This window comes from Grampus griseus (assembly GCF_964374135.1).
Source record: "Grampus griseus genome assembly, chromosome: 5".
In the NCBI taxonomy this organism is placed as follows: domain Eukaryota; kingdom Metazoa; phylum Chordata; class Mammalia; order Artiodactyla; family Delphinidae; genus Grampus; species Grampus griseus.
Genome location: NC_138998.1, coordinates 13837745 through 13981923, shown reverse-complemented (window position 1 = coordinate 13981923; position 144179 = coordinate 13837745). Strand labels below are relative to the sequence as shown.

The following is a 144179-nucleotide window of genomic DNA, read 5'->3' as shown; positions in this document are numbered from 1 at the left end:
CTGTAGCTTTATAGTATAGTCTGAAGTCAGGGAGTCTGATTCTTCCAGCTCCATTTTTTTCCCTCAAGATTGCTTTAGCTATTGGGGTCTTTTGTGTCTCCATAAAAATTTTAAGATGTTTTTGTTCTAGTTCTGTAAAAATGCCATTGGTAATTTGATAGGGATTGCATTGAATCTGTAGATTGCTTTGGGTAGTATCATCATTTTCACAATACTGATTCTTCCAATCCACAAACATGGTATCTCTCTCCATCTGTTTGTGTCATCTTTTATTTCTTTCATCAGTGTCTTATAGTTTTCTGAGTACAGGTCTTTTACCTCCTTAGGTAGGCTTATTCCTAGGTATTTTATTCTTTTTGTTGCAATGGTGAATGGGATTGTTTCCTTAATTTCTTTTTCTGATCTTTCATTGTTAGTGTATAGGAATGCAAGAGATTTCTGTACATAAATTTTGTATCTTGTAACTTTACCAAATTCATTGATTAGCTCTAGCTAAGAGAATTCAGCACCACCAAACCAGCTGTACAGCAAAAGCTAAAGGAACTTCTCCAAGTGGGAAACACAAGGGAAGAAAAGGACCTACATAAACAAGCCCAAAACAATTAAGAAAATGGTAATAGGAATATACATATTGATAATTATGTTAAATGTAAATGGATTAACTTCTCCAACCAAAAGACACAGACTTGCTGAATGGATACAAAAACAAGACTCATATATATGCTGTCTACAAGAGACCCATTTCTGACCTAGGGGAACATAGAGACTGAAAGTGAGGGGATGTAAAAAGATATTCCATGCGAATGGAAATCAAAAGAAAGATGGAGTAGCAATACTCAGAGATAAAATAGACTTTAAAATAAAGAATGTTATAATAGACAAGGAAGGACACTACAAAATGATTAAGGGATCAATCCAATTTTTGTACAAGTGGAAGGGCTGGCTTTATCTCAGGTTTTAAATCTGGTATCCACCAACTTCCAAGAAGCCCACAGGAGAATTCAGAAGGTTTGTGAACTTGAATGGGCAAAAGACTACATCCTTCTTTTTATTAATCTTTGATTGAAATTTAATATTTCCTTTAATAATGAATGTAATCAACAAATCAGAATTGGGTACTAATATAGATATTTTCAAGTCACATAACTATTGGAAATATCTTAAAATATAACTTTCTCTCTTCACTACACTAAAATATGGTAGTTGATAGACCACCTGCTAGATCTTCTTATGTAATGCATTAATAAAGAAATACATATTACTATAACACAAATTTTTAAACATCTTGATAGTTAAATTTTAATATTTTTTTGTATTCCTAGTCATTTTATTTTATGCATTCAAGAACATTATTCTGAAAAGAGTTTATAGTCTTTGCCAGACTGCTAAAAGTTCTCACAACACACACACACAAAATGTTAAGAATATATATTGTAACAGGAATGAAAGTAGAGTATATGGGAACAGAAGCAGGGGGTTTAGCAGATATGGTATTGGAAGTTGGAGAAGTATTTTTGCTATTACTTCTAATTTTCTGAGTGATAAAGGAGTCAAGGTCATCAGGACAGAGTGAGAAAGAATGGAGGAGATAATGGAGATTTGAGTATAAGAAATAAGATGTGAATTAGTTTTCTAAGAGAAGAAGAAAGTTAATTTATTAGGAGAATGCAACTAGATTGCAGAGCAGTGCCAAGTGCCCACTTGTATTTTCAAACCTAAAGGGACACCAAAATTGTGTGTCTTTCTCCTGCTCTATTCAGCTGCAGAATGAGTAAAGAGTTGAGTTAACCAGAGTTAAGATTTTTCAAAAGAGTAAGGTGAACAGAGAGAGGAGCAAGGGAATGAATGATCTATATAGGAGAGTGATACTAGAGATGGATTCCCATTGCCCAGTTGGATAAAGAAGGAAGTGAGAACATGAGGGGCATTATCATCAAGTGGCAAGGTCAATGGATAGGAGGTTTCTATGAGGTGGTTGGATTGGCAGAGTTGGGACCCCACAGTAAATAAACTGGAGACAGAGGAGATGGACTAAAGAGAATGAAAAAAATATATTCTAAAACATACTAACAGAAATTATAGCTTAAGGCAGTGAGAAGCAAGTGAATATTTTAGGGAGGTTTACCAGCTTACAACTCTAAAATTTTGAAATTGAAATCAGCGCCTCTTTTCTTGACTCTGTTCTTCCTAGGTTTCCATGCCTAACACATCATGCACACTCTCATCTTCTCTGCTTCTGATTCCTCCTGAAGAGAGAAAGTTGGCTTTCCACTCAGGATTCAAGAGACTCAAGGGTTATGGAGTAGCAGTCATGCCAATGAGTAAATCAATGGCTGAAAATTAACATATACTTAGTGTTTGCTATGCACTCTGCACTATTAGGCAATTTCTGTGTGTCTTTCACATATAATCTTATGAAATATACTGAAGCATTATGAATAAACTGAAACTTGAAGAGGGAGATTAGCAAGATTAATGTACTACAGGCAGCACATAATAGAACCAGAATTTTTAAAAACGTCTGACTATAAACCCTAGATTTTCTCATGCTGTTACCTTGGCCAGGAGTCTTATTTTACCACCATTTGTAGCATATATTTATACAGAAGCCTAACTATGGTCATTGTTGATGACTCCCTGGAGAAATCCATTCATGCTGTTAAATAACATGAAAACATAAATCTCATTTTAATTTTGCCATAGTTCATTAAATCAGCTGACAGTTCATTTTTCTTTTCTTTTTTTTTCTTCTGTGTCTATTTTCCCTGAACCAACAATCTCAGTTTTAAGAAAATCTGAGACTATCTAAATAAAATATTCCCATACATTGTAGATCAACTACAGTTTAAAATTTTTTTTAAAAAGATAAAGTTCCCAAATTCTCCTGAAATTAAAAGTTATTTGTGTCTTCCTTTTTCTCTCTGCCATTATACTGTTCTTAGTGTTTTAATTTCTATAAGTTGTGATTTATGTTGTACTGACCTAAAACAAATAGACTGCAAGTTATTTCTCCAGCAAAAATAGGTTTATTTGTGATCAACAAAGAATTGCAGTTTGGAGGCTGCAACCATGGTGAGCCACTTTCAAGTCACTCCACAGCAAGAAGACAACTCTTTTAAAAAGAAGAAAGGGAAGCTGGGAAGGCTATAGTAAACAAAAAGTCCATTGGAGGAATTGACAGTTTGAAGTTTAGTGGCTTTTTATTGGCTGAGTTGTGACAGTCTCTCATTGGCTAAGCTCTTACCAAGCAGGAAGAAGGAGATGGCTTTGCTATTGTCATAGGGTATGAGAGTTCCCCCTTCTGGCCTCCTGACTCTATTTTAATTTAGGTTTCTGTTTATTAATTTTTACAGTTGTTTTTATACAACGCCAAAATGACCAACTTATTATGAAATCCTTGGAGGGAAAATCAAGTTATTTGTTTAATAGTATTATATCTAGTATGTTGATAGAGTGACTAGAGTTTGAAACTATCATTGGGTTGATTTTGTGCCATCTAGATTTAACCCATGTATTATGAAGATAAGTAGCTTAGTACAAAACTGCTGGTTCACATGAATATATTCATTCATTCACATGTTCATTCACCCACCCACTTATCCATTCATACATACATTCATTCAGAAATCTTTACTGAATTCACGCAAAGCACTGTGATAGGCCTAGGCAGTGTGGATACAATGCAAGACAGACTCAATTTTGTTCTTCTGGAGTATGCTATACATTTCACGACAGACAAAGGCAACAAAGACAACCAAAGTGGAAGGGGCTTCTGTGTAATAACACGCAATACCGAACCCAGAGACATCTCTCACAGCCTACACTCTGATTCCTATGTATTGAAAGGATGTTGTACGAGAAATAGTGCTATTTCTAAAATTGCCCTTAGCCATGGAGAGTCCTTAGGAATCACTAGGGGATTTAAAAAATAAAAAGTCATGGGGGTCCACTCCTATATATTTTCTTTTAGTGGCCTTAGGATAAGGCATCCCTCTGAGACTGCCACCAGTTGGAGGCGTGGCTTGCCTATTAGAAGGCAGTCCCATGCAAGGGTGTGGGGCTTGGTGAGCAGAGCAGAGGATGGATCCTAGCTCTCTTTATCTCCTTGGTCATTCATTTTTGCAGGGCCCAAAACAGCAGCACTGGGGCTTGGCATCTGAAAACGCTCTCCTTCTATCATTGTTAGGGGTGCTTTCGTACTAAATGCTCTCCTTAAGTGAATGTTGGCTGTAGGCCTCTATCTCTCTGATCATTGTGTACATTTGTTTTGGGATACTAGAACTTCTGAGTTATTTTTTCCATATATTCTAATGATGTACAGAATTGACTCCACTCCATCATCTCTGTCTGTGTGATGCTCTGTATTAAAACAAAGGAAATATATTACTACTTATAAACCATCTATGTGTTTCTAAGTTCCAGATTTATCTAAAGTTTTCATGGCTGAGTAATTAATAGCTTTAATTTGCTAATAATTATGAAGTTGGTAAATTTGTTGCCTATTCTGAATTGACCACTATACTGAGTTCTGCATGGGACAATATTCTGTGATCACCAACACAAGGGTATGAAAAAATGATCCTGCTGGCAATATTAGCACCCAGGACTAGGAAAGCTTATGATTATAAACTTAAACTTTAAAACAGCTTTGTACTTTTGGAATTTTCCAAGCTATTTCTAGGAGGAATCGTATAAATTTGCCAAATCTTAGAAAAAAATAATGTCAGAAACAACAAAATAGAATTGATCAGGGAGATATTATCTAGGGCATAGGATAAAAATGGCTTTGAATTCTCAAGGAAAAAAAACATCAAGGATAATTGCTTTTTAGATACTTTGTCTACTCTGAAGTTTCTCTGTCCAAGACACAGGTAATGATTTTTGAAAGTAAACACAACAGCTCAAAATAGCTCTCCTTTTAAAAAGATCTAAATGTAATTGTCATATTTAGGAAACAGAGATAGATTCTGCACTTTAAAAAATGAAATCAGAGTTCTAAAGAGAAAGAACAAAGGAGAGAAAAAAGTGTAGAAAGCAGTTAAATAACCATGATGAAAGTTACTAGGAGACTCTGTCATAATTAAAAGTGAATCCAGGGCTTCCCTGGTGGCGCAGTGGTTGAGAGCCTGCCTGCCGATGCAGGGGACACGGGGTCTTGCCCCGATCCGGGAGGATCCCACATGCCGCGGAGCGGCTGGGCCCGTGAGCCATGGCCGCTGAGCCTGCGCGTCCGGAGCCTGTGCTCCACAATGGGAGAGGCCACAACAGTGAGAAGCCCGCGTACCGCAAAAAAAAAAAAAAAAAAGTGAATCTATATCTGAAATAGATCCTAAGGTTTGAACATCAAACTAAATAACCGGAAGCACAAATTATTTTTCTTGAAAGCTTCAGACTGGTTATCATGTTTCTACTTTATAAAATCTTGATGTGCATCTTCTGGTGATAAGTGTAATACTACTCCTATTGTAGGCCCTATTCTCCAACTAAAATTTAATTTTTTAATGTCAAATATCATGGGCATTATATTTATATAATGCTACTCACCATTCCTTTACTTTCCTATATATATATATATTTTTTTTTACTTGTAACTAAAACCTTTATTAGTCGACTTTTCTTTTTCTAGCAACATTGCTCTAAAAATTTGGGGCACATATCTATAGGATTTGGGGGGACAATTTCAATTTTACAGCCAGATACATAAATATTATTAAATTTATGAATGACTGTAATTTAATTTGTCTGACTTTCTAAGACTTCCCATATGAATAAATTCTCACATCTGAAAACAAGCAACTTTTGTTTAACATATAAGAATTTTATCTTTTTTAAATTTAATTTTCTTCTTTTAAGTTTTAAAAATATTTTATAAAGGGATATTTTATAAAGGATAAAGGATATTTTATTTTATAAAATCCCTTTATTTTAAAGGGATTAAAATAGGAAAATTTTCATATAAGAAAACAAGATTTGTACTTCTTATTCAAATGATTAGGATTTCTTGTTAAAAAATAAAATTGTCCACAGATTAATGGTGAGATTACAAAGAATGAGCTGGCTTTATGATGTGATAGTAGTGTTCTCTTATGAAGGCTGGCAAATGAACAAGTGTCTGTTTTCAAGAGATTTAAAATTCAAGACCAAATGTGCAATCTGAAAAGCAGCCATTTTTCTTTCAGCGAATATTATTGTCTGTTTACTACATGCCAGGCTGTAGGATTATCAACATGAAGCAGGATAACACCAATGGGGGAAGTCCTTGCTCATTGAAATTGTTCTCAAATGTCAGATAATGAATTAACTCAAAACTAGAGTCACGGAGGATTCATGGCTTCATTATAAAAGTTATTTAAATACTCAAAATAACAAAATATGCTGTTTCCTCCTAGAACAGTTACATGTTATACTGGATTTTTATAAAGCCATTTTATTTAAAAGTAAAACACAGATATAGAAAATCTTTACAAACAGATGGATAGCTTATTGATGTATTAAAGGTGAACACACATGGAATCAGTAGCAGGTCAAGAAATAGAACTTTGCTAGCTTCTCCAGGAGTCCTTCCATGTATGCAGTACCCCCAAATTAACCAATATCCTGACTCCTAAAGTAATCATTTCCTTTTTTTAAAAATAGTTTTATCACCCAAGTGTGAATCCCTAGAAAATATAGTTTAGTCTTGCTATTTAAAATTTTTTTGGAAATGTTTTTAAAGTCTCCTTCAATTTACAATTTTCCCCTTTTATTTCCCCCTCCTCCCACCCACTCATACCCTTACACTGTATTTATTGAAAGACCCAGACATTTGACTAGTACAGTTTCCAACCGTCTGGATTTGGCTGATTGCATTTTCATGGTGAATGTCATTTATGTACCTCTGTCCTTTGTAAATTGGTAGCAGGAACATGGAGTTTAATCCATTAATTAAATTCAGATGGGATCTCTTTAGCAAGACTCTGCCTAGGTCATGGTGTGTTCCTTCATCAGAAGGCATTTAGTGTCTGCTTATCTCTCATTTGTGATGTTAAAAGATGCTAACGCCCAAAGTTATCTTCAAGTTGTTCCTTTTGGCATGACCCTAGAAGTCTTTTTATAGCTTTCTCACTATAAATTGGACAAGCTTTTTAGGTTCATCATGTACATTTCCTGCCTCAGGCCTGAATCAGCCATTTCTCCAGGAAACTGTTTTTCTTTACTAGAGAATGGCAGGTGAGGACCACAATCTGGGTGGTAGGAATGCTCATTGCTACTGTTTCTGGGCTCCTCAGTAGACAGAAAATATACATCATTTTTTAAGGTAAAATACCTCATGATTTCATACTTATATTTGCAATTCAAATTCAGGACTACAGGATTTTCACATAACCTCATCCATATTACTGGTACTCCCAGTTCTGAAAGGCACAGGAGGTGGTAAAATTAGAATGGCTTACTAACTTTATCTCCCATCATACACACATCTGTTGTAGAACAACAATATTAATACTATCATCACCACTATAATCAATTAAAATATTTTTTGCATACGTTCTCCTTACTCTCCACCATCTTTTATAGTTATACTGTATCTACCTTGCCTCTTCTTATCACCATAACATACGGTACGCTCTTTTCTAACTCTTATTTAATCATTGTTTTAAAAGTGACTACATATTATACGTGTTTAATTCTCTTTAGTCGTTTTGGTTGCTCATTCTGTAGTAAGTTCCTTAGGAAAAGCTCAAGAGAACAATATTTCCTGCATTTTGCATATGGGTAATAGTTTGTCTGTACCTAAAATCCTTGGCTCATTTTTTCTTGAATGTCTTCCATTTTATTATGAAAGAAAGTGTGACTGTGACTCTTGAAAAGTCTGTTAACAATTTAGTGTCTATAGGTCATTTGCTTTTTTTTTTTTTTGCCTAGCTGATCAAAGGATTTTTTCTTTTTATTTAAAATCCAACAGTTTTAATAAAATATGAGCTGGCATTAGTTTATCCAAGTGATAATCTAAAGTACATGGACTGAACTTTCAATATATAGATTCAATTTAAAAAAAAATTTAACTGAAGTTTTTTTGACTTACAGAGTTTTAGTATTTGTCCTGTTCCCTCACTTTGGTTTTTTTCTTCAAGGATTCCTTTCATTCATACACTGGATTTTTTAACCTATCTTAAATATTTATCACTTTATCTCAAATTCTTTTGTGTCTTCTTAATTATTTCTATTTAATTAAAATATTTTCCCTCCTTTTCACCATGTATTTCTCATCATCTCTGGTATTTACTCACTTTTGTGTTCTGGTTTAGTCTTCATTTCCTTTTAACTCTTTTTTTTTTAAACCCTGAGCTCTGTCATTTAATTTCTAAGGTTTTCTATCACTGATTCATATTATTCTTTCATTGTTTATATATAATTTTCTTAATGTCTTTTAGCTCTGCCTAAAGTAGAAGCTTACTCTTTTGGTCTGTTCAATGAGAATCTTCCCAGCATTTAAAAAAATTATCTATAAGAACGTTATCCTGCTCCTTATTTTCTTTTTTGGTATATAATAGCTTTGTATGAGAATTGATCTCACTACTTAATCTTTGTGCATTTTTATATAAAATTTGTTTTCCCTCAATTTTTCAAGAAGTCTTTGCTAGACAGCTTTTCTCCTTTCATAGTGCTCTCTCCTTTCTTGGTTATTTGTAATGTTCAAAGAGATGGCAACTTACTTTCTGAGATTTCCTAGCTCTCTTCTCCTTCCCAACTTTTATCTGGACCTTCTATTTCCACCATCTCTGTTTCACATGTCCTACTTGATTTTGATTCTGCTCCCAGCAGTTTCTCCTCAATGTGGGCTCTCTCCTAAAAGAGAACCATGGCAAGTTGGTTTCAAGAGTGCATGGAGTCTTCGGGCTAGACTCAACTTTTTTAGCTCCCCTCATGGACTCCTTTCATTTATCCAACATTGAATTGAGCAAAACCTCTCCCAATTTTAACTGCTGCTTCCAAATTAGTCTGATGTGCTTTCCAGTGATTAGCTGTTAGCTCTTTTGGGGTTTTCCTATTCTCAGATCCATCAGATTCCCTGTTTTTTCCCTCTGCTTTCTCCTGCTCAAATGCTAATAATATCAAGTGTTGTGGCTATAGTTTGTTTTCACTTGCTTGTATTTTGCGGTTCATGAGGGTTGTCTATCACCTAATTTTGTCCAAGGTTTGTTCTGTGTGGTTGTTCTGTCTCTTTTTACACTGGAATTCAAAGCTTGTTGCTGTCACCATCTTCCCAGAATCCTTTTACACTAGACTTTGATATAGATAATTTGTAGCAGGTATCAAATTTTAATAAATATGTATGGAAGAAAATTAAGATTGAGAAGATTCTATTCATTACTTAGTAGTAGTAGTATTTTGAAAACTTGGGAAAAGTGAATTTCACTTGATTTATATCAACAAGCAACTTTTGATACTGGACACTGGTATCAGATAACCACTTGTGGTGCTGAGATAGTAATACAAAGACTATAGCTACAGAAAATAGAATAATACATTAAAACTTCCATGGCAAATAATCTACCTATAGTCATAAAACAGACACCATGATATTTTTGTCATGCAAATACTGTAATATGATGATTTGATTATCTGATGAGGACCTACTTCTGAATGTTTAACTATTACTTTTGAAGCAATATCTATTTCTAACATCGTTGTGGAATACTTTTAAAGGAAAGGGAGAAAAAACTATTTCAAGGTTGTTCTTTTTAAAAATAAAATCCCAGTAAAGATAGCAAGCTCTGGGAAATTGAAATTGCCTTGCAGGATGAGTGGACTGAATAGCTCGGAAGGCAGCATCATCTCTGTCAGGTCATCAGAACATCATTTAGAAAATCACTGATAATACTACTAAAGGTATTATCCCTGTGGCTCATAAGAGTTAATGCACCTTCCAGGGAAGGGAGGCAGAGCACAATAAGCAATGGTTTTAGAAACATAAGATCTTGCTTCAGTCTTGGTGTCACCATTTATGACCTATGTAATCTTGGGCAAGTCATTTAATTTCTTAAAGCCTTAACGTTTCACCTGTAAAATGTATATTCTATGTAACTGGTGGCAAAGTAAAGAAACTTGAGACAATTTTAAAAAACTATAGATGTTATTATGAAAAAAAAATTTTATTTCCAGGGAGTGTCTTATATACATAAAAACCGCATCTCTTCCTCGGTTTCCAATATTCAGTAGGTGCACAGCACCTATCCAGTTGCCCAAGCCAGAAGTCCTGATCATTCCTTGTCCTTCCTGCTGGCATCCAACCAATCATCAGAGCCTACAAAGTCTAATTCTTAAATATCTTTCAAGTCAATCTATTTTTCACTATACTTATCACCACTACTCTAGTTCAGGCCACCATTGTCTTTTGTCTGAATTATTGCTACAGCATCCTTATGGATTTCCTTGCCTTGTCTTACATTTTCCAAGAGTAGTCTCCATGGTGCCAACCAGAGCAGTTGTTCAAAAGTGCACAAGATTATGACACTTTCTTTCTAAAACCCCCTTAATGAGTTATTATATTTAGATAGGTTTCCAACTGTTTAACATGATTTGTAAAGGCCTCGCCTTTCCAGCCCCATTGGTTACCAGACTATAGTCCTTGCTCACTACTCTGCAGCCCATCAGAACTAGTTTCAGTTCCCCAAAGGTGCTGTACTTTCTTTTGCCTCTGCAACGATGTCCTTGCCTGGAATATATTTTTAGCTCCTCCATGTCTCACAAAGCCAACTGCTAGCCTTCCCTGAATCCCAAAGACTGGGTTGGCTGTCCCTCCTATGTATTCCCCTATACCCTAATTTGTGCTTATTTTGCATTACACTTGCCTGTTTAGTTAACTGCCTTCCACATTTGAGCTCAATCTCCAAGAGGTCAAAGACCATGAAATTGGTCTTTTATAACTTATATAACTTTTATATCCCTTTGCCTCACAACAATATTCGTTGGATGAATGATTTACCATGTTGTTAGCAGAAAACTCACGCTCTGTAGCCATAATGGTGAGCTGCCATTCTCTACGCAGGCTTGGTTAGGAGAGTATTCTGAATTACATCACAAAAACAGCTCCAATTTTGAAGGATAGAAACACATTTTCCCCTCTCATATACAGATATTAAAATTGCATTCTAATATTTTAAGAAAATCTCTTACAGACATAACGATGGTCTTCCCTGGAATTGTTTTGTTTCCTTTCTAGATATTAGGTGGAATCTGTATGCATTAATATATATGCCATACTTGTTGTCTTTCCTTCACATGCATGACTGAAGCTCTTGAAAACACACAGCCATCCACGAATCATTCTCTTGTGTCCTATTGTTACTAAACAACTATCAGTCATCATTATACTGGTCTAAGTAGGATACTGAAAAGAAATCAAATAGAAAGCCAATGTGAACCCTTGATACTTCTAAGGTGGAAAAACTCCAAAAAACTCCAAAAAGTCAAAAATACAAATCAAGACACTAGTTGGGGAAAATATCAGTTGAAGTAACCATTTATTCAAAACCTCTGTGCTGGCTCTTTGCAAGGGAAAGCTACTACTCACAAGGGAAAATTTTACTTACTATAACAGGGTCACATTATAGGCTTTTTCTCCATTTACCACAACCCTGAATATTCCTTTTCAGGAATATAGAAACATGCCTGATTGGAAGAAAGCCCACCTAATGCACTCACTCTTGTTGTGCAGCCCTTAATACAGACAGTGTTTCTTGACCTGTTTCACAACAGTATTTTTTTCCACTGTAGGGTTATCTGAAAACATAGGAAATAAAAAGAGCTTATTACTGTTTATATTGCCAAAAAGGCCTCTCGCCCCACTCTGAAAATGTAGTGGATCTTTTTGGTAATGCATATATTGAAGAGACTTAGGACATAACTCATCTAAGCATGTGGATGTCAGGTTCATCCTCACATGTTTCAGATTGTACGGGTGTATTTTTCGGTAGAGATATCATCAAATGAACATCAGTTTGACAAGAAAATCAGTATCATCGTATTCAAGGCAAGAGCAATATATTGATGTTAGCACTGATAATTTTTAAAATGGAATGTCTAGGAAGGACCAAGGAAGTTCACAGGCGTAAAGAGAACTGACTTGAAAGTTAGGAGTCTTGGATATTAAGTCAAACTGCCACTAGCTGTGTGATTCCTCCAAAAACTCATGAATATATGATTCAGTTTCCTCTCTGAAATGTTATTTCGTATGTAGAAGGAGGTCAAATAAAATTTAAAAAGGCAATGGATAATATTGAGAAGTTAAAAGTGCTTAATTGGTGCAGTTGAAGCACTGCTAGAATATAGGAGACTTGGACTCCTGTTCAGTTACTGGGTAACACCCTTAATAGGACTGCAGTCAGCCAGGCACCCGAGGGCCTTATCTCTTCCTACTGAGTCCCCTGTGCCCTCCTGGAGCACCTGAAGCAGGCTCCGATATTACCGCAGCCCCCACCCCAGGAAAGCTTTCAACAAATTACTGACTGGAGTTGGTGTATAAATACCCCAGCTCCCTTGCCCCTCAAGGAAAATTCTTAGGCATGTGTTTTACACTGACTGAATTTTTTGAAAGGATTAACCTACAATTGCCTTCCCTTCCCTTTCTTAGTTCCTCTCTCCCTTACCAATACTTCCTCCCAAATAACTTTGGTGTTTGAATTCTTGTCTCAAGGTTTTCTCTAGGAGAACCCAAATTAAGAAAATAAAATTATACATTGATATTTCTAGTTATATTATTAAATGATGCTCCTGGAGTCCCGTTCCTTTACTTTGTGAAGGGGAAGGAGCCCCCTGCACTTCTACCCTGTGGGAGGGTGGGGGTGAGCTGATGGAAATAGACTCTTTTAAAAAATGATGAATTACACGTCCATGCCTCTCTCTCGCTTTGTCACAGCACTACCAAACGTAAGGTAGATAGCTAGTGGGAAGCAGCCACATAGCACAGGGAGATCAGCTCAGTGCTTTGTGACCACCTGGAGGGGTGGGATAGGGAGGGTGGGAGGGAAGGAGACGCAAGAGGGAAGAGTCATGGGAACATATGTATATGTATAACTGATTCACTTTGTTATAAAGCAGAAACTAACACACCATTGTAAAGCAATTATACTCCAATAAAGATGTAAAAAAAAAAATGCACTTCCTCATCCTGAAAAAAGAAAAAAGATGAATTACTCAAAAAGGCAGTCCATTCCTTTCAGATGTCTTGAACTGTGTGTGGAGTCCTGGTTGGCATAAGGACATAGTCTTTGAATGGACACCTCCAAATAGTCCTCGCAGTGAAATCGATGGCATAGCCTTTGATGGTTCTCTGAGCTCAGAATGTGGGACCCTTAGCTGGACTGCAGGAACGTCCCACTGAGCCTCCTGTAACAGGTCTCTGGGTTAGGTCCTCTCCAACTTCGAGGCGAGAGGCTCTCAGAAATTGATAGGGATGTGGGAGGAGATTGTCGAGACAAGGACAGCAACCTTGGGACAAGGGTGAGCGAGGACAGCTGGGGAATGGAAACACAAGTGATGGGGCAGCATGTCCTGAGGGAGGTGTAGAACAGCTTCTGTCAGTTGGACACTGGAAAATTAGCTTCTAGCAAGTCCATGGAGAGGAGACTAGTGGAGCCTTGGTCTTGAGTAGTAAGTACTTCACTGGCTAACAACAAGGTAAGGAGTTGTGGGGAGAGGAGGAGGACTTTATGTAGACAAAATGGAGTACGCAAAGGTGAAGAGGCTTAAAACAGATCATGTATTTACTTTGGGGAAACTGTTTCCACAGTCCTTGTTTAATGCCATTAAACACTTACAGCACTGTGTATTTTAATTTTTAGTTAATAAATTGGAAAATAATTCTAGATGCCAATGGTGTGGCAGGACTTGTAACTATTTCTTAAAAATTTGAGAAGTAAAATATCCACCTCATTAAAATGACTGGACTCGAAACCTGCCATCTGATGGTTATTTAAGCCACAGCTTCTTGGCTGGCTTTCCTGACCTTTAACAAGACTTGTGGTGATGTCAGTGCTTGTCATCTTCATCATCACTCATCTCTTCTCCCTGCGGGCCATCCACACTCTGGATGTCAAGGCAAGGCAGCTGCCTGGCAATGTTAGGATGGCTTTCCTTCTGTTCTGAATGAGGAGGAATTGCCATATTTGAAATGACTCACCACCTTCTGCAGTGTTCCTGCTGACAAAGATAACCTTAAATTCATTAAGCATTTTGATTTGGATCATATTAAGACAGTAAGCTATCTTTTTAGTTATTTTTGCTTTTGTTTTTCATCACAACATAAGGAGTCACATTTTCCAGCCAGCTGGCAGGCTGGGTGTTAGTTCTTAAGGACATATTAGTATAAATCTTCCAGCTTTATGGAACCCTGTTCTTCAAGCAAGTATCCATCTGTCAAGAATCTCAAAAGAATTCTTACTCCAGAGTTGAAAATCCTTCTGTGAGAAAATGTCATTTTGCCTTCTGACCTCCTAAATCAAGATTATATTTTAATTTCTACTTTACATAAGTCTACCTCTCCTTTAAGTTGGAAATAACTTGAATATCCAACAGGAGACAAAATGTTAAATTATATTACTCAATTGTACAATGGAAACAACTGTGAAAAGTTTCTAACTGAAAATTTATGTTTTAATTACTATGTTAGGTAAAACCGTTATTCCCAATTGTACAATTGTTGATTAATTACTTATAGATTCATAGAAAAGTGCCTAAAACTGAAAATCAAAGAACATGTTTTATATTTAGCATTAAGAATCACCAAAGAGAGTTGTAAATGGCTGTTTATGTGAGGCAAGAAATGGGGTGGGAGAGAGACAGTTTTTCCCCCACAAGCCTTGTAAAACTATTCGACTCTAAATTATACACATATCTTTATGAAAATTAAAAAGAGGGCTATAAAGAGATTTGAAAGTCTAGAAGAAAACATTTTTTAAAAGTATGTATTTGGTTTTTAATTAAAATTATATAAGAATTTAGCTCTATTGAATTTGAAGAGAATTGGTAGATAAGTGGTAACTTAATAATCAGTCTCTTTCAAAGATTAATATAAGAAAGTAGGAGAATATATATCTTATTCCCCTAATTGTTTTGGTTTAATTCTTATATTGATGTCATACTTAATGAGTTTTATATAGTTGTTTATAGTATTGCATCTGCAGGAGTAAAGCTTCATCCATATACATAGAAGGTAAAGCTATAACTGGGATCTGTTTGACTCCTCTGGCCTGGGAGGATTTCCTACTCCTACCAGGGCCTGCAAAACCTGGGGAGAAAGCAGAAACACCATCCTCATTATTTAAAGCCTGGGAGAAAAACTAGGTCAGAATCACGAAATATTGCTGAGGATCTGGCTAGAGGAATGTGTCTGCAATGGATTCCCAGTGTAAGGCTTCTAGAATGAATATTAGGAGCCAAAATCAGAATTCAAGGAGGGTCAGAACCAGAAAGATAGAGAATAAAAGAGCAAACAAGAGTCTGGTCAAATACTGGCAACAATCTCCCTAAACATTAGATGTCATTGCTGCCATATTCTCTGGGTAGGCCTGTTCTGTTTATAGGGTTCTAGACAGAAGGGACTTCTATTTTCCCCAAGCCTCCATCTTGGGTTTACCTCTATAAAACCTGATGGGCTTCTGTTCTTGCTGGGTGGGAAGTGAGTTTTGAGGAACTGCTGTTCAATAACATTCCCAGTGAATCATGTCCTACAGAAGTCCTTGGTATTTCCAAGGGTTCTTGGTATTGCCACATGCCTCTTCAATGCTGGAATCTTCTCATCTTCTTCATTTTGGAATGTCACGTGCTGTGGAGTGGGGCCAGAGGTGTAATTGTCATGGAAGCAGCCAGTTAAAGTTGGGAGGTCATCTCAATATGCCTGAGGTAATGGGTCACTCATGTCTGGCACGGATGGGCGATACATATTTGTCAGGAGGAAAGGTAGGTATCATTTATTCTTGGATAGTCTCCTTGGTGCTTGGCCCTGGATGTGCTGGAATGTGCTTCTAAGTCTCTTAACAGAGGGAAAAATTCCTTAATTCTGTTAGATAACAGCCAGTTATTCCACGTTGTTATGAAAAATGTTCGAAGAAGCAAATATGGAAATGACTGTGATGAAAGATGTAAATTTACATCTCATAATGATTTAGGAGGTAGATCAATTGCATTTTATGCAAAAGCAGTGTAAGAGAAGAAATATTTGTTGTCCTAATGCATGTATCAGCTGGCCATCCATATCTGAATAATGAATAGCAGACAGGGGGATTGCAAAAATGGGGGCTTAAAATGGCACCCTATGAAACCAAGATGCAAATTGGGATAGCGTAAAGGCCAGGTAATTGGACAGCCCACTGAGCAAAGATCTTCTTAACAAAGGGGTAATGACTGGTGTGAGTAGGTCTAAATAATGACTTTACAAATGGTTCTGATGAGTTTAAACTGTAGATAAAAACTTTTAGGTATAACTGGAGAAAGAACTGATAGAAGTGGTGACTGATGCTGGAATTTGATGCCAAGGAAATTTATCAAATTTCCATCTATAAATATTATATGCTAATAATAATGAATCAGCAGGTTAACTGCTATGTACTAAGCACTATGATTAAACATCTTAGGTGCAACCAGGTAAGGATGAGTATTATCCCACTTTTACAAATGAGGAAACACACATACACTACTGTTACATGGTTATTCAGTCAGTAGTAAAGTTGTATATAAAAAGTTCTGTAGGCCAAAGGGGGAAGAGAAAATGGCTTGATGGAGGCCTGACTAGGCTGGACTAGGGGAGTTTTAGCTCTGGCATTCCTGTTTCACACACTTAAACAGAATTAAATAAATGAACACTCATTTCCTTTCCCATTAGTATGTACAGTTAAACTACTGTATATTTTGTCCATGTGTATTTCCATTTGCTTTTCTGCCATTTTTCCCTTTAAAATATTAAACACATGAATAAAAATTATGTTTCACTTTTAAACAGCTCTTTCCTTCTTCCGGCTGTTTGTGTCAGTGCTAGCCCTCGTTAATAAAGTAAGATGCACTAGTTAAATGCTAATGTCAAATGGTGAGTGCTAGGGACCCTTCCCCTTGTGAGATACTGAAACACGAGGTCTGGATGAGTAGCAATGACTGATTTTGTTCTTGGAGAAATTAAGACCTCTGAAAATTGTGGGAATGATTAATGGTTTCTTCATCTTCTGTTTACATGGCAGAGTTTACACTTTATTATTCTAGGCTTTTTAAATATAGGCTATATTTAACCAGATGCTTTCAATTTTAAAAATGATACTGTTATGATACATACATTATTCTCTCACAGATTCATATTGCTTGTTGTGTGCTAGGTGCTGTACTAGGTTCTGGGCATAAAGACTGAGTAAGATGACATAATCCTTATATTTTTAGGTGAATGTGAGTCTGAAAGGGACAAATATAAAACATAATTTTACAAATATTTGCTTAATTATAATGATGATAAACTGTCAAGGGATGATGCAGATTTATGAGATATCAGGGACACTAATTCTATTATCAAGTTTAGGGAAGGGAGGTAAGTGCCAGGTCATGCAAAGTTTTGTGGACTTTCAGTCAATTTTATTTTGAGGGCAATGAAAAGTCATCAAGTAGAGAAATTTAAAAGATAAACATTTCTAACTAGAGACCACTGGAATAGTGAAATCATCAGACTGTAGGGTCTTGTCTTAGTGTGGTGGTCTCTCAAAGAAAATGAAACTGCAAGTTAGAAAGTTAAATATGTGTCAGAACAGCTTGGTCATTGATAAATTACTGCAATCTTACAATTAGAAAGAAAAGGTCATTTGGATGGAAAGAATTAATTTTGACTTGACATGTCAAATTCCACATAACCTTAGAGGATTCATAGGACCCCCTTAGAGGTAATCCAGGCCTGGTATCCTGGCTAGAAATGTAGAATTGGGAACCATTCACAGGTCTTCTGTATATGGTTTGTGTACCTGGCTGAGTCCAAGGAAGGTGAAAATCTTTCAAATTTGAACAAAAGTGGCTTGTATTCACAATCTGTGTATCTGCAGAGCTGTGTCTGCCTAGAAAGTCTGCCTTTTTTGCATTTACACAGGCACTCTGTGAGATAGTAGAAGGTCTGATCCATAAAATTAATTTAAACTGCAAATTGGATGAACTCTTGAGAAATGAGTGTAAAGAAAAATAACTAGGAGATCAATATAACTGAGTGGGAGGAAGATAAGGAACAGAACGATAGGATGCAAACGTAACATGAAGAGAAGGGATTAAAACAAACACAAGGGGCTTCCCTGGTGGCGCAGTGGTTGAGAGTCCGCCTGCCGATGCAGGGGACATGGGTTCGTGCCCCGGTCTGGGAAGATCCCACATGCCGCGGAGCGGCTGGGCCCGTGAGCCATGGCCGCTGAGCCTGTGCATCCGGAGCCTGTGCTCCGCAACTGGAGAGGCCACAACAGTGAGAGGCCCGCGTACCGCAAATAAATAAAAAAATAAAATAAATTCTTTGAGTTTTTATTTCTGGTGCTATCTGTCACATTCCCCCTAGTAGTTTTATTATGGATGAAAAAATCAATTTATGAAGTCATTATTGGGAAATAAATTCTGAAAAATCAATTTTATGTGTAAGTAAACTATACTTGGTTTATATTTCTCATAAACTTATTGATTTGCTTTTTAAATATTTAAAAATATTTTTTCACGTGGTAAATCTGAAAGAGTAGAAATATTCGTGTTTCCATGTATTAGCAACAAACATTTGGAAAATGGAACTTTAAAATAGTATGCTTTATAATAGCATCAAAACAATTTCATACTTATAAATAAATTTAATGAAAGTGTGCACGACTTCTTCAGAGTAAACTAAAAACATTTCTAAGAGAAATTTCAAGAAACTTAAATAAATGGAAGATCATACCATTTTTATGGATGGGCTCATCCAATATTTTTAAGATGTAAATCCTCCCAAATTGACATACAGATTCAGTGCAATCCCACTTAAAATAGCAATGGGCCATTTTTTCTTTTGGGTGGATACCAACAAGGTGATTCTAAAATTTATTCTGAAATAAAAGAACCCAGAATAAACAAAATAATATTGAAAAAGAACAAGGTTTCTTTTACACTACTTGATTTCAAGACTTACTATACAGCTAGAGTAATTAAGAGTGTGATATTAGTATAAGGACAAAAAAAATCAGTGGAAGAGAGCAGAATTCAGAAACAGACTCAACTTCATGGTCAATAGATTTTTAACAAGGATATAAAGAATTTCAATGGAAAAAGGAAGTTTTTTCAACAACTGGTTCTGGAACAACTGGATAAATGTATGAAAGATAATTAACCCTGATCATTACCTTGTATCATTCACTAACATTATTTTGAGATGAATCATAGACTCAAACATAAAAGCTAAAACTATAAATATTCTAAAGAAAATGGATAAATTGGACTTAATAAAAATTTAAAACTCTGCTCTTTAAAAGATACCATAAAGAAAAATGACAGGTAAGCCATAGGCTGAGCAACAATACTTTCAACACATATATCATATAAAGCACCTGAGTTCAGTAAATATAAAGAACTCCCACAAATCAATATTAAGAAGACAATCAACCCAATTAAAATGGGTAAAATATATGAACAGAAACTTTACAAAAGAAGATATATGAATAGCTAGTAAACAGGTGAAAAACTGCTCAGCATCATTATTCATAAGGGAAATGCAAATTAAAGCTACAATGAGGTTATCATTTTGCCCTCGCTAGAAGCAGTTGATGAAGATGAGAAGGAATTGAAACAATGTGGTTAGGAGTATAAAATGGTAATATATCTCTGGAAAATTGCTTGGCAATTCCTACTCTATGACCCAGCGATTGTATTCCCAGGTATTTATCCAAAAGAGATGGAAATATATGTCCAAAAAAAGGACATGTAAAAATTTTCATAGCAGCTTTATTCATAATAGCAAAACACTGGAAACAATCTAAGTGTCCATCAACAAGAAAATGGATAAACAAATTGTGGTGTATTCATACAATGGAGTACAAAAAAGAATGAACTTGATACATGCTACAACATGGATGAAACTTAAACACATTGAGTGAAAGAATCTAGACACAGAAGACTACAAACTGTATGATTCCACTCACATAAAGTTAAAGAATAGACAAAACTAATCTATGGTGACAGAAATCAAAACAATGGTTGCCTATGGCAGGGTGTTTTCAAAACTGCAGGGTATATAACAAAATATACAAAATATAACCAAATAAAGTAGTTGCTTCTATGAAAAACAACAGTTAGGCTTTCTGTAGACCAGGTCATTGTTTCACTGGGGCGGCTGTGTGCTATACAGGTTAAGAGCACAAGCTCAGGAGTCAGACTGTCTTGAGTTTGAATTCTGACTCCAGTACTGTATGCTAGGCAGATATTTAACATCTCTGAGACTCCATTTGTTCATCGGTAAAAATGGTGGGTTTTGTTTGCATTTTGTATTCACCCTTCTCTTGTGTATTTTTGTTTGTTTGCCTTCACCGGATCTGTGGCTCAGAAACTGGTGGCTTGAGATTCTCATTAAATATTTCATCCCATGGTGATGTCAGGGATAGTTACAGATTTAGTCTGAAAAGGACTTGTCCCAGGTGCTCCCTGCTCCTACCACAACTCAAGGCAAAGAGCCCTGGACAATGGTTACAGCTTGTTGGAGGTTGCATTCCTGGCCAAAAAAGTCCTCCACTCTACTCACAGAGGGCTGTATGCAGCAACCATAACTCCAGAAGACTGAGTACCCCTGCCTCTTAACAATCCTGAGCTCTGTAGGTTCAAGGGCCAGCTCTACCTCTTACTGTCTGCTTCTGTTCTGTTCATGGCCCATGTACTTTTAAGCAGACATACGTATTTGTAAGTTAAAACATTTATTTATCTCTATTGATCTTTGTTGGAGGGTGTTTTGTGGGGAGATAATTCTGTATCATACTGATGAGAAGACATGCTTCTTAAGATTTTAATATAAATATAAAATATTACCAATATTACTTTTATAGAGAATGACACTCTCTCTTAAAACTCAAATTTAAGGGCTACTACATGTAAAAGTTATCAAGAAAGCAAATTGGTATCTGGGTGCTTGGACAGGTTCTGTCAACAATAGCTCTGCTCTCAAGGTCAAATCATGTACTTTTCGAGACTAAATGTTCTCATTTATAAGATTACTGGTCTGAATCAGATAATCCCTAATACCCTTTTTCATTCCAAAAATACAAGTTTATACTCTAGCTTAGAGGTTGTGAACTGGCAACCCAGGACCTGCTTTGATTTACCAATACAAGTTATTTAAATATTTTTTTAAATTAATGAACTTTATTTTTTAGAGTTTTAGGTTCACAGCAAAACTGAGTGGAAAGTAAAGAGAGATCTCATATATCCCCTGTTGCCCCTCCCCAAACCTTTCCCACTATCAATATCCTGCATCACAGTGGCACATTTCTTACAACTAATGAATCTACATTGACATATCATCATCTAAAGTCTACAGTTTACATTAGGGTTCACTCTTGGTGTCGTACGTTCCATGAGTTGTGAAAATGTGTTATGACATGCATCCACCTTTGTAGTTTCATACAGAATAGTTTCTCTGCCCTAAAAATCCTCTGTGCTCTGCCTATCCCTCCCTCTCCCCCACCCCAACCCGGTCCTGCCACTCAACCGCTCTAACCCATGGCCAACATTAATCCTTTTACTGTCTCCACAGTTTTGCCTTTTCCAGGATGTCATATGGTTGGAATCAGACAGTATGTAGCCTTTTCAGATTGGCTTCTTTCACTTAGTAATATGCATTTAAGGTTCCTCTGTGTCTTTTTGTGACTTGAGAGCTCATTTCTTTTTAGTATTGAACAATATTCAATCGTCTGGATGTACCATACTATTTACCTTTTCATCTACTGAACAACATCTTGGCTGCTTCCAAGTTTTGGCAATTATTAAGAAAGCGGCTATAAATATTTTTGTGCAGGTTTTTGTGTGGACATATATTTTCAAATCATTTGGATAAATACCAAGGAACACAATTGCTGGATTGTGTGGTAGGAGTATGTTTGTAAGGCACTGCAAACTGTCTTCGAAAGTGGCTGTACCATTTTGCATTCCCACCAGCAAGGAATGAGAATTTCTGTTGCTCTGCATCCTCATAAGCATTTAGTGTTGTCAGTGTTCTGGATTTTGGCCATTCTAATAAGTGTGTAGGTGGTATATCATTGTTGTTTTAATTTGCAATTCCGTAATGTTGAACATCTCGTATGCTTACTTGTCATCTGTATATTCTTCAGTGAGGTATCTGTTCAAGTTTTTTGCTGATTTTTTTTTTTTTTTTTTTTTTGCGGTACGCGGGCCTCTCACTGTTGTGGCCTCTCCCGTTGCGGAGCACAGACTCCAGACGCACAGGCTCAGCAGCCATGGCTCACGGGCCCAGCCGCTCCGCGGCATGTGGGATCTTCCCAGACCGGGGCACGAACCTGCGTCCCCTGCATCGGCAGGCAGACTCTCAACCACTGCGCCACCAGGGAAGCCCTCAATATGATATTGTTAACCATAGTCACCTACCGTACATTAGATCCCAGAATTTATTCATCTTACAACTCGAAGTCTGTACCCTTTAAACAACATCTTCCCATTTTCCTCAGCCCTTAGCTCATGGAACCCCCAATCTATTCTCTGTTTCTGTGAGTTCATTTTTCATAGATTCCATATATAAGTGAGATCATGCAGTATCGGTCTTTTTCTGTAAGACTTACTTCACTTAGCATAACGCCCTCAAGCTTCATCCATGTTGTTGCAAATGGCAGGATTTCCTAGCTATCTCAGTTATAAAATCCACCGTCTTGGTATCGCAGTAACTGTGTTCAAGAAACCCTTATTTTACTTAATAATGGCCCCAACCTACAAGAGTAGCGATGCCGGCAATTCAGATATGCCAAAGAGAAGCCGTATAGTGCTTCCTTTGAGTGAAAACATGAAAGTTCTCGATTTAATAAGGAAAGAAAAAAATTGTATGCTGAGGTTGCTAAGACTTATGGTAAGAATGAATCCTCTATTGTTGAAATTGTGAAAAAGAAATTTATGCTAGTTTTGCTGTCACACTTCAAACTGCAAAAGTTACAGCCACAGTGAGTGATAAGTGCTTAGTTAAGATGGATAAGGCACTAAATTTGTACAATAAGATATTTGAGAGAGAGGGAGAGAAAGACCACACTCACATAACTTTTATTATAGTATATTGTTATAATTGTTCTATTTTATTATTAATTATTATTGTTAATCTCTTACTGTGCCTAATTTATAAATTAAACTTTATCACATATATGCATACATAGGAAAAAAAACATAGTATATATAGGGTTCGGTGCTATTGGCAGTTTCAGGCATCTACTGAGAGTCTTGAAACATAACCCCTGGAGATAAAGGGGAACTACTGTACATATATACACACACACACAGACACACATGCACACACACACACACACATTCTCTTTCTTTTTTTTTTAACATCTTTATTGGAGTATAATTGCTTTACAATGGTGTGTTAGTTTCTGCTGTATAACAAAGTGATTCAGCTATATGTATATATATATCCCCATATCCCCTCCCCCTTGTGTCTCCCTCCCACCCCTCTAGGTGGTCACAAAGCACCGAGCTGATCTCCCTGTGCTATGTGGCTGCTTCCCACTAGCGATCTATTTTACATTTGGTAGTGTATATATGTCCATGCCACTCTCTCACTTCGTCCCAGCTTAACCTTCCCCCTCCCCCTGTCCTGAAGTCTATTCTCTATGTCCGCGTCTTTATTCCCCTAGGTTCTTCAGAACCATTTTTTTTTTTAGATTCCATATGTATGTGTTAGCATATGGTATTTATTTTTGTCTTTCTGACTTACTTCACTCTGTATGACAGTCTCTAGTTCCACCCACCTCACTACAAATAACTCAATTTCATTTCTTTTTATGGCTGAGTAATATTCCATTGTGTATATGTGCCATACATTTTCTTTATCCATTCATCCACTAATGAATACAAGTTTTTTCCCTGTTTCAGCTATTGTGAATCATGCTGCAGTGAACATGGAGGTACAGATATCTATTCAAGATAGTGATTTCACTTCCTTCAGATATATTCCCAAAAGTGGAATTGCTGGATTGTATGGTGGTTCCTTTAAATATTTTAAAACTAGTTGCCAGGCATTAGAAATCAGGAGATTTTACATAAAAATCTGATGTTCATCTTCCCTTGAAAAAAGTGAAAAGAATTGGAAATGCAGGGTCAACATTGCCATGTGGTAGTCATAAGCAAGCACTGAGTAGTGTTTATGTCCTTGAGCTAGGTCATATGTCCCACTGTCTCCCATTTCCTATTGCATTATATATATTCAGTGTATTCACTTATTTGTGTTACTTCCTGACCTCCATAAGCATTTGAGTTTGTGCCATTGGTTCTCTAACTTTAGTATGTGTAAGAACCACTGATGGAAAAGAAAACTCTTGAGCACTTTCCCTAGAGATTCTGATTCAGGTCTCTGTCTCTGTGTGTTTCAGAAGCAGCACCACAGATATGTATATAACAGATACTACGGCCCACACTTCAACAGGCATTGCTTTAGGCTATTATACATAATTGAGACAGGAGGGAAAGGGGCAGGACACTGTTAGATAATGAAGAAGGGGCGCAGCTGTTTGGATGCCATAACGAACACTTGGAACCAGCTGAAACCAGGGTAGCTTTGAGAACAGTCCGGTCTTTGACCTCTGGCTCATTATACTTTCATTGTAATAGTAAAAAATCACTCCCCCTTACACCTGACAGTTCCTAGGGGGACCATAAATGGCCAAAAAGCAGGCAGCGGCCCAATTCTTGGAAAATCCCCACCCTACCCCGAAATAGCAAGAATATTCTTGCCACTCATTAGCCTATGAAATTACTTAACCCATTAGAACCTACAACCCCATGTTCTGGGGTCGCTCTCACTTTCTGAGAAGGTCTGCATTCTGCCTATGGAACGTGTATCTCTCTAACTAAACTTGTTTTCCCTTTACCCTGGCTCGTCTTGAATTCTCTCCTGCGCAAAACTAAGAATCCTCACTTGGCGGTCTGTCCTAAGGATTCCTGCGGGTCCTGGAATGTGACGTTTCCCTCTCCCGCAACACAATTATCATCCTACCACCTTAAGGTTAAAACATCGATTTCCAATCTACAGACCACCAACAAGTTTAATAAATAGGAAATCACTTGCTGCCTTACCTGTAGGTTGTCCTTCAATCAACGATTGTTAACCTGGAGTGGTTACGGACCCTTTCCAGTCGGGCTCGAACAAGGGTCCTCTTGCTCAGTGTCACTGGAGCCAAGAGAATGCAACTGAGTTTGGCTCAGAAGCAAAGGAAAGCTTTCTTCTTTGACCAAAGATGAAAACGTGTGAGCTCCGGCTCTAGAGCTCAGGCTCTCCTCACAGACCGCGGGCTTCTCACGGGGAGAGGCGGGGAGGGGGCGGAGTTCGCCTGCATCCGGCACAGCTGTGCCGCTCACGCACCAAATCGCAGAGCGGTGCACAGCGTCTCTGCACACGGCCCGCCGCCGCCGCCGCCATCTTGAATTGAGTGTCTTCCGCAGCGCTTCTGCGCTCTGCTCGCCAAGCTGAGGTGTCCGACGCAGCGGTTCTGTCCCGGGAACCCTAATCTGACGTGTTAGGTCCAAGGCCTCTGCACGAGGCCCCCTGTGGGCAAGTGAAACTAGACGAAGCACAAAAGAGAAGGTTAGACCTTATCACCTGGATTCCATCTCGTTTCCCCCCGGGGCCCTGTTGGGCTTTTCTGGTGAAAGGATATCCTTAAAGCAGTTCCACATTTTGTATATGGGCATCTGGCAAACACTGGATTTTGTTTGAGGGCGACAACGTGCCCGGCTAAAAATCTACATTTCTCGGCACCTCCTGCAGCCAGCAGTTCTGACCAGCAGGATGTAAGCAGAAGTTACTGGATGAAGCGTCTGGGAAAATCCTGTAAGACTCAACTAGACTCTTACTCAGAGTGACTCAAATGGCAGAAGTTTTTGCCCTTTATCCTTCTCCTTTCCTTGCCTGAAGCGCAGACTCAGTTTTGGACGTGAGCGTCCACCTTGCTAAAGACGGCTGCACAGAAAAGGGGAAGGACCTCAGATCTGCTTGTGTTGCTGGATTGCTATCATGGATTGCTTAACTCCGGAAAAAAAAAATCCCCTGCTTGGCTTAAGGTACCAGTCTTGTTTTCTTTTTCTTTTTTTTTCATAGCCCAATTCTATCTTAACTGATACAATGCATAAAACCATTTTTCCTCTGTCCTCTTTTATCCTATTTTCAAAGGGGTCCATAATCCTCACTATAAAGAGAGACTTATTTTCTAGCGTTTATTCATTAGGACATCAAATTGGAATTCACAAAACAGGTTAATCATGGTACTGTGGCTTTTACTTTTTTTTTTTAACTGTTAGTTTATTTGAGAAGAGAAGAAATGAGACTTCAACATGCATTTATTCCAGTGTCTGAAGTACCAAAACAGCAGGGAGACTTCCTCACAGTGCTACAGGAAATACTAATGATTTACTGTATTATATCACACTTTGTGTTTTTTCAAGACACTTTCAGACTGATAAAAACGTGAACCTGTGCCTTAGTGACAATATTCAAGTGAATTGTGCTGCCTAACAATAGTTCATACTTAGAAAATTCACTGGTCAATATGTTCTACTAGAGCAAAAGTCAAACTGTTTCGTAGTCTTAAGGTTAGAAGGGGCAATAACAGTCATCTACTGTCTAGATTGCTGACTTGCTGTAAAATTTGGTTGCAACCAAATGTACTTTTGACCAAAAGGATCAAGAGTCAAGACCAGGGTTAGTGAAAGTTTAAATATCGTGGCGCTTGGGGAGGGGTGCAAGGAGCAGAGCAGTTCAGAGAACACAGGAATCCTGAGTGGATGAATCCAAAATGAAAAGGAGAGGACATTTGTCAGGAAGACAGCCAAATCCCTGCCTCAGTAGCCTTGGTGAAGATGAAAGTGGAACGACAGGGAGCTTTCAGCACCAGCTGGGAAGTTTGCCTTCTCTTAATCCTGTTCGTTTCTGCTTAGTCTCTGAGGGGCACTGCCTCACTTTCTTAGAATAACCAGATGGCTCTAAGCTCTGGCTGGGGGCAGTGGTCACCTGGGAGGGCTCTTACAGTCAGAGAGTACATGACAGCTCCCATTCTGGCCATGCTGTTGGGCCGACTTTCTTGTGATTGTTTCCTTGTTAGTTACATAGGTGCTGAAGAATTACAGTGTTTCAGAACATTACAGCTATAAGGGACTTTTTACATTCTGTACATTAGAAGGCATTTTGTGAATAAAAAGTTATGTCATGAAGTAACTTAGCTATTATCATAGCTAAACAAATTTCTTAGTATGGGACTTCTCACAGCTTTCAGTATGTTTAATACACATTGTGAATTTCCAAGAGAGGGGGGATATAGTATGCAGGGATTCTCAAAATTGCTTGATCATGGACCTTATTATTTACAAATTATTTCATGGGGCTGGTGCACCATAGAACACACTTTGGGAATGCTGATCTGGTAGAACTCATTTAATATACACTATAGTCAGTATCAAGTCATTTTGACTTTGTATGAAATAATGTGAAAATTTTATCTTTAACCACCAGCACATGAATTTCTCTTAGAGTGCACTCAGATTCTTTGGGGATGGAAAGTAAGACCCTCAAGAACACTGGGGTCAGTAGGATCTTAGGAGACAACTAAATAAAAATGGTTGAGTTGTTCGGCATGACAAAGCAAGGGGGATCTCTTTTTCTCTTGAGAGGTAAAGAGACTCAGGGGAGAAAGGGAGCCGTGAGACGTATAAGGAAGACAACCAGATGAGGTGAAGGGCCACCAAAATTTCCCAGAAGTGGTTACTAAAAGACAGTAAGCTGCCTATTATGTACTTTGAAATTATTCCTGATGCTGTAATTTAAACCTCCTCTGTCATTCTCAAATCTTCAGGCAATTTTTCCATATCCACAAGTGTTGTGTAAAGGAATTTTTGGTAGAAATCACTGAAAAATTTAGATTTCATATCTGAGTCAAGGCAGTGAAGAATGGCAATAGCAGAAATTAAGCATGGAGAAGACTATGAGAATATAAGAACCCTGGGAATTTGCAGACCTATCTGGGGCATAAAATTGGGAGTTTGGGTAAATCTTATCTGGAACTCAGTGGGCACAGGGAATCTTAGCTGACAGTCTAAATATATATGCACACACATTACCACCACCCAGTCCAGGGGAAATGGTGACCAGGGGTAAGATGCATTGCTGCCAGGAGTAATAAAACCATAAATTAAAACAAATAATCTGTAATAGAGACTGACTAGCTGGTCACCAAAACCATTTCTTCTTTGTCCTGTACACCACCTCAACTACATTTTCTAGTTTGTCTTGCAGTTAGGTGTGACCTAACTCAGACCATATGAATGAGTTCTCGCCAATGGAATGTAAGCTGAAAGGTATGTGCCACGTCCAGACCTTGCCCTTAGAAAACTTTCTTATGAAATTCTACATGCTCTTTCCCCTTTGACTAATTTGATATAACCAAGGGCTGTGACACTGAACACTGCATGTAGAGGATGGAAAAACCACAAAGAAGAAAAAGCCAGAGCCTTCAAATCACCAGTTAGAGGAACACTGCACACAAATCAGGACAGCCATGTGAACTTGACCTGAACAAGTGTAATGGATATTGGTTGCCTCTCACCTCCAAATTCACGTTTCTGTATTACTCTATGAAAATGGATTTGGGCCCCTTATCTATTTTTCCATTGCCACCAACCATTGAGGCTTTGCAACTAGATGGTGGAGAGACATTGAATGAGGAAGGGGCCATGCTTTCTGGTTCCAATGTGTGCTCATTCAGCAGGCTCCTGTGCGCTTGCAGCTTCTTCATCTTCTGTCTCCTTCTGGTGCATGATGGTCAGCAGCACCCAGCCGCCGGCAGCTTCCCCTGGTGCTTTTAGAGTGGAATGCTTCTGGGGAGACATCTCCCCATGAATAGCTTTTTCCGGCACCCTAGATGGAAGATTTCTGCAGAGTTCTGCTGACACCGTACCATAGTGACTTCTCTGCCATTCAGTGAGGCATGACCATGCCATCTCCAGTGAGGCCAAGGTCTCAGTCATAGGAGAAAGAGCCTCTTCTTTGGGTGCCCTATCTCAGTCCGAAAATCAGTGGCTGCTCCTTATATCTGCTATTCGTATATTCTTTAGTGTTCTTTTTACTTCTTATTAGACAATCTCTTGTTACTCCAATCCTCTGGTATAGTTAATAATTCTTTATATTAAGCTTTCCATGTTCACATCACCATGAGGTTTTTCTCTCCTGATTAGATCTAGACTGCTGCAGTAAGAAACTAAGATTTGAGTCATTATGCAATTTGGGGTTTAGTTATTATTGTTTCTAGTGTCGCCTTAACTAGTACATCAAATATTTAACAAAGATGATCTTTAAAAGCACTTATTCTAAAACATTTTAGAGGTATTTGTTTAAAACCTTTTTGGGAATAAGGCAAATTTCCATTTATAGTATATATGAGTGATACATTGTGCTGTGAAAGAATTCCTTTTTTTTTTTTTTTTTCTGTGGTACGCAGGCCTCTCACTGCTGTGGCCCCTCCTGTTGCGGAGCACAGGCTCCCAACGCGCAGGCTCAGCGGCCATGGCTTGCGGACCCAGCCCCTCCGCGGCATGTGGGATCTTCCCGGACTGGGGCACGAACCCGTGTCCCCTGCATCGGCAGGCGGACTGTCAACCACTGCGCCACCAGAGAAGCCCCCATTTTCTCTTTTTTTAGGGGAAAAAGGATTGTTAACACATTTATTCAGAGCCAGTACTCATTATCATTATCACTTCTTTTAGTAGTCGCACATCTTTTTGAATAACTACAGAAATACCTTTACTTAATGCCTTCAGAGTTTTAGACTAAGTAAGAAAGAATTATATTTTGGGGGGGTACATTCAATACTGAGATCACTATTTTTGATAAGTGTTCCATCTTAGGTTTATTCATAAAGAGTTTGCAAATTCTTTGGATAAATATGGAATATTTAGAGGTAGATGTTTAATTTATTTTGCCTCATTCTTATATGAAATATGATTGAATATTTTTGCCTCAAGGGGAATATTTCACATTTTATTTCCTCTACATATCAAATAACAATGATTCTATAGTAATAGATTATAGTAATAAATATATCTACTTGAATTTTCTTACTCTAATACTAGTGACTACTATAATTTCTCTTTATCACAACAGTTTTCACAGAACTATCAAATATTTTGTGACATAAGATTAAAACCTCGATATTAAACCCATAATATATATATATATATATATATTTTTATTTATTTATTTAGCTGCATGGGGTCTTAGTTGCAGCAGGCAGGCTCCTTCGTTGTGGTATGCAAACTCTTAGTTGCAGCATATGGGACCTAGTTCCCTGACCAGGGATCGAACCCAGGACCCCTGCGCTGGGAGCGTGGAGTCTTATCCACTGTGCCACCAGGGAAGTCCCTAAACCCATAATATATTTTTAAAATTTAGGCCTATATTTCCAAGCCAAAAAATCATATAAATTAACTCAAATGGCTCTGAGTATACAATATAATTTTATTCCTAAGCTATGTAAGTAATTTTTGTACTATGAAGTGGGAATATTGATATTTAGGAACCAATAATGCATGGGCATATTATACATTTAAATGTGCTTTTACGAAAAACAGTGATTTAAATTTAGGAAGTTGATCATATGACTTGTATTGAAATTCTTATATTATCAGTATGATTTTAACATTTCCATGAATCATTTATGTAACTTCGTAATAGAAACAGAAGTTTCTAATTTTGATTAGAGAATTTCAGAGATTATAAATAAGTGCAATGGACCAATTAAGAAAGTAAACTAATAAAACTGTAGTCAATCAGGCTTTTATTTAATATCATAAGTTGTGTACTACCTGATATTAAATGGTATAGAAATCTGTATTTACTAGATTTATTAAAATGGATATAACTAAGATTTCTAAAAAACCTGAATATGATCTATAATTTATCAGCCCATTTGCCCGAAGCAGTAGTCTCCATATTATTATTATAATTTAAAATTTTGGTTTCTGCTCTGTTAGATTCTTTTTTAAAAAATTAATTAATTTTTGGCTGCATTGGGTTTTCGTTGCTGCGCGCGGGCTTTTCTCTAGTTGTGGCGAGCGGGGGCTACTCTTTGTTGTGGTGCGCAGGCTTCTCATTGTGGTGGCTTCGCTTGTGGAGCACGGGCTCTAGGCTCACGGGCTTCAGTAGTTGTGGCTTGTGGGCTCTAGAGCGCAGGCTCAGTAGTTGTGGCACCCAGGCTTAGTTGCTCTGAAGCATGCGGGATCTTCCCGGACCAGGGCTTGAACCCGTGTCTCCTGCATTGACAGGCGGATTCTTAACCACTGCGCCACCAGGGAAGCCCTCCATATTATTTTGATGGCTTACTCTTTCATTCAAAATTTGAGTTTGCACCCGCATGTATGCACTTACTAAAAACATATATTTTGTATAAATATACCAGTTATTAGTTAATGTCTCAAACAACAGCATATTCTTAGATTCATGTTCATCTTCAAGTATAGTGGACAAAAATTTGTATTCTAAGCAGTATTTTTTATAGTTTTTGAGACTGGCATACTTCTTGTCAGATCTGATTAAATATTTGTTTACTTTTTTATGTCTTATGTTACTGATGACCTCATAACTCATGCTAGAATTGGGAAGTTTCAGCTCCATCATTTTCTTGTTTCTGTCTTGTGCTTGCATTGTTAGTGTCATCGTCAATCTGCGGTTTCTTTTTATGCCACTCAATCATGTTGTGCGAGTAGTTTAATATAATCCAGGCATTCAGACACTTATTTGGGTGCATATAAATTGCATCCACTGAAGGAGTGAAGGAGCTGCTGTGACTCCTGGGTGTTGTGGAATTCTCCTGCCGGGTATCTAGCATACTGAACTGACTCATAACCACCTGTGTACAGGCCACGCAAGGACCCTCCCTCCCCTGCTCACCTCCTCTCCCCTTTCCTCTGTTTCTTCCCACCCCCTCTCCTCCCCTTTTCCTCTCTTCTCATTTCTTTTCTCTTTATTAAAGTGCCTAACCGTTTAATTTGATGGAAACTTCAAGTAGATGATGAGTATTAAGGCAGCATTTTTTTCCATTAAAAAATTAAATTGTGGTAAAATACACATAACATAAAAATTACCATCTTGAACATTTTAAGTGTATGTTTTAGTGGCATTAAGTACATTCACGTGTGTAACCATCACCACCATCTGTCTCCAGAACCGTTTTCATCTTGCAAAAGAGTCCATTCCCACTAACCTCAGCCCCTGGCCACCACCATACTACTTTGTAATCTATGAATTTGACTACTCTAGATACCTTCTATAAGTGAAATCATACAGTATTCATCTGTTTTATTTCACTTAGCATAATGTCCTTGAGAATCATCCATGTTGTAGCATCTGTCACAATTTTCTTCCTTTTTAAGGCCAAATAATATTATATTGCATGTGTATATCACATTTGTTTATCTATCGTCATCATCCATCCGTGGACACTTGGGTTGCTTCTACATTTTGGCTATCGTGAAAAATGGTGCTATGAAAATTGTTGTATAACTATTTCTTTGAGTCTGTTTTCAGTTCTTTTGGATATATACCCAGAAGTAGAATTGCTGGATGATATGGTAATTCTATTTTTAACTTTTTTATGAACTAAAACAGCATATTCCAACTCATCTAGTTAATGTAGGGTTCATCTGGGTCAGTAAATTATCGCTAATGCCTTTAGGAAAAATTCGAAAGATTTGAAGTAAACAGCTATCTAATTGCGAAACTTAAGGTGAAAGGCACTTTTCTGTACCTTCTCCAGAATAGTACATTATCAATTTCACATTCTAATGGTGCTTCTCTCAGAAGGACTCTTTTCATTGCACTATAGTGTTAATTCACTAAGGTATAAACATATGAATAGAATTGAAGTTTTCTACTTATTTCTTTGTCAACAACACCTTGTCAACCCACTCTTTAACTGCTAAATCTGGGACATTTAAACTTTGTCCATTCATCTTGAGACTCATTCTCACCCAAGACCATGGAACCAATGCTATTACTAGTTAGGTGTACATCAAATAACACCTGCTTAGTAATTGGCTCAGTACCAAGACTTTATTCATGGCCATTTTATTCATATTACCTGTCTATAAGACTACCAGAGTGGGTATCAGTTTTAGATTATTCAAACTCACAAAACAGAATAGGCTTATTCAGCACAAAGCTCATAATTTTAAGAAAGTATAGAGTACAGGGAGCACAGAATCATGCATAAAATAGCATCATGGAGGCTGCAGATTCCCAGTTGCAGCTTCACTATCCTAGTTACCATGTAGGATGTGTTTTGGTCATTAGGGATGACAACTGGTGTGTGTTTGGGTTGCATCAACACAGGACAGCTTCAGGGTCTTGGATCTTTTCAACTTAAATACTTTGTCAGTTCTCTAGCACCCAGAGGGATGTGGATTTAGCTTTCATCCATAGCTTAGCTGTGGTCCATAATTTACCAAGCTATACAATAAACAGTCCTGACAACCAGGTTCAATATGCTCAGGGACATCTGTTTCCAATGGATACATTGCTGCAGTTGGTATTGAAAAAAGTTTGATTAAGGGTCAAGCTTTACTTAAGTGTGCCTGTGGCTGGGAGGGAGGATACACCAGTGGTTAACCCATTCCTTCCTGGGTAATATCTCAAGGAGATGGACTTGCCTTTTTTCTGTGACAAAATTTCTTTCCCATACTGTAATTCCAGTCACTTTACTCTGATTTGTGTTCATGCATTTACAACCTAAATTCAGTTCCTAGAAAAGTGGAACTATGTTTGTTTTCACCAATTTTCCCAAGACTTGTATTCTGGTCGCTGAGCTTCAGAATTGCATTAAGGGCTCTATGTCTTCTGACCTTACAATTGTATCTACCTTACTACCTGCCCTCAGTAAATCCATGCTTGTTCTAGGAGAACCTTGGTCAAAGTCTCCTTCCTAGATTGAATTCCCCTAACATTCACCATAGTCTGTTTGAGGGAAGTCATCCCTGCTCTGGCACACATGCATGGTGGCATTCCCATAGCCATTCCTCCTTTCTTCCTTGCTGGTAAAACCCAGTTTTATTTGTGTGTCTACTTTTCCTCCTATGTCTCAAAGTTATAAGTAATTCTATTCCTCTTGATAATGGTTGGTTCAACTGTGCATGTGAACCCTTTCTGGATAATGAGAATGAAACTGGGAAATGTTTTTCTACTGACATCTAATCTAAGGATAAGCTGATAGGTATGATATCATTTAACCCTCACACTACCACCAGTTAGATCCTGTTAGCAGCCTCTTTTATACATGGAGATACTGAGGTTCAAGAAGTTAAATAATCTTACCACTCAATAAATGTTTGTTAAAGTGAATTGCACAGATAATCTCCATGGAATAATTAATATACTAAAAATAAAGCAAATCTGACATTACATTAGGAAACTTAAAGACATTTTTAAAAATTAATTAATTATTACTTTTTAGCTGTGTTGGGTCTTCGTTTCTGTGCGAGGGCTTTCTCTAGTTGCGGCAAGCAGGGGCCACTCTTCATCGCGGTGCGCGGGCCTCTCACTATCGCAGCCTCTCTTGTTGCGGAGCACAGGCTCCAGACGCGCAGGCTCAGTAGTTGTGGCTTACAGGCCTAGTTGCTCCGTGGCATGTGAGATCTTCCCAGACCAGGGCTCAAACCCGTGTCCCCTTCATTGGCAGGCAAATTCTCAAGCATTGCGCCGCCAGGGAAGCCCTAAAGACATTTTTATAAGATCTATTCTCAAGTTACGTGAAGCTGCACATTAATACATGTCAGATTCCTGGAATAATATCAGGTGGTGAGTTTACCTTTTCAATTATTGAACCCTATGCATACCACGTTCTCTTTCAGAGCAGGGACCATATTCTATACCCAATTCCTAGCACACATAATTGAATGTCTGCCCTCAATAAGTATTGATTAACTGAATAAAAGAATATATTTTAGGGCTTCCCCGGTGGCGCAGTGGTTGGGAGTCTGCCTGCCGATGCGGGGGACGCGGGTTCGTGCCCTGGTCCGGGAGGATCCCGTGTGCTGCAGAGCGGCTGGGCCCGTGAGCTGTGGCCGCTGGACCTGTGCGTCCGGAGCCTGTGCTCCGCGGCCGGAGAGGCCACAACAGTGAGAGGCCCACGTACAGCAAAAACAAACAAACAAACAAACAAACAAAAAGAATATATTTCAAATGTTTGGTTTTGCTTATTTCTACATACATCAGACTGTTGTGCAGTTGAGTTCTTAAGCAAGATACAAAAAATATAATGAAACAAAATATTTAATCATTAAATAAAACTGGTCGGCATTAAGGAAATAAGAATAGTAAATTAGCATCACCACTACGGAAAACAGTATGGAAGTTCCTCAAAAAATTAAAAATAGAACTACCATAAGATCCAGAAATCTATTTCTAGTTATTTATCCAAAGAAAACGAAAACACTAACTCGAAGAGATATAGGTACCCCCATGTTCACCTCAGTATTGTTTACAATAGCCAAGATATGGAAACAACCTAAGTGTACATTGATCGATGAATGGATAAAGAAATTATGGTGTATATATATTACAGTGGAATATTATTCCACCATAAAAAGAATGGAATCTTGCCATTTGCAACAATATCGATGGACCTCTAGGGCATTATGCTATGTGAAATAAATCAGAGAAAGACAGATACCATATTATCTGTCTTATATGTAGGATCTTAAAAACAAGCAAACAAAAAATCAAGCTTACAGATATGGAGGACAGAGTGGTAGTTGCCAGAGGTAGGGGGTTGGGAGTGGGAGAAATGGGTGAAGGGGGTCAAAAGGTAAAAGGAAAAAAAAGACTGGTCTTATTTATATAAAGCTCTTTTCTGTTCCTGAGAGAAATTTATGTTAGTAAATAATACTTGGATTACTATTTTAGTTTATATTGTCATAGATTGTATTTCTTTTGATTCTTCCTCCAATTCTCATCTTCCCTAATCAAATGTTGCCAAGGTTAGAAAGGAGAAATACTAACATTTGTGTGCCAGATATTTTCTAAATTTTAAATGTAATATATAAATACAAAAATTTATGTAAATATTATTAGCACCCATTTTATAGCCTTGGAATTTGATAAACCAAGCACAAATGTGTTTACAATAATGTTTACTTTCCATTATTCTAGCTACATCATAAATTATAATTTCTCATTATGCTTGGAAAAGAACTATCAAATTTACTAATGTCCTGTAACACTTGTAAAGGTTTTAGAATTGAGGTTATGCTTTAAATTTCTCTTTTTATAATTCTTTTCCCCAAACATTAGCAAAAATTGAATCTTAGTATAAATATCTATTTTTATACCTTACCAGTTATATAATATATACATAGATTGCATTTTAAAAATCAACATAATAAATTGGCATGACTTTAATATTCTGTTAACTTAGAATATTCCCTAATATTGAATTCTTTTTTTTTTTTTTTTTGCGGTACGCGGGTCTCTCATTGTTGTGGCCTCTCCTGTTGCGGAGCACAGGCTCTGGACGCGCAGGCTCAGCAGCCATGGCTCACGGGCCCAGCCGCTCCGCGGCATGTGGGATCCTCCCAGACCGGGGCACGAACCCGTGTCCCCTGCATCAGCAGGCGGACTTTCAACCACTGCGCCACCAGGGAAGCCCTGAATTCATTTTTTAAATTGACTTTTTTCCTTACAGTTTTGGTAATGCTAAGAGGTAAGCTTCAATTGAATGAATTTCTTTACATTTTAAGAATGGATAGACAATGAATATTCTATTAAATTGCGTGGGTCATCAAATTGAGGTTTTTTTGGGTTTTTTTGTTTGTTTGTTTTTTGTATAGACATATTGGCAGTGGGAGGACTCACAAAGCAGTTTTCAAAAGAAATTATATTCTGGGAGATTTCCAGTGAATTTGCCAGTTGAGAAACTGCTTGTTATGTTACGAAACTGTTGTTTGTACTCATTAAAAGAATCTTGAATTATATCAAAAATTATTTAAAGTAAACCGAGATAAAAATCTAAATCCAATGCAAATAGGGAAGTTATTGGCTTTCTGTTCCAGCTTATGACAGCCTGCCTGCATGTGTACAGTCAATGAGTTATATCCTACTTTGCAGCTTGCACATTATAGGGACATAGCCTACTGGTCCCTCTGAAAGAGAAGCAGCCTTGATAGCATCAGGTGCCTAATTCCAAACTGAACCATCCCTCTACCTATCTTTCTCTTACTTTATATCCTTCAGCAGAACATTGTCTCTGGAAGTAAAACTGAGATTTGTCTTATGTTTGGTCAACTTATCCATCTGGGGAACTGAGACGTGTTCATGCAATTATATGCAGTATTGTGAATACCAGAATCTCCTTACACAAGTCTCTTGCATTAATTTAATAATAAAACAACCCTCAGGTTAATTGATTTCTATTGAGGTAGCCTTGAATTACACACAAGCATATAAACGGTTGCCTGGCAGATGTGATTTCAGGAACCTGGGGAAAACCATTTTCCCAGAAAAACAACACTACAGTTACAAAGATGCAACCACCTGTTCTCTGATATTTGTAATGTTTGGAAAGTACATATGGATATAGATTCAACAATTAGATAATTAGATATCTCTGAGAGTAATAAGCTGCTTTAATTTACACTAAATACCAATGGCAGATATTAGATTTCTTTCGGCAAGTTGCTATGGGGAAGGAGAAAATATGGGGTACCTCTCAGGAAAGTGGGACCATACAGAAGGAAAGGAATGCAGAAAAGGGCTTTGGGGAGTCAATATAAATTTAAAACTTTGACTAAGAATCATACAAAAATTTGCATATTTCCAGAATTTTAAAACATGTTGACATTCTGTCATGTTTATTTCAGATATTTTTTCAAATGATGAAAATTAAAGTTGAAATCCCATTGTTTCCCTTCTAGTGTATGGGCTTCCTCTTCTCTCTGGAGGCGATCCTTGTGATGTTACTGTGTATCCAGTTCATATTTTAATGTTTTCATTACACATATATGTGTCTGAAACAAATATGTAGTCATTATTGTATTTATTTTTTTAAATTTACATAAGTGGTTTCACATACTGATGTATTTTTCTACAACTTGCTTTTTTCACTCAACATATTTTGAACTGTATCCATTTTACTGCTGCGTTATGTTAATTTGCTTGAATGCATCACAAGGTATTTATTTATCCCCTTCCCATAAAATTTAGATTACTTACAAATCTTCACTATTGGCAAGTATTGCTGCAGTGAATATTCACGATCATGGCTCTGTATGCTCTTGTGGGAAAGCCTCTGTAGGGATTTGCTAGGTAATAGGGTATGCCCAACAGCCACTTTTCTAGACACTGGTAAAGTTGCTCTTCCTGGCAGTTGTGAATGTTTTTTTGAGGGCTGCCAACTTAAATAGATACAAACATAAAAATGTTTTGTTTTGTTTTTCTTCAAATCAGTGCTCACAACTATGCTCCTTTGAATCCCCTCATGGAATTCCTTTTTTAATAATACAAGTTTTCCAACTTCTTTATTATAATAAGTTTATTCAAATTTTTGGCTTATTCTTAAGGTCAAATTTAGTAATTTTATCTTTTGCTAGGAAATCATCCTCATCAAGAAGTTTATACACTTATAGAGTTAATATACAATATTTTCTTTTTTATTGAAATATAGTTGATAGTACACTATTTTGTTTAATGTGTACTACATAATGATGTGACATTTGCATACATTATGGAATGATCAACATGATAAGTCTACTGACCATCTGTCCCCTCACAGACTTATTACAGTGTAATTGACCATATTCCTTATGCTGTATATTCATTCTTGTGACTTATTATATGCACCTTAATCCCCTATAACTATTCACCCACCCAGTCATGCCTCACCTTCTAGCAACCACCCATTTGCTCCCTGTATCTATGATGTGTTTTTGTTTTGTTTTGTTTGTTTTTGCTCTTTAGATTCCACATGTAAGTGAGATCATGTGGTATTTGTCTCTCTCTGACTTATTTTACATAGCTTAATACACTCTAGATCCATTCATGTTGTCCCAAATGACAAGATTTCACTTTTTAATGGTTGAGTATTATACTATTTTGTGTGTCTGTGTACACATACATACATATATGTGTCTGTATCTATCTATCTATCTATCTCACAGCTTCTTTATCCATATGTCTATTGATAGACACTTAGGTTGCTTCCATATCTTGGCTATTATAAATAATGCTGCAGTGAACATGGAGTGCATATATCTTTTCAAATTAATGTTTTTGTTTTCTTCTGATAAATACCAGGAAGTGAAATTACTGAACCATATGGCAGTTCTATTTTTAACTTTTTGAGGAAACTCCATATTGTTTTCCATAATGTTTGCACCAATTTACAATCCCACCAATAGTGCAAGAGGGTCCCTTTTTCTCCATATCCTTGCCAACACTTGTTATTTGTTGTCTTTTTGATAATAGACATTCAGACAGGTATGAGGTGGTATCTTACTGTGGTCTTAATCTGCATTTTCCTGATGATTAGTGATGTTGAGCATCTTTTAATGTGTCAGTTGGCTGTCTGTATGTCTTTCTTGGAAAAGTGTTTTGGATATTAACCCAATTAAATATATCTTTTACACATATCTTCTCCCATTCAGTAGGTTGCCTTTTGGTTTTGTAAATGGTTTCCTGCACTATGCAAAAGCTTTTTGGTTTGACTAGGTCCCATTTGTTTATTTTTGTTTTCGTTTCCCTTGCCTGAAAACACAGATCCAAAAAAACGTTGCTAATACCAGTGTCAAAGAGCATACTGCCCATATTTTTATCTAGGAGTTTTATGGTTTCAGGTCTCACATTTAAGTCATTAATTCATTTTGAGTTTCTTTTTGTATATGGCGTGAAAAAGTCATCCAGTTTAGTTCTTTTGCATGTAGCTGTCCAGCTTTCCAAACACCATTTATTGAAGAGGCATTGTTTTCCCCATTATATTCTTGCCTCCTTTGTCATAGATTAATTGACCATATGAAGTGTGGTGTCATTTCTGGATTCTGTTCTATTCCATTGATCTATGTGTCTGTTTTTGTGCCAGTATCATACTGCTTTGATTACTATAGCTTTGTAGTATGGTTTGAACCAGGGAGCTTGATACTTGCAGCTTTGTTCTTCTTTCTCAAGATTGTTTTGGCTATTTGGGGTCTTTTGTATTTCCATACAAATTTTAGAATTATTTATTCTAGTTCTGTGAAAAATGCCATTGCTATTTTGATTGAGATTGTGCTGAATATGTAGATTGCCTTGGTAGCATGGTCATTTTTAATAATATTCTTCCAATCTATAAGCATGGTATATCTTTTCATTTGTTTATGTTGTCTATAATTTCCTTCATCAATGTCTTATAGTTTTCTGAGTAGAAGTCTTTTACCTCCTTCATTAAATCTATTTGTAGGTATTTTATCATTTTTGATGCAACTGTAAATGAGATTGTTTTCTTATTCTTTCTGACAGTTCATTATTAGTATACAGAAATGCAACAGATTTTTGTATAATAATTTTGCATCCTGCAACTTTACTGAATTCATTGATGAGTTCTAATAGGTTTTTTGTTGTTGGCATCTTTAGGATTTTCATATCATCTGCAAACAGCAACAGTTTTACCTCTTCCTGTCCAATTTAGATACTTTTTATTCTTCTTGTTTGATTGCTGTGGCTAGGACTTCCAATACTCTATTGAATAAAAGCGGTGAGAATAGGCATCCTTGTCTTGTTCCTGATCTTAGAGGAAATGTTTTGGCTATTCACCATTGAGAATGTTAGCTGTGGGCTTATCATATTAGGCCTTTGTTACACTGAAGTGTATATTTCCTCTATACCTACTTTGTTGAGAGTTTTTATCAAAAATGAATAGAATTAAAAGCTTTCCTCACGTCTATTGAGATGATAATATGACTTTTATTCTTTAATTTGTTAATGTGGTGTATCACATTGATTAATTTGTGTATATTGAACAATCTTTGTATCTCTAGGATAAATGCCACTTGATCATAGTGTATGATCCTTTTAATGTGTTGCTGAATTCAGGTTGCTAATATTTTATTGAGGATTTTTTCATCTGTGTTCATCAGCAGTATTTGCCTGTAATTTTCTTTTTTTGTGTGATATCTTTGGTATCAGTGTGATATTGGCCCTGTAGAATAAGTTTGGATGTGTTCCTTCTTCTTCAGTTTTTTGGAGTAGTTTGAGGATAGATGTTAACTTTTCTATAAATGTTTAGTGGAATTCACTTGTGAAACTCTCTGTTCCTGGACTTTAGGTTTTTGGGAATTTTTAAATTACTGATTCAATTTCATTACTGGTAATCCATCTGTTCATATTTTCTATTTCTTCCTGATTCAGTCTTGGGAGACTGTACATTTCTAAGAATTTGTTCATTTCTTCCTGGTTGTACATTTTATTGGCTTATAGTTGTTTGAAGTAATCTCATATGATCCTTTTTATTTCTGTGGTGTAAGTTGTAACATCTTTTTTATTTCTGATTTTATTGATCTGAGCCCTCTTTTGTTTTTGATGAGCCTGGCTAAAGGTTTATCAGTTTTGTTTATCTTTTCAAAGAACAAGCTCTTAGTTTTGTTGATCTTTTCTATTGTTTTCTTAGTCTGTATTTCATTTATTTCTTCTCTGGTCTTTATGATTTCTCTCCTTCTACTAACTTTGGGTTTTGTTTGTTCTTCATTTCTAATTCCTTTAGGTATAAGTTCAGGTTGTTTATGTGAGATTTTTCTTGTTTTCTGAGGTAGGCTTGTATCACTGTAAACTCCTCAAGTCCCTTAGAACTGCTTTTGCTGCATCCTGTAGATTTTGGATCATTGTGTTTAGATTTTCATTTGTCTCCAGGTATTTTTTGATTTCTTCAGTGATCCATTAGCTATTTAGTAGCATATTTTTTAGCCTCCATATGTTCATGAGTGTTGTAGTTTTTTCTTGTAGTTGATTTCTAGTCTCATAGCATTGTCAGAAAAGATGCTTGATATGATTTCAGTTTTCTTAAATTAACTGAGATTTGTTTTGTGTTCTAGCATGTGATCTATCCTGGAGAATGTTCCACATGCTTTTGTATGGAATGTTCTATGTATATATCTATTAAGTCCATCTGCTCTAATGTGTCATTTAACGACAGTGTTTCGTTATTGATTTTCTGTCTGGGTGATCTGTCCATTGATGTAAGTGGGGTGTTAAAGTCCCCCTACTATTACTGTGTTACTGTCAATTTATGGTACTGTCAATTTATGTTCCTTTATATATGTTAATATTTGCTTTATGTATTTAAGTGCTCCTATGTTGGGTGCCTACGTATTTACAATTGTTACATCTTCTTGAGTTGATCCCTCTATCATATGTAATGTCCTTTGTCTCTTATTATAATTTTTGTTTTAAAGTCTATTTTGTTTGATGTAAATATTGCTATTCCAGCTTTCTTTTGATTTCCATTTGCGTAGAATACATTTTTCCATGCCCTCATTTTCAGTCTCTGTTTATGTTTAGATTTGAAGTGAATCTTGTAGGTAACATATCTGTGGATTTTGGTTTTTTAATCCTTTCATTTATTCTGTGTTTTGATTGGAGCGTTTAGTCCATATATATTTAAGTATTGATATGTATGTACTTATTGCCATTTTAATTGATTTAGGGTTGTTTTTGTAGTTTGTTTTGGTTCCTTTCTTCTTCTTTTGTTCTATTCCCTCATGATTTGATGACTATCTTTAGTGTTATATTTGGATTCTTTTCTCTTTTTAGTGTGTGTATCTATTACAGATTTTTGTTTGTGGTTACCGTGAGGTTTATAAATAGCAATCTATATATAGGTGTGCTTATTTTAAGTTGCTGATTACTTAATTTCCCTGCATGTTTATTCCCTTCTCCCATGATTACTGTTTTTGACATCATATTTTACATTTTTGTTTTGTGTATCTCTTAACTACTTATGGCAGATATAAATGATTTTACTAATTTTATCTTAACTTTTCCACTAGCTTTGTACATGGTTGATTTACTACCTTAACTGTGTATTTGCTTTTACCAATGAGATTTTTCCTTTCATAATTTTCATGTTTATAGTTCTGGCCTTTTGTTTTTCACTTTGAGAAGTCCCTTGAACATCTCTCGTAAAGCTCATTTGGTGGTTCTGAATCTTTTCGCTTTTGCTTGTCTCTAAAACCTACAACCAAGAATACTCTACCCAGCAAGGCTTTCATTCAGATTTGATAGCAAGATCAAAAGTTTTAGAGACAAGCAAAAGACAAAAGCAGTAAAATCATTTACCTTCAAAACTTATCTCTGCACTATTTCTTTCTGGGACTCCAATTACAGTGATATTAGAATTTTCACTGTGTGCTATATATACATATGGCTTGTACCTTCTTTTTCTGTAATAATTCTTAAATAACTCTCTGATGCTTTAGTATGTTGTATTTATTCACTCTTGTGTTCATCCTTAGTCTTCATTTATGAAATAGTTTTTGGTTCATTTCTAATTCTTCCCAGAGTCTGTCACCTCTCTTTTCACATTTTTCCTTTCTCTAATCACTTTGTTTTTGACTTAAAAAAATTCTAATCTATATTTTTCTTTTATAATTTTGATAATTTAAAAAAAAATTCTTTATTCTCATTTTGAAATATTAGGCTATAAGTTTACTTATAGTTTTCATCTGTTTTGTGGGTATGTATGTAGAAACGTCATTCTGTTCCTTATTCTTTTGTTTCATCAAAACTGCTTTGCCTTGATTCGTTTATATTGCTTATCTTTCATCTACTTTTAGGAGGAAGAGTAGTCAACATAGCATTTATAGCTCTGTTCTGCTAGAGCAGGGGTTGGCAAAAGCTTTATATAAAGGGTCACATAGTAAATATGTTATGCTCTGCTGGCTACATAAGGCCTTTGTCTCCTCCTCCTCCTCCTCCTTCTTCTTCTTCCCACTCTTACCTTGTGGGACCATAGAAAACACAGTCCACAGGATACATTCACCCACTGGGCTATAGTTTTCTGACCCCTTGTTAAAATATTTCTTCTGTCATTTTTGCAAAGTGATTAAAATATGCCCTCATATTTTCAGAGCTCTACCTCCTTTGTGTCCCTCCTACAGTTGTATGGATCTCTTTCTTTGTCCATATTTCCCTGTCTTGTTTCTTTGTCCATTTTTACCTGTCCTGTTCAATTTGTATCCTACTAAAAGCAATTTTTCTATAGTGTAGGGTTTTCTATTGAAAAGAAATTTTGATTTGTCAGTATCAAGTGTTTATAAGGCCCAGACTGTTTCGGCACCATTATAGTACAGTCCATTGTAGTTTCCTTCACTCGCTGTGAATTTAAAAAGTTTCCACTGTAACTCTTAGATTGGTCCCTTGCACTTCCTAGAGGGTACTTATTCATGATTTTAGGGCTTCCCTGCTCAGGGCTAACAGAAGCCTATGTGCTTTCTCTCCACTTCTTCCCACATAAATGCTGATACCACATGAATTTCAGTGGTTTTTATCACCTCCCTATACTTTGTGGATATCTTGTCATCTAGTTTTATTATATACATTATCTGTGGGTCTTTGTTTTTGCTTTCCTAATTGCTCTCTCTGTTTTTATGAGGGGTCTTGGGAGATTCACAAACCAAGCCTGTGCAGCCAAAATCTTCCACAATGCCTCCTCTCTGACTTGCTTTTTCAATAAAAAATCTGGCTTCTGTGTGAAGAAGAGACAATAAGGAGAACAATAGGAGGTATTGCAATAACACTGACAAGAGAGGATGGTGGCATAGAATATGGTAATTGTGGTGGAGGTAGTGAGAAGTACTCAAATTTTGGAATCTCTTTTGGTGCTCCTATTATTACTTTTTAATTCAGGGTTACTTTGTGTCCTCCAGCAGTTCTGTTTCATTGGGAACTTGTTCAGTGATTCTTTTGGCTGATGGCCTCTTTTAGATGTAATTTTTCTTTGTTGGCTTACAACAGCTCAGGTCTTGCTGTGCGGATATTTTAAACTGTGGGATTCCAGAGGTGGTGGGACGTGGCTGATTTGTTTCCATCCCTGTGGTCTTCCATTTTAGGGGTAGGCAGGCTGTCAATTGCCTATTGAGGGACCTGGCAGAGCCTCTTTGATTGTTGTTTTCCTCCAAACCTCAAGTGCAAGAAAAATTCAGTTCTCCTATTAACTCCTTATTGGTCTCTTTCTAAGGTCAGGAACATCCACCACAGTCTTAAGGGGCTCATGGCAACTTTGCCTTTGGAACTCTAAGTGGCAAAATCTTCCCAGTACCTGTCACTTTCCATTCTTTGTCCTTGGCCTGACACTTGGATTAAGTCCCACATTATTTCCTTATGCAGAGTGAGCTCAAAATCTTACTTAAACCTGTAGATCCAAGGCGGTATTTGGCCAGAAAGACATATAGCTTAATGTTGACAGTGGAGGGGGAAGGAACTCTATTTAGGTCACTATGCTCCAAGAATTTCCTCTTGAAAATGATCATTCTACCTCCAAATAGCTTTAAAATCATAAGACCCTGATTAATCTTATCTTGATATTCATGTGAATTCAGTAGATTTAGTTAACAAATTGCCCTTATTGTAAGTGTTCAAATTCATTAATAAAACTATAAGATTATAAGAGAATAAGTATACTTTGGGAAGAAAGTAGAACTTTATGTTTCAATCTGAGTTTATTTCTTGAACTTTGTGCTTTATAAGAATGTTTGGGATTATAAAGAAACATATGACAGAGCTCCTATTCTCCAGGTGTTTAGAGTCTCTTTAAGCAGATGGCATATATCAGATTTAAAAAGAAAGGAAAGAAGAAAAAAAAGAAAAATGTATCTAATTTAAGGCATTGCAAAGTTTCATATGTGTTTTCTAGACAAGTGCTATAGAAATTCAGAGGAAGGGCAGGTAGCAGTAACATTAACTTCAGAACTCAGGATATTCTTCATATTTTATGTTGATATGGGTAACCAGTGGTTAAGTTTTATTCTACAAACATCTGTTTATCAAAACTATGTGACAGGCACTGGGGATTCAACAAAAATGGCAACAGTGTTCCTCCTTGTCAGGAATTCATGATATAGGAGGCTCTAATCAGGAGGGCATCTGTCTTGAGTTGATTTTCTTTAAGGCTTTGTCATAGATTTAGTTTATGACCAACAGCATACATATAGATATTATTGGTCATGTTTAAGTTGTAATGAGGAAACAGAGCAACAAAACTGGTCACTATATAATAATGAAAGAAACACAAAATAAAACCTTTGGTGTTATAAGCAGGTGCTTTGACCAGTCTATGGAAAACAGTGTCCCAGCGGCTGGTGCTTCCAATGAAATCAGCAAATGCAAAAGCCCAGATTTGTCAGTGATTCTTCATGAACATGTTAGTATTAAAACGTAAATTTCTCAACGTTTGGCAGTGCTAGATATAGAGATAGAACTTCCACTCACTCATTTTTAGAGCTGATCTTGTTAGAGAGTATGTGGGAAATGTAAAACAATACATTTTGAGTTAAAAGTCAAGATTCATGCTTCACTAGTACTTAGACATTTTATTTAGATGCAGCCTCAATCATGTTTCAACTGAATCATTTTCTAAACTTATTTCAAGCAATTGATTTTCCAGTAATAGTACATTAATCATTGTGATGTCAAAATCATTAATTATAATAAAATCTTTGTACATAGTGCTCTGAACAATATATAATTCCATTATGGAGATAGATGACATGCATACATTTTGGCTGTTGATAAAAAACGTAAAGACAAATATGTGTTTTTTTCCCTTTTCTTTTTTTAAAGGTAGATGAATTCTGTCTTTTTATTCTGTTAAAGAATTTACTTTTATTCTCCTTCAGATGTGAATAAATATGACAAGAAAGGTCACTGAACTAATATTAAGCAGTAAGTTATTAAATCCTAGAGAAAAGATGTACAGAAAGGAAATTTATTTCATTTTTTAGTTTCAGTCATGAAAGCATAATACTGCTGCTTCTAAATAGATTAGTGAATCCTGAAAAATGTTTTTCAGTAAACTCATGGAGCTGTTTTGAGGCCATTGGCCACGGTCTGTAAAAATCAAGGACTGAAAGATCCAGATATTATTTTCAGAGAGGTAAAAATCTATTCATTAATGTGGTGATTTGTCTTATTCATGGCTTATATAAAGGTATGGAGTAAAATTAAGTATAATGTCTTTACCTTTCAACATAATAAATTTTATAAGAGTTTTTTATATGTGCAAATTCAGAATACCAGACACTAAAAAAAAATATGTCAAGAAGTCAAAGCTTCTATTTCTACAATTGTTTCATGGTTGCCATGGCTTTAAAAGAAATATTAAAGTATTTCAAATCCCTTCTGTCAGTGGTCTGTGGCTTTTCTAAGAAGCCAGTGTTGCTGCTATAATGGAACCAGGGGCTCTCGGTGGTTGTCGGAGCTTCGTTATTCCTGCCACAGCACATAACAAATGAAGGTCATGTCTGAATTTATTTACAGAATCCTATCTGTAACAGATCAACTATTGAATATTTATTCACAGAAAGTGTTGGGAACTCAGAAAAGATTTCTCTGGGGCTTACTTTAGAATTGATGTTTTCCCCGATTTGCTCAATTTTAAAATCCCAAAGTATAATGCATGGATATTTACTTCAGGAAGACTGTTCTGACTGCCCTCTTTCTTGGGCCTCACTGCATCATAACCCCTGTGCCACTTGGATGCATGCCCTTCACCACTGACTAGTCAGAAAGCTTCTCCAGGCAAGAAGCCCTGTCACATTTATCTTTGTACTTTCACTGCCTGGTCAGTGCCTGTATTATAGTGGGGGAAAACATACGTATAGAATAAATCAATCCCAGGTTTATATTCAGGAGGGACAACAAGCAGATTAAAAAGAGGAGTAAGATAATCTTTTGTGTAATCATATACTATATCAGCTTACTTGGATGTATCAATTACTTGTCCTCCATTTGCTCTCACAACTATTTTCATTCCCTTTATGGATTACAGTTTTCTACCAATGTTCTAGAAATATAGAAGAATGAACAAAAGTCCCTAGGGGCTGGAAGCTTAGGCTGAAAATTGCAATATTTTTATATTTCTTATTTTAAAAATGTAAAAATTCCTTTCTATTATACATGTTTATTACATTGTATATAAACATATAATCTCTCCATATTTATTTGATTATAAATATGATTTTTTTTCCTCAAAATCTTTAATTAAATTAGATAGTCCAGGCCTATTATTATATTTATCCTATGTTTTTTTCATAACCTTTGACTGATTAATGTGGCCCTGGTATATCGCTCTTCAACAACCGGCCATTTCTAGAAACAAAGGTCACTTTCCAACTGTGAGCATCTTGAATGCTTTCCTCACACAACACATCTATACCATTAGGCTTTTTCTGAGTTTGAAGTTGTACTGAAATATTATATTAAAATGAAATTTAAATGACAATAAATCAATTTAGATTTCTTTCTTTTTTTTGTTTTTTTTTTTTTTGCGGTACTTGGGCCTCTCACTGTTGTGGCCTCTCCCATTGCAGAGCACAGCCTCTGGACGCGCAGGCTCAGCGGCCATGGCTCACGGGCCCAGCCGCTCCGCGGCACGTGGGATCCTCCTGAACCGGGGCACGAACCCATGTCCCCTGCATCGGCAGGCGGACTCTCAACCACTGCGCCACCAGGGAAGCCCTGGGCCTCTTTTGAAGCAGCAGTTTTATTATACCATACCTCAAACTTGTGTATTTTATCTTAAGAGGTACAGGCCTTGGCTGGAAGAAATCAGGAACTAAGAGATTATATTGGCACAATCAGTAATGTTCCATCAAGATTTTGAAATAAGTTAACAGCTTGTTATTATCTAATAGGCGTTGTTCCTTACTGATACTGTAGCTATGCCTGATCTTACTGACATGGCCATCCATCTGTTCCTCATGACATTCAGGGGCAACAATACCAGTAGACTGTTCTGTCATTCTAGGTGGAGCTTTATGGAACCATCTTTGGCCATTTCTAAGGGAGGAAGGGAGACTTATAATAACCAGAGATGAATAGAAGTGGAGTAGGCTGAATGGTAATATAATAAAGAATGAATTAAATTATGATAGCACATTTTATAGATTTTCCAGAGGTTGTAAAGAGTTTTACACAAGGATCTATATAAATGGATAATGTTTTTATTTTTATTTGACAAATAACTAGTCAAGTGATTATGTCATAGTCATTCAGTTAGCATGCAACATAGGCTGCCCATGAACTAAATCTTGCTCCCTCGTCCCTTTGTTGCAATTGTTTCTGCTGAGACAGAGTGGCTGTCAGTCAGGGATACTCTAGTATAGAGGAAATTTATATCCTGGGTTGATTTAGATGCCATTTCATGTCCTTGAAATTTTAAGAATCTTCGGTTCTGTGATAAAAGTTTCAACTCAGGCAGAGCCTGTGAGTTATGCAGAAAAAGTTGAGGGATTTGGAAAATGCTCTGTCTGCAGAAGCAATAGTACTCAGATAGAGACTGGCTATTCAAAGTAAAGGAGGAAAATAAGTGGAACATAATTCAGGAATTTAACCTTTTGTAAATTAGTTTAGGAGAGAATTAGAGATGATTCACATTTTAAACATCAGTTAATGATTAAAATAGGGTCTGAAGCCCCATTTGGCAAGACATTAAATAATAGAATTTATTTAAAACTCTCAGCAATGTCCCACTGTAACTCTTCCTCTTTTTTTTTTAATGTCTGAAACATTTATATTAACATATTTCCGTACAAATAACCCAAAGAAAGTTTACTATTAGTTGTTTTGTTTTTCTTTTTATACTACAGGTTCTTATTAGTCATCAATTTTATACACATCAGTGTATACATGTCAATCCCAATCACCCAATTCAGCACACCACCATCCCCACTCCACCACGGTTTTCCCCCCTTGGTGTCCATACGTTTGTTCCCTACATCTGTGTCTCAACTTCTGCCCTGCAAACCAGTTCATCTGTACCATTTTTCTAGATTCCATATACATGTGTTAATATATGATATTTGTTATTCTCTTTCTGACTTACTTCACTCTGTATAACAGTCTCTAGATCCATTCATGTCTCAACAAATCACTCAATTTCGTTCTTCTTTATGGCTGAGTAATATTCCATTGTATATATGTACCACATCTTCTTTATCCATTCGTCTGTCGATGGGCATTTAGGTTGCTTCCATGACCTGGCTATTGTAAATAGTGCTGCAGTCAACATTGGGGTGCATGTGTCTTTTTGAATTATGGTTTTCTCTTGGTATATGCCCAGTAGTGGGATTCAGTAGCTGAATCATATGGTAATTCTATTTTCAGTTTTTTAAGGAACGTTCATACTGTTCTCCATAGTGGCTGTATCAATTTACATTCCCACCAACAGTGCAAGAGGGTTCCCTTTTCTCCACACCCTCTCCAACATTTGTTGTTTGTAGATTTTCTGATGATGCCCATTCTAACTGATGTGAGATGATATCGCATTGTAGTTTTGATTTGCATTTCTCTAATGATTAGTGATGTTGAGCATTCTTTCATGTGTTTGTTGGCAATCTGTATATCTTCTTTGGAGAAATGTCTATTTAGGTCTTCTGCCCATTTTTGGATTGGGTTGTTTGTTTCTTTAATATTGAGCTGCATGAGCTGTTTATATATTTTGGAGATAAATCCTTTGTCCATTGACTTGTTTGCGAATATTTTCTCCCATTCTGAGGGTTGTCTTTTCGCCTTGTTTATGGTTTCCTTTGCTGTGCAAAAGCTTTGAAGTTTCATTAGGTCCCATTTGTTTATTTTTGTTTTTATTTCCATTACTCTAGGAGGTGGATCAAAAAAGATCTTGCTGTGATTTATGTCAAAGAGTGTTCTTCCTATGTTTTCCTCTAAGAGTTTTATAGTGTCCGGTCTTACATTTAGGTTGCGAATCTGTTTTGAGTTTATTTTTGTGTATGGTGTTAGGGAGTGTTCTAATTTCATTCTTTTACATGTAGCTGTCCCGTTTTCCCAGCACCACTTATTGAACGGACTTTCTCCATTGTATATTCTTGCCTCCTTTGTCATAGATTAGTTGACCATAGATGCGTGGGTTTATCTCTGGGCTTTCTATCTTGTTCCACTGATCTATGTTTCTGTTTTTGTGGCAGTACCATATTGTCTTGATTACTGTAGGTTTATAGTATAGTCTGAAGTCCAGGAGTCTGATTCCTCCAGCTCCATTTTTTTCCCTCAAGACTGCTTTGGCTATTCAGGGTCTTTTGTGTCTCCATACAAATTTTAAGATGATTTGTTCTAGTTTTGTAAAAAATGACATTGGTAATTTGATAGGGATTGCATTCAATCTGTAGATTACTTTGGGTAGTATAGTCATTTTCACAATGTTGATTCTTCCAATCCAAGACATGGTATATCTCTCCATCTGTTGGTATCATCTTTAATTTCTTTCATCAGTGTCTTATAGTTTTCTGTATACAGGTCTTTTGTCTCCCTAGGTAGGTTTATTCCTAGGTAATTTATTCTTTTTATTGCAGTGGTAAATGGGAGGGTTTCCATAATATCTCTTTCAGATTTTTCATCATTAGTGTATAGGAGTGCAAGAGATTTCTGTGCATTAATTTTGTATCCTGCAACTTTACCAAATTTATTGATTAGCTCTAGTAGTTTTCAGGTGACATTTTTAGGATCCTCTATGTATAGTGTCATGTCATGTGCAAATAGTGACAATTTTACTTCTTCTTTTCCAATTTGTATTCCTTTTATTTCTTTTTCTTCTCTGATTGCCGTGGCTAGAACTTCCAAAACTATGTTGAATAATAGTGGTGAGAGTGGACATCCTTGTCTCGTTCCTGATCGTAGAGGAAATGCTTTCAGTTTTTCACCATTGAGAATGATGTTTGCTGTGGGTTTGTCATATACGGCCTTTATTATGTTGACGTAAGTTCCCTCTATGCCCACTTTCTGGAGAGTTTTTATCATAAATGGGTGTTGAATTTTGTCAAAAGCTTTTTCTGCATCTATTGAGAAGATAATATGGATTTTCTTCTTCAATTTGTTAATATGGTGTATCACATTGATTGATTTGCGTATTTTGAAGAATCCTTGCATCCCTGGGATATATCCCACTTGATCATTGTGTATGATCCTTTTAATGTGTTGTTGGATTCTGTTTGCTAGTATTTTGTTGAGGATTTTTGCATCTATATTCATCAGTGATATTGGTCTGTAATTTTCTTTTTTTCTAGTATCTTTGTCTGGTTTTGGTATCAGAGTGATGGTGGCCTCATAGAATAAGTTTGGGAGTGTTCCTTCCTCTGCAATTTTTTGGAAGAGTTTGAGAAGGATGGGTGTTAGCTCTTCTCTAAATGTTTGGTAGAATTCACCTGTGAAGCCATCCGGTCCTGGACTTTTGTTTGTTGGAAGATTTTTCATCACAGTTTCAATTTCATTACTTGTGATTGGTCTGTTCATATTTTCTGTTTCTTCCTGGTTCAGTCTTGGAAGGTTATACCTTTCTAAGAATTTGTCCATTTCTTCCATGTTGTCCATTTTATTGGCATAGGGTTGCTTGTAGTAGTCTCTTAGGATGCTTTGTATTTGTGCGGTGTCTGTTGTAACTTCTCCTTTTTCATTTCTAATTTATTGATTTGAGTCCTCTCCCTCTTTTTCTTGATGAGTCTGGCTAATGATTTATCAATTTTGTTTATCTTCTCAAAGAACCAGCTTTTAGTTTTATTGATCTTTGCTATTGTTTTCTTTGTTTCTATTTCATTTATTTCTGCTCTGATCTTTATGATTTCTTTCCTTCTTCTAACTTTGGGTTTTGTTTGTTCTTCCTTCTTTAGTTCCTTTAGGTGTAAGGTTAGATTGTTTACTTAAGAGTTTTCTTCTTTCTTGAGGTAGTCTTGTATAGCTATAAACTTCCCTCTTAGAACTGCTTTTGCTGCATCCCATAGGTTTTGGATCGTCGTGTTTTCATTGTCATTTCTCTCTAGGTATTTTTTGATTTCTTCTTTGATTTCTTCAGTGATTGCTTGGTTATTTAGTAACATATTGTTTAGCCTCCATGTGTTTGTGTTTTTTACGTTTTTTCCCCTGTAATTCATTTCTAATATCATAGTGTTGTGGTCAGAAAAGATGCTTGATATGATTTCAATTTTCTTAAATTTACGGAGGCTTGATTTGTCACCCAAGATGTGATCTATCCTGGAGAATGTTCTGTGTGCACTTGAGAAGAAAGTGTAATCTGCTGTTTTTGGATGGAATGTCCTATAAATATCAATTAAATCTATCTGGTCTATTGTGTCATTTAAAGCTTCTGTTTCCTTATTTATTTTCATTTCGGATGATCTTTCCATTGGTGTAAGTGAGATGTTAAAGTCCTCCAATATTACTGTGTTACTGTCGATTTCCTCTTTTATAGCTGTTAGCATTTGCCTTATGTATTGAGGTGCTCCTATGTTGGGTGCATATATATTCATAATTGTTATATCTTCTTCTTGGATTGATCCCTTGATCATTATGTAGTGTCCTTCCTTGTCTCTTGTAACATTCTTCACTTTAAAGTCTATTTTATCTGATATGAGTATAGCTACTCCAGCTTTCTTTTGATTTCCATTTGCATGGAATATCTTTTTCCATCCCCTCAATTTCAGTCTGTATGTGTCCCTAGGTCTGAAGTGGTTCTCTTGTAGACAGCATATAGATAGGTCTTGTTTTTGTATCCATTCAGCAAGCCTGTGTCTTTTGGTTGGAGCATTTAATCCATTCACATTTTAGGTAATTATCGATATGTATGTTCCTATTACCATTTTCTTAATTGTTTTGGGTTTGTTTTTGTAGATCCTTTTCTTCTCTTGTGTTTCCCACTTAGAGAAGTTCCTTTAGCATTTGCTGTAGAGCTGGTTTGGTGGTGCTGAATTCTCTTAGCTTTTGCTTGTCTGTAAAGCTTTTGATTTCTCCATCGAATCTGAATGAGATACTTGCCGGGTAGAATAATCTTGGTTGTAGGTTCTTCCCTTTCATCACTCTAAGTATATCATGCCACCCCCTTCTGGCTTGTAGAGTTTCTGCTGAGAAGTCTGCTGTTAACCTTATGAGAGTTCCCTTGTATGTTATTTGTTGTTTTTCCATTGCTGCTTTCAATAATTTTTCTTTGTCTTTAATTTTTGCCAATTCGATTACTATGTGTCTCAGTGCGTTTCTCCTTGGGTTTATCCTGTATGGGACTCGCTGTGCTTCCTGGACTTTGGTGGCTCTTTCCTTTCCCATGTTAGGGAAGTTTTCGACTATAATCTCTTCAAATATTTTCTTGGATCCTCTCTCTCTCTCTCTCTCTCTTCTCCTTCTGAGACCCCTATAATGCGAATGTTGTTGAATTTAATGTTGTCCCAGAGATCTCTTAGGCTGTCTTCATTTCTTTTCATTCTTTTTTCTTTTTTCTGTTCCACGGCAGTGAATTCCACCAATCTGTCTTCCAGGTCACTTATCCGTTCTTCTGCCTCAGTTATTCTGCTATTGATTCCTTCTAGTGTAGTTTTCATTTTGGTTATTGTATTGTTCATCTCTGTTTGTTTGTTCTTTAATTCTTCTAGTCTTTGTTAAACATTTCTTGCATCCTCTCGATGTTTGCCTCCATTGTTTTTCCGAGGTCCTGGATCATCTTCACTATCATTATTTTGAATTCTTTTTTTTTTTTTTTTTTGTGGTATGCGGTCCTCTCACTGTTGTGGCCTCTCCAGTTGCAGAGCACAGCCTCCGGATGCACAGGCTCAGCAGCCATGGCTCACGGGCCTAGCCGCTCCGCGACATGTGGGATCTTCCCGGACCGGGGCACAAACCCGTGTCCCCTGCATCGGCAGGCGCACTCTCAACCACTACACCACCAGGGAAGCCCTATTTTGAATTCTTTTTCTGGAAGGTTGCCTATCTCCACTTCATTTAGTTGTTTTTCTGGGGTTTTATCTTGTTCCTTCATCTGGTACATAGCCCTGTGCCTTTTCATCTTGTCTGTCTTTCCGTGAATGTGGCTTTTGTTCCACAGGCTGCAGGATTATAGTTCTTGCTTCTGCTCTCTTCCCTCTGGTGGATGAGGCTATCTAAGAGGCTTGATGGGAGGGACTGGTGGTGGGTAGAGCTGACTGTTGCTCTGGTGGGCAGAGCTCAGTAAAACTTTAGTCCACTTAGCTGTTGATGGGTGGAGCTGGGTTCCCTCCCTGTTGGTTGTTTGGCCTGAAGCAACCCAACACTGGAGCCTACCTGGGCTCTTTGGTGGGGCTAATGACAGACTCTGGGTGGGCTTACACCAAGGAGTACTTCCCAGAACTTCTGCTGTCAGTGTCCTTGTCTCCACAGTGAGCCACAGCTGCCCCCTCCACCTCTGCAGGAGACCCTCCAACACTAGCAGGTAGGTCCAGTTCAGTCTCCCCTGGGGTCACTACTCCTTCCTCTGGGCCCTGATGCTCATACTGCTTTGTGTGTGCCCTCCAAGAGTGGAGTCTCTGTTTCCCCGAGTCCTGTTGAAGTTCTGCAATCAATTCCCACTAGGCTTCAAAGTCTGATTCTCTAGGAATTCCTCCTCCTGTTGCCACAACCCCAGGTTGGGAAGCCTGACGTGGGGCTCAGAACCTTCACTCCAGTGGGTGGACTTCTGTGGTATAAGTGTTCTCCAGTCTGTGAGTCACCCACCCAGCAGTTATGGGATTTGATTTTACTGTGATTGCGCCCCTCCTACCATCTCATTGTGCCTTCTCCTTTGTCTTTGGATGTGGGGTATCTTTTTTGGTGAGTTCCAGTGTCTTCCTATCGATGATTGTCCAGCAGCTAGTTGTGATTCTGGTGTTCTCGCAAGAGGGAGTGAGAGCACGTCCTTCTACTCCACCATCTTCCATATATCACCTGTAACTCTTCCTCTTGATTCCAAACTTCTGGAATGATTTTTTTCAATTTTCATATATATGTACCTGCACATACACCCATGCATACATATTTTGACAACTCTGCAAAACATATTTTATCCTTGACTTATTGTGATTCTTTCATTCAAATGTAGAAAAAGTATTGTAACTATTGTACCATAATCACTGAGAAATTGTCTGCTTTTATTAATTTTTCAGGGCTTGCTTTTGCAGCCTTCTCTAACCAGTGACTTCAAGGACAGCAGCTCCAAGGACAGTTGCCAGCTGCTATTTAAATGAGTTTAGCACTACCCTGAATCGAATGACTAAAATGCATGGTCTTAACCAATAAATATTGTGGATCTCAAGGGCTTCAGTCTTCTAAATCTCAGTTTCCCTGGCAACCATTTGAAGGAGAGGCTGTGGAAGAAAAACGTATATAAATATTTGTATAGTAATTTAAACACTATTAATTATAAACTGTTATTTTTTTTTCATCTTACTGTCTCATCCTTTTACCTGTGTGATTCCTATACCCTTTCTAATCCACTGTCATGGAATAACCAGTGCTATGGAATGAATGTTTGTGTCCTCCCCCACCGGCCCCAATTCATTTGGTGAGAGATCCTAGCCCATAAAAGTGATGGTATTAGTATGTGGGGCGTTTGGGAGGTTATTAGGTCATAAAACAAAGGTCGAGTCCTCATAAATGGGATTAGTATTCTTTATAAAAGAGCTACCACAGAACTTGCTAAACTCTTCCACCACATGATGTTACAGAGAGAGGTCGGCACTCTGTAACCCAGGGGAGGACCCTCACCCAACTATGCTGGCACCTTGATCTTGGACTTTCAGCTTCCAGAACTGTAAGAAATAAATTTCTGTTGTTTATAAGCCACCTAGTCTGTGGTATTTTGTTATAGCAGCCTGAATGAACTAACACAACTAGTAATCATTAATTCTGAAAGCAATTGGAATGGCGGAGGTGATAAAAATGCTACTAATTTGTAGTTTTCTTTTTATTAAAAACACAAACAAGGCATTTATAAAACTACTTTGTAGGAAAAATTAAATACACCCATATAGTCACTTATTTCTGGAGTTCTAGAAGAAAAACTCTTCCTGGTAAACCAACTTATCTTTTTGTTTTATTCCTGATAAATCTTTTTGGCAGTTCATTCAATCCATGGCCAGAATGCTGGCAGCCTAATCATAACCAAAGCAAAATTCCCATGCCTTTCTTGTTTCAGCACCACCCCCGGCCTCCTTGCTGCTGGTCTCCTGAATATCCCCCAAGGTCTAAATAGAAGTTGGATAATGGGGTACTAGGTCTGAAAGCTTCTTCAGAAATCATTTGGAAAATCCATTGTGCTGGCAAATGCATCTGTCTATATCTATTTCTAAGGCAGTAAATCCAATTCTGGGCCTTCCAAATGAAAATGCTCTATTTCTGGTACCAACTGAGAACATCTGTGATAAAATCTTACTCCCCAGGGACGTCACATTGAATGCTAGATAACAATACCTAGCTAGACAACAGATAAAATTACTTCCCCAAGCTATTCATGCAAAGTTTATTTTAAAAACTAGGTTTCCTAGGCCATGCATACCAAACTTGGTGATGCTGTATGGTAATTAGGACAGTGCCTGTAAAGTTTTATTCATGTAAGGATAGCTTCGGGAAAAAAAATCTAGTGATGTTCAACTGAATTTCTTTTATGTTGAGGTTGAGAAGTGAAACATAGGCTGATCTGAAAGGGGGAACTTTTTGTGACTGGCAAAGTGGCTTGTCCATTATAGAAGGCCTTTAATAAGTTTTAGGCTTTTTCAGGATAGGGGTTTTTTTTCTCATAGAAATTTAGATTGAACTTTATAGGTCAACACAAAAGATTTAAAAAAAAATTCTCTATTTTCCTGGCAAAAATTGATTATCTTTTATCCACAAAGCATGATTTTTCACTGAAACGGGTGCTTTTCTCCACATTTCCTAAAGGAAATATCCAAAAGAGTTCATGTCTCCCTTTTATTAACTTACCAACTTGAAGAAAAAGTTATTTCCTCCAAAATCTTTGTGACTGAGATCAGTGGCTATGGAATGAGAATTTAAATCAGGGAAACTTTCTTAGAAGTTGTCTTGAGGTCAAACCTCCATGTCAGGAAGCAAGTACCTGATATTATAATTTTACATGTGGCACAGGGGGTGGAGATATTGGATTATCAATCTAGAGATGTGAGAAAATTATTCTTTAGTGTGTTATCTGAATAGAACCCCTGTAATAATTCTAAGGCTATTTAAAATGAAGGGATCTGGAATGCCAGAAAAGAGATGTGTTTAACATGTTAGAGCTTGCATTCTGAAAGGCTGGCTTTTGTGCCAAAAGAGGATTGACTTGGGGATTCAGACAGCTGACTCAGGTGAAAACAGAGTAAAAAATTCCAGTGGCTAAAAAGGTAACTTCTTCTTCTCTCTCTCTTTCACTGCCTTTCTTCTCTGTTTTTTTTTTTTTTCCACTGTTCCTGACTGCCCTACCTTATTCCATAAAAGATTGAAATATTTGACAATGATCATAAAGCATGTGCTCTTTAAGAAAAATGTAGTTCACATGCTTTCAACAAACCCTTTTTGAGAGTTCTATCAGTCAGAGTCCCAGTGGGAAAGACATAACACACTCCAAAGAGCAATTGAAATAATTTTAATGAAGAAGTTTACAAAGAGTAGGTAGGGCTGAAGGAACCAATCAAAAATAGTGAAAAACCAGGGACTGGCTAGCAAGAGCAGGAAGTTATCATCCTTAGGCTAAAAGGACAAGGAAAAATAACTGTTACTGGAATCCATAGGTACAGGCCATAGGTACAGCAGCTTAGCAGGAGCTGAGGCCTCAGGAGCTTCTCCTAAGGGAGAAAGCTAGTACCAAACTTTGGACAAGCAGACAAAACACAGAGAATAAATGCCATGACCTCTCTGTCTCCTTCTACCCTCTCTCCCCCCTACTGGCATCTCTCATTGACTGAATCCCACTAGAAATCAGAATGTAGTAGAGCCTGGCTGAAGCCACTGCACAAAGCAGAACAGAAAAGGCTGCAGAATTAATTTGCAAGGGCAAAGAATATCCAGCACATGAGTGTGCCAGACAATATGTTAAACTTAGCATCATTTTTTTCTTGGTAGTCTAACTAAAGGAGTAGGTTGGGAGGTCATAGAGAGAGTAGACTCTAGTTTTAGGAAAGAATTTACGAATTGTTGTGAATAGAAGTGTCCGCGCTCTCTCCATCTCCTCATCTTCCTTGTCTGTTGCACCTATTTTAAATGGGTGTGAGCGGGCCTCACTCCCTTATTCTACCCTAGTCAGTCAAGACTACCAGTGACTCTCATCTCACCAGACCAAATGGCCCTTTCTTTATCTCCTATTGGGATTACACACAACTGATCATTTCCACCTTCTTGGAACCCTCTCCTTTCTTGTCTTTTGTGACACTTCACACTTCTGGTTTTCTTCATACTTAACTATCCACTTCTCATGCCCTTTGGCTCCTGCCTCCTTCCTACCTGATTTCTAAAGACTAAAGGAAGCAGAACTTGGTTTTTGGTCTTCTTCCTTTCCCTAGGTGATATTTTCTGGTTTGATGCTATAAATATTCTAATTCATATCTGCATCCAAAATTTTTCCCGAGAACGCTAATGCCTGACACCCACACTTGGGGGTCTGATAGGCGTCACACACACGCACAAAGTATGTCCAATACCAAACTCTTGATTTTATTCTCTAAACCTATACCATCCTCAATTTTCCCACCTCAGTAAAAGATACCACCATTATTCAAGCCAAATTCCTAAGAATCTTGATTTTGTTTTTCACTTTCCTTTCCACATCCATTGGCAAGTCCTGTCAATTCCACCTCTAAAAAGGTTTTTGAATTTAGCTACTTGTCTCTGACTCCATTTGCCACCACTATCTTCGTCCAATCTGCCATCCTTGTTCAGCTGAATGACCACATTATCCTCTAATGGGTCTCCCTGCTTCCACTTATTCTTTTGGAGTCTATGTTCTACATAGCTGCCAGAGCAGTCATTTAAAAATCTTCATCTCTTCAGAGAACAGCCTTTTCCTACTCAGACCCCTCATAGAATACATGCCAAATTCCTCGCTCCAGCCCCCAAAGACCCAATGATCTGGCTTTTTCTTATGACTTCAACTGTGTCTTTAACCATTCTCCATGCTGATGACTCCTGCAGAATGGTTTTCTTTTTGTTCTGGGAATATATCAAACTCTTTCCCACTATAGAGTCTTTGTACTTGGTGTCGTGTCTGCTAGAAAAACTCATTAATTAAGCATCAGCTAAAATTTCAGCTTCATGTGAAACTTTTTTGTTTCACTCTGAGTCAGGCTTAGTTACTCTATCTTTTGTACTCCCACTGCTCTCTGTTCTGATCTAGCATTAAAGAGCATCTTTAGTCACTCTTTTATACAGTGTTCTCCTATTCTAGAATATAAGTTATTAGGGAACAGTAACTTCCTTATTGTTTTTCCTGTTGTTTCTTTAGTGCCTGGAGCACAGAATATACTCACTAAACAGATGCAGCATTTATGAAAGAACTTTAAAGATATTTAGTGTGAAGAAAAAGTTACAGGGAAATACTCAAGATAGTTATTTTGAATGATCTATGTGCCTGTATATAGAAGGGATAGTACATTTGTTTCCTTTTAGGACACACCTAGGTTTAATGGGCAGAAGTTACATGGAAGAGGGGGATTTGTGCAACTTAAGAAACTTCTAAAGATTAGAACTCTCCAGCTGGAGTTGGAAGGGTATGTGAAATAGGAATGACTCTGTCACTGGAAATATACAAGAAAACAGGCTGGCTGTATGCAAATATCTTTAGGGAAGGAGATCCCTGCCTTGGGTATGAGGTTTTGTTTTGTTTTGGTTTTAATTTACCATTTGATTCTATGTGACTTGTATCACCCTTATTGCTATATAAACTTCTTTTTTTAAAAAAATTTATTGGAGTATAGTTGATTTACAATGTTGTGTGAGTTTCAGGTGTACAGCAAAGTGAATCAGTTATACATATATATATGTATATATCCATTCTTTTTCAGATTCTTTTCCCATATAGGTCATCATAGAATATTGAGTATAGTTCACTGTGTTATACAGTAGGTACTTGTTAGTTATCTATTTTATATATAGTAGTGTGTATATGTCAATCCCAATCTCCTAATTTATCACTTCCCCTCCACATTTCCCCTTTGGTAACCATAAATTGGATTTCAAGATTGGGTTAGTCTGTTTCCATTTTGTAATGTAAATAAGCTCATTTCTATCATTTTTTATTAGATTCCACAACTTCTTCAGTCTACTATTATTTTGATTTCTGACAGCCTACTTCCTATGTACTCATGTGGCAGCTTTGTTTTTTCCTTGATTTCCTCGAATTTACCCTTCAATTCTATACTGATCTCTTTACCTATGGAAATAGTTTTGAACTATTCTGTATGTCAAAGCATTTATATTAATAGCTATTTGATCACTGAAGTATATTCATAATTATAAATTTCTGCCTGATTTGGCTATTCAAACCTCATCTAAAATTTTAAAATCAATATACAATGTGATTCCTAACAATTAAACAATGGATTCCTTCCCATTTTCAAATAGGTCTTATTATTTCATTTAGCATTTTCAGTGTGAGTCTCTAGGTTTTCTACATGTTATATTCCCAAATCACTGTTGGGCTGGCAACCCTCAACACAAAATCTAAAATGTGGTATCCATTTCTAACATGAAAGTAAATTTCTAGTTAAGATTTTAAAATATTTTTATGTCATCCCTTGAGGTTATTTTAAGTACAGCTGAGATGATATATGATCATAGCTGGGACCCAGCTTCAGACCTTTCTGTGTGTTGATGCGTGTGGAAGGTGAAATGTAAATTACAAATGCTGTTGAAATTCAGATACACTGCATTTCTGCGCTCTCTGTCTGACTGGGGCAGCTAGCCACTGGAGGCAAATTTTGTTTTATTTAAGTCTTTGGAAATGCAAGTTGATCTTTACAAATCTAGAAGACTGTAAAATGGTTCCTGGATGAAATAGGTTTCATTTGTCCCTGTTCTTGCTTTGAGCATATCAAATCTTATATTCTTAACACTTTAAATTCAAATATAAAGTCAAATATCACTTTGAGGCATAGGCCAATTAAATCCATTTAAAAGCATCTTTGAGTAGAATAAAATTATTCTCAAAGACTTTGTGCAGTTCATAAATTTGTTTATCATACCATTGGATCTTTGTTTTTATTTTTACTTTGACCTTTTTATTATTTGTTAGTTGTGATTATTCAACTTCTGAATTCATTTGAATTGCCAGCAAAATTCAAGTTTCCTTAAGCCATATTTTTCAATAAAGAATAGGCATTGAATATACTAGGAAGAGCCAAAAACTTTATACTTTCACAATTATAATCAGACATGAACTTAACAAAGACTTGTTGAGTTTTTACTAGGTGTTGGGGGGTGGTCCAGAAATGAAATAACTTTCTTCCTTTTAAGGGATTGAGAATGAGGGAAGAAAGATAGTTATGATAACATGTAATGAGTTCCCTTCCAGAGATTTGCCTAAGGTTTGATTGCAGCCTAGGAGACTATCTGATTCAGCATCAGGACTCAGAGGGCTGGTCCATGAAAAGTGTACGTGGTATGAAAAGTATATAGTGTTAAAGCTGCACGAAAAGATATTTCATTCCTGAAAAATCTTGTATGATGTTGCATTTCTTTCCTCCTGAAATTAAAGCGTAGCCATGAAAGATGTTAAGCAGTAGAATGATGTGATCCGGTTTGTGCATTTGGATACCACTCTGTCAGAATTGTAGAGGACTGATGAAGAGGGAGCTAGGACATTGTGTAGCAATTCAGTCAAGAGCTGAGAATGGCTGAATTCCTGTGTTGGCTATAGGAATGGAACTTTGGGAGTAGGTTTGAGAGGTATTAAAGAAATAGTAAAGTTAGGATTTAGTGACTAATTGGTTGTAGGGGGGGTCAGAGCAAGAAAGGAGAAAAAGGTGGCATCCAGATTTCTCACTTGGGTAACTGGATAAATGATGAACTGTATTCGGAAATATGGAACATAAAAATAGAGCAGATTGATAGGGATGATGACAAATTCAGATTGAATATGCTGAGTTTGCGATATCAGTTAAACATTCAGGGAAGGTGTTTTGCAGGAAGCTGGGAATATGGATTTGATAGTCAAAAGAAATTTGGGGTAGAAGAATATATTCTGGAGATATAGGCGACATAGTGATCTGTAGTTTGGTGGTGGTTGAAACCATAAGTGGGAATGAAATGGCCAAGGAAGAAAGGGTAGAGTAAGAAGAAAAGAGTGTTGAGAAGGAAGACTGGAAGGTGTCAGTATTTATAAGTTTGGTAAAGGAGCAGAAGTTTGCAAAGCAGGCTGTAAAGGAGTCACTAAAGAGATGGGAAGAATATTGTAAGAAAGTGATTTCATAAAGCGGGGAAAGGAGGGTGGGATGAATTGGGAGATTGGGACTGACATAAATACACTACTAAGTATAAAATAGATAATTAATGAGAATCTACTGTATAGCACAGGGAAGTCTACTCAGTGCCCTGTGAACTAAATGGGAAGGAAATCTAAAAAAGAGTGGATATATTTATACGTATAACTGATTCTCTTTGCTGTACAACAAGAAACTAACACAACATTGTAAACCAACTATACTCCAGTAAAAATTAATTAAAAATACACACACACAAAGAAAGTGATTTCATAGACTTAAAACTGAGAACTGAAATTTATCAATTGAATTGCTTATATTGGAGGTCATGGCCAGCTTGGTGAGAACAATTTTGTGGAGTAGTGGGGTTGGACACTAAATAGACTGGACTTATATAGAGGTTATGGGGATGAAACAATTAGTAATGAATTATCTCTTCAGGATGTCTGTGCAGTACTGATGTTTCCATGGAGGCTGAAGATCATTAATTTGAAATGCTATCAAATTGCATGTTTAAAATTTTTTTTTAAGTAATCTTCAGTCTCCAAGGTTAGGAGTAGAGAAATGTGGTAGGGTATTTGTGGCATAAGCTCATCAGAAATATGTCTGTAAGGAAGTAGAGGACATTGACATTTTAGATACTAAATGAAACAGAAAACAATAACCTAATATTGGCATAAATGCCCCTCCCCTCAAGTTAGACTAGGACAGGATGAAACCACATTATTTGGGTTCCAGACCTATGCCTTAGACAGGAAGACTGTTTTTTAATTCTATATGCAGCCTTTGGTAAATGCACAAATTCTCAGAAGGTAATGAGGAGGTGCTCTCGGTATGTCAAGGACACCAATACAGTTGACAGCATAAAGGATCCATGGTGTGCTTGCTGAATGATTAAAGTGTGTTCCTCTTTACTCTTGTGTTTTATCCAGAGAAGCAGACCGCTCAATGTGACTTAGGGGTTTTCTGCCTCACTGTTAGATGGGAAGCCCCATCTGTTAGAACATAAATGTCAAGGCAAGCATGTCAAATATCAGTGATGTGTACAGGAGGAGTCACTGTCTGTAAATTACAAGGCTCTGGGGCTTTTGTCACATAAGACTCTGAAATTTAGCGGCAGAAACAGCTTTCAATTTTTTAGCATTTCTTTGAGAGAGGAAAAATGAACCTACATGAGACACACCAATAATCAAACTATGGATTCAGATTGATGAAAATAACCTACAGGAAGATAGGCAAGCAGCCAATACATAAGTTAAGAATGGGGAAGCATCTGAATAACTGAAGGTAGCTAGCAAGTGAATGCAGAAACACCGTTTCAGCAGGACTAAGTTGATTGGATGGAAAAGATCTCTCTGCTATATGAGACAGATATGGCCAAATCTGGATTTGAGATAAACATCTTCTTCATTTTTTTTCTTTAGAACATTCTTTTTCAATATGAACAAAAACCCTGATAGCTTTCTTTACTCCAGAGTTCTGTTGTGACAAGCTTTATTACAGCTTATTAAGCAACTCCAGGAAAAGGGAATATTCATTAGTGGTGAAAAAAATTATATATATAGTAAACCCAACAGCAAATGCACAGTAAATTGAGAGCCAAGGGCTTAATAACTACTATAACTATAATATATGATATTCTCTTTTGGTTACTTGGAGAATTATAGGAGTAATCTGGTACCTATAATTCTGTTTTGTTAAAGTTCATGAATTATGGATAACTTATCTGTCCATCCCTGTTGGTTAAAACAAAATAGCATCACCAAAGCACAATAGTAATTGTTACCGTAAGGCCTGAATGGTAGAGATGAGAAATTTTATAGTGCAGAATAAATTAGCAAAGAATTATAAGACCATACAAAATACATAAAAGGTAGAAACTGAGAAAAAGAATATAGCTGTAGGCTGCTACATTAATGTATAGGATGTACATTTGGCATCTGCAGTCATTTAGAAAATAGCTAGAGATGAAGAAGAAACTAAAAGAAAATCCATTAAGGGGACTAAATAGAAAACTCAAGTCAATACATTAAAGCCCACGTGTTGAATTCAGTTAAAAGCAGTACTCTTATTTATACATGATTGTGTATCTCTTTCCCAGCCAGCAGAAAAATTAGAAGTATTAAATATAAAGGAAAGATGTCTGTTGAAGAAGCATTAAATTTTGGTAGAAAAATAGAGAGCAAGACATGGTTGGGAGTAGGCAATAGAGAGGAATAATTCATACACATCTAGTCAATAAGGATAACTAGAGATTAAAAGGAGTTAAGCCCAATGTTACATCTGTTGAGTACCACCAGATATGGGATCTGAAACACAGCATTTTGTGAGACCTAGGTTTGAGCCCTGGCTTGACCACTTACTGGTAGTGTGATTTTATGGTCAATAAGAGATTTACAGATTCTAATTTCCTACCCATAATGTGATGATACTAATGCTACATTTTGTTGATTCCAAGGAGCATTTGTCTACATTTTAACACCTCTGAAATGAAGATGGCTGTCTCAGTTGACGACATCTTGCCACTGAAGCGAGCCAGGCAGCTTTTGTGACATAGTTGTTATTACCTGCCTATGCACAAACTTGGTTCCTGCTCTCATGATTAGACAACTACAACCCATCAATGATTCAGGCAACGAACCACTTAAGGACCACATAAAGAGGAAACATGCATTCTGATTGTTGGTCTAAAACCTTTTATAATCATCCTCTTGTAAGATTAAAAAAACACCCGCATTAAAACTTACAAAATGGGGGGCTTCCCTGGTGGTGCAGTGGTTAAGAATCCGCCTGCCAATGCTGGGGACACAGGTTCTAGCCCTGGTTCGGGAAGATCCCACATGCCACAGAGCAACTAAGCCCATGTGCCACAACTACTGAGCCTATGCTCTAGAGCCCGCAAGCCACAGCTGCTGAAGGCCACGTGCCTAGATCCCGAGCTCTGCAACAAGAGAAGCCACTGCAATGAGAAGCCCGAGCACGGAAACAAAGAGTAGCTCCCGCTCGCAACAACTAGAGAAAGCCACGTGCAGCAACAAAAACCCAACACAGCCAAAAATAAATAATAAATAAATAAATAAATTTATATATATTAAAAAGAAAACAACCTTACAAAATGGGTGTCAATGGCTAGGAAGAAAATTCTAAAGACAGAAAGAAGCCATGCCTCTCTGACATGCTACATCATCTATGCTCATGGTGGCACAAAGGACACATCGAGTGGAAAATGGGTATTTACAGTGCTGAGTTGAAAAGTGATTCAGGAGAGTCAAGCCAATCATGAAAATAATTGAAAAAATGCTTTAGCTGATTTACCTAACTTTTATCCTTTTAAAATATACACAGGAGTGATATATGTGATAGAAATTTATGCATAAATAAGTCTATAGAAACCCTTTGAATAAAAATTGTAAGCGATAAATTATTTTTAGGTTAACTGTCACCTTTTTGTTTCTTAGTGCTACATGAAATAGTAGTTTCTTAAAATCAGTGGCATTTTATATTTAAAAAATATGGCATTTGAGAGATTTGAAGAGATTATAAGAAAAGAAAAAGTGGTTTGCCGGACTGAAAAACAATGAAAACATCTGGGGCAATTACAGTGAAAAGAGGTGGTTAAAAGCTGGTTGAGGGAAAAGACAAAAATGAGCTCTAAATTTAGGTACATCTGTACCAAAATACCCAAAATTCTATCCTGGACTTTTATTACATTGTTTTGTACCTTGCCAACAGCTGCTGACATATGAAAAGATACTAAATGTATGTGCATCTGCAGAATGTATATTTATTTTCAGGAGTTCCATATGAAAGGAAGTGTAAATCATTATTTGTGTTTTACCTTAGTTAAGATTATACATTTGAATATTAATGTTCACTTATTTTATAAGTGCAGTCGGGTTAGACCTAAAAATTAAAAAATCAATTAAATTTTGTTAAAAGTAAATACCGTCTATACTACAACACTTAATAAATCATGTAGTGTTTACATTTTGGAAATAGCATATACAAAGACCTTTATTTCTAGTATAATTTTCTTGGTGAAGTCTAGGCTGCATTTATGATTATCAAGATAAATATATATATCACAGTATATAAATATGTACTATTTTGCAATCTGCTTTTTTTTTTTTTTTTTTTTTTTGCGGTACGCGGGCCTCTCACTGTTGTGGCCTCTCCCATTGCGGAGCACAGGCTCCGGACGCGCAGACTCAGCAGCCATGGCTCACGGGCCCAGCCGCTCTGCCGCATGTGGGATCTTCCCGGACCGGGGCACGAACCCGTGTCCCCTGCATCGGCAGGTGGACTCTCAACCACTGCGCCACCAGGGAAGCCCTATTTTGCAATCTGCTTTTTGAACATGATATATCTTGGCTATTGTGCCATGTCAGTATATATAGAACTATTTATCCCTTTTAATGGCTTTGTGTTCCATTATGTGGATACGCCATAATTGATTTAACTAATGTTTTACTAATAGATATAAAGATGTCCACCTGCTTGCTCTCATAAATGTTACAATGAACAGTTTTCGCAGCTTCTTTTTTTGCACACACTTGTTTAATTTTTCCTTAGGGTAAATTTATACATATGAAATTGATACACCAAAAGATATGTAGGCTCATTTTGTACTTGGGAATACAGAAAATTTTTTTCTCCAGAAAGGGCATATTTGCTTACTTAACAGTATACTGTAGAAGTAGAAATAATTTCACAGACTGATTTTGGGTGAAAAATTGTAAGTGACAATGAACTTAGTATTGAAGCCTTGTGGATTTAATGTGGAGTAGGTGAAATTGTCCTCGTTGGGTAGACAAGTAGGAGATGGTTAGAAGTTTCTCATGGGGGAACTGCTGGCATTTTGGTCAGAACACTTTTGCGTTGTGGAACTTGTCTGTGCCCTTCAGGAATATATCATCCTGAACTCTGAATATTAAGTGCTCTGGGCCTCCTAGGACACAGGAACTGTGTGAAATGAGAACATTATTTTAGGACAAAACAGGTGGGGAAAGACCTTATTAAATTAAAAAAAATACAGGATCTGTCTCTCTCTTGCTATGCTTATAGAGCAGATTCATTCTGGATAGCTCATCCTGAGCTATTCAGTGCTTAACTAAAAAGTTTTTTCTAATCTTTCAGAAATACAGCTTTTTAATCACAAAGGATAGGAATGCCCAAAGCTTATAAAATATCATAGTGCTCTTTTTAAATCTTTAGGATATAAATTTGTTGTACAAAATGAATTTGTTTACTTTAGCTGTAAAAGAATTTAACTTTGATCCATCACAATATAAATTGTGTAGGTGGAGTTTTTCATTGTTTTGCTTTGGTTTTGGTTTTGCTTTGATATTCAGAAAACCTCAGATCACTCCCAAATCTTATTTTCACCTATGTCCTGCTTGAAATAAATAGTGCTTCTGGCAAATTTAAGTGCAAGCGTGACTCAAAGCCTCCTTCTGCGATATGAAAGTTCTTCTTTGCCCACACCCTCATAAAATCTTGTTAATTATAGAGTAGTGGTTAAAAGTGCAGCTCTAAAATCAGATTGCCTTCGTTCAGACATTGTTTAATCTTTCTGTACCTCACTTTCTGTGTTGAAAATTTCAAGGATAATACTAGAATTACCTCAGAGGAGTGCTGTCAAGAAGCAGACTTGTGCTTGTCACGTAGAAAGCACTCAATACCTGTTTGTTATCATTATTATAGTTATCTGTGGTGGTTTTGCAGTGTATCAGCTGAACTGAAAATAACACCGTCTAGAATCCCTTCCTTGCATCATGTGGGTTCTCTTGGAAATCTGCAAGCCTTTTGAAACGGGAAGGTGAAGCAGCAAGCGTGTTTGAGACAGAGGCTATTGCCGTGCATGCACATGGTCGGGACTCTGCTGGCTCACTTTTTTGGAGCAGGGCACCTGCCTTGCCTGTAACCTCTCCAGCTCTGGCTTACATGACTCCTGGGCCCACTGCCAGGTGCATGTTTAGCCCCATGAGGAAATGTGCTAACATTTTTTCTGTCATGCCATCATCGAAGTCGGAGGTTTGGAAGCAGTTAAAGACCTACATGAGTTCTATACTAGTTGTAGAGAAAGCCATGTGTTCCTGCATGTACTCATGGATTCCAGTTTTCCTACTGTCACATCCATCTTCCTTCTGACTGATAGCCCTGCTGACTGCAGACTCTGAAACAGATTTGGGGCAACTCACTCAGCCTGTTTAACCAGCTTGCATAATCACGAGTCCAATCCCTTGTAATAAATTCCTTATAACTCTCATAGAGATTCTGCTTCTTTGATCAAACCCAATACACTGTTCATGTAATTTTGCTTTTGTGTTGGGTAAAAATCAAAAACCTAAGACTCCTTTTGTTTAAGTTTATACTTCTTATTAGAAATTCTTGAATATCTTTTGGAGTGTTTGCTGGTCATTAGCATATCATCTATAATTTGCTTATTTGTATTTGACAAATTTTCTATTAGATTGTTCCTTTTATATAGCTCTGTAGGAATACATTATAAATGCAGAATATCAAAACTTTGTAGTATGTATTTGTGTGTGTTGTTTTTCTTTTAATTTTATTTATATTTTTTGCCATACAGAGTTTAAAATGTTTTGTAATTAAATTTATCACATTATTTGACTTTGTAAGTTCTAGCCTTGATATTGTGCCTTTCCCCCAAAATGGAGAAGTATTTATATATTTTCTTTTTTCCACCAGTCTTATTGCGATATAATTGACATATAACATTGTATTAGTTTAAGGTGTACAACATAATTATTAGATATATGTATACATTGTGAAATGATTACCACAATAAGTTTAGTTAACATCCATCACCTCACACAGTTACAACTTTTTTTTCCTTGTGATGAGAACTTTTAAGATCTATTTTCTTAGCAACTTTCAAATACAGTATTGTTGACTATTGTCACCATGCTATTCATTATGTCTCTAGAACTTATTTATTTTATCACCAGAAGTTTGTACCTTTTGACCACCGTCACCCATTTTGCCCATCCTTCACTCCCCACCTCTGGCAACCACCAATCTGTTCTCTTACATCTATAATTTCATATTGGCTATTGTAAATAATGCTGCAATGAGCATGGGAGTGCATATATCTTTTAGATAGTGATTTTGTTTCCTTCAGATAAATAACCAGATGTGGAATTGCTGGATTATATGATAGTTCTATTTTAAATTTTTTTGAGGAAACTCCATACGGTTTTCCACAGAGGCTGCACCAATTTACATTCCCACCAACAGTGCACAAAGGTTTCCCTTTTCTCCACATTGGTGCCAACACTTGTTATTTCTTTTCTTTTTGGTAATAGCCATTCTAACAGGTGTAAAGTGATATATCATTGTGGCTTTCGTTTGCATTTCCCTGATGATTAATGATGTTGAGCACCTTTTCATAAGTCTGTCGGCCATTTGTAAATCTTCTCTGGAAAAATGTCTTTTCAGGTCCTCTACCCACTTAAAAAATCAGATTGTTTGATTTTGCCTGTTGAGTTGTATGGGTTCTCTATGTCTTTTGGATATTAACCCCTTATGAGTTATGTGATCGGCAAATATTTTCTCCCGTTCAGTAGGTTGCCTTATGTTTCTGATGATTTCCTTTGCTGTGCAGAAGCTTTTTAGTTTTATATAGTCCCGCTTGTTTATTTTTGCTTTTCTTGCCTTTGCTTTTGGTGTCAAATCCAAAAGTATCATTGCCCAGACTAATGTCTAGAAGCTTAACCCTTGTGCCTTCTTCCAGGAGTTTTATGATTTCAGGTCTTATGTTCAAGTCTTTAATCCATGTTGAGTTGATCTTTATGTAAGTTGTAATATAGGGGTCTAATCTCATTCTTTTGCATGTGCTGTCCAGTTTTCCCAGTACCATTTATTGAAGAGACTATCCTTTTCCCATTGTATATTTTTGACTACTTTGTCATAAATTAATTGGCCATATCTGTGTGGTTTTATTTCTGGACTCTCAATTCTGTTACATTTATCTACGTGTCTGTTTTTATGCCAATACAGAACTTTTGATTACTATAGCTTTGTAGTATAGTTTGAAATCAGGAAGTGTGATGCCTCCAGCTTTCATCTTCTCGGACAAGATTGCTTTGGCTACTAAGGGTCTTTTGTGGTTCCATACAAATTTTAGCATTGTTTGTTCTATTTCTGTAAAAAATGTCATTGGAGTTTTGGTAAGGATTGCATTGAATTTGTAATATATATTTTCTAATTTGGAGAAAATTCATCAACCAAGCCTTTGATGTGTGATTTATATTATTGTAGGAACTCTTATTATTTGGATAAAATGGTTAGATATTTTTTTTACTAGATGTTTTATTTACTGTATTATTAGATGGATTTCACTCATAATGAATATACACAGTTCTGAAAATGATAGATGAAGACTACACAAGTATTGCCAGCTTTGCGAAATTAGAACAGCAGGTTTAGTGATCACCTGAAAAATTACTGGGAAACAAATTTATTCTTTGAATTTATGGAGTCAAGTTTGGAAAAAATTTAAAAGTCGTATAATCTGAACTCTCAGTCAAAAAAGGAAACTTCTGATTTCTTGATAGTTCATTCTAACTTTATTTATTAGAGATTCTTCTGTAATTCCTATCTGTTGCTTCTAGTTTTGCTGTCTGAAGTTCTGCACGATATGCCTGATATTTTCTCTTTCACCTCATAGCTTTTAAATCTTTGAAGATAGCTTTTGTAGTCCTGTTAAGTTATATCTTTTCTAGTTCTTAATTCGTATTCATTTGTTAACTTATGCAACATATATTTGTTGAGTACTTGATACATGCCAAGTAATGTTGTAGACATTGAGTACACTATCATGAAAAATATAGCCTATGTCATTATGGGGCTTACATTCAAATCATTAAAAATTCGTCATATTACATAATTTTTTCACTCTTTATCACTTTACTGAGACTTCCATTTTTGTCAGTTTCCTCTTTCAGTGCTTTGTTTAGAATAAGCACAACATGATAGATACATGATCTAACTAGTGTAGCCATGGTCATGATCCATGTATTCTTTGTTCACATATAAACATTTTTTTATTGAAATCAATTACATTCCAGCAATTAAATTCAAATATAGTAGCACGATGGGTTTAAATTTTTAAGCAGCAACATGAAAAAATGTCTGATAACAATTCATATTCTGTCAGGAATTTGCCTAGGAAAAGAATTTGAGATCAGAAGTTATAACATAAGAGAGATGGTTAAACTACAGAACTTTCTAGAATATTTTTTAGCAAACCAGTTATTAACAGAACTACTGTCTAACTCTTACATACAATCTTCAAGAGCCTAGGACAATTACTGGAGGGGACTTGTAATTTGGATGTCTTGTAATTGGATGTCAACGTTACAGTTGACCTGTTTTCTGTCCATGTTTTATGTGCCATTTATATAACATCATGCTGTTTGAGGTTGTAGCCTTTGCATTAAAATAATTCACACAGGTAGGATAGGAGGCCATGGTCTTACCTATTAAAAATTAAAGTGATAATGATTGAGAAATTATGAATGTGACGTCTTCAGTGACTTGGGTATGAATGCTTATCAATAAATAAATAATGGGCAGTTGTAGTACGAATGGAATTTCTCTTTCCATATTGCAACTATGGCTGCAATTACATATTGTATCACAAAATTTTTCTTACCTTATTTTCTTCTGATTATGATATTGAAATTAAATTTTAAAAGTCATTAGTTTAGAATGAGAGGCTCATTGGATAAGAATTTGGATGCCTACTGCCTATCTCTGAAGAGGAAAATAGAGGGCAGTTAACCATAATTGGCAGTTCACTGACTTAGGTGGTAGCTTTTTTGTAATAAGAAACTTCCTTGGGAAACAAACGAAAGCTCCCTCATGTCTACACAGATTCATGACATGCTGATGGAATCTGCTCATATTTCTATAGAAAGGCTGTGTAATAGAGCAAGCTGTGCTTAGTATTCCAGCAAGAGGCTGTTTTTTATCTCTTGAGCCAATAACTCCTTTAAATTTCTTATGACAGAAGCAAAAATTTTTCCTCTATAAAACTGAATAGGCAGTGGTTTTGTTCAATTATGCAGTTATATAAATGTCCATACCACGCGCATTTTATATTTTATGTGCCAAAATAAGTTATCCTGAAACTAAGCCTGTTTTACAAAGAATAAAATTGTACATTCTCTTAGTAATAGATTCTTAATAAGAATATTACTATTTTTTATATTTTTAAACTTATTTAAAAATATAACATTAGGATAATCATTTTAACATTTATTTCCCATTCTTTATTATTGTAAAATTATATTTTTCAATCCTTCATTTTTTATATTTGAATTTAAATTGTTAATTTTTACAATGGCTTGTCTTGTTTATAAAGATAGCCATTTTTGCTCATTCATTTATTCTTTCATTTATTTAACAATTACTTATTGAACACTTATGTGCCTAGAACAGTGTTAGGCACCATGGATGCAATGGAAATTTCCAAGTAGGAATAAATAGAACATAAAAGTGTGCAAAATTGTAGAATGCATTGGTAACAGATGGAGTTGTTAAGATCTGGAACTGGAGAGTTTAACAGGAGCTAGATCATGAAGGAACAACTAAGAGTTTGTGCTTCATCTTGAGGGCAATGGGGAATTCTTAAGGGCTTAATCAAAAGATTGACATGATTAGGTTAGTATTTTAGAAAGATCACTTTTGGCTACCATGCAGAGAATGGATTGCAAAGAAACTGGAAGTATAGCAACTAGTTATGAAGACGTTATAATAATTCAAGGAAAGATGATGGGGTCCACAGTAGGTAGAAGCAGCTTATAGATGAGTCCGCTCATCAGAGAATATGTGTAGAGTTAGAGGGGAGAGAATCTGAAATTCATAGCAAAATAACATTTGAAATTTGGGTTGAGGAGAGAGAACCCAAAATGAAGAGTAGAAGGAGTGGCTAGAGAGATGGGAGTAAAACTGGGAGATGGTTTTGAGGGAGCCCAAAACTAATTGATGCACACAGTACTTATGTGCCTGGGGAGAAAAGTGTTTTGAGATTTGTATTTGGTGAAAATAGACGAGTGGTTTCCTTTTTAAAGCAAAGCAAAAGCATAGCATCTAATAAGTTATCACTGCTACTTGGTCAATTGTCAATAGGTTGATAGATTGTTCAGGAAAGGGAATTGGAGCAAACCTCCCTGATGGGAGACTCTCTATGAGACTTCTTGGGATTTGAGTGGGTAATGAGGCTAATCTATCAGCATCATTATGCTAGTTCAGGGATGCAGTGATGATAAATGTGAATATGGGGTAGTTCCAGAGACTCTCTAAATTAATTACCACCTTATATTATCTTCAGACATTTATTAACAACATTTAGATTTAGTTTTAACAATCTATCATAGGCCTTTTAAGTAGGAGGCTTCTAAATCCCAGCAGTTGTTTTTTTTTTTTTTGGCGGTACGCGGGCCTCTCACTGTTGTGGCCTCTCCCGTCGCGGAGCACAGGCTCCGGACGCCCAGGCTCAGCGGCCATGGCTCACGAGCCCAGCCGCTCCACGGCATGTGGGATCTTCCCAGACCAGGGCACGAACACGTGTCCCCTGCATCGGCAGGCGGACTCTCAACCACTGCACCACCAGGGAAGCCCCCAGCAGTTGTTTTTATTAGCTGCCAAATAAAGAGGAATATGACCATGAGCTCTGTGCAAGTCAGAAAAGCTAACAGCACTTCTGCTTTCCTACATATTCCCTTAACTGCAGGGAAAAGCAACAATAACAAACTTCAAAAAAGACTACTTTTCATTCAGATCTGTATTTCAAAGAACATTTTAAATATCATCATTACATTTTTTATTAACATGTAATTGGTATGATCAGATTTAGATTTTTACAGTATATATATAGTGAAATTACAACAATTTTATGAAGTCGGTATTTGCAGTAGCTCCAGTTAACCACTAAGGGGCCAGAAGCCCCAAGCTGTTCCTTTTACACATCTACAAGTGGAAGGACTGGTTTTCAAACTGGTATTCCAATTGGTATTCAAATGGTCTAGTCTTTTGTCATTCGACTTTTCCAATGGTTTTAAAATGTACTTGTTTGTCTTTTAAATCCAGCTTCCTGTCTATAAAAAGCCTAGCCTGTAATAGCTCCTGTCTTCATTCCAGGGCCTCTGATGTGCCTTCTCAGATTCTTACAGCTCCACAAAGCTAATTTAAATTATGTGCCAGCAACAAGCCAGCCTCCTAGTTAGAGGAATTGGGGCTCTAGTGCAGGAAAGATGGACAGAAGAAAAAAATTAACTTGATATTTTTAAAAATGATTTCTCTTTGTTTTTTTGTTTGTTTTTGCGGTACGCGGGCCTCTCACCGCTGCGGCCTACCCCGCCGCGGAGCCATGGCTCTGGACGGGCAGGCTCAGCGGCCACGGTTCACGAGCCCAGCTGCTCCGCGGCATGTGGGATCCTCCCGGACCGGGGCACGAACCGGGGCACGAACCCGTGCCCCCTGCTTCGGCAGGCGGACTCCCAACCACTGTGCCACCAGGGAAGCCCCAGAAATGATTTCTCTTTGTTGGATACAATTCAGTATCCAATACTGGAAATTTTTTGGAAACTATGATACTTCTGCCATCACTTTTAAAAATAACATTTAATTTTGAAATAATTTTAGAACTGAAGTTGCAAAAGTGGATCAGAAAGCTCCTATATTCTCTCACCTGTGTTAAAATCTCTCATAACCATAGTATATTAGTTGAAACCAGGAAGTTAACATTTCTGATTACTGTTAAGTAAACTATAGACTGTAATTTTGCACGTTTTACCCATCAACATCCTTTTTCTGTTCCATAATCCAGACCCACATCCCACAGTGCATTTACTTGTTTGGTTTCCTCACTTTCCTCCAGTCTGTGATGGTTCTTCAGTCTTTCCCTGTCTTTCATCATCTTGATATTACAGAAAGAACTGGGCAGTTATTTTGTAGAATATCCCTCAGTTTGGGTTCGTGTAATGTTTCCCATGTTTAGATTGATATAATGTTTTTTTGGCAAGAACACTACTGAAATGATATTGTGCCCTTCTCAGTGAGTCACATCAAGGAGTGCATAATGCCACTGCCTTATTGGTGATATTGACTTTGGCCACTTAGTTAAGGTGGTGTCTTCCAAGTTTCTCCACTGTAAAGTTACTATTTTTTCCTTTATAACAATAAATATCTTGGAAGGGGGAGCACCTTGAGACTATGCAAATATCCTATTTCTGCTGAAACTTTCATCTACTAATTTTAGCATCCATTGGTAGACGTTTCTTGAAACAATATTACTGTGTTGGCTTCAGATGATTTGCATTACCCCTCTACATTTATTAATTAGAATTCTTCTGTATGGAATAGGTGGCTTTATTTATTTATTCAGTTATTTATATTTATCAGTATAGATTCATGTATATGTATTTTATTCTATAAGTTATAATCTAGTATCACTGTTATTGATTTTATTGATCATATTGTTCTAGCTTTGGTCATTAGGGGCTTTTTCAGGTGGACTCCTGTGTCCTTTTGATATGCCCTCATTCCTTTCCTTTTTGAGCACTTTTTTTATTTCCTGAAACCACAAAATGCCCCAGGCTTGTTTTTCATTTTCCCTGCGTCAGTCCTGGACTCAACCCATTATCCAAAGAGTTCTGGTTCCTTTTTTGGAGAATGGTATTTAGAAACCAGGATCTGGGTGACAGGTGTGTGTCATTGTTCCTCGGCCCTCTCAGTGGACAAAGCTTGGCAATATATGTATGTGTGCTAATCCACGTATGCACACATCTGTATTTCTTTGTGTATCTATCCATTGAACAAACAAGCAAACGAACACAAGTTTATACTGATACCTCAGCCATCTGGTGGGCTGAACTGATCATAAAACTGTCCTAATTGAAGTCCTTGAAAAATTAAAATTTCAAGTTTTCCAGCTCTAAGAACACTAGGCCCTAAATGAAGAATTTGTGTTTTGTTTCCAAATTTGCCAGAAAGCAGTTGTATCACCTTGATTTCTCCTTTTCTGCCTCCTGACTTGGAAAAGTGGAATAACAATGCCTACCCTACCAGGTTACCTGTTGGTTGCAAGGATTTTATGAAAATCTTGATTTTGTGTCAGTTTCTTTGTTGGTGTCTCTCTGCTTTCCTTCATGGCCAGTCTTCTACCCTGCCTCCAGGCTGGTTCCTTGGAAAGCCCTTCACACTGTGGTTAGAGTGACGAATCAGAAATAAAAATTGGGCCCCATTTCTCTTCATGTTTAAACTTTCAGTGGCTTTTTATCTGCTAAAAAGTAAGATCTAAGGACATGACATGGCAAACAAGACCCTGTATGGGTCTGTCATATCTATGAGTCTCATCTCTTATTTTCTATCCTCTTATTCTATGCTCTAATATTACAAGATTGCTTGATATCATCTTCCCTTGCCAACAGAAGGTTTTCTTCCAACTCTTTGCTTTTGTGATACTATTTGGCCAGATTGGGATTGGCATGTTCTTGACAATTTCTTCTAGCTAACTCTTATGTAAATTTCAAGGATCAGTTTGGTGTCATATACCCATCTACCTTGTCATGTGCTTGGTACCTGATACTTGGTCAATACTTGATGAGCTTGAAGAGTTGTCTGCTTGTTCTGTTACCACTTCCTTATTACTTCTGATGCCAGATACCTGAGGCCACTGTAGTGTGCTTTCTGCCTTCATTAGTTATCTAAAATTGCTCTTGATAAGGTACTAATTGCCAAATTCATAGGCACCTTTTAGATCTTATCTAACTTAACACCTAAAGAGTACTGGATATTAGGGGTTACTCATTGTGATTGCCATGCAGAGGGTTATAAGAGTGATGAATGAGTGGAGGTGGATTAGTTGGGAGAAGATCAGTACTGAGAAATAAGGCTGGAGAGGTAAACCAGGGCCACTTGTTATAAAAGACAGTAGGCCATGTTAAGGAGGTCAGATTTATCCTGAAATCAATGGAGAGCCCTGTAAAAGGTTTAAATAAGGAAGGTCGTATTTTAGAAACATAACTGTGAATGAATTTGTCAAGACTGGAGAGCATGTCAAAATGAAATAGGGCAATCCTGGAAAGAAGAGAAATCAGGTTGTTGCATACTTCTCGAATAATATCATGGTTTAAATAAACTATGGTAGCCAAAGTATGAGGAATTGGAAGTATTCAGAAGATATAGTAGATAGAATCACCATGATCTGATGATGAATTGGAAGTGGAGGGTGAGTGGGAAGAAGAAATAATAGATTTTTAGTTTCTTATTAAATGATAGAGGAATTCCCTGCGATTGGGATTTCGGAGTAGGAGTGGCTTTGGAAGAAGAAGATGGTGAGTTTACTGGGAAATTTTGAGTTCAAAATGCCTGTGAAACATCTAAATGGAGCTGTCCCATTGGACATAGGTGTCTAAAGCCTGAAGTACCCGTGGGCAAAAGATGTAGGTTTTGAAATCAATAGCATGTTAATGGTAAATGAACTGATGATTGTAGATAAGATATCCCAGGATATCTGTGAAGTGAAGAGGGACTGAGCACCTTCCATTGCCTCTCCCTTTTCACCTTAGTGAATAGATCCACCACTCACCCATTCACCCAGCTGGAAACCGTGGAATCATGTTCAACGACATCCTGTCTATCACCTATCCAGCTCATGCTTAAGTCACTCTCCTGATTACATCCTCCTTATTCTGACCATCTCTGCCTTTGCTCAGGCTCTTGAATTTCTTTTATGCACTAATTAGTATTGTTCTTACTAATCTTCAGGCTGTCAGCTTAACTTCTTCAAAACTACCTATTTTATGCATTGTGTACCCCTAGAATCTACACATTATTTATAAAGTATTTGAGTGAATGAAGATATTTTTGAAAAGTATAGAGTGATAAATAGAAACTAATACATTTTAACTGAGGGTAAAATCTCAATTATCTTTAGAAACTCTGTTCTATAACAATTTATAGGTGAGACTAAACAAAAATATTTATTTCCTTTGTGGGTACTTAATACCACCTATCACAGGTAAAAGGAAAACTATCTTTCAGAGTAATTTTCAAGAAACATATAATTATTTTGTGGGGGTGCAATGTGGAAAGTGATCTGGATAAGGGAATGAAAGCTATTGTCTTAAGGCAAGAGGAATAAAGGAAGAAAGTCAAAGAAAACCTATCAGAGTAATTTTGTATCTCACCCCAAATTTCTGACATGATCTTAAAGGTTCTAAGCCAAGGAGTTATGATGGCCAGTTTGTGTCCTCTTTAGCTTGCAGCCACCGAAAGATGGTAGGGAGCCTCTGGTACATACCACTTTGCCACAAACCAGTACCGGTGATGACACTCACAGTAGTCTTTTGATGATATTAATGGCTGATAGTTTTAAGAGAATGGATTAAGCAATAAATGTAGATATTCTTAGATACTTAACATTATGCATAGAGAAGGCCAAAGAAGACCTTCTACCATAGAGAAGATAAACTCTAAAATGGTATACCTGAATCCTTTTGAGACTTTGTTGAAAAGCAGGACCAAAACAAAGGTAAGGGCAAAGAAAATATCAAAACTGATTTTTATTTGAAAACATTTTTTATGAATAAAATTTCTTAACCAATTGAATAGATTTTCATTTTTCCTGCTACTTTACTCCTTTTCTTTGTGTCAAATACCCAGACACAATTTGTTGTTTTTCTCTTATACTGAGAGTTTATTTTCATACCATCAGAGAAAGAACACTCTGAAAAGCAGTAGAAGATGGACCTTTAATTCAGTCTCTAAATTGCAATAGTACAGTGAGTTTTACAATGCTGAGACCAGTAAACCACCACAGTAGAGTAGTGAATTTGAAGTAAAGAACCATAATGTTTTCCATAAAAGTAGTATTTGTTCGCTTAATGAATAGCATATATTTATTGAGAAATAAATATTCACTGATACTATTACTGATGGAGGAATACAGCAGTGAATAAAGCAAAGTCCCTGTACTTCAATAAGCTTACATTCTACAGAGGGAGCTTGAAAATAAGGAAGTAAACAAATATATATTATAATGTCAGCTAATGATGGGTGCGAGGATGAAAATGAAGCTAGCTTCTGACGTAAAGAGTAAAAAGGGAATTATTTTGGAATGGAATCAGTGTAATTCCCAGTGGAACATCTAAGACCATTTAAAAGTCTCTTACGTATTTTATCTATATACATGGAGGAGATATCATTTGGCTGGCGACACTGTATTTGGGAATCTGTGTAAAAATGAGATACCTTAAAATGCATATTCTAAGATAGTTGGTCCCTGATTTTTCAGAGACCTCATAATTATCCTTTTTGATCTAAACATAATATAAAAGGAGAGAAATTCATTCCTTGTATCTTGGAAAAGTCCTCGAAGAGTTTCTGATAACTATATAAATTACTCATGGAGTTACGTCATTTTTATTATTAGTAGTAGAAAGACTTTAGCCCAGGGATTAAAATGCTAAGTGCACTCTTAGGGGAAGAAGGGCTAAGACAGGAATTTGTCCCCACACTGACTGCTTCAGGAGAGGCTGAGTAGAGAGTTCTAAATTCAGCATGCATACTCAGCTTGGCTACATTTTCCAGCACTTTGCATTTGTAATCATTTAATAGCTATACTAAGGAAGTCTTAGGACTCAGAGCTGTCCTTCTTTCCTTTAAATAGGATTATATCCTTCCATAGAGCCTAAGAGGCAGACTAGGCTGTTCAGCAGAGATAATGTGAGCCTGGGCCTTATTTTAAGTTTTCTAGTGGCCACATTCAAAAAGTAAAAAACAAACAAAAACTGGGAAAAATTAATTTTAATAACATATTTTGTGTAATCCAACATATCTAATACATTATCATTTCAGTATGAAATCAATATAAACATTATTGGGACTTTTTCCATACTAAGTCTTTGAAACCTGGGGTGTATTTTATACTAACAGCACATAATTTAAATCAGCCACACTTCAAGTGCTCAATAACTACAGGTGTCTAGTGGCTACCCTACTGGACAACACAGGGCTAGAAGTATACAAAAAACACAACTGAGATTTGTATGTTTATCTTGTGCCCTGCTACTTTGCTAATTTGTTTATTAGCTCTAATAAATGTTTTGTTTGATTCTTTGTGATATCCTATGTATAGAAACATGACATCTGTGAATAGAGATATTTTACTTCTTCCTTTCCAATTAGGGTACCTTTTATTTCTTTTCCTTGCCTAATTGCCTTAGCTAGGACTTCCAGGCTGATGTTGAATAGTAATGGCAAAAGTAAGTATTCTTGTCTTATTCCTGATCTAAGGGAGAAAGCTTTCAGTCTTTGGCCATTTAATATGATGTTATCAGTGGCAAAATCAAGCAATATAAAAGATTCCCACTAGTTTAAATTAGAAAGTGAAGTTTTTTGAATAATACTAGCATATCTCCTGGAACCAAAAAAGAGATGGATAATGAAGAATCAGGAAGTACATTACCTTACAGACCCTATCTGAACAATTATCATTTAAAATGACTCAGCTCTAACACTGTTCTGCTTCTGGATCCCTTTATTATGAATATCATAGTCCTGAGAAAGAAAAATGTATCTAATTGGCTCGGTTCACATCAGGTGTCCACTGCTGTCCCGTTCAGCTAAAGTAAGGTATAGTGTGATGTAGTAAGGCAGAGCTATTAGCAGTCCAGCCCCGTTTGCCAGGAATTGTTCTCAGAGAAGGAAGAATTACTGTGGGCTAACAACTTTCTGCCCCAAAGAACAAGAGCTATAGGAAATGCTAACATAGAAACAATGTTTGTATTGCTAAATTCATCCTTCAGATTTTATTTACTATGCCACTAGACTTTGCCTCATCATCTGTGTTGTCAAGAGTACTAAAAATGGTGGCATTTTTTGTGTTGAAGTCTCTTAGCATTGACTTATTAGACTTAGTTCCTCTGAAGGTGTTGAGCTAATTACATTTCAGAATAATTGAAGTGGAAACTCCATTTAAAAACAGATGTAAGAAGCCAAAGAACTGGTATAACTCTAAATAATAAACAAAAATCTCAGGCTATAACAACTGTAAAATTTGAAAGACTATAGAAATAATACAGATTAAAAATTATTCTAAAAAAAGAGATGTTTGAGATATATTGGAGTAGATTCTTACTTCCTCCTTATCCTGCTAAATATTTTTAGTAGTGATTATACAACTTGACATTATAGTTATATTAATTTGTGTATTTATTGTCTTCCTACTCCATTAGCACTTAAACTCTGTAACAGTAAAGCCTTCTGGTTTTGCCATAATCTCTGCACCTAGAACAGTGTCTGGCACACAGCAGGAACTAAATAAATGTTTGTTAAATGTCCTAAGTGGTGAAAGAAAACAAACTCTCTGACTACTTTCTTGTTGCCAGGACCAAATAAAAATGACGTGTGGAGACTTAGATCTGAAAATGACCTTGGGAATTATTTCAGTTTTTTTTTTTTTTTTTTTAAATTTACAACTGAAATCATCGAGGTCCTTATAGATGTATCCTTGACCTAGGAGTCTACAGGAAAAGATATGGGGTCAAATTCAGAGAGTCACCTATGATTGGATTTCCTTTAAAATGTACTATGCTAATGTCAAGTGAATCATAAGACATCTATTCATTGGCAAGAAAATTGAATAACCACTACGTCCGTGGCTTCAACTCTCCACAAAGCACAGTTCTGCTCCCAACCCCCCTGAAGTTCTGAATATAAATGTAAAATATACATATAAAATGTTCACCAAAAATTAAAATTTGTAGTATCTGAAATGTACTCTATAGAGACTTCAAATATATATTAAAATATTAAATATATATATCAGCATTTTATATGCCTAAGTTTTATTCAGTGCAATATTATGTGAAGCTTCCAAAAGATCAAGACATGATATCATCCTGGACATTGGGTCCATCTGGATAATGTGGGCTAATTAATCTTCCCATCTCTTAATTTATTCACATCTGCAATGTGACTAAATGGAAAATAATGTATACCAGGTTTCAGGGAAGGTAATATATACCAGATTTCAGGGATTAGGACGTGGCCATCTTTGGGGGCTGAGGGGCATTATACTGTATATTTCACATCTCTACTGGGCAAAAGTCCACAGATTAACCTCTTTCTCTACAGTTTTGTAAATGGCTCAGTCAATAGAAAGTCTAGCTCAGTACTGTGTTTAAAGAATACTTAGCAATCTCTTTCATCTATTTCTGAGTTTCAGATAATTTGTTCAGTCATTTAGAATCAAGTTGGTTTCTTTTTTTTTTAGGGAAAGGCTGCAAATTCACTGAAAACAACAGAAAAGAGATACATTTTTGGAGGATAAGACTATTACTTGGAAGAGGAGCTCTGGCTTTAATTTACTAAATAATTTTGTTTAAAAGACCTCATGTGATTCTGCTATGGAGATTCTGTAGCTACCTTTGTTTTACTCCAACTTCAAAAGATAGGATAAATGAGCAAAAAGAGTGAGCAGTGCATATACAATCCCATGTCTCACACCATCTGAAAAATTATCAGCATATCACAAAGAGAATGCTCATAACAATTGCTCAAAATCATAAAAGGAGTAAATCATACCAGATATTTTTAAAAAGCTTTCTATTTTTGAAAGATTTCTTTAAAAAAGTTGTTTTTTTTTTAAAGTTAAGCAGTTGTGATATAAAGATCCACTATCAATTAAAGGGTTCATTACTCAATGCTGGGTGAAAATTTGACAGTTGTTTTGGAAAACTACTATTAAATTTCTAGGATGTGTGACTTTATTTGTGACCTGGCTTGGAATGTTGGCCTTGATTTATATGGTTTATTAACTGATTATTAGAACATGAGCCATTTGTTAGGTGGAAACTATTCTGTATTTACACACATAAATATTTTTAAATTGGAATTAAGTGATTATGAAAAATGGGCATTTTATAGTTGAGGTTTTATGGATGATAACAATAAAAACCTCATGGGGCAGCAGTGTATCTTAGTACTTTGTATGTATGTTGTTGGTTTACTGTATTCATTGTTAAAGCCAGTCTTGTGGATCCTGCTACATGTTGCATCTACTTATTTATTAATAATTTTCAGCTGATGCTTGTTCTAGCGGTCCCAGGTGTGAGCTCTGCTGCTTTCTCTGATTCTGCTGGAAGTGAGAGAAATGAGACTGGATCTAGGATAGCAGAAGGAACCAATGGAACTAGTCTCTTTCTTTTTTATGATATTCCAGAATCCAATGTGCAGGATTGTGTGCCCAGCCTTTATGCATGCTTCTAGAGCTCTTGTTAATGGCTGCTGAATATCAGACACTCTAAATCCCCCTAACATTCCTACAAAAAGTAGCTTGTTAGCAATGTAAATGTTCAGGGAGCCATGAAGTAAGTACACAGGGCACTGGGTTTTCAGGCATTTGTTCATTTCAGCTGATGAATATTTAATACTATTGAGCACTTGGAAAAAATGTAAAAGCTTTGCTAAAAATCCAATTTTAACAATTAGGGCTTCTTGTGCATTCTTGTCCTGAAAGTCTGAAATTTATAATATTGGATGGCTAAAGAGGGAAAATAGGTTTTAAGTCTGTTACTGGAAATTACTTGGGAGTTTTTTGGAAGGTGGTGAATAATAAGTGAATAATAAGGCTTGTCTCTCTGTGGAAACAAGAGCCTCTTGGGTCTGCCACTGACCACTGGCAAAAAGTGCTCTAATGTTCTTATTTTATTCCCAAGTCTCTGATAGTGATGGTAATGGAGATTTTGTAATGAACAGACTAAATGACATCTCTTTTAATCTTCACAATTCTTTTTCTTACTCACAAGAATCTTAAAATCTATTAGTCAGAATTAACAAAATGGTGGACATATAATGGTAAAGATATCTTATTGAGTAGAGGTGGGGAGTGCTTTCACTTTCTCTTCTCCAAAATATCCCTGAGCAGTTACCCAATTCAACCACATGAATGTGTGTGCAGTAGTTTTCCCCTTCTCTGTTTTACATTTCATTATTCTTCACTCTGGCTCTCTAGTCAAGTGATCATCATTTCCAAATTTCCTGTCTTTTTCAGTGATACTTGGAATGATCTTACCTATTTAGTACTTGTGTCATGCTCTGTTCTTATATAAAGAATGGAGAATGGTGAGAAGAAAGTAAATGTTTTTCAATAATTTTAGGAAATGGAAAAAGACTGAGAGAAAGAAAACTTAAGGGAATGACAACTTAGCTCATCTGATACTTATGTGTATTAAAAATCAATCTTTTGTGTTGGGATAATTATTTTCATTCTTTTACAAAAGATAAGGGAAGATTTGGGAGGAAATGAGAAAGCACATTTGGAGATCCTGAAACTGGGGAGATCCTGAAAGCACTGACTGGACAGAACTGGGTGCAGCTTGATTTTGTTCTGAATTTGTACATTTACTCTCTATAACTTCTAAATCTTTTCTCAAAATGCCCAAGGAATGGAAGAAAGTGCTAGGGGGTCCAAATAGGAGACCAGAAGGAAAACTAAAGCCTCTCTGTTTATATTTTCATATATCACTCTTATTTTATGCTGCATTAAACATTTCATCTTCCTATTCAGTAAATCTTTCCCAGAAAAGTTAATTAGAATGGAACAGATGGCCTCAGACCTTGGACAAGATTTGCCAGAAACCAGTAGAAACTTCAAGGGAGAATTCACCCAAAACAAGGATTGCTTCTTGAAAACGTTTCTTGGGGACAAAAGGAGTAAATTATGCCAAGAAGAAATGATGCATTTTCTCAGCTCTGTTCACATCAGTACTGTTCCTGCATACTAGGACAAAACTGAAAATAAGTTATCTTTTCATTGAGGCCACAAGCTTTCATAGCTTGATGTAAATCAACCTATATAATAGTGACATTAAAGCCAGTAAAAGCAGAGTGAACTAACAAAGTCATTTCTCAGGATTTTCTTACCAAACCAATTGTCAATTATTATTCATAGCAATAAAACTTGCCACTTGCTGAACCAGTTTCTGTGAGAGGAGAACAAGAACAAAAGTGAAAGCAAGAGAAATATAGAAGATGCTTACAATTGTCAGTAAAAGAAAACCTCATTCAAAGTAGCTTAAATTTAAAAAAAAAAAGGATTATCTCAATAGACACAGAAAATGCATTTGGCAAAATCCAACTCCCTTTCATGGTAAAAACACTAAATGAATTGAAATAGAAGGGAACTTCCTCAACATGATAAAGATCATTTATGAAAAATCTACAGCTAGCATCATATTCAATGGTAAAAGAAAGCTTTCTCCCTTAGATCAGGAATGAGACAAGAATGCTCACTTTTGCCACTGCTATTCAACATCTGGAAGTCCTAGCTAAGGCAATTAGGCAAGTAAAAGAAATAAAAGGTACCCAAACTGAAAAGGAAGAAGTAGAATTATCTCTATTCACATGTCATGTTTCTATACATAGGACATCACAAAGAATCAACCAAAAAATTATTAGAACTAATAAAGAAATACAACAAAGTGGCAGGCCACAAGATAAACATACAAACCTCAGTTGTGTTTTTGTACACCAGCAAGAAAAAAATCTAAAGAAACTTAAGAACACAATTTCATACATAATAACATCCAAAATAATAGAATACTTAAGAATAAATTTAACCAAGAAGGTCAAAGTCTTATGAATTGAAAACTACAAGACATTGCTGAAAAAACTTAAAGATTTAATTACATTCAAAGGCATCCCATGTTCATGGATTGGAAAACAATATTGTTAAGATGGCAGTACCTTCCCAAATGATCTACAGATTCAATGGAATCTTTATCAAAATTCCAATGGACATTTTAGTGAAAATGGAAAAGCTGATCTTCAAATTTGCATTGAACTGCAGAAGGTCCAACATAGCCAAAAACAATATTGAAAAAGAAAAAGTTGGAGGACTCATGCTTCCTAAATTAAAAACTTGCTAACAAGCTACAGTAAAAGAAAGAAAAAACCAGAGTGGTACTGGCATAAGGATAGACATGTGAACCAAGGTATAGAATTGAGAATCCAGAAATAAACCCAAACATCTATGGTCAGTTGATTTTCAACAAGGGTACCAAGGTCATTCAATGGGGAAAATACAGTTTCTTTATCAAATGGTACTGAGACAACTGAAGAGCCACATGAAAAAGAATGAGGGTGAGTTCCTACTTCACTCCATACTGGCATACTTCATTTTATTTTGCTTTGCAGATAATGCGTTTTGTACAAATTGAAGGTTTGTGGCAACCCTGCATCAAGCAAGTATATCAGTGACATTTTTCCAACAGTGCTTTCTCACTTTTTATCTCTGTCACATTTTAGTAATTCTCACAATATTTCAAACTTTCTCATTATTATTGTGTTTGTTATATTGATCTGTGGTCAGTGATTTTTGATGTCACTATTGTAATTGTTTGGGTGCCATGAATATAAGACAGTGAACTTAATTGATAAATGTTGTATGTGTTCTGACTGCTCCATTTATTGGCTGTTTTCCAATCTCCCTCTCCTTGGACCTCCCTCTTCCCTGAGACACAACAATATTGAAATTAGGCCAAATAATAACCATACAATGGTCTCTTAAGTGTTCAAGTGAAAGGAAGAGTCGCACATCTCTCACTTTATTGACCTTCGATAAAAGTAAATCAAGAGCTAGACATGATTAAACTTAGTGAGGAAGGCATGTCAAAAGCTGAGTTAAGCCGAAAGGTAGGCCTCTTGTGCCAAATGGTTAGCCAACTTTTGACTGCAAAGGAAAAGTTCTTGAAGGCAATTAAAAGTGCTACTGCGATGAACACACAAATGACAATAAGAAAGCAAAACAGCCTTATTGCTGATATGGAGCAAGCTTTACTGGTTTGGATAGAAGATCAGACCAACCACAGTATTCCCTTAAACCAAAACCTAATCCAGAGCCACGCCCTTAAACACTTCAATTCTGTGAAGGCTGAGGGAGATGAGGAAGCAGCAAAGTAAAGAGGTTAGTTCATGAGGTTTAAAGGAAGAAGCCATCTCCATAACATAAAAGTGCAAGGTGAAGCAACAAGGACTAATATAGGCTGCAGCAAGTTATCCAGAAGATATAGCTAAGATAATTACTGAAGGTGGCCACATTAAATAACAGATTTCAACATAGATTAAACAGCCTTATATTGGAAGAAGGTGCCATTTAGGACTTCATAGAGAGAAGTCAATGCGTGGATTCAAAGATTCAAAAGAACAGGCTGACTCTCTTGTTAGGGGCTAATGCAGCTGGTGACTTGAAGTTGAAGCCAATGCTCATTTTCATTTACAATTCTGAAAATTTAAGGCCCTTGAGAATTATGCCAAATCTACTCTGCCTGTGCTCTGTAGGTGAAATAAAACCTGGATGAGAGCACATCTGTTACAACATTGTTTACTGAATATTTTAAGCCCACTGTTGAGACCTACTGCTCAGAAGAAAGATTCCTTTTAAAATATTACTGATTATTGACAATACAGCTGGTCACCCAAGAGCTCTGATGGAGATAGACATACAATGGGATTAATGTTTTTTCCTATCCTGCTAATACAACATCAGTCTACAGCCCCTGTGTCAAGGAGTAATTTTGACTTTCAAGTCTTATTATTTAAGAAATACACTTCATAAGGCTATAGCTGTCATAGATAATTCCTCTGATGGATCTGGACAAAGTAAATTGAAAAGCTTCTGGAAAGGATTCACCATTATAGACACCATTAAGAACATTCATGATTCATGGGAAGAGGTCAAAATATCAACATTAACAGGAGTTTGGAAAAAATTGATTCCAACCCTCATGGATGACCTTGAGGGGTTCAAGACTTCAGGGGAGGCAATAACTATACATGTGGTAGAAATAGCAAGAGAACTAGAAGTAGAGCTTGGTGATATGACTAAATTGCAATCTCTTGATAAAAACTTTAACAGGTAAGGAGTTGCTTCTTAAGGATGAGCAAAGAAAGTGCTTTCTTGAGATGGAATCTGCCGTTGGTGAATATGCTGTGAAGACTGTTGAAATAACAACAAAGGTAGGGTATTACATAAACTTAGTTGATAAAGCAGCACAAGATTTGAACGATTGACTCCTATTTTGAAAGAAGTTCTACTGTGGGTAAAATGCTATCAAATGCTGCATGATACAGATAAATTGTTCATGAAAGAAAGAGCAAATTGATGCAGCAAACTTCATTGTTGTCTTATTTTAAGAAATTGCCACAGCCATTTCCAGCCTTTAGCAACCACCATCAACATTGAGACAAAACCCTCCACCAGCAAAAAAGATTAGGAATCACTGAAGGCTCAGATGATTAGCAGTTGTTAAAGTATTTTTAAACTGAGGTATGTACATTTCTTTTAAGATATAATGATATTTTATTGCATACTTAATAGACTGCAGAATAGTGTAAACCTAACTTTTATATGCACTGGGAAACCAAAAAAATTGTGCAACTTGCTTTATTGTAATATTTGCTTTATTACAGTTGTTTGGAACCAAATCCACAATATCTCTGAGGTATGCCTGTATGCAAGTGTTACCTTAAATGGATCAACAACTTATATGTATGAGCTGAAACTATAAAACTATTAGAATAAAATATAGAAATAAATCTTCGTGACCTCAGATTTGGTAATAGATTCTTTGACATCAAAAGCATGGACAACAAAAGAAAAATGGATAAATTGGACTTCATAAATTTTAAAAGCTTTTGTTCTTCAAAAGGCACTATCAAGAAAGTATGAATGCAAGAAATACAAGAAAATATTTGCAAATCATATCTCTGATAAGGGTCTAGTATCCAGGATATATAAAGAGCTCCTGCAATTCAACAACAAAAAAACCCCAAATAACCCAATTAACAAATGAGCACTGGATTTAACATTTCTCCAAAGATATACAAATGGTTAACAAGCACAAAAATCTGTTTAATTTCATTAATTTCTCCAAAGATATACAAATGGTTAACAAACACAAAAATCTGTTTAATTTCATTGAGCATTAACCAAATGCAAACCAAAACCACAATGAAGTATCACTTCACCCCACTAGGATGGCTATAATATATATATATATATATATATAATATATATATATAATAATAATATATATATAATATATATAATAATATATATAATAATATATATAATATATATAATATATATATATAATAAATTTTAAAAAATCAGACAGTAACAAGTGTTGGTGAAGATGTTCAGAAATAGAACTCTTGTATATTGCTGATGAGGATGTAAAGTAGTGCAGCCACTGTGGAAACAGTTTGGTGGTTCCTTCAATGTTAAATGTAGAATTACCACATAACCCAGCAAGTCCATTCTTATGTATATACCCAAGAGAAATGAAAAAAATATGTCCACATAGAAACTGCTACTTAAATGTCTATAGCAGCATTATTCATAAAAGCCAAAAGGTGGAAACAACTGAAATGTCTATCCATAGATGAATGGATAAACAATGTGGTATTTTCATGCAATGGAATATAATTTTACTGTAAAAAGGATTGAAGAACTTGGATGAACCTTGAAACTGTTATACTAAGTGAAAGAAGCCAGACACAAAAGATCACATATTGTATGATTCCTTTTATATCAGATATTCAGAAGGCAAATTCAGAGACAGAAAGCCAAGGCCTTGGGGACTGGGGGCAATAGGAACTGATTACTTAAAGAATATGATGTATTCTTCAAGGACATATTAATCAGAGTTTTCCAGAGAAGCAAAAGGAATAGAATGTGTGTGGTGTGTGTGTGTGTGTTCGTGTGTGTGTGTGTGTGTGTGTGTGTGTGTGTGTGTGTGTGTATCAGAAAGAAATTTATTTTAATAAATTGGCTCATGTAATTATAGAGGTTGGCAGCCCCCAAATTTGCAAGGTGGGTAGGCAGGCTGGAAACCCAGGGAAGAGTAGATGTTGCAGTTGAAATCTAAAGGCCATCTGCTGGCAGAATTCCCTCTTGCTTGGGGAGATCAATCTTTTGTTCTATTGAGGACAACAACTGATTGGATGAGGCTTCACATAATGAAGGGCAATCTGCTTTACTTAAAGTCCACTGATTTAAATATTAATCTTACCCAAAACACACTCACAGAAACATCCAGAATAATATGTGACCAAATATCAAAGCACCATGGCCCAGCCAAGTTGACACATTAAACTAACCATCACATGAGGTGATGAAAAAGTTCTGAAACTAGAGAGAGGTAGTGGTTGCACAATATTGTGAATGCACTAAATACCACTGAACTATACACTTTAAAATGGTTACTTGTGAATGGAAAGGAGACCAAGATGGCAGATAGGAGGATGCTGAGCTAATCTCCCCCCACAAACACATCAAAAAAACATCTACCTATGGAGCAACTCTCACTGGAAACAAATTGGAGATTGGCAGGAAGATTCTGCTATAACCAAGGCTGCAAAGAAACACTCACATGGAATTGGGTAGGAAAGGAGGAGAAGCAATCAGATTGAGACCTTTAACTCTAGCAGGGGACACAGAAGACGAGGGAGATATCAGAGGCTTGGAGCTCCTCCCTGGGGAGTGAGGGATTGTAGCCACATATTGGACACCCCACTCCTAAGGTTCAACACCAGGAAGATGAATCCCCTTAGCTGGTTTGAAAACCAGTATGACTTACAGGATAGCTGTTAGAAGCTAAGACCCCACTTGTGAAGAATGTATGCACATGCTTACTCCTGGGAATGGGGCGGAGGAAGCAGGTTGACATTGTCTGGAGCTCTGGCCGGTTTCCTATGAATGCCCCAGCAAGGGTCTCAGCCCACATTGGGCACCTACTCCAACCCCTCTTGTTCCATTGCAGCTCCCCACTAGGGCAAAAGCTGCTGTTGCTGAGGAAAGTGTGCACTTACAGAGGACATAGCTGACTTGGATCCAGCCCTGCCTGTGAACATTGCTGGTGCTTGTGGCGGTGGTGGATTGGGAGATGTCTGGAGCTCTGATTGGCGTGCTGGGACCATCCCAGTGTGTGCCCTGGCCCATGCCAGGAGCCCCTTCCAGCCTCTCTTGCTCTGGGACTGCTCCCTACTGGGGTGAAAGTGCCATTGCTGGGATGGGGGAGAACACACACTTATAAGGAATGGAACTGGCTCAGACCCAACCCTCAGGGCTTCTGTACCATCAGCTTGGGACCCAGCCCCACTCCCAATAGGGTGGTGATGGCCACTGAGCATAGGAGAATCCCTGGCTCATACCTGGCTCTGGCTCTAGGCCCTCCATCTCCAGCCCCACCTCCCATCCAGGTGATAGCTGCCAGCAAACCCAGGGAAAGATGTGACCTGTGCTTATATCACATCCAGCTCTCTCACCAAAGCCACTGGGCACACACAGACTGCATGGGGATGCTCTCATACAAGGAAACTCCTTCAAGACTGGGATGGGTAGCTGTTTCACCTAATTTGGTAGAGACAGAGAAAGTTAAACAAAATGAGAAGACAGAGGAATTTGATTCAAATGAAAGAACAACCCCCCCTTAAAAACTAAAAACTTAAAAACTTAAAAACTAATGAAACAGGTACATAATTTACCAGGTAAAGATTTCAAAACATTAGCAATAGAAATGGTAACTGAAAATGGGAAAAGAATAGATGAACACAGGGAGAATTTTAACAAGAAACTAGAAAATATAAAAAAGAACCAGTCAGAGCTAAAGAACACAATAACTGAAATGAAAAACACACTAGAAGGAATTAACAGCAGACTAGGTGTTACAGAAGAATGCAGAAGTGTTCCGGAAGATAGAATAATGGAAATCACCCAATCAGAACAGCAAAAAGTAAAACAAATATAAAAATAAGGACAGTTTATGGGACCGCTAGGACAACATCAAGTGTGCTAACATTCACATTGTAGGGTTCCGAGAAGGAGAAGAGAAAAAGGGGTAGAAAATGTATGTGATAAAATTATGACTCAAAACTTTTTGAAGAAATAAAGATATCCAGGTACAGGATGCACAGAGTCCCAAACAAGATGAACTCAAAGAGACTCACACAAAGGCATATCTTAATTAAAATGGCAAAAATTAAAGATAGAGAATTTTAAAGGCAGCAAGAGAAAAACAGTCACATACAAGGGACCCCCCATAAAACTATCAACTGTTTTTTCTGCAGAAACTTTGCAGGCCAGAAAGGAGTGGCATAATATGTTTAAAATATTGGAAGGGAAAAACCTGCAACCTAGGATAGTCTACCAGCAAGATTATCATTCAGAATTGAAAGAGAGATAAAGAACTTCTCAGACAAGCAAAAACTAAAAGAGTTCATCAATACTAAATCTACCCTAAAAGAAATTTTAAAGGTTTTTTTTCTAAGCGGAAAAGAAAAGGCTACAACAAGAAGTAAGAATTTATAGGAAAGGAAAAATCCCACTAGTAAAGGCATATATATAGTAAAGTCTTTGGATAACCACTTAAATAAGCTAATATGAAGATTAAAAGATAAAAATTGTAAAATGAGCTATAACTGCAATAAACAGTTAAGGGATAGACAAGAAGATGTAAAATATGACATGAAAAGTACAAAACATGGGGAAGAGGAGTAAAAAATGCAGATCTTTTAGAATGTATCTGAACTTAAATGACCATCAGTTTAAAACAAGTAGATGTAATTAATAGGTCAACATATATGAATCCCTTGGCAGCCACAAATCAAAAACCTACAATAGATGCACAAAAACTAGAGAGAAAAGAACACAAACGTAACACTAAAAAATCATCAAACCATAAGAGGAGAGACTAAAAGAAGAAGAAAAGAACAAAGAACTACAAAAACAACCAGAAAACAAGTAACAAAATAGCAATAAATACATACCTATCAATAATCACTTTGTGTCAATAGATTAATATAGGATCCCCCAAAGCCTTCAGAGTCAAAGGTTTTACCCAGGATAGGTTTTTTTTCTTTTAATTTTAGTTTTAAAACAATTTTACATTCACAGAAAGTTGCAAAAAAAAAAAATGTGGATGAGTATGGGGAGTTTCTGTTTATCCTTCTTCCAATTTTCTCCAGTGAAAAAAGTGCACTTTTTTATAGTGCACTATCAAAACCAGGCAATTGACATTGGTGAAATCTGTAGAGTTTATTCAGATCTCACTGATTTTACATGCACTTGTGTGTGTGTGTGTGTGTGTTTCTGAAATTTTATCTCGTGTAGGTTCTTGTAGCCACAACCAAACAAGATAAAGAACTGATCCATCACTACAACACACTCCCGTGAACTACCCCTTTACAGCCACAATTGCCTCCTCTCTTACCCTCCATAAACTTTGGTAACAACCAATCTATTCTCCACCTCTATAATTTTGATATTTCAACAGTGTTATATAAATGGCATCATACAGTATGCAACATTTTGAAGTTAGCTTTTTCCCCTCAGCATAATTCTCTTAATTTGCATTCAAGTTGTTTCATGTACCAAGTTTGTTCTTCTTTATTGCTGAGTAGTATTCCATGGTATGGATATACCAGTTTGTTTAATCATTCCCCATTGAAGGATATATCTGGACTGTTTCCAGGTTTTGGCTATTACAAATAAAGGGGCTATGAACAATTGTGTATAGGTTTTTGTGTGAAAATACATTTTCATTTCTCTGGGATAAATGCACAGGAGTGCAATGGCTAGGTCATATGATAGTTGCTTAGTTTTATAAGAAACTGCCAAAATGTTTTCCAGAATGACTGTACCATTTTACATTCCCAGCAGCAATGTATCTGTGATACAGTTTTTCTACATCCTCATCAGAATTTAGTACTACCATTATTTTTTATTAGCCTTTCTGATAGGGATATAGTAACATCTCATTGTGGTTTGAATTTACATTTCCTTGATGGTTAATGTTATTTTCCATCTGTATATCCTCTTAATGTCTTTTTTTCAATTTTCTAACTGCAGTTTTGAGAGTTCTTCATATATTCTCGATTCAAGGCCTTTGTCAGATATATGGCTTGCAAATATTTTCTCCAGGCTGCAGTTTGGCTTTTCCTTCTCTTCACATAATCTTTCACAGAGCAAAAGTTTTTCATTTTGTTGAGGTGCAAATGATCAATTTGTCATTTTATGTATTGTGTTTTTGGTGTTATAGGAAAGTTTTTAATCTTAAGTGTATAATTTCTTTATAATCCTCTGAAAAATGGAAAAATCCATGTGAGACATAGATGGACACTGGATGAATAGCAGATTAACCAGAATGCACTATTCCCTCACTATCTTGAGTAGGTGGGAGCATATGAAGAAATATTTTAAATTATAGAAGTTTAGTATGATATTGTGCTCATTCTTTAAAACAATTTTTTTCTTGAAGTATAGTTGATTTACAACATTGTGTTAATTTCTGCTGTACAGCAAAGCAATTCAGTTATATATATATATACACACACATATATATGTGTGTGTATATATATTCTTTTTTAATATTCTTTTCTATTATGGTTCATCATAGGATATTGCATGTAGTTCTCTGTGCTATACAGTAGGCATTCTTAACTGAATCAGGAGCATAAAGAAGAATTTAGATGTTATTAAATAATATCTGCAAAATCACTATGCTGATTCACCGGCAAAAATGGTAAAAGACTGTTTTACAAAAGTATGATTTTTGTCTAATTGTCTATTGAAGAATTATAATAAACTGGTTGAAAAAGTATTAGTTAGGGTACCTGATAAAATATGGAATTCTCAGTTAAACTTGAATTTCAGGTAAACGGCAAATACTTTTTTAGTATAAGCATGTTCCAAACACTGCATGAGACACACTAATACTAAAAAGTTATTTGATGTTTATCTGAAATTCAAGTTCAACTGTGAATGTCTTGTATTTTTATTTGCTAAATTTGGCAACCTTAAATGTAGTACACATTCTTTAATAAAATAGGTAGTAATGAACTATTTAATGAAACCCTCACAAATTAGATATGTTGAACAAATACTCTTTCTATGAATTTAACTTTTCTTCTTATTATTACATTTTGGGTTTACTCAATTGAAGTGGCATCTAAAAAGCATTTACATGAGAATCAAAGAATAATAAAACTGGAATGAACCATGGAGATCACCTAGTTCAGTCCTTTCAATTTATAGATGAGAAAACTGAGACCTATAGGGCTACTGTAATTCCAGGGAGAGAAGTGAGAATAGATGTCCCCTTCATAACTTCCATCAGAGTTTCACAATTCCCCATAATATCAGAATATATTAAAAGTACAAGAATTTTACAACCCATGCCACTTAGGGACCTAATAATTTAAAACAAAAGGAAATTTTTCAAGAGTTGACATAACTCATTGTGTGTTTACAGGCATCTGCATTAACACATTAAGTAGAAAAAATACAAATACTAGCCTACATGAAGTTACTGTTTGTTTTACGAGGGGGATAGATATTTAATTGAGAAGAGTTGAAGCAATTACTTGGGGGTTCCAAATATGAGGGCAGAAAAATAAAGCCTTTTTAGTTAGTTTCACCTATTACTATCAGTAAATGGGAGCCCAAATCACCAGAAATAAGGATTCAAGGAAGAATACATGCTAAAGATATTTTTTATAACCAAGGGTATTCTGGGTGGCATATCTACATCATGCTTTGTTATGGGTTTGTCTCTTCTTTTCTTTCTCTTCATCTAATATCTGCTCATTCTTTCTCTTTTCTTTCTTAAATATTAAAAAAAATCTCTCCATTCTCATGAAAAGCATATTACCAGTGGACTTCAGAGACATACACAAAATCTCTAAGAAGCACAGATATTCTTTTAATATATACTTTAATTATTAAGTCCACCAAGTCTCAGTTCATTAAATGTTCTTTGAAAATATACATAGGTTCACAGCTATGTGGATAATTGGAGAAAGTATCAATTATGTACAAGAAGAATGCAGTTTGATGGAATGTAGAACTGTAAAATAAAGGCAGCCAGACATTGGAGAATAAGAGATGATAAAAGAAGCAAAGCTGTAAAGGTCAGATCAGATTGTGAGATGAAGTAATGATGGATTATTGAGCCTGTGTAAATGTGCAGAGGAATAGCTCTGGCTGTCTAGTGTGGGAGGCAATGTTTTCTGCACTTAGCACTCAAAAGAAATGTAAACGTTTACCTCACAGCAAATGCTGAACTCATTTGTATTTATTCACATGATCTTCCCCTGTGTATTTCTATTTTGCATTTACGTTCTTTGCAAAGAAAATAAAGAACTGTGCTCTCTCTGTGTCATTCAGTGTCCCCTCTCTCCCCCTTTATTTAAGGTAGGAATTTAGCTTTTCCAGCACTTTGGGGAATATATATTGTCCTTGCAGACCGCGACCTAGGTAGCTGAAGGAGCAGTCAGGGTTTTGCCTTTGGCTGATGAAAGGGCAGTTGAAATGCTCAGCAGTTACACTTTTGTCTCTGGGGATCTGCTTCTCATTCCAATCCATCCTCTTCTTCTGTGTTTTGATTTTTTTAAATTGGATATTCAGGGGGCACAGAGAAACAAAGTTGTTAGGTTTCCCAACTCTACAGGGCTTTGGCTATCCGGTCCTTCATCATCTGGATGTTTAATTCCAAAAATGAGACTGGAAAGGATCCTAAAAAAGTCACCTTTCAAATTTGCATATCGCCTCTCTCTCATCTATTCCTCAGTTAATATGAAGCCCTGGGCAAAGCCACCTTTTATTTATTTCAGTGGCAAGAAAGAAATGACTTTATTTAACTCTATCACTAATTTTTCTATCCTGTGGAAAGTCACTGTGTTTTTAAATGTGGGTGCTGAACATGAAAAGAAAACAGAAAAAAATACTCTTATTATTCCTCCTTTTTCTTTAACTTTCAACATCATGTTTGTTGCCCTCACCACTGCTAAATTGAGAATAAAACTATCAGGAGGGAAGGGAAGGGATTCTGCAAGTAAAAGTTATTTTTGTTTAAAATGATTTTGAAAATTTATTTGACTCTAAAACTCATTAAGCATAATATAAAATGGATTAGCCATAGAAACCACTGGCATGCCTACTTTTCCAGTCTAAAATCCATTTTTTGAAAAAATCAAAATTGTACAAAATTATTGCAAAAGAAATATATCTGGGAGCAGAACGTGATTATATTGAAAAGGTAATAAATGATGAAGAACAAGGGTCAAGAATCTCCTGAAATATGTTTATCTACATGTAGCCACATTAATTGAAATACTAATTATATATCAGCTGAAGTCTCAATTTTGTCTTAATAAGCAAGTAGTACATGATTCAGCTGATTGATGCTCAAAGCATTTATAATAAAACACTGTTATTCTGCTGGCTATATCTAATTTTCTGTTATTTCAAATAAATAGATAAAAATTAAAAATAATATGATTATTAGCATAAAAATGCAAAAGAGTCCTATCTGGACAAGATATAATCTTATTTTACTAAATTTAGAGTGGACAGTGGGAGAGAAGAGTCATCTAACCCAGTCTTTCTCAATCTTTACTGTGTATACAAATCTCTAGGGATCTTGTTAAAACACAGATTCTGATTCAGTCTGGGGTGGGACCTGAGATTCTGAATTTCTGAAAAGCTCCCCACTGATGTCTACACTTCTGGTCCTTGGACCATGCTCTGAGTGTCAAGAATCGAAAATTTAAGATATTTATATAATACCACAAATGTAAAGAAGAACCATAATACAAATAGGCTAATGTTAATAATTGTTTTATTTTAAAGTAACTAAGAATAGTTTAGAAATCTTCTGTTATAAAAACGTTAAAAATTATTACCTAGGGAGTTATTTATTTAGATCAATTTTGCATTGATTGCTCTCTTTAACAGCTAGAGTATTTTGTTCCTTTAAGAACATCGACTGTGAAGAGCAAGCAGCCTTCCAGTATGTTTTATTAGGATTCCAGAGATCCGAGTCTACTTCATATGTGTATTGATTATTGACTGAATAAATTTGACTGAATTATCTAAAAAGAATGTTTATTTCTACTCCAGACTATAGCATATGGTATAGGGCAATAGTTTTTAATCAGGAGTGATTTTTGTCCCCCAAGGGACATTAGGCCATGTCTAAAGATGTTTTTGGTTGTCACAACTTGGAGGGCTGTGGGGTGGGAAGATTTGCTACCGGCACCGAAGAGGTAGAGGCCAGGGATTCTGCTGAACATCCTACAGTGCACAGGAAAGCCCCTCACAACAAATAATAATCCAGCCAAAATGTCAGTAGTGCCAAGGTTAAGAAATCCTATTGTAGAGGATAAGAGAGATATGAATACGTCTCCTGCTTAAGGTGTATAGATATATATGAGGATGAAAGATTAACCTAAATGAAATAACTAGTGAATAAGTCTTGAACAGTGTGTAGATAGGGAAGTAGGAACAGGATAGTGGAAGACATCGATTTGCTGTACTATTGTCAGAACAATTTGTAGAAGAGACAGCTCAGGAAGAAAAGTGGGCAGGATTTAGTTTAATAAAGACTAGTGGAAAAATAAAACAAATTGGTGGATATAACAAAAAGAAACAAACTCACAGATACAGAGAAAAATACTAGTGGTTACCAGTGGGAGAGAGGAGAAGGAAGGGGGAGAAGCATGAAAGGGATAGGGGACTAAAATGTATAAACTACTATGTATAAAATGAGCTACAAGGATATACTGTACAACACAGGTAATATAGCCAATATTTTATAATAACTATAAATTGTGAAACACTATGTTGTCCACCTGAAACTTATATAATATTGTACATCAACTATACCTCAATTAAAAAAAAGACTACTGGAACAAAAGATTTATACTTTTTCTAACAAAGTAAAGATGCTTCTCTTCTTTAAAACTGAAACTGTTAGCTTACTTGATAGGCAGTTTGGAAATAAGCTTTTATAGAATTTTTTACTTGAAGGCAATTGAAGTCCCAACTTAATGAGCATGAAGTTACTGACTACGAGTGTGTCACGAACACATTCAAAGCATTTAACAACATTGCAACTTTCTAAAGAATGTTATTCATAGAAGAAACACCAAACAAATCAAAATATTTACTAGAAGTAGAAGACTGAAGTTTTTAAAATTGTACATCTAGGGCTTCCCTGGTGGCGCAGTGGTTAAGGGTCCGCTTGCCGATGCAGGGGACACGGGTTTGTGCCCCGGTCCGGGAGCATCCCGCATGCCGCGGAGCGGCTGGGCCCGTGAGCCATGGCCGCTGAGCCTGTGCGTCCGGAGCCTGTGCTCCACAGTGGGAGAGGCCACAACAGTGAGCGGCCCGCGTGCCGCAAAAAAATTAAAAAAATAAAATAAAATAAAATTGTAATCTAATTGATTAGTTTATTTTATTTCTAATACCTCCATGGAGGTATGAAAATCCCAGAAGGAAAAAGAAAAAAAAACTGATCATGGTGAATGGGTGGGTTGGTAAAGTTGTACTTTCTTTTTATGTAGTAATTTTTTATTCCTGGGAGATATCATATTGTTCATAATATTTATAAATATTATAAGTATTTAATGAATATTACATAGGATATATAAAAATGAAAAATCCATTTAAAATAATAGATTCATATTGTGATATTATATGTTACTCTCTAAGATATTTCTAAAACATGGTGTGCACTAAGAAGTACATTTAGAGGAATACAGTTGATCCTCATTATTCACAGATTCCATATTTGCTAATTCACCTACTCACTAAAACTTATTATACCCTGAATCAGTACTCACAGTCCTGGTCATTTATGGGTGGGTGCAGAGGAGCAAAAAATTTGAGTCACCCACCTCACACGTTCCCTTCCTAGTCTATTTACTGTCATGTTTTTTGAGATGTTTTTTTTTTGTTGGTTATTTCACCACTTCAAATGTCCCCCAACATAGTGCTGAGGTGATGCTGGGCAGGCTTCTAAGCACAGGAAGGCTGTGATGTGCTTTGCAGATAAAATACGTGTCTTTGTTAAGCAGATTTCAGGCATGTGTTATAGCACTGCTGGCGGTGAGTTCAATGCTAATGAATCAACAATATATATTAAATTAAGTATCTATAAACAGAAACACAACGTTAGATACTGCTCAGTTGATCAAAATGTTATGAACAGAGGCTCAAATAAATCTAACCCTGTATTTCCTCAAGGGGCAAAGTTTCATTACTCACTAATTCAGTACTTGACAGTCTTCATCGAGACTTTATAGAATATAACTAACCACAAATAAGAAAAATTAACTGCATTAATATTATCTATAACAACCATTTTAGCTAACTGAATATTTTTACTTGATGCTTTCTTTTCATAGCATAAATGACAAGTTCCATCACGTCCATCATGGACCAGATGATACCATCTTTTGACTGGGTTATTGCAGTAGCCTCCACCCTGGTTCCCTATGCCTGTTCTCTACACAGCAGATTGTAAGTCATATTATTTCTTTTTTTTAAAATTCCCTTTCAATATATCCAGACTTGGGTTTGCTGGATCATGTGGAACTTTTATGTTAAATTTTTTGAGGAAACTCCGTACTCTTTTCCAATATTTATTTATTTATTTTAAACATCTTTATTGGAGTATAATTGCTTTACAGTGGTATGTTAGTGATCATGTGGAACTTTTATGTTAAATAGTTTGAGGAAACTCTGTACTCTTTTCCAATATTTATTTATTTTTTTAAACATCTTTATTGGAGTATAATTGCTTTACAATGGTATGTTAGTTTCTGCTTTATAACAAAGTGGATCAGTTATACATATACATATATCCCCATATCTCCTCCTTCTTGTGTATCCCTCCCACCCTCCCTATCCCACCCCTTTAGGTGGTCACAAAGCACCGAGCTGCTCTCCCTATGCTATGCGGCTGCTTTCCACTAGCTAGCTGTTTTACATTTCCTAGTGTATATACGTCCATGCCACTCTCTCACTTTGTCCCAACTTACCCTTCCCCCTCCCCATATACTCAAGTCCATTCTCTAGTAGGTCTGCGTCTTTATTCCCTTCTTGCGCCTAGGTTCCTCATGACCTTTTTTTTTTTTTAGATTCCATATATATGTGTTAGCATACTGTATTTGTTTTTCTCTTTCTGACTTACTCCACTCTGTATGACAGACTCTAGGTCCATCCACCTCACTACAAATAACTCAATTTCATTTCTTTAAATGGCTGAGTAATATCCATTGTATATATGTGCCACATCTTCTTTATCCATTCACCTGTTGATGGACACTTAGGTTGCTTCCATGTCCTGGCTATTGTAAATAGAGCTGCAATGAACATTGTGGTACATGAATTTTTTTTTTTTTTTTTTTTTGCGGTACACGGGCCTCTCACTGTTGTGGCTTCTCCCGTTGCGGAGCACAGGCTCTGGACGCGCAGGCTCAGCGGCCATGGCTCACAGGCCCAGCCACTCCGCGGCATGTGGGATCTTCCCGGACCGGGGCACGAACCCGTGTCCGCTGCATCAGCAGGCGGACTCTCAACCACTGCGCCACCAGGGAAGCCCATACATGAATTTTTTGAATTATGGTTTTCTCAGGCTGTGTGCCCAATAGTGGGATTGCTGGGTCATATGGTAGTTCTATTTTTAGTTTTTTAAGGAACCTCCATGCTGTTCTCCATAGTGGCTGTTTCAATTTACATTCCCACCAACACTGCAAGAGTGTTCCCTTTTCTCCACACCCTCTCCAGCATTTATTGTTTGTAGATTTTTTGATGATGGCCATTCTGACTGGTGTGAGATGATACCTCATTGTAGTTTTGATTTGCATTTCTCTAATGATTAATGATGTTGAGCCTTCTTTCATGTGTTTGTTGGCAATCTGTATATCTTCTTTGGACAAATGTCTGTTTAGGTCTTCTGCCCATTTTTGGATTGGGTTGTTTGTTTTTTTGATATTGAGCTGAATGAGCTGCTTGTAAATTTTGGAGATTAATCCTTTGTCAGTTGCTTCATTTGCAAATATTTTCTCCCATTCAGAGGGTTGTCTTTTCGTCTTGTTTATGGTTTCCTTTGCTGTGCAAAAGTGTTTAAGTTTCATTAGGTCCCATTTGTTTACTTTTGTTTTTATTTCCATATTCTCTAGGAGGTGGGTCAAAAAGGATCTTGCTGTGATTGATGTCAAAGAGTGTTCTGCCTATGTTTTCCTCTAAGAGTTTAATAGTGTCTGGCCTTACAGTTAGGTCTTTAATCCATTTTGAGTTCATTTTTGTGTATGGTGTTAGGGAGTGTTCTAATTTCATTCTTTTACATGTAGCTGTCCAGTTTCCCCAGCACCACTTATTGAAGAGGCTGTCTTTTTTCCACTGTATGTTCTTGCCTCATTTATCAAAGATAAGGTGACCATATGTGCATGGGTTTATCTCTGGGCTTTCTATCCTGTTCCATTGATCCATATTTCTGTTTTTGTGCCAGTACCATACTGTCTTGATTACTGTAGCTTTGTGGTATAGTCTGAAGTCAAGGAGCCTGATTCCTCGAGCTCCATTTTTCTTTCTCAAGATTGCTTTGGCTATTCGGGATCTTTTGTGTTTCTATACAAATTGTGAGATTTTTTTGTTCTAGTTCTGTGAAAAATGCCAGTGGTAGTTTGATAGGGATTGCACTGAATCTGTAGATTGCTTTGGGTAGTAGAGTCGTTTTCACAATATTGATTCTTCCAATCCAAGAACATGGTCTAACTCTCCATCTATTTGTATCATCTTTAATTTCTTTCATCAGTGTCTTATAATTTTCTACATACAGGTCTTTTGTCTCCTTAGGTAGGTTTATTCCTAGATATTTTATTCTTTCTGTTGCATTGGTAAATGGGAGTGTTTTCTTAATTTCAATTTCAGATTTTTCATCATTAGTGTATAAGAATGCAAGAGATTTCTGTGCATTTGTTTTGTATCCTGCTACTTTACCAAATTCATTGATTAGCTCTAGTTGTTTTCTGGTAGCATCTTTAGGATTCTCTATGTATAGTATCGTTTCATCTGCAGTGACAGCTTTATTTCTTCTTTTCTGATTTGGATTCCTTTTCTTTCTTTTTCTTCTCTGACTGCTGTGGCTAAATCTTCCAAAAGTATGTTGAATAATAGTGGTGAGAGTGGACAACCTTGTCTTGTTCCTGATCTTAGTGGAAATGGTTTCAGTTTTTCACCATTGAGGACGATGTTGTCTGTGGGTTGTCACATATGGCCTTTCTTATGTTGAGGGAATTTCCCTCTATGCCTACTTTCTGGAGGATTTTTATCATAAATGGGTGTTGAATTTTGTCGATAGCTTTCTCTGCATTTATTGAGATTATCATATGGATTTCTCCTTCAATTTGTTAATATGGTGTATCACATTGATTGATTTGTGTATATTGAAGAATCCTTGCATTCCTGGGATAAACCCCACTTGACCATAGTATATGATCCTTTTAATGTGCTGTTGGATTCTGTTTGCTAGTATTTTGTTGAGGATTTTTGCATCTATGTTCATTAGTGATATTGGCCTGTAGTTTTCTTTCTTTGTGATATCTTTGTCTGGTTTTGGCATCAGGGTGATGGTGGACTCGTAGAATGAGTTTGGGAGTGTTCCTCCCTCTGCTATATTTTCGAAGAGTTTGAGAAGGATAGGTGTTAGCTCTTCTCTAAATGTTTGGTGAAAATCACTTGCGAAGCCATCTGGTCCTGGACTTTTGTTTGTTGGAAGATTTTTAATCACAGTTTCAATTTCAGTGCTTGTGATTGGTCTGTTCATATTTTCTACTTCTTCCTGGTTCAGTCTTGGAAGGTTGTGCATTTCTAAGAATTTGTCCATTTCTTCCACGTTGTCCATTTTATTGGCACAGAGTTGCTTTTATTAATCACTCATGATCCTTTGTATTTCTGCAGTGTCAGTTGTTACTTCTCCTTTTTCATTTCTAATTCTATTGATTTGAGTCTTCTCCCTTTTTTCCCTGATCAGTCTGGCTAATGGTTTATCAATTTTGTTTATCTTCTCAAAGAACCAGCTTTTAGTTTTATTTATCTTTGCTATCGTTTCCTTCGTTTCTTTTTCATTTATTTCTGATCTGATCTTTATGATTTCTTTCCTTCTGCTTACTTTGGGGTTTTTTGTTCTCCTTTCTCTAATTGCTTTAGGTGTAAGGTTAAGTTGTTTATTTGAGATGTTTCTTGTTTCTTGTGGTAGGATTGTATTGCTATAAACTTCCCTGTTAGAACAGCATTTGCTGCATCCCATAGGTTTTGGGTCGTCGTGTTTTCATTGTCATTTGTTTGTAGGTATTTTTTGATTTCCTCCTTAATTTCTTCAGTGATCTCTTGGTTATTAAGTAGTGTATTGTTTAGCCTCCGTGTGTTTGTATATTTTACAGATTTTTTCCTGTAATTGATATCTAGTCTCATAGTGTTGTGGTCAGAATAGATACTTGATACAATTTCAGTTTTCTTAAATTTACCAAGGTTTGATTTGTGACCCAAGTTATGATCTATCCTGGAGAATGTTCCATGAACACCTGAGAAGAAAGTGTATTCTGTTGTTTTTGGATGGAATATCCTATAAATATCAATTAAGTCCATCTTGTTTAATGTATCATTTAAAGCTTGTGTTTCCTTATTTATTTTCATTTTGGATGATCTGTCCATTGGTGAGAGTGGGGTGTTAAAGTCCCCTACTATGATTGTGTTACTGTCGATTTCCCCTTTTATGGCTGTTAGCATTTGCCTTATGTATTGAGGTGCTCCTATGTGGGGTGCATAAATATTTACAATTGCTATATCTTCTTCTTGGATTGATCCCTTGATCATTATGTAGTGTCCTTCTTTGTCTCTTGTAATAGTCTATGTTTTAAAGTCTATTTTTTCTGATATGAGAATTGCTACCCCAGCTTTCTTTTGATTTCCGTTTGCATGGAATATCTTTTTCCATCCCTTTCAGTCTGTATGTGTCCCTAGGTCTGAAGTGGGTCTGTTGTAGACATCATATACAGGTCTTGTTTTTATATCCATTCAGCCAGTGTATGTCTTTTGGTTGGAGCATTTAATCCATTTACATTTAAGGTAATTATCAATATGTATGTTCTTTTTACCATTTTCTTAATTGTTTTGGGTTTTTTATTGTAGGTCTTTTCTTTCTCTTGTGTTTCCTGCCTAGAGAAGTTCCTTTAGCATTTCTTGTAAAGCTGGGTTGGTGGTGCTGAATTCTCTTAGCTTTTGCTTGTCTGTAAAGGTTTTAATTTCTCCGTCGAATCTGAATGAGATCCTTGCTGGGTGGAGTAATCTTGGTTGTAGGTTTTCTCCCTTCATCACATTAAATATGTCCTGCCACTCCCTTCTGGCTTGCAGAGTTTCTGCTGAAGGATCAGCTGTTAACCTTATTTGGATACCCTTGTATGTTATTTTTTGTTTTTCCCTTGCTGCTTTTAATATTTTTTCTTTGTATTTAGTTTTTGATCGTTTGATCAATATGTTTCTTGGCGTGTTTCTCCTTGGATGTATCCTATATAGGGTTCTCTGTGCTCCTGGACTTGATTAACTATTTCCTTGCCCATATTAGGGAAGTTTTCAACTGTAATCTCTTCAAATATTTTCTCAGTCCCTTTCTTTTTCTCTTTTTCTTCTGGGACCCCTATAATTCGAATGTTGATGTGTTTATTTTTGTCCCAGAGGTCTCTGACACTGTCCTCAATTCTTTTCATTCTTTTTTCTTTATTCTGCTCTGCAGTATTTATTTCCACTATTTTATCTTCCAGGTCACTTATCCATTCTTCTCCCTTCAGTTATTCTGCTATTGATCCCATCTAGAGAATTTTTAATTTCATTTATTGTGTTGTTCATCACTGTTTGTTTGCTCTTTAGTTCCTCTAGGTGCTTGTTAAATGTTTCTTTTATTTTCTCCATTCTATTTACAAGATTTTAGATTATCTTTACTATCATTATTCTGAATTCTTTTTCAGGTAGACTGCCTATTTCCCCTTCATTTCTTCGGTCTGGTGGGTTTTTACTTTGCTCGTTCATGTGCTGTGTGTTTCTCTGTCTTCTCATTTTGCTTAACTTACTGTATTAGGGGTCTCCTTTTCACAGGCTGCAGGTTCGTAGTTCCCATTGTTTTTGGTGTCTGCACCCAGTGGCTAAGGTTGGCTCAGTGGGTTGTGTAGGCTTCTTGGTGGAGGGGACTACTGCCTGTGTTTTGGTGGATGAGGCTGGATCTTGTCTTTCTAGTGGGTAGGTCCATGTCTGGTGGTGTGTTTTGGGATGTCTTTGGCCTTATTATGATTTTGACAGCCTGTCTGCTAATGGGTGGGTTTGTGTTCCTGTCTTGCTAGTTGTTTGGCATAGAATGTCCAGCACTGGAGCTTGCTGGTCGTTGAGTGGAGCTGAGCTTTGGTGTTGAGATGGAGACCTCTGGGAGATTTTCGCCGTTTGGTATTACGTGGAGCTGGGAGGTCTCTTGTGGACCAATGTCCTGAACTTAGCTCTCCCACCTCAGAGGCACAGCCCTGCTACCTGGCTGGAGCACCAGGAGCCTGTTATCCACACGGCTCAGAATAAAAGGGAGAAAGAAAAAGAAAGAATGAAAGAAGAAGATAAAATAAAATAAAGTTATTAAAAGGAAAAATAATTATTAAAAAAAAATTTTTAAGGATAAAAAAGAGAAAGACTTAAAGAAAGAAGAGAGCAACCAAACCAAAAAACAAATCCACCAGTGATAATGAGCACTAAAAACTATACTAAAAACAAACAAACAAAAAACACAGACAGAACCCTAGGACAAATGCTAAAAGCAAAGCTATACAGACAAAAATCACACACAGAAGCATACACATACACACTCACAAAAAGAGAAAAAGGGGGAAAATATATATCTTGTTGCTCCCAAAGTCCACCTCCTCAATTTGGGATGATTCATTGCCTATTCAGGTATTCCACAGATGCAGGGTACATCAAGTTGATTGTGGAGATTTAATCCACTGCTGTTGAGGCTGCTGGGAGAAATTTCCCTTTCCCTTCTTTGTTCGCACAGCTCGCGGGATTCAGTTTTGGATTGGGCCCCGCCTCTGCTTGTAGGTCGCCTGAGGGCATCTGTTCTTCCCTCAGAGAGGACGGGGTTAAAGTAGCAGCTGATTCGGGGGCTCTGGCTCACTGAGGCTGGGGGTGGGGTGGTGGGGGTGGGAGGGGCATGGAGTGTGGGGTGAGCCTGCGGTGGCAAAGGCCAGCGTGATGTTGCACCAGCCTGAGGCGCACTGTGTGTTCTGCCAGGGATGTTGTCCCTGGATCACGGGACCCCAGCAGTGGCGGAGTGCACAGGCTCCCGGGAGGGCAGGTGTGGGTAGTGACCTGTGCTTGCACACAGGCGTCTTGGTGGCTCAGCAGCAGCCTTAGTGTCTCATGCCCGTCTCTGGGGTCCGTGCTGATAGCTGCGTCTCTGCCCGTCTCTGGAGCTCCTTTAAGCGGTGTTCTGAACCCCTCTCCTTGCGCACCAGGAAACAAAGAGGCAAGAAAACGTCTCTTGCCTCTTTGGCAGCTCCAGGCTTTTCCCCAGCCTTCCTTCCGGCTAGCTGTGGTGCACTAGCCCCTTCAGGCTGTGTTCACGCCGCCATCCCCAGTCCTCTCCCTGCGCTCAGACCGAAGCCGGAGCCTCAGCTCCCAGCCCCGCCCACCCCGGCGGGTGAGCAGACAAGCCTCTCGGGCTGGTGAGTGCCGGTCGGCACCGATTCTCTGTGCGGGAATCTCACCGCTTTGCCCTCTGCACCCCTGTTGCTGCGCTCTCCTCCGTGGTCCGAAGCTTCCCCCCTCCGCCACCCGCATTCTTCGCCCATGAAGGGACTTCTAGTGTGTGGATACCTTTCCTCCTTCACAGCTCCCTCCCACTGGTGCAGGTCCCGTCCCTATCCTTTTGTCTCTGTTTATTCTTTTTTCTTTTGCCCTACCCACGTACGTGGGGACTTTCTTGCCTTTTGGGAAGTCTGAGGTCTTCTGCCACCGTTCAGTAGGTGTTCTGTAGGAGTTGTTCCATGTGTAGATGTATTTCTGGTGTATCTGTGGGGAGGAAGGTGATCTCCGCATCTTACTCTTCTGCCTTCTTGAAGCTCTCCCCCATATTACTTCTTGATTCAAAGCCCTACAATGGTTTTATCATTTCATTCAGAGTAAAACCCAAATTCCTTAGAATGAACTCCGAAGCCACACACCATTGCCCATCCCCCCCCATCTGACTTTATCGCCTGTTATTTTCTCCCTTGCTATGCTATCTCTGCTCCAACCTCACTGATTTCCTTGCTTTTAGTCTGGAAACATCTAACCCTGATATCTATGTGGCTTATTCCCCAACCTCCATGAAATCTTTGCTTGAAAATCTTCTAAGTAAGACCTCCTCTGACCACTGTATTCAAAATTACAACCCCTCCTCTCCTACCCCACATTCCTACTCTCTTTCTCTACTTTTTTAATAACACTTAGCACCTTCTAATGTTGCAAGCTTTTAAAATTTGTTTACTATCTGCAGCTGAAATATAGAAAGAATATATCTCTGGAAAGAAGATAACTTTTAGTGTTTTCTTAAATTTTAGTTTTCTCAATTTTTGCCCAGTTTTGGTAATCTGAGAAAAATTAGACTCTTTAATGTACCAGCTTGTACCTCTAGCAACAATCACAAATAATTGTTGCAGTATTCAAATAGCAAATATTTATTGTTCAAATTATACTTTTGCACCAACTGTATATAAAATACCATATTATTGTAATGTACAAACCATATAAATAATAGGTTTTTGCCTTCCTAAAATAATCAAGTGATTTTAGATTGGTGAATAGAATAATCACCAGACATATATTAAACATGCCCAAATCCCTGTTTCTAGCTAAGTGACCTCTATTGAACACTAGACCTGTATATTAAGCTGTTTAATGGATGTTGTCATTTGAAACCTCAGACTCCATACCACATTCCTTACTACTCTATTTTTTCCTCTTGCCACCTTGAACGAGACATGGGCTTTCTTGACCACACACCTCTGCCTGGAACACACATTTTCCTTTGCCTGGAATACAATCCAGAAATCCCTCAACACAGATTGTTATCTCCTACTTATTCTGCAGGTCTCAGCTTCAATGTAGCCTGATTTTCCTAGAGTAAGTTAGGTGGGCCACTGTTTCCATAGCATCCTATAGCACTCATTGCACTTTACCTGCACCATTTGTTGAATGTAAGCTCTCTGAAAGAGCAAGTACTTCATGAGACTGGGTCTAGCGCTTAACGTATTGTCTAGCATATAGTAGGTACTCAGTATATATTTGATCAACTGAAAACAGTAGAAAAATGGTAACACAAATGCAGTAAAACGCATCTTCAGAAATATTTAATGACATGGGAAAATGGTCAGATGTGGTAAGTAAAAAGTATATGCTATGAGATTATATATAATGTAATTTCAATTTTGTAAAATAAGAAATATGCAAATTTTTACACTGAAAAAAGTTAGAAATATACCAAAATGTTTTGTTGGCAAAAAATTATGTGATTAAAAAAAAACTTCATTTTTATAATGAATGTATATTTGGTTTATGATGAGATAAAAAATTCTTCAAAAAGGGAAATCAGTATTATTTTGTATATTCCTGTTAAAAACATAAAGGATTAAAAAAATTATTTTATAATTCCTTTTAGTTATTTTTGGTGGAAGATTTTGACATTTTGATATTCTTTGTGGCACATGAAATATTTTTCAAATCAGATCCAGCAATGCAGATCCTAAGCTAATGTAGATTCTCCTAGGTTTGGAGACACTCATGAACACTAATGTAATTCTATAATTCTATATTACATTATATATTGTATGTAGTTCTGTAATGTAATGTAACTCCATTCTGTCAGGTCTGTGTTTTTTTTTTTTAAAGAACTGTTTCTTTCCTAAGTAAATACTTCTGAAAATATTGTCATTTTTCTTACTAATTAGGATATCAAAGGGTTTAGCATTAACAGCCTAATTTAAAGAATGTAAATGTGAATTACTTCACAGGGGAAGAATGCACAAAATATATCCATTTTGCTATTTCAAAGCTTAGTAATTCTTGCTGGCCTATTAATATTCAGCCTTCTTATATTTTTTACCTCTCAATTACATATTAAAAATTATTCTGAAGTGAAAAATACATTGTTCATTGAGATTAATTTTAACTTGTTTATTTCACAATAGTTTATACAGTACCCTCACATGCTTGGCAGAATGCTTTGAGAGTAAAAAATGAGTGAGATATGGTTCCTGTCTTTGAGGTGCTCACAGTCTATTGAGGGAGAAATATGACAAAAATATATATGATAATACAGCACAGAAAATCATGTTATTTAGAGACAACAAAGTACTTGAGGCTCAAAGGGATCTGAAAGAGTGTCATTGAAGTCAGTACCTTTCACATCATTTCTGGTTCAAGCCATCATTTCTTACCTTGTTTGGTATAATAGCCCCCAGCTGGTCACCCTGCTTCTATCCCTGCCTTCCTGCAATCTATTCTCAACACAGTGGCCAGAAAATACTTTCAAAAATATATTAGACAATGTCATGCTTTGCTCAAAACTCTCCAATGGCTCCCCCTTTTACTAAGAAGGAAACCAAAGTCCTTCCAAGTCCCTTCTGATTGCCTCCTCCTTCCCCATCGCCAAATTGCCTCTTTATTTTTATCTCTTTTATGCTCCCTTTTGCTGAATCTCCTGTAGCCACATTAATCCTGTGATTTTTTTCAAATCTACCAGGATGTTTACACTTTGGGGACCTTATACTTGCCTTTCCTCTGCGGGAAAATCTAGACCCAGCATGATTCCCTCCTTACTTCCTTTAAGTCGTGATCACACGTTACCTCCTGTATGAGGCCTACCCTGGCCAGACCATGTAAAATTACAACTTGTGCATTCAGACACTCCTAATTCCCATATCCTGTCCTCATTTTTCTTATTTGTCTTGTACTTAGCACTATCCAGCATTCTTATTATCTCTCTCACTCAGTCACAGATTATTTTATTCAATAACATACTGAATACATTTACAGAAGGGTATATTAAATGGTCAATAAATAATGAAGGAATGACTGAATCTTGTTTTTATTCTAGTAAAATCTTAGTTGTTATAAATTCAGAATTTGTGATGATTCTTCTTGGATTCATTTGAAATTTATGTTTACATTTTCTGTTGAAAATTGTGGTTCCTTTGTAACTAAATAACTTTTAAGTTAAAAAGAGAGAGAAAAGAGGGAGAAAAGAAATTATAGCCTTTATAGGAAATCTGTTTTCAATCAATTTTTACTGAATTCATGCAGTTAATAAAAGAAAAGCTGATTTCTAGCTGAAAAGCCCTGCCTAAAATCTTGATAGTTATTTGTTGGTATAATTATGTTACTAAAGTAATAAAATTTAATTTTTAAAAATTGGTGAATTCTTTAGATGAACTGATTTTGGACTAGTCTCAGCTAATTGCTCTGCATTCAAGATAATTAAAATAATATTAAAAGAAATCATATAAAATGGAATGTTACAAGGATGTAGTCTTTAGTTTCATAAACTTCTGACATTCTAGAAATCTTTGGTTCCTGATGGAAGGCACTAATAAGAGCCTTTAGTCTCACTAATAGCTAAAGCATGTTCTGTTGGAAAGATACATTAGAGACACATTAATTATTTGAGGCAACTGGAGCACCATTATTTCACTGAAACATTTCAGTGACCTTGAAAAGGGGAAATGGAAACAATGGACTAGTAACAAAACCCTGTGGCATTAAATGATTTCTGCAAAGTCTGGAAGAATTAATGAGTGCGTAAGTGTTCAGTAGTCACATAAATTTGGTCCCTTCTCCAATTAATTCAATGTGCTGCATCCACCAAGTATGATCCTGAGCTCTCTACCAAGGAATCAGCGTTCAAGATGGCCGTAGCTCTGTCTCTCAGCAACACTTAAAGAAGTTAACTTTGTTAAGGAAAAAAAGACATGATGAAAATAAAGATCTATTTGGAATTTTAAAAGACCCAGGGCTCCTCCCACTCTTCCCTGGAGAAATTATCCAACTGCTAATGTGATTTGCAAAGGAGTCTTTCAAACTGCCTGCTGCCTAATTAGCTTTATGAAAAATACACATCAGACTTGTTTTGAGTGGTGGGTTTATTGTGTGGAAAATGATACAAACACACAACTACTGAATGAAAACAAGTAAACTTCTCATCAAAGATGTTAGAATTAATCCAAAGAGCAGATGAGTAAGCTGGTCTTTCTTCTCAAATTGCCAAGCAGGTGGGAGGTATGAATTGGTGTCTTTTATGAGCGCTTGGTTGAAATGAAGAGAGTGTGAGCTTCTCTCCGCCCCCGATTATTTTATGTTCATTTTAATTTTCAGTTCTCAAAGATATTTCAAAGTGAGATACTGTTCTTTCCTTTCCTCTTTCAAAGTTTCATCAATTAGTGTTTGACACGTGTATGAAATGATAAGCATTAGCTAGCATAATAAAGAAGCAGGAAAGCAATTTGTCTTTTACAGCCATATATTTGAAAAAGTAATCAGTGTTTATAAGTTCTTCCCAACTCCTTTTTTTCCTAACAAATGAGTTTTTGTTCTGAAATTGTGAGATTAAAGAATAATTGGAGTATAAACTGAAAATGGTGCATATGGAAGGGTTTGGCTGAATTGATTCTATTTAACATTTGGCCTCCTGTTTCCATCATTGCTAATTAAATGAACTGAATCTAGACTGAAGATGAGCTAGTGTATGCAACATTGCTGTGAAATCTTTAAAATGCTCTAAATTGGAGAGAACCTATACAGTAGGAAGATCCCCTCTGGAGAGACTGGGGATCAAATGCCAATTCTGTCACTTTTTGTGTGGCATTGAATAAACAACTTATCTTTTCTGAATCTCAGTTTCCTCATTGTAGCATGGATATGATATAACATTAGAAATGACTGGAAGGATTATGGAGTATTGTTGCATGATGCTCCATAATATTAGGACTTCATCTTGATCTTCTCCTCTTCTATATCTGTTTCATACTCCAAAGGACCAACATTGACCTTTTGATGCAGATCAGGACATATAACAGCTTCTCTCTAGTGTAATTGTCAGATAAAAAGTATAAACGCTGGTGTCTGATGAATGCAAAATGTGCAGTTTTTATGTGGTTATATCTTTGAAAACTCTGTTTCTTTTGTCTCTATGGGATTATTCTTACATAAATCTGAGTTCACTTGAGGAAAGTTTTCAAAAAGCAACAAGAATATTTTTCAATTTAAGGTAGTCAAAGCTCTGACTAAATCATAAAAACAGAATAATTTTCTTCCCTAAGATATTAGTGTGGTCGGAAAGGTTGGTTGGACTACTTGGATGAATATGAAAAAGCTTAAGTGAAAATATGAGGAGAAAACACTGTCACACATATGTATTCTAATTTACTTATAAAATGTTAGCCTTCCCTAGCTTCATAAAGAATAAATCCTCTAAACTGAGAGTAGGTTAGCACAAAATCCAAACAACAAATACCATTGCTTCATTAATATCACAATTCTCCCATTCTTCCTGTATGTTCACAAGTCCTTCATACAACCCCAAAGTAAAGCAAAGAAAAAACAAAACAAAACAAACAACAAACTAACCTCCAATGTAAATAACGAAAAAAAACCAAACTACTACCAACATCATCACCACCAACTACACCAAAAAGCCAAGTCCAAACCATAACTAGCAGATATTTAGAAATAATTGTGATCATTAACGTTACCATGTTTCAACAGCATAAAGACTCAGTTCAACTCCTGAACACCATACACAAAAATGAAATCAAAATGGATTAAAGACCTAAATGTAAGGCCAGACACTATTAAACTCTTAGAGGAAAACATAGGCAGAACACTCTATGACATTAATCACAGCAAGATCCTTTTTGACCCACCTCCTAGAGAAATGGAAATAAAAACAAAAATAAACAAATGGGACCTAATGAAACTTAAAAGCTTTTGCACAGCAAAGGATACCATAAACAAGATGAAAAGACAACCCTCAGAATGAGAGAAAATATTTGTAAATGAAGAAACTGACAAAGGATTAATGTCCAAAATTTACAAACAGCTCATGCAGCTCAATAACAAAAAAACAACCCAATCCAAAAATGGGCAAAAGACCTAAATAGACATTTGTCCAAAGAAGATATACAGATTGCCAACAAACACATGAAAGAATGCTCAACATCACTAATCATTAGAGAAATGCAAATCAAAACTACAATGAGATATCATCTCACACCAGTCAGAATGGCCATCATCAAAAAATCTACAAACAAATGCTGGAGAGGGTGTGGAGAAAACGGAACACTCTTGCAGTGTTGGTGGGAATGTAAATTGAAACAGCCACTATGGAGAACAGTATAGAGGTTCCTTAAAATCTAAAAATAGAACTACCATATGACCCAGCAATCCCACTACTGGGCATATACCCTGAGAAAACCATAATTCAAAAAGAGTCATGTACCACAATGTTCATTGCAGCTCTTTTTACAATAGCCAGGATATGGAAGCAACCTAAGTGTCCATCGACAGATGAATGGATAAAGAAGATGTGGCACATATATACAATGGAATATTACTCAGCCATGAAAAGAAATGAAATTGAGTTATTTGTAGTGAGGTGGATAGACCTAGAGACTGTCATACAGAGTGAAGTAAGTCAGAAAGAGAAAAACAAATACCGTATGCTAACACATATTTATGGAATTAAAAAAAAAAAGAAAGGTTCTGAAGAACATAGGGGCAGGATAGGAATAAAGATGCAGATGTAGAGAATGGACTTGAGGACACGGGGAGGGGGAAGGGTAAGCTGGGATGAAGTGAGAGAGTGGCATGGACTTATATACACTACCAAATGTAAAATAGATAGCTAGTGGGAAGCAGCCACATAGCGCAGGGAGATCAGCTGGGTACTTTGTGACCACCTAGAGGGGTGGGATAGGGAGGGTGGGAGGGAGATGCAAGAGGGAGGAGATATGGGGATATATGTATATGTATAGCTAATTCACTTTGTTCTAAAGCAGAAACTGGCACACCATTGTAAAGCAATTATACTCCAATAAAGATGTTAAAAAAAACTCAGTTCATATGTAATTAGACAATATTAGAAGAAAAATTGGAAGAATAAAATTCTAAATGCCAAGATTTAAATTTCTAATACACTTCTGCTATGGCTTTCATATACTACTGAAAGTTTTGAGGGCACCAACATTCATTCCTTAACTGAAAATTGCATTTATTGAGAACTGTTATTTAAAATTCTTCAGCACATCCTTATAAGTCAGCTACCATTTTGAAGAATATCTTTACTTTATTCTTATAACATCCCATAAAAAGGCATACTTATCTTTGTTTGACCAATGAAGAAATCTAGTTTCAGAGAATTTAAGTTATATGCCCAAGGAGTCAAGTTGATAAATGGTAGGACCAGCTTCGAACCCTAATTTTAAAACTGGTGTTCATTTCATTCCACTATGGATTTCTTCCAATAATAACTGCCTTGCTTACTGTATAGGATTATTGTAAATAATGCGTTTTAAAGAATTTTACAAAACTGTGAAATTCTGTGCATATATGTTAAATATATATGTGATCTCTCTGTTTTGGGGAGATTCGATGAGAAACTAAGCCACATGTAAACAGTGTGGTATAATGGAAAGAACTTGATTTTTAGGATCAAATAGGGGGTTAAAATATGGTCCTTCTGGGATGTTATTTTACACCTTATATATATCACACTGGAAAGGGATTCATGGCTTTGCCTTTGGTATTTTCTTCATTCACAGCATAATCTATGACAGCTGTTTCCTCTTCGTGATTTATATCCCAGTCCTAAATTTTCAGAGATCCCTTCCCTGAATACCCTATTTAATATCTTCATTGGCATTAGGCTACTCCGTACCATCTCCTCCAATTTCGACCTTTTAATCACGTTATTATTTAAATTACTGATTTTTGCTATTGTTGTTTGCTTGCTTATTGTCTTCTGGGAATCTTGTCTTTCTTCATAACACTGTAACCCTTGGTATACAGTTGGTGTTTAATAAATACGTGTTAGAAGAGTATTAGGGTATAGGAGGTCTTCGTTCCATTTTAAGGCTGGCCACCAGCTAGCTATGTGACATAGTAAGTTACTTAACTCTTGTGGACCTCAGAATTCTCATCTTTTAAAATAATAGCAAAACTATAGAATCCACAAAGTTTTCAGATACATTATTGTCTTAAAATAAGGAAATGAGAGAGTCAGACTAAAAGAACATTTAAATTCTTTTCAATTCTAAAGTTTGATGTATCTAAGTCTTTGATGTATAGCTTATACTCAATTGGCCTACATGTAATCACATAGAAATATGTACAAATATGTACAAAAGTATGTTGGGATTTGGAAAACTTATATGTTGTTTCTTTTCTTCTACTGACTATTCATACTAATTATGATCTAGGTATTCCATGACTATTATATCTGTATATGCTAGACATTGCAAATTTTTAAAGTTGAACAATATAATATTTTTTAAATAGTATTTTTTCCTAGAATTTTAGTCAAGACCTTGATCGGAATTATGATCAGCACTCAACAGTGTAAGCCTCTGAAGAATTCTGCCCTTTGGCTGCCTTTGTCATTGCATTTCATATTTCTCATGACTTAGAGTCTATTCAGTTAGTAATCATCAACTCCTCACTATTTCTTTCAGTCAGAATCATTTGCATATCACCCTCCCTTTCATTTTTTCTTTTTTTTCTAAAATAGCAAGTTAGGCTTCTGTAAGGATAACACTGTGTTTAAAACTAATTAAATAAAGTGAAGAACATGAGATTTTTGGTGATGACCCTGCTGAAATGATTGCTAAAATGTATTTCATTATTGAATTAAAGGATCATGCCCTAGAAGAACAGAAGGACCAGATAGGAAACTCAGTGAATCTAATTTCATTAATATTTATTTTTCAAGTTTCCACTGCTAAATTATTTTAGGATTTAGAATGTTATCAAATAGCCTTTGGAGTAAACTCAACTTTTTCTCCTTTAGGTGTTGCAACAATTTATCTAAAAGAAATCCTTGGAGGGGTTAGTTGAATAGAAAATTGCATTTTTATTTTCAGTCATTTCCTAATTTAAAATTTTCTTTACAATTCCTACCTCTCCAAAAATACTATTTATTTTAAGTGTACGAAATTAGGATAATCACAATTCTTGTTTCATCACACATTTGCATCACTGGTCTATGACTTAAGGTATTTATTTATTTGTTTGTTTGTGTTTTTATTGGGTCGGCCAAAAGTTTCATTTGTTTTTTTCTGTACGATGGTTCCAGTAGCACTTAGTTGTCTTTAACTTCATTTGAAACAATTTTGTTAGATTGTATGTGATAGCTGTCATATCAGCATGCATTTAAAAAAAGACATCAAAACTGGTGAATTTTTGTGTAGCCATTTTAATATTGAAGATGGAAGAAAAAAGCAACATTTTAGGCATATTATGATTATTTCAAGAAAGGTAAAAACACAACTGAAACGCAAAAAAAGATTTATGCAGTATGGAGAAGGTGCTGTGACTGATCAGATGTGTCAAAAGTGGTTTGCAAAGTTTCATGCTGGAGATTTATTGTTGGACGATGCTCCACAGTTGGGTAGACCAGTTGAAGCTGATAGCAATCAAATTGAGACATTAATTGAGAACAATCAATGTTATACCATGCAGGAGATAGCCAACATACTCAAAATATCCAAATCAAGCGTTGAAAATCATTTGTACCATTGTACCATTCGTTATTTTCATCGCTTTGATGTTTGGGTTCCACATAAGTTAAGCAAAAAAAAACCTTCTTGACCACATTTCCACATGCGATTCTCTACTTAAATGTAATGAAAATGTTCCATTTTTAAAACAAATTGTGACAGGCAATGAAAAATGGATACTGTACAATAATGTGGAACGGAAGAGATCGTGGGGCAAAGGAAATGAACCATCACCAACCACACCAAAGGCCGGTCTTCATCCAAAGAAGGTGATGTTGTATATAAGGTGGGATTGGAAGGGAGTCCTCTATCATGAGCTCCTTCTGGAAAACCAAATGAGTAATTCCAACAAATACTGCTCCCAATTAGACCAACTGATAGCAGCACTCGTCGAGAAGTGTCCAGAATTAGTCAACAGAAAACACCTAATCTTCCATCAGGATAACGCAAGACCTCATTTTTGAGTTTCTTTTGGAGTTTCTTTGATGACCAGGTCAAAACAGTTACAGCTTGGCTGGGAAGTTCTGATTCATCTGCCATATTCACCAGACATTGCACCTTCAGATTTCCATTTATTTTGGTCTTTACAAAATTGTCTTAATAGAAAAAATTTCAATTACCTGGAAGACTGTAAAAGGCACATGGAACAGTTCCTTGCTCAAAAAGATAAAAAGTTTTGGGAAGATGGAATTATGAAGTTGCCTGAAAGATGGCAGAAGGTAGTGGAACAAAAGGGTGAAATGTTATTCAATAAAGTTCTTGGTGAAAATGAGAAATGTGTGCTTTACTTTTACTTAAAAACCGAAAGCACTTTTTGGTCAACTCAATATTTATGTTGTATTTACTTATGCATGTATGTATTTACTCATTTTAAAATAAGCATCCAAGAACCCATCATCCAACACAAAAACTAGAATATTGATAATAACTAACATCCACCTATAAAGTCGTCCCCTAGCCTGTCCCAAATTTATCTAACTCCTCTACCCACCTACTCTTTGTTACCCTGATTTTTATCCTTACCATAAACTTCAGTCTCATCCACTACCCTTGGTCCACAAGCTATGTCTTGCTAAAATGAATGATCTTTTAAGGTTCTTTGGTTCCAAACAATGGAAATTGATGCTAGTTAATCAGAACTAACTAGAATTAAGCAGATTTAATATAATTTAATGGAATTAAACAGAATTAACTAGAATTAACATCTAGTCAATCAGAAAAAATATTGTTTTGAATATGAGAGAGTTTAAGCAATGGAAGGAGAGTTTAGGAATCAAGCTTTAAAGGACAGGAACTAAAGTAACAACTGCAAAAACGCGTAGACAGGTTTTGTTGAGGGGGTGGGGGGGCATGAATCAACTCCGGTGCTTTCAAATGTGTGATTGGTCTGGCTTGAATCATGTACCACCCTTCTCTGGGAAGAGAGAAAAAACATCTTAATGAACTGTCCCACCAGACTGTATCCAATGGAAGAACAGATCTCCCAATGCAAATTTAGGTTATTTCATAAAGAAGGAGTTAAACATTGGGGCCAAAGGTTACATAGGTTCATACCAGAAATACTTTCTTCACTCCAGACTTTGGGGCTAGTCATTTTAATATATGTTTATAATCCCCAGCTGAATGTAACATTGCAATCTTTGACCTAGAACTCAGGCCCCCTTATTCCACGCCTATTAATGTTGAATTATATGTCATTACCTATATCCATTTGTGACCTTAAAAAATGGACATTTCACATGGTTTAACTAAACATAGCTGCATAAGGAGCAGAAGTGACTCCCACACAGAAAGTTTCCTCTTTCTAGTTACTACAAGAAGAGCTCATTGTTATTGTTTCTTTTTTAATTTTTGAATTTGTAACTTCTATGGTTAGTGTTTCCATTATGATGTACAGCAAACAACCTCAGATAATAGGATAGCATGGGCTATTGGGCAGAAAGATTTGGGTCTCAGTGCCCATAATGTTTACTAAGTGGGTGACCTCAGGGAAATTACTTCTCTGAAACTTGATTTCTTTATCTACTAAGCAGGAACAGCTAATGTTTCTTTTCTCACATTGTCCTGCTGACTGAAAGGAGAATATGCATTTAAAATGCTTAGCATAGAGCCTGGCGCAGAGAAAGCATGACATCAATGTTAGTTATTGCCATTGAATAATGACACATAACTGCTGCAATTTGAAAATTCCCATATTGAAGCTTCAATCAGCTCAGCTAATCTAGGTTAGACAATAGAATTTATTTTGGGGACAGACATTCTCTTTTCTTCAGGTGAGTACATTTTGGTTGAAAGTATAAACTATAAACAGTGCTTTGGGGGATCCTCCTTCAGACTGAGAATTTAAATATTTTGTTAAACAAGAAGAACAGTTCTATTCACAGGGCAGTGCCCGTGTAAATTTAGGGAAATGTGTGCACCTGTGTGAGACACCTGAGAGACAGCATTTTCTAGTTGAGAGTTTATAAGGGACCAGCTCTGAAAACTATTGATTGTGGTTGGGAACTGTGCCTGTGCTCTGTTCAAATAATGCCCTTAGGAGATCAGGGACAGAGACCCCATTACTTTATTAATCCCATACATCTTTTATTTTGCCTCACGTGTGGAATATTTTTTCTTGCCTTTGCTTATCTAAAAATTCAAAACTTCTTAACTGTAACACAGGAATAACATGGTCATGTGTAATTCTCAGAGTAGTTGTAAAAGTCTGCAATAAGGGAATGAATATAGAGTGACATTTTGTGCACCATAAATCACTTTATACAACTAAGGCACTATTATTTTAATTATGTTTATATTGTTTAGGGCAAAGGCAACATTGAGTAGTAGTTAACAGCTTGAACTCCAGAGCCACACTGCTTGAATTCAAATCCAAACTCTACCACCATGGGCAAGTGACTTGAACTTTAAGTGGCTTATTTTCCTGACCTATAAATTGAGGATAATAATGGTACCTTTCTCACTATTGTTTCTAGAATTAAATGTGTTCATATATGAAAAGCACTTAGAACAATGCCTGGCACCAAATAAATGATACAAAATAATGATAGCTATTATTATTATTATTGTCTTCCTTGTTAAAGCTGAGGCAAGTTCTACTTTTCACATTTATTTCAAGACTCGTAAGTACAGCTCTAATCACACTGCTATGCCTTATTTATAAGTTGTCCTGGAATTATATTGTTGAGTGAATTATTCATATCTTTATATTTTGTTTTTGCATCTGGATTATGTGGTCCTTTGGGGGTAGGGCACGTTGTCTGCACTTCGTTATTTCCCAAAGGGACTAATAACTCTCATGTGAATTAAATCCCTCTTCCATTCTTTTTCACTTACATATTGGTTTCTCTCAACCATTTTGCATTTTTTATTTTGGCAGAAGAACATGGAAAGCTGCTGGATTACACTGAAAGCACTTTTGGTATCACTTCCCAGTTCAGTTTCTTTGCACAGTGAATAATAGCTAGGGCTGTTGGGCCAACATGAAAAGGTACTCAAATTTGGTTCTGTTAGGACGAAGTTGGCTACTGCTTTCATGGATGAGATTATCAGAACATATTTAAAAAGTCTGTACCTCAAACATTCACTGTGAGGAGGACTCAGTTCTTGGCAACATACAGTCTCTCTCTCTGCCTCTCTGTCTCCCTCCCTCTCTCTCTCTTTCCCCTTCTTTCTCTCTCTCTCTCTCTCTCTCTCTCTCACACACACACACACAACCAAGAACAAAAAGATATAGAAATGAATTTTCAAACAATTATTTCCAAATAATAGCTGAAAAATTTGGCCTGAAGCATTTGTCATTAATAAGGCATATTATCAAGCTAGAAAGGTATATTATATATTAACATTTTTAGCTTGTTTAATAACTCTTAAATGTTTAGACATATGACAAGTCGTCCTCCATTTGTACTCTTTTATTGTGTTTAAAATGCTTTAATTCTTTAATGACAGATAAATGGGTTATACCTAATGTAGATATAATTTGTAGGGAACTGATTTCAGAGAGAAATGTCATGCTACATCTGTAGGTTGGAGTTTCATAAGTATTAATAAGTGTTTCTATTTACAACAATGAATTCATTCATCTAACAAATATTTATCGAGTTCCAACTGTGTCCAGGTATTCCTATAGGTACTGAAGTCACAGTAGTGAGCAAAATAGACAAAAAGTCCTTGCTTTGGAGGAGTTTATGTTCTAATGGGGGAGGAAGATAATAAATAATAGATAAATATATTATAGGATCATTTAGTAATAAGTGCTATGGAGAAAAATAAAGCAGTGAAGGAGAATATAGGGCTGGCAGAGAGTGTTGCTAGTTTATATGGTAGCCAGGGAAGACCTTAATGGGAAGATATCATTTGAGCAGAAGCCTGAAGGAAATGAGGGAAAACTGCAGATATCTGGGCAAAGAGCATTCCAGGCAGGTAGAGGCAGTGGTGAGTGTAAAGGTCCTGAGATGAGAGTGGAAGAGGCATATTCAAGGAACAAGGTGCTGGGGGAGAGAGGTAGGAGTTGAGGTCAGCAAGGGGTTGTGAGCAACAAGATTCCAGTGGTCTTGGTAGAGCATTCTAAGGACTTTGGCCTTTATTATGATTGAGATGAGAAGTTACTGGTGTTTTGAGCAGAGGAGTGACGTAATCTGAATCAGGTTTAAACAATACCTCTGGCTAATATTGCATTGAAGGATGGGAAATCTACAGGCTGAACTATCTGAATGGTAGAGTTGGGCAGGGATTCAATCTGGAGACATTGGCCAAGCAAGAATCATCATTTTAGACAAATCTTAAGGAAAAGCAAAATCTTTCTTAAAGGGCAAACATTTAGATATTAGAGTATGAGCTACTGCTCCTCAAAGTATTTCATATTATACCAACATCCTTATAAAAAATTATATTTTCCCTCAAGGAGAAAAGATGCTGGATATAAAAGGTTTGAAATAAAGGTTTCCTGATGTTCTAAAACACAGTAGTAATATATCGAGTCACATAAATTATCACATTTAATTTTTCTTATGAAACACAAACTGCATATACTCTAGCTTTTAGAGAACAGATATATTCTGTCATAGAAGCCAAGAAATAAAATATTAATGAAAACACTTAAAATATGGATTTTGTAAAAACATAATTGTGAAATTGGGACAGATTTAAATCCAAACTTAAAATGACAGTTCTGTGGTTTTTATAATGTCAGTATCACAATATAAAAAAGAATATTCAAGTTAAGTCAATAAAGAGTGAATCATTGGTAGCTGTAAATATAACTTTGGCTTACATTGTTGGTAAATCCGAATCAATATGAAAGACTTCTGACAAAATCAGAATTCCTTCTTCCTGCCCATTCTTACCCCAACCCTTTCTTTTTGCATTTTGAGAATAAATACTGACATATTAATTTACCATAAGTCATAAAAACTGCAGTCTCTTGAGCAGATTTCAGTTTCTTTATTATCATCCTAGAGACTGTGGCTCATTGATTCTGTATGTTATTGTCTGTTATGTGTAAAAATTGTGATGCTATTTAAGATAATAATGCACTAAATAAACAGAAATCCTAATTATATGCTCTTGTATAGTGGATGCTGACCTGGAATTCTTCAGGTATATATCTGCTTAGCTGAGCAAACAGATTACTATTTGCCTTGAAAAATAGAATGATTTTAGATACATACTCTTTTTCTCATATTTAATAGCATTTAATTGTTTCATATTGTGCAACCATGGGCCAAAAAATAAACTTTTATTAAATTTCTACTGTCAGGCATAATGCTGGATGCTTAAGAGAAAAAACATGACTCAAAGGTCCTTGCTCTTAGGGTTATTGTATAATTTTTTTAATCTTTATTGAAGTATAATTGCTTTACAATGTTATGTTAGTTTCTGCTGTACAACAAAGTGAATCAGCTATATGTATACGTATATCCTCATATCCCCTCGGGTTATTGTATAATTTGGAGGAACCATTTTTCTGAGAAGATTTAAGGTTTTTCTCCTTACTTTTTATAAGTTATAAATATATTTATAATTTAGAAACTCTGTTGTAGAATTAAATTTAATTAGCATTAATAAGAACCCATTTTTGCTCAGGGACATGCGAGGTGCTAGTTACAAAGACAGGAGATTCCTGTTCTCATGAAGGTTACCATGACTGACTAGAGAACCACACAGGGCAACTATACCAGAGTTTGTGAGTGGGTTATCTGATTCTACTGTAGGAGCTCAGAAAGGAGTGAGACAATTATGGACTTGGTTTGGTCAGGAGTCATGAGGACATGGTTCTGAACTATGGCCTGAGGTATAAGAAGTCTGTGAAATACAGGAAAAGTGTTTCAGAGATTCAGTCTATTGAGAATAAGAAACTATGGCTTATGAATTAGAATTAAGGATTTGAGGAGAACAGAGAAAAACGCACTTGGGCTTAGGTTGCTTTTGAAAAGAAAACAACGAAGAATCGATACATTTGCAGGAGCAGTAACTGACTATTGACTGGAACACCGGATGCGGGTGCCTTACGAGGATTTGTACTCCAAAACAAAAAAAATTTTTTTAACTGCGTGTTGATAAATATTGAGTGTTTTCGAGTAATATCTTACAGAATGTATTTAGTGTCTTCATTGCGGAAATTTCTTAAATGTTCTTCAGAAGACAATGAGGTCATTCAACCAGGTTTCATCAGCCCCAAGCGGGGCAAGCAAAGGTGGTGGAGAAGAGCCCGGGAAGCTGCCAGAGCAGGCAGAGGAGGAATCCCAGATTTTGCACGGAACTGGCCCCTGTAAGTGGTTCAAGGTGTGAATGGGATTTGGATTCATTTCCATGAGAAACCGAGAGGGAAGCCCCGTGGATATTCTAGTTGATGTATTTGTACACCGAAGCAAATTATTCATGGAAGGATTTAGAAGCCTAAAAGAAGGAGAACCAGTGGAATTCACATTTAAAAAATCTTCCAAAAGCCTTGAATCAATATGAGTAACGGGACTGGTGGGAACCCCAGTTTAGGAAGTGAAAGAAGACCCAAAGGGAAGACACTACAAAAAAAAAAAACCAAAAGGAGACCGATGCTACAGTCATGCTAAGGAATGTAGTCTTCCTCCTCAGCCAGAGAAGTGCCATTGCTGTCAGAGCATCACGCACATGGTGGCGAACTGCCCTCACAGAACTGGGTGCAGCCACCCGCCCGTTCTCAGGGAAGACCGGAAGCAGAGCCCCAGCCACGCACTTCGACGTTCCCTCGAGAGGTGGGGGGGCGGGGGGTACGGCTATCCGTCACCACCGTTTCCTCAGGAGGCGAGGTCCGAGGTCTCAGAGTGGCCAGGCACGTCACCTGCAGAAGCTTCCTCCACAAAGTCATCTGCAGCACCAGATCAAAGCAAAACGGGGCCTTCCGTTCAAAAACGGAAAAAGACATGACCCTTTTTCTTAACGTATCGTTTTCTCTCCCCCCGGTTGGGAAGTCTACCTCATGCAAATACAGGGGAACAGTATTGCACAAACAGCAGCTGACCTGGGATTTTTAACTCCTGTTGAGGAACAGTGAATTTTTTTAAACAGACAAATCACTCCAAGCAAATTACCTTTGAGCAGGGTGTCATGTGTCACGTGACTCAGAGGATGCGATGCTCTATGTATCTGTATGTGCCCGTGTGAGAGGGAGAGAGCCTGAGTCTGTGTGTGTGTAGGAGGATTTTCTGTAGAATGTAGACATATGTATAAAGAGGGTTTGTCTTTATATATGTGTGTATAGAGATGTAAGCACACACCCTCCCTCGCAGAATTGGCCATCCCCAAGAATTGAAAATTCAGGTGAAGCATTTTAGATGGTTTTGAAAATAACCCTTGGAGTTTTTCTTGAAATACCATTCCCTTTATATTGCATTAGGAAAAACAAAATGACTGTTACCTTCTGTGTGAACCAAAGGATACTGCAGATCTCAGAGCTGCCAATCATATGGTACTAAAGGTTTTTAAGACATCAGTTCTCCCGAATTTGGGATTGCCTCTTCTTCTTGATATCTGTAGAATGTGTCCTCCACCCCTCCCCCTTTGAAAGCAGTACCTTAACTCCATATGCCTCTGACTGCCATAAGCTTTTTTGAATCTGGTATACATTAACTCCAGAAAAGACAATGAATGTGTAATTTCTATGCCTATATTTCAGTGATTTTAATTCATATGCTTTGATTGTAAATTAGATGACTATTCAGAGAAATGAAGGGGAGGGCAATGTATAAAGGTAGTGACTTGATTGTTTTCAATGGTATTTTGATACTCGTTATAATCTTTTACCTGTTGTGAGGTTTTTGAGGGACTGTGGCAACAGCAGCTTCCCTTGACTGAGTCAATCCTTCCAACCATCACTTCGAGCGGAGGCCTCCTTGTTTACTACTGAAGACCTTGGAGGAAAACTGCAGTTGTTTGGTGTATGTTTTTGGTGGCTGTTTTTATTCTCCCTGGAGAGTTACCTAACTTGTTTCTAAAACAAACAAACAAAACAGCACAGATGTGAGTAAAATGCCAGGGTTGAGAATGGAAATTAAGTGGATGCTCACAATTGCCCAATTACATATGACCTTGAATAATATTAAAAAGCACCGTGTTTGATGGCGGGCGACTAGAGTGATGAGCCTGGGGCAGGAGGTTCCCAAACCTCTCCTACCAGAGAGCTAGGAGTATTTTATACAATATAGTTCATCTTAGGGGAATTCCCTCATGACTGTTCCTGAAGGGACCTATGTGGGAGATTCAGGATGAACATTCAATGATGGGGACAGAGACACTTCTCAGGTTGGTCCTCAGTTATATTAATAAACTGGCTGAGGGCCAATCATAGTATTGGTCCCTTCAGGTTTCAGTCATGAAAAACATTCATTCTGGTGTCATCCTGGTTCTAGATGTTATGGACACTTTCGGAAACATCTCCAAGAAGGTACCAATTAGTGGCGATGCTTAACATTGGCAATAAATATAGTTGTGTATGAGCCTGTTGGTGTAAGCTCAGATAATCAGAAACAGAAAATAGCATGATTCAAATGAGACACATTGTGCTGAACAGTTTCTGTGCCCTCCCCGACTTGTCCTGCCGAGGGAGGCTTGTGGTACGGTTGCTGCCGTTTCAGCAAGCAAGCCACGCAGAAGGAGAGCGAGCCTCGGGCTGGGCCGCCATATCACTGTCAACTCAGCTTGAGTTGACAGTGTCTGTGAGAATCTCCATGGGACATACTGAAATATTAGTGTGCTGTGATGCAAAGCTTACCTATGATGATATTGAATGTGATAAAGAAGTACTTCCTTGCCTTATGTGAGGATCGTAAGCTTATTTAAATTACGTAGACAAATCAAAGTGGTGTTGCTTAAATTTTTAGCAGGTATAATAAGCAGGTTAACAGTAAAAGTACAAAACGTAAGCCACTTTGAAAATTCAAACCAAAGTTTCTTGACCTTATTAGAAATAGGAAATTATGGTCTTGAGAATTGGACATTCCCTGTTTACATATAAAAAGTTCAGAGCTGAGATCATGGTTTAAAAAAAGACAGACAGAAAGAAACATGTTATAACTATGGACCTTATGGGTGCAACTTGAAATCATTTTTCAGCGTCTCACCAGACTGAACTAAGCACATACCAAACCTATCTTATGATTAAAAGTTGGGGTTTATTTTTTATATAAGAATATTATCACTATTACATAACACACTCAGGACAAAGAACTTTGCTCAGGGAACATACCATATAGTATTTTTGTTTCTTTACAGAATAGTCTACAGTCCTGCTTACTCAAAGCAAACCAAATAACTTAGACCTTTATATAAGTATTATGTACCGATGTTAGTAATAACTAACCTCTGAGTTTGACATAGATCAAAATTTCTGAATATCAGTTATCGGTTCTCCTATTTTTATTTCATGTGAAAAGTACTCTAAAGGAGACTTCCTCACCTCCTTGCACATGTGAATATCACTGAGGTAAGCACAGTGTCCATTTACATGGGTGAAATATTATTCTGTTTACAGCAAAAGGCTACCTCATAGTTGATGCATAGCACACCTCTATGCTGCTCCAGCCTTACAATGGCTGATAATGCTCTGGTACAGACCTTGTTATCTATAGTATAGATAGCAGTTCACAACTGCATGTTTCTGACAAACACTTGTGAATAATGAACCATCTCATCTAGTTAGCCGTCTCCCAGCATTTCCTTCAAGTTATCATGTATTTTGTTTAAAGACTTATAAGGACTCTTCTACTGAAGCAAAACAGAACACACAAGCAATCTTGGAAATAGCTACTTTGCCCAGAGGTCGGTCAGCAGCGGGAAGAGGTTGGGAAGAGAGATTGGTTGTATGAGTGTTTTTGTGCTGGGCAAAAGTATCAGAGATGCCAATCTCCTTCATTTGTGTCTGTGCTGCCCTGAGGCCAAGTGTATTTCAGCATTACTGCCCAGGCACATAATTAACTAGCACCGGCTGCCAAGGAGTGAACATAAAGTAGATGTGCAATGCCATTTGTAGCTACTGGGGGGTAGGGTCTGTGTGAAGCATCAGTTTACAGGAGTTGCTAATGGGTTGGGCAGAGGGTCTGTGAATTAGTTGCCCCTTGACCTCACCCCCCATGTCAACACAATTGTAATTCCTAAGAAAGAGACATTACCAGTCTCTTAGCCCTGTGAGCTATTCATTGCTACATGGCAGATTATAGTAGATATACTTGCATTTCTAGTCTTTACTAGAAGCCTTTGGATGTATTTTTACAATTGAAAGATTTAGAAGGATTTTCACCTGCTTATAACTTGGAAGTTTGGCATGCAATGTAGGGGAAAAGACCAAGAAACATCATGTTATTAGCACTGGTCCATCTACAAATAAATATACGGTGTTTTTTTTGCTGATATTTTTTTCATATTCTGGCCCAGTTTTATTTTGCACCAATGTGACCCCAAGTTACTGCTAGTTGTATTTAGTTTGTGAATAGAAGCCCATAAGTGTTAATAGACTTTGTAACATTCGCTGTAAGATGAATTGTACAGGACATGGGAGATCTCATTAAGTCTTAAAGTTAATTTAATTTAACTGTTTTCTCTAAGAAATGTTTATCATAAAATATATATGTGTATTTCCCCTTTGGTTATAAAATTTGGGGAAGTATGTACAAGTGCAGCTGCACTGACGTTAACTTTCCAGCTGTCTTAATGAGGTTTATTTGTTTTAGGGAAGAACAACTTGTTAAAAGCAAACAATTCTGTCTTACATTGCTGTCAGAGCCTCTTTCAGATGTGGTGGTTGTGTGATCTGTGTCATAGTTGTTCAGTTAGAGTGAGAGGTTGACCTCTGAATGGTTGTTAAATTGTCTACTTGGAGCAAAGCTGCAAAGTTACGGCAAAGTGCTGTACTGTGAGAAACTATCAGGACGTTTAATACATCTGTGGCTTCACACGTGTGAGAGTTACCAGCTTGAAAATGATGGTGTTGATTACCTCCTGAATTACAGCTACCAACCACTGGCACCCACCACCAGCTGGCTTTAATTAGTGTGTGTTGCTTCTTGGTATTAACAACTTTAACCATAATAGAGACCAAAGTGAACACTGAGTTCTATATGTCTTTAATATGGTGTTTTATCTAGTGCTTTAAAATTATCCTGTGTAGTATTTAGATGACCTCATTGTCCATTTTGGCTCATGTTGTTTACAAGTGAAAATAAAAAACACTTGAACTGTATGTTTTTAAAGGACAAAAAAGGAGTAGATGGTCGGAATGGCATTTCACTCATGTACAGTCATCCCGATGGACTACAAGCACTGTTTGCCTTGCTGCAGACCGTGGATTTTATTTTATCATCTCATGCCTAATGTCTTATTCTGCCAATTATGGTTATTTTGAGGTTTACTTGATTAAAAATAAAACATATAATGTTGGCATTAAAAAAACCACCAAAACTATGGCTTACACATGGATGCAGTAAAAATTGATGGGGTTATATAAGCCGCATAATGAGTAACAAGTGGCTTGATATTATTACTCCTACCCCATTCCAGCCTCCCAGCCTGGGAGCAAACTGATTTTTCTTTTCTGGTACCAAATCAAATAGTTATTTTGGCTTCAGGTAGTCATTGCAGAAGTTTTGACTCTTACCTTTTGTCACTTTCCTGTGACTTAAAAATATGGAGCACAAGTTATCCTGACTGCTTTTCATTTAATAACATTTTGTAAAAGCAATTTGCCCCAAGCCACCGCTAAGATACAGAACATAGTTTCAGGCAACCCACTTCTGGCAGAAACTGGAGAGAAGCCAAGAGAAAACTCAGTCACAAATATTCTGAAGTGAAGGTTCACAATGTTCTCTTCACATTTTTATCTATGACCTCCCTGAGAGCACTGAAAACGTCTTACTCACCTTTGATTCCCTCGGTGCCCAGCACTGTGTCCTACAAAAACATGACGTAAATGTTCGCTAAATAAATACACAAATAATAAGTAAACTTTGACATTTATGCCAGGAAATCCAAACATTTGTCCTTTTACTCTATCTGATATTTTCCTCCTCTGTAGTTTGAAGTATATTAATGTATGAAGTCTTCATAATTTTTTTGTGTGTCCTACAAAGCAGAAGCTGAAATAAAAGCTCTGTTCACAGGATTGATTTAAAATTTCAGATTTCTATCCCACATACTCTGAAATATACTAAGGTGGCTGGCTGCTCTGTAAACAAATTCATTCTCTCAGGGAAGTTGCTAAAAGAGACAGAACTTTGCCTGGAGTTGCCCTTTGGAGTAATCTGGAATGTCTTTTGGAGGTGATCTTTGGAATCACAAGGTGAGAACACTCACCCATAGGGCAAAGAGGGGACTCCACCACAGAGTCCTCACGTTCTGACAGACACATATCTTTCTTGCTTCAGGCAGTATCTAGGACTGCTGCTCTTAGGCGGCTGTCCTTGTTATTCATGAGAGTAGCTGACCTCCCAGAGGTTTTGCCTACACCTTCCTTAAGAAGAATTTCAGGGCCAGCAAGAGCAGCAGCTCCAAGAGAAAGAAAAAGCTCCGAAAGCTATCCCAGGAAAATTAGAATGGACATTTCCCTAGTAGGGCATAACTTACAGAGATATTTCCCAACCCATCCCCTATAGCCCAATAAAAATAAAAACAAATTCACGAGTCAAAAAAAAAAAAAAGAATTTCAGTCACTAAAATTATCTTTGTACAAGAATGTCAATTTGCCAAAGTCGGGAAATAATATGTTTTAGTAAATAGAATTCCATGTGGAGATTTCTGACATTTGAGGAAATGGAATACATAAAATGTACTTTAAACTAGGTGAAAGCGATTTACCCCTCTGATAATTGAGAAATGTTTTCACATTTCTGCATTCCTTCAGGATCCTGAAACATCTAATTCATTATCATTTTACTTATATATGCATGAAGAAAGTGCAGGAGGTTACACTGAATCCATAATAATTCTGTGACATAACCGCAAAAACAAGTTATTTAAAAAAATAATTGCCATAAGCTCTTTACTGATTTTTCCTCTGGAAATATGTAACTGCTTAACTTTAACCCTATTAGTTGAAATTCACTCCTAGTTGATAGATTATTGAATAAGCCTGGATGTTAAAAGAAAGACCATATTTCTTTGTTTTTCCGTGCTTCCTGCCTCCTACTCCACAACCATGTCAGGACTTGAGGATATAATACAGAAAAAAAGTCATATAGAAAGATTATGTCTGAACAGTGAGAAAAATGAGCAGTGAGTGAAATTTAGAAATGAAAGTAACATCTGCAAAACCAGCTTGATTACTTGGGGTGACCATAGAGAAAACAATAAGTGAAAGCACAGCTACTCAGTGTAGCACCTTGTTTCAAAGATAGTACTTTCATCTGACTTTTTTGTTGCAGAATTAGAATAAGCTCATTCTCAGCTGAAATTTATAGTTAGTGAGCCTTTTCACCTGGATTAAGGGACGGTCTCTCCTGAAAGGGTTTGCATTTGTTCTGCTTAGAGTTCTAGGAGTATCATTGGTCCTAGAATTTTTTTTTTTTTAATTTTATTATTATTATTTTTTTTGCGGTACTTGGGCCTCTCGCTGTTGTGGCCTCTCCCGTTGCGGAGCACAGGCTCCGGACGTGCAGGCTTAGCGGCCATGGCTCACAGGCCCAGCCGCTCCGCGGCATGTGGGATCTTCCCGGACCGGGGCACAAACCCGTGTCCCCTGCATCGGCAGGCGGACTCTCAACCACTGTGCCACCAGGGAAGCCCTGTAGAATGTATTTTGTATTAAACCCTCTGCTAGTTAAACTTCACTGACCAGATGAGTGCTGTAAACTTGAACCCAGGCCTGAGATGGCTCATTCTTCAGTTGTTTTCCTTTGACCCCTGGACTTTTTTCTTACTTTTTGCAAGCTCACCTATGCATTTAAAAGGATGTTTATTATATTTTATTCAGTGTATTTACCTTTTCTATAATTTTTCTGGAAATGAACATTGATGCTTTTTATTTCATAAATAAATGCTTTAGTATGCTTTACCATTTTACATTTGGGCCTTATCTTCTCATTTGTATAATAATTTAAGATTCTCAGATATTGAACAAACTTTCTGAATGCTACTAAGGTCTCAGTTTTGGACGTGAATTATTTCTTGTGATCCTCTGAAGTTTACAAATCCATTTATATTTAACTTGCTGGAGTACGTGCATTTTTGAATGTTGGTTAAGTAACTTAATAAATACTTAATAAATACCTTCCATGGACACATATTACTCTATTCACTTTGGTTTGATCATGTGTTTTCTTAAAGGTCCTAGATATCATATGCCTGCTGATGGTATTACTATACAAACACTGGTAAATTCAGTGGGTAAAAATTTCCAGGTTCCCTTCCAAAGTTGCATCTCTAAATCTATGGAAAAGTAAGGAAAGTCAATTGATGATGTATACCATGATGACAACTCTCTACAGGGAAGTGTCCTAGGAGTAACTCATCCTTCATTTTGATTTGGAATGAACTCACGGGAAAGATGTAAATGATACTAGACTGAAAGAGGATTACTTTTCATCTCTGAGAAATGAACTAAGATTAGTGTAAACTCACAATAACCGGTAATAAAACTATCTTAGATTGAAAAGGGATGATGATTTGATTGATTAATGGATCCAAAAAATTGAGACCAGAGGGAGTTTATCTGACATGCTACAGAAGAAAGGGTGCTCTAACAGATTGACATCACATCTGCTTTTACCAGAGGCAAGGACTTTATTCTGTTACAACATGATTAAAATAAACTAGTCCCTTACTTATCTATGATTCTCAAAGATGGTATAACCAAATATATTAATTCTCTAAATTAAAACAATGCATGCCCCCCAATATTTATATATATAACACATACTTATGTGTACATGCATACAAACACAAAGTGTGTAAACCAAACATATTAAACATAAATTTGTCCTTGTTTCAGGGTCTCTACTAGGCTTTAGAGAATCTTAAGGTATGAAGGCCATTTGTCTTTAATTGAAATGACTTGTTTTTTGAGATCTTATGTCTGCTTTTTTTTGAATGGGAGTTAGCTGTTTGTGTCTCTTCTCTGTGTTAGCTCTGGTTTCTTGCCTCTGGCGTTGTGACTCCTTTTAGCAGTCCCCTCTACTTTTGCTATTTATGATCACCTGTGGCTTGTTTCATACTGGGTAATCCCAATTAGAATTAGTGTTCAAAATCAGAAAACATACTTGAGTGAATAATTTTCTTTTTTCCTGAAATTGGTAAGAATGACTCGGTTTGCCAGGTTTATAAAATCATTGGTGAATTTGTAAAACTGATGTCCAGACTCTAAATGACAGGACTGTAAAACCCAGACTGAAATTTCCTCTTGTCTTACTCATTATATTACTTTTTATGGCATTTGTTTTAGATTAGAAAACAGTATGAGAAATAAGCAAGAAAAAAAAAATCCCAGAACAATCAAGATGATAGTTTTGCTGAATAAATATGCTGAGTCTGCATCAATCATGATCGACAATGTAAACCTGACATCGTTCATCCTATTTCACTATTTGGCAGATAGTTGATAAGTTTTAAAAATTTCCTTAGATTTTATGACAGTTTTGCTGATGTGGGGATACAAAAACTGCAAGCCTAGGTGATGAAAATATAAACTTTTGAAGTGTGAATGTGTGCAGCATTGAGGTGGTTATAATTCCTGAAGTTTCTTGATGAACATTTATTTATTATTATCTTGGAGGCCCAGGTTTCACTTTTTAAGTTAAATCCAACTATGTTCAATGTTTTGAACTCAGTCCTGGGTTTAACTAATGAAAGAAGTGAGGGTTGAGTACTGTGTTTCTCAAGCTTGGCCGCACATTAGAATGACCTAATGAGCTTTTAAAATTCTTAGTACCTCAGACCGATTAAATCAGGGTATTCTGGGATGTGCACTCAGGAGAAAGTGCTTTCTAAAGTGCCCCAGGTGATTTCGTCATGAAACCAGAAAACCGCTGCTTAGTGATAAAGCCTTGTGGGGTTAGAGTCACCAAAGAGCCCAACAGGTGCCATTGTAAACACATCTCGAAGCCCAGCTAGGCCAACTGGGCTGTTAATATATTCTTATTTAACTCCTTCTCACATAATATCACGGAGGTCTGTTCTAAAACCTTTATGTCTTCTTTATCAAATCATTTCACCCTTAGTGTCTTCACTCTTAGCAGATGATTTGACTTCCTACCAAAAACAAAACAAAAAAGAGGCAGTCACCTGGTATGAAATAGCTTAATTTTTCCTCACTACCTGTGGCCTCCTGCATTGCTACTTCCTTCTCAATTGCCGGAGCCAGTACCCTTGACTGCGTCCTCCTTTGTCTTCTAGGACTTTGCTCAAGTCAATCCCCCATTCTCTTGTCTCCACTCCTGCTTCTATGTCCTGCTTCTCCTTTCCTTGGCCAGCCTTCCTCTCAAGCTGCCACCCTAATTCTTTCATTCTTTTCTCCTCCAGACCATTCGAATGCCTAATCTATAGTCAACATCTCAACTTCCTCAACACGAACTCTAGTCTGGCTTCTACTCTCACACTCTACCAAAAAGACCCTCTCGAAGGTCACCATCGATGACGTCCAATGGCCAGTTCCAACGATCCCTTTCACTCTTCACCCTCCTGGTCCCCTTTCTCTTGCTAAAACTCTTGACCTCTCCACCTCTCCATTGCTTTTTATGTGCTCTCTATCCGTAGCTGCCACAACCTCACTTCTCAATCAACATCTTTCTTTTTCTCTGCCTATACTTCAAGTAGTTTTGTTCTATGGGGTTCTGCCCTTAGCTAACTTCTAGTCTCTGTCTTTGGGCTTCAGCTAATACTTACATGTTGTTGGCTGATGACCCAACCTCTTTCCTAAGTGCTGGACTTTTATATTCATCCACAGATACTGCACAAATCTCAAAAATCTTTATGCTTGGAACGAACCACTGCCACCTCTGCAAAACTAAATCCCAAACAAACGAAGTGAATTAAAACAAAAAAATAACAACAGAGAGACTCCTTCCTTCTCTGTTATTTGTGTAATAATTTCCCCAGTCAGCTAATCCCCAAACTGCTGTATTTTTAGTCACTCAGTGAGATGTTCTAACACTATAATGATCCTTTAAATCCAACTCTCTCTGTATTCTAATGCCTGAGCTAAAGGAACTCTTCTTCTCCCACACAAATTATTAAGGTGTCTTTTTACAATGCCACCAAGGTGATTTAAAAAAAATACAAATTTTATCATATTAAGTTTCTGCTAAAATTTTTCTGTGGCTGTCTTTTGCTTTCTAAGCTTCCTCATATTTTTCCCACAGCACTGACTCTTCCTTCCTCATGTGTTCTACCCATCCTTTGCAAGCTCCTTGCTGGCGGAGCTTTCAACTCCTCTCACCTCACACTCTATTCTCCCCGTATCCGCCCTACCCTGGCACTACACTGCACTGATCCCTTGGTCATCCTTCTCAGATACTGCTTATTATCTCTAGATTTCCTCTCCTTAAAGAATCCTATTCATCAAGATTCATACCAAGTATTATTTCTTCTCTGAAGTTTTTTTTTCTGAAAGTCATTCTCTTTTTCCATTTCTGCCTGTACTATGGAGTTAGTCACTTCCTAATTTGGGTTCACGCTGAGAGGATGATAGAATTCATCACATTGTTTTGTAATTATTTTACTTTAACTTTCACTCGTGAGAATAAGTGTGCTCTCCTTGTATTGATTAAACTACAGATAATGAAAAACTCCACTTTGATTACTAACCCCAATTCCATTCTGTTTCCAAGAAGTAACCATGCTTTTCGTTCTAATATGAAAGCTTGTAGATGCTTTACTATAATTTGCATGTACACATAGGAAAATATAGAATTAATTTTAAAAGCTTTCTTGAAATCTAATTGATTTATGATAAACTGCACATATGCTAAGTATATAACTTGATTAATTTTGACATACATGTATACCTGTAAAACTGTCCAAGTTTCCTCCTGTTACTTTATAATTGCTCTCTCCCAAGCTTTCTTGACCCTTAATAGCCAGACAACCACCGTGTTGTTGTTTTCTGTCATTATGTTTACATTTCCTAAAATTTTATATGAATGGAATCATACAACGTGTAGTATTTTCTTTTCTAGCCTCTTTCACTCAGCAAATTATTTTGAGATTCATCTATATTGTTGTATTCTCTTTTACTGCTGAGTAGTATTTCATTGTTTAGGTGTTTATCCATTAACACGTTAATGGACATTTGGATTACTTTTGGCTTCGGCTATTACAAATAAAGCTGCTGTGAACATTTGTGTACAAGTCTGTAGGAGCACATGCTTTTATTTCTACCCCTGGGTAGATAGCGAGGAATGGAATGGCTGGGTCATGTGGGTCACATGAGTCTTTTTAAGTTTGTTTTACATATAATCTCCAGAGTTTTTAGTTGTGTCGAGTGAAAGGAATGAGTAAGTTACATGTACTTCATCTTCCTGGAAGGGGAAGTTGAGCCCCGAATTCAGGTTTTATATCTGTGGTATCATAGAAGGATACTTGGTCTTTGTCCCTGGTTCCTGGTACAGACCTCCTAAAACCTTGGAATTTCTAAGTGAGTAGGAGTACAAGGAGTACTTTCTGTGCTGTTGAGATGACTATTGGTGAGCCCCTAGATAATTTCCAAATGGGGACTTGTTGCCAGAGAAACCAAGACTTAATCAGAAGCCTGGAACTTTCAGTCTCATCCTCCTCCCCATCTCTGGAGAGAGGAGAGGGACTGAAGAGTGTTAGTAATCGATCATGCCTATGTGACAAAACCTCAATAAAAACCCCTAAAAATTTCTGGGTTGGTGAATACTTTGAGGTGCTGGGAGGGTGATGCACCTAAAAAGGATGGGGAAGCCTTGTGCCCTCCCTCCATACCCTGCCCCATGCATCTCTTCCATGTGGCTGCTTCTGAGTTGTATGCTTTATAATAAACCAGTAAAGGTAAAGTAAGTGAGTCATTATAGTGAATTATTGAACCCGAGGTGGAGTCGGGAACCTCTGTAGTCAGCTGGGCAGAAATACAAGTAGCTAGGCACCTCATTTGTGGCTGGCATCTGAAGTGGGGGCAGTCTTGTGGGACAGAGCCATTAACTCGTGGAGTCTGATCTAACTGCAGGTAGTTAGTGTCAGAACTGAACTGAATTATTGGACACCACTTGGTGTTGGACAATCAGAGAATTGGTTGGTATCAGAAGGAAAGCCCCTGTAATATCTCTTTAGTTCTGTGAGATTGTCCAAATATCTACCGAAAGCTCTGACTCTTAGCTGCAGTTCCTCTGCTTGGTTTCTCAGTCCCTTGTTCTATGCCTAGAATTGGCAAATGCCTTAAGAGAAGAGGTGGCTCACAAAATGTCAGTTCACCTCTCTGGAGATTCCCTTCTCTCTCTGATCTTGTCCTCCCACATACTGGTTCTCTGCTCAGCTTTCCCTTTTCAAACAGATGTGGATTTTTTATTGTTTGTTTTACATCTAGCTGTATAGTACAAATATTAGTCTGCTTCAGCCTACTCCATCAGAGGCAAAAGTGGAAGTCTGAGATTAAAAAAACATTATAGTAATGTCATCTTGAATTATTAAATGAAAATATTTGCTAATCTGGTTAATTTTATGTGTAAGAACTCTGCCAGAAACTACCAATGCAGCAGTTTCTTAAATAGACCCAATTCTGCCTTTATGGAACTTCAGGTTGGAGAATCAGATGTTAAATAATGACATGGATAAATATAGAATTATAAACTGTGATAAATGCTAATAATATAATAGCTAACTGATGGATTTTTTTACACAAGCAGGTCTCTGCTTAGATGTCATCTTACAGGTGTGGCCTTCCTTGCCTGTCTTACCTACAACATATCTTAGGCCCCTTACTCTGCTTTTTATCCCACATTATGTAATAGATCAATCGATCTATCTATCTATCTATTTATTTTTAAATTGAAGTATAGTTGATTTACAATGTCGTGTTAGTTTCAAGTATATAACATGGTGATTCAGGTATGTATATATATATATTATTCAGGTATATATATATTATTTTTCATTTATATATATATATATTTTTTTTCTTCTGCAGATTCTTTTCCCTTGTAGGTTATTTCAGAATATTGAGTATAGTTCCCTGTGCTATACAGTAGATCCTTGTTAGTTATCTATTTTATATACAGTAGTGTGTATATGTTAATCCCATCCTCCTAATTTATCCCCCCTTCCCCTTTGGTAACCATAAGTTTGTTTCCATGTCTGTGGATCTATTTCTGTTTCGTAAATAAGTTCATTTGTGTCTTTTTTTTTTTTTTCAGATTCCACATATAAGCAATATCATATAATATTTGTCTTTCTTTGTCTGGCTTACTTCATTTAGTATGATCATCTCTAGGTCCATCCATGTTGCTGCAAATGGCATATCTCATTCTTTTTTACGGCTGAGTAATATTCCAGTGTGTACATATACCACATCTTTTTTATCCATTCATCTGTCAATAGACAGTTAGGTTGCTTCCATGTCTTGGCTATTAAATAGTGCTGCAGTGAACATTGGGGTACATGTATCTTTTTGAATCATAGTTTTCTCTGGATATGTGCCCAGGAGTGGGACTGCAGGATCATATGGTAACTCTATTTAAAAAAAAAAATATATATATATATATATATATATATATGTATGTTTATTTTTGGTTGTTTGTCTCCCCCACTAAAATGAGACCTCAAAATGAGTTTGTCCATTTTTTTCACTGATATATCTATACATTTTTGTGCATGGTAGATACTCAACTTTTTAAAAATGTTGAATGCATGACTTTTTACTACATGCTGACCACATTTGTGCATTTAATTTTCACTTACCCTATTGTTGTTCGCTGAATGATGGCCAACCACAGATATCAGGTTCTAATCCCTGAACCCTGCAAATGTTACCTTATAAGGGAAAAGGGTTTTTGAAAATATGATTAACTTAAGGATCTTGACATGGGAATATTATTCTGAATTGTCCCAGTGAGCCCTAGTTCCAATCACAAGTATCCTTATAAGAGAGAGTCAGAGGGAGATTATGTATCAAATCTGAGATTACAGAAAAGAAGGGGGCAACGTGACCATGGAAGCAGAGGTTGGAGTGATGTGGCCACAAGTCACAGAATGCTGGCAGCTACCAGAAGGTGGAAGAGAAAAGGAATGGATCCTCCCCTAGTGCTTCCAGAGGGAGAATGGCCCTGCCAACACCTCAGTTTTGCAACAGTGAAACTGATTTTTGACTACTGGCCTCCACAACTGTGAAAGACTAAGTTTCTGTCGCATTAAGTCACCAAGTTTGTGAGTAATTTCTTACAACAGCCATAGGAAACTATACACCTGTGACCTTGGTATTGTTAATCATGATTCCCATTTTACCAGTTAGGAAACTAAGACATAAAAAATTTAACAACTTCCAAAAGGTAACATGTCTTTACTTGATAGCATCAGTGTTCAAACCTTAACAAGTTGTTAAGTGTCTAATTGCATTGGTTGGTCATAGAAATCTTCTTAAATTAAATATGTAGCAGTTTAATTCAAGACTTGAATTAGTCAATGAAATGTGGAAGAAGAGAGCTCCTGCAGTGAGAAAGCACTCAGTCAAGAACTTTAAGTGTAGCTCGTTTGTAACCTATGTAGCACAGAGTTGTGGAGGAAGGCTGGATCACCTTGTAGAGTTTCTAAAGATTTTGGATATTATCCTAGTGCAATAGGAACTAGGGTTATATAGTGGAACTGTATAATCAGATTTTTATTTTAGTAATTACTATGATTTCTATATGATGAACAAAAACACCAAATCAAGGCAAGAACAAGCTAGAGAATATCATCAGGATCCATCACAGTAGTCTAGGCAGAAGGTAATTTAGTCTTGGATTGAGATGATGATAGTGGAGATGTAGAGAAGTAAACATATTTGAGGAAAAAAATATGTAAGAGGTAATTTAGATGTGGGAGATAAGGGAGAGAGAGCAAAGTCAAGAATGATTCCTAGGTTCCCAGCATGAGCATTTGTATGAATAGAATTGTTAATTTATTAGAAGAGGAATATTGGGGGGAGGCCCTTTGTATGTGGGAGGGAAATCAAAAGCTCAGGTGTAGACCTGTTAAGTTTGAAATGCCTTGGAAACAAAGAATAGAGGTGGCACACAGGCAGTTGGTTAAATTGTTCCAGACTTAAGAGGAAAACTATATGTCAGAGATGTATATTTGGAAGATCAAAATCTAGGAAAAGGCTATAGAATGAGAACAACATGGAGAGTCTAGTCTTAGGTCCAAGTTCTGGAGAATTCCAAACCTTTGCTGTCAAGGAGAGCTAGCTAAAGAAATTGAAAAGAAGTGTCCAGAGGATGGAAGAAAAGCTAATAGAGTTTTGCATAAACTGAAATCATAGACTCATGATAATGATAATATTGTTAACTCTGTTGAATGCTGCTGAGTATTATAGAAAGATAAGGACTAAATTCTGGTGTTTGGATTTAGTAACTTGGACCTTAGAAAGAAGAATGCATAGAATACTGTGGGCAGAAACCAGAAGTGAATGTGCTATGAACACCATCCGTTGCCCAACCAGCATCCTCACCTTTTTTTCCTTGATTTTGTTCTAGTCTACCATGTTCTTTCACTACCTGCAACAGCCCATGTAACTCAAGAGATGCTTACTCCATTTGCAGCCCCAGGTAAAGTTATTCAAAACAAATTGTGGTAATACTGCGTTCCCCATCTCTACTGGTTTAGAATTCAAATTTAAGCTAATCATTGTATAGCATTCCTCTGGTGACTGTTAACGGTCCAGGATTGGACACAGGATCTTATTTGTCCAATCAAACTGAAGAGAACTTTTATCATTTGGCTGAAAGAGAGGTCCACCATTTTTCCTGATGGATATGAATAAGGAAGCATGTTTTCCTAGATGATGCCAGAAGCTGTCTTATGACAAAGAAGGAGGTCTGTCAAGGTCAAAGCTAAAACACAGAGGAAAGAAGAGCTCAATGGATTTTAGAGATACTAAATCGTGGCCTATGCATGCATGAGATCATACTTTTTATTATTGTTTAAACCAAAGTCATCCTCATATAAATAATGAAGAGATGAAGATGTAGAGTCAATGTATTTGGACATTGTTTTCAAGGTGATTAGCCATGGAGGAGAATACAGAGATAGTGTGGGTGGTTGAATGCTAAAAGGAAGAAGAAAATGTTAGATGAGACAGAGGAAATAATTGAGCAAGGTCCATGAGCTGATAAGATGAGTAGATCCAAAGCACATGGGAATGAAAAAGATGATTCCTCAGTTATAGCAAGAGAGTAGAAGAATAGATGGAGATGCAGGAGGTTCTGCATATTTATTGGAGAAATCAAGAGAGATGTTGCTATTAAATAGCTTTTACTTTCTCAATGAAGTTAGATAACATGTTGTCTGCTGGAAGATGGAGCTGGCATGGAATGGTGGTTTTTAGGAGCTTGAAGAAGTCATGAAATAGTAATTACAGAGAGTGGGTATATTAGATTGTATTAATGTCACCAGTTCTTCACTGCTTCATATATTTACACTCTTTGTCACATAACTTCACAGTTATTTCCGCAGAAGAGGCAGATAATATATCTACTTTCTGACTTCGGATATGACTGTGAGACTTGCTTTGGCCAAAAGAATGAGGTGGATGTGACTTTATGCCAGTTCTTAGCTTAGATCCTAAAAGGCCTTGCACATTGATGCTTGATTGCTTGTTTTGCAGCTAATGCCTTAAGAACATGTCTAGGATCGCTTGCTTATTCTAGGAGGAAGATGAGACATATGTGGAGCAAAGCTGCCACAGCTGAGCTGTCCCAGATGGATCTGGCCTATATTAGACAGCCCCCAACGGATTTGCAGATTTTGTATTTCTTTTTAGGTAGTAACAGGTAACTGATACTCTGAGAAAGTAAGCTTATTAGGGAAACTTAATATTAGGACTATTTGAAGGCCCAGTTAAAGCTGGAGATTATAAATTAATAGTGATATTAATCTGTCCAGTTAGGGAATTTTCTCCTGCAGAGCTGAGCTTCGGGGTACAAGAATATGGAAGGCAGATGAATGAGTTGGAAAGTAACAAGAAGTGCCTGATGGATATTGAGAAATCAGAGATGTTAATGGGTCAGATAATGCATTGGCATTAAAAATAATGTAGCCATGGGTATACTTAAATACAGTAAACTAGTGAATATAACAAAAAATAAGTGAACTTATAGGCATAGAGAACAAACTAGTGG

At 36.7% G+C, this 144179-nt stretch overlaps 1 pseudogene across 1 annotated transcript; it reads left to right on the top strand.

The window, feature by feature from the left end:
• The first annotated feature begins 126039 nt into the window (after positions 1 to 126039).
• On the top strand, positions 126040 to 126798 carry LOC309823008 (protein lin-28 homolog B-like; annotated as a pseudogene). Its single transcript has one exon. The product of its transcript is annotated as a protein lin-28 homolog B-like (transcript).
• The last annotated feature ends 17381 nt before the right edge of the window (positions 126799 to 144179 follow it).